The 121,896-nt window shown below is 38.3% G+C and overlaps 3 protein-coding genes across 7 annotated transcripts in view; all 3 read left to right on the top strand.

Moving 5' to 3' along the window:
- Positions 1-41,206, top strand: part of atp2b2 (ATPase plasma membrane Ca2+ transporting 2) — a 55,343-nt gene extending 14,137 nt beyond the window's left edge. Inside the window, exons 3-23 of one of the 5 annotated variants that reach the window (XM_030776162.1) lie at positions 4,304-4,501; positions 9,658-9,915; positions 10,477-10,602; positions 12,378-12,503; positions 14,095-14,127; positions 15,311-15,403; positions 17,869-17,910; positions 19,080-19,244; positions 19,627-19,841; positions 20,185-20,427; positions 28,107-28,348; positions 28,725-28,959; positions 31,780-31,959; positions 32,296-32,383; positions 32,808-32,914; positions 34,796-34,987; positions 35,527-35,740; positions 36,077-36,288; positions 36,549-36,656; positions 36,863-37,045; positions 40,901-41,206. In XM_030776162.1, coding sequence (XP_030632022.1) covers positions 4,304-4,501; positions 9,658-9,915; positions 10,477-10,602; positions 12,378-12,503; positions 14,095-14,127; positions 15,311-15,403; positions 17,869-17,910; positions 19,080-19,244; positions 19,627-19,841; positions 20,185-20,427; positions 28,107-28,348; positions 28,725-28,959; positions 31,780-31,959; positions 32,296-32,383; positions 32,808-32,914; positions 34,796-34,987; positions 35,527-35,740; positions 36,077-36,288; positions 36,549-36,656; positions 36,863-37,045; positions 40,901-41,206 — 3,566 coding nt within the window. Of the gene's footprint in view, positions 1-4,303; positions 4,502-9,657; positions 9,916-10,476; positions 10,603-12,377; positions 12,504-14,094; positions 14,128-15,310; positions 15,404-17,868; positions 17,911-19,079; positions 19,245-19,626; positions 19,842-20,184; positions 20,428-28,106; positions 28,349-28,724; positions 28,960-31,779; positions 31,960-32,295; positions 32,384-32,807; positions 32,915-34,795; positions 34,988-35,526; positions 35,741-36,076; positions 36,289-36,548; positions 36,657-36,862; positions 37,046-37,743; positions 37,831-40,900 lie in introns of all 5 variants that reach the window. The other 4 variants (XM_030776164.1, XM_030776163.1, XM_030776165.1 and 1 more) reach the window with 4 other exon arrangements.
- A 17,211-nt stretch (positions 41,207-58,417) lies between these two features.
- On the top strand, positions 58,418-78,879 carry slc6a11b (solute carrier family 6 member 11b). The gene is made up of 14 exons (XM_030777850.1): positions 58,418-58,640; positions 60,114-60,248; positions 60,555-60,695; positions 60,970-61,051; positions 62,361-62,493; positions 65,993-66,127; positions 71,537-71,640; positions 72,137-72,261; positions 73,794-73,906; positions 74,441-74,578; positions 75,623-75,725; positions 76,397-76,497; positions 76,896-77,066; positions 78,730-78,879. Exons 1-14 carry the CDS (start codon positions 58,418-58,420, stop codon positions 78,877-78,879), a joined length of 1,854 nt encoding a protein of 617 aa, XP_030633710.1.
- A 28,901-nt stretch (positions 78,880-107,780) lies between these two features.
- Positions 107,781-114,350, top strand: slc6a1b (solute carrier family 6 member 1b). The gene is made up of 14 exons (XM_030777851.1): positions 107,781-108,015; positions 108,329-108,460; positions 108,703-108,803; positions 108,986-109,095; positions 109,393-109,525; positions 109,885-110,019; positions 110,110-110,213; positions 110,471-110,595; positions 110,782-110,894; positions 111,419-111,550; positions 112,498-112,600; positions 113,174-113,274; positions 113,513-113,680; positions 114,243-114,350. The coding sequence occupies exons 1-14, from the start codon at positions 107,781-107,783 to the stop codon at positions 114,348-114,350; spliced, it is 1,800 nt and encodes a 599-aa protein (XP_030633711.1).
- Positions 114,351-121,896: the final 7,546 nt, after the last annotated feature.

Raw genomic sequence — 121,896 nt, forward strand, 5'->3', positions numbered from 1 at the left:
CTAAGGTCTACTTCTGGATCAGGCATAAAGCAGATTCTGATCCGCACTCATTTTCTGCAAGCTGTACCAGCACTGTACCAAGAAAAATAAGAAATGAGGTTATAAATGCTGTACTTGATTAATTATCCAGAAGCTGATGAGCAATGATGGACTGTGGACTTATTTTATGTCTGGAGGCTCCTTAACAGTCCAATTAAAACAGAGTTCTTAACAAGGTTATCACACATATGTTCATGACATATTCAGTGGCAGCCAAGCAGTGTATATTATGCATGTGCAGCTATTTATAGTGAGCATTTTAGCCACATTTGCACATTTATATGTTCCCCCAGTTGGTTATGATTTCCCTTAATAAACTCTGAGTGTCCTTGCCAAGACATGAAAAAGCGTGTGTGGTGAGAACAGTCAGGGGTGTGCTTGTTTTGCTAACTGAACAGGTCCTCTGAAGATATGACACGCTAAGTAAAACCGTAGGTTTCCCTGTGCCTGTCTGATTTGCTGAACCAGGTCTCTGTCCTCAGAAAGTGCACTAGCCCTCCCTCAGTGACAGGCAGAGATGGTTCCCCTCCAGGCTACAAAATGAGGGGGGGACTAGGCGTGGGGCATGCAATGTGGCGCAGAAGAGATCAATGAGAACGTGGGAGAGAGCCTCTCTTCCTGAGGTGCAATTAAAAGAGAATGTTTCATGAGGGTATTTTTAGCAGTCCGTGCTATTTGGAACCTGTCCTTCCTTTTTTTTTTTTTTCTTTTCTCGTGTTCGAGATTGTTTTAGCATACACCCTCTATTTCTTTTTCTTTCTTTCTGTTTTGTTTCCTCTTACTAATCTGTGTTCCCAGTACACCATCATATGTCCTGTTGCTTTAGCTTAGTGTTGAATGTAATGATACTCTTGGTGTTGCCTTGCTGACAGTTGAACAAGGCACTGTTTTCTATTCTTTGTGAGAAAAAATAATGATAGTCAATTTGTTTGAAAGTCACCATTTCTCTGTGCACATTTCAAAGCAGGGCACAGACTCTCAAGGTCAAACCTAAAAATCTGAGGAGAAAAGAGTAGGTGAACTTTTTGTTGTCATTGTCACAAGGGTTTTAAATGAACGCTCTGGTGTTGTAACAAAATTGTAAGATTTTTTTCACACCATTGATGCTGTAGATCCACCCAGACAGGACGGCATTACCGCATTTTTGGGATGCTTATGCAGCCCAGATATTTTGAGAGAGATACACATATTTTTAGTGTAACTCTTGATACCAGAGGGATGAATGAGAAGGCTACAATATTGCTACAGCTTTCTAATAAATGCAACCACACATCCGAAAAAAAACCACTCTTATTGGTTGATGTACAGCATCGCAGTCATGTGGAAATTTGAGAAGTTTTATTAACAACAACAAAAAGTTAATTATCTATTTAAACATCTCCATTTCCTATTTCTGTTCATGATTGCCTTTGAAATGTTCTTTGCTGCTTTATTGTGCTTGGTGAATGAGCTCAGGCATTTCCATGGTCCAGTAAAGAACATTTGAGCCCCAACTCTGTTGTGTTATTCTCAGACGTACAATGCAACAAAAAAAAAAAAAGAAGAAGAAAAGGATGTTCTATTCATATTATAGCCCTAATCCCTGAGAAGTGTTACTGGTAGAATGAGTACACACAAAGTGAGGCCAGCTGCCTGCATACCCGGGCCAGGTTTTGGTCCGAAAAGACAGGGAATCAGGGCCTCACAGCTGGATGAATCAACCAGCTGAAATAGCACGCTCTACAAATCCTGTTTATCGAGGACCTAGGGAAAACAAGGGCTGTGCTGAATCACATTTACCCAGCTGCTGGCAAGAGTTTATCTCTGTCAATACTGATCCTGTATCCCTCTATGGCATCCAGCAGTGGAGAGGATCCTGCCACGCTAGAACCAAAGGCACGTCTCATACTTATTGACATTTACCTGTTTTACTTTAATTGTCAAACAGCAGCTGCAAGCTAAAGCAGCTTGGATTTATGAAGCCCAATTATTTTCTCACTCACCATTAGGGCCTTGAATATTTTATATATATATATAAAAATACTCATATTAATGTATAATAAAATCACACTTTTAGGAATCCTAAAGTGATTATGCTGACGCGTAGAACTTCAAACCATAGGCTAGCATAGTTCGGGTTGGATGATACAGAGAAGAACCTGATGTTATTGGTGTTTCAGAGCGGTTATGAGACTTCCAGAGAACCGTAACCTGAATGCATTTCAGCCTCAGCCTCTCACACCACTTGTGGCATCTGTAGTGTTTGCCACATGAGCGTAACTGTCACCGATCCGATGCGTTTATGGTTTACCGGTTTCAAATTTTACACTGAGTCGTGCTCAGAGACAGACTCTGTGAAGTTCTCCATTCACCACACAGACCCCTCTGTGCTGCAAAGACTGGAGCTGCGTAAAATGTCGTCAAACCTTGGAATCACCAAGAGCAGCTATGAGATATGGAGTGAACAACACAGTGAACTTGGACCGCTGGAGAAATTTCAGTTTTTGTCATCGATCATCTTCTCCTCACGGCTTTGCTGTGTTATTTTTCCTTTAGGTATTAGTGGCTAAAGCACTTGAAAAGGCTTTAACAAGCTCTGAAGCAGAATTCCTTGCTGCTTGCAAAAACATCTTTCCCAGCACGTTCATATCATTTTCCAGTGCAGATGATGTTAATTAAATCCCATGGCATCAAATAACCTACATTCTCTTTAATGTGTACCAGGGGATTTAAGCATGGGAATGCCATGTTTCCACAGAGTACCTTTCATGCCCATTTATATATTTTTTCTTTTTATTTGATTTTCAACCATCTTCTCATGACATCTGTGTAGCTTCCAGGAATTCTGATCTCGCTGCTTTCTCCACAGTTATAAATTCACAAAGTGTTGAGGATCCTGTGGATCCTGAATGATTCGGTTAGTAAACTGAAGCATGACAATTGGTCCTTGCGTGAAGAGAGGCCTGTAAAAAGACCCTTTTTCCCCCTATATCTCCTCAAAGGTTTTCTCATAAAAGTAGTCATTAAAAGCATGAAGGATTTCACTTTATTTTAAAGATAATCTTTCATAAGAATCTAAAGGCTCTTTTTTTATCTCATAAAGCCATGTAGATTTCCTTCAGAGGAAGTGAAAGGTCATGAGGATGTAATTCATAAAGCTACCGTCAGACCCCTGGCTGACTGCATGACTAATCATGAAAATTCATGTTCAAATGCAAAATCAGCCTCTATAATTTGATTAGCTCAGGATTGTTTGGGGACTATTCCGAGCTGTGTTGAACGGCAAATATAAACCACATCAACTGCAAAGTTTGTGTCCGTTTTAAACAGCCTTCTCTCCAGAGGCATTTTGTTTGCATGCTGCCATTTGCTTTATAATATGACCTTTTGCTCTGTTATGATCGTATTGATGTGCCTATTTATATTGAGCCAAAAGATTTGATGCTAAATGTCAGTTTCAGACACTTCCTCGGAAATAGTGCATTTTACAAGGTTTGCTCAGGGGAAGGAGTGAGAAGAGTCGGAGAGCTCTTTCACTCGATTTCTTTTCCTTCTCTCTCTCTCTCTCTCTCACTGTTGCTTTTTCTTTTTTCTTTTTCTCTCTCTTTTTTTTTTTAATTCTGGAGGTATACTACCATGTCTGCCCACAGCTTACTGCGGTTTCAGTAATGTCAGGATAATTTGCATGGCACATGGTAGCTAACAGAGAAAGGGAGGGTGGAGGGCATGACCCCCCTCTCATAACCAGCCTTATGTAAGTGTGGAGATCGAGCCGCATGATGACTCAGCGGAGTAATTGCAGATTGTGGGAGATGCTGTAGTCCAATCTTACAGAAGGAGATAGATTGCTCATTTCTGATTCGTGGGCACAGGTTGCGAATGGCTCAGTCTTTGTAGTGGGAATACTGCATTCCAGACACTTTAGATGCACTGTTGTTACATTGTCCTCAGTGTTGTTTGTTTTGTTTTTTTAAAAAAAAGGGTGGGGGGTTGAATGATGGTTGGTTCTGTGACTTGTCTGGACTGTAGATATACTCATGAAATGAAATTCCCTACATCTCGAGCAACTGTTTCATCAATTTTCAAAATAACAGTGCCTATTGGTCATTCAAATCAATGGATATGATAAGCCTTTCACAGCGATTCAAAACACTGCAGCAGATACTATTACTACTACTATTACCACAGCTACTGCTGCTGCTGTTACTATTTTTGCTCCTTTTACTACTATTACTATTACTAACAGTAATAATAACTGTGTTTCTGTTGATTTTCTCTTTCACAGGTTTGGCAGGAGTTCCAACTGACCTAGATAAGAGAAGAGAAATCTATGGGCGAAACCTTATACCTCCAAAGAAGCCAAAAACTTTCTTACAGTTAGTGTGGGAAGCGCTACAAGATGTGACCCTTATCATTCTCGAAATTGCGGCCATGATCTCCCTGGGCCTCTCCTTTTATCAGCCCCCTGGGGAGGGCAGTGAATGTGAGTATCTGCCACTTTCTTGATGTTTTCTCATGGCTTCCTGTTTGGCCTTGAGAAGAGAGCACTTGCCAGACTTGGTTTTCACCATTTCCAAAAACAGTCACCTTTCCATTGCGCACCTGTGCTGTATACCATATCATAAAACATGCCCTAATGTAGAGGGATCTAATCCGGTGCTCATTTTCTCACATTTGGTAACACAGTGCTTCAGGCTGTTTAATAAGAGAGTAACTTAATTCGAAAGACTTGTGTAATTACATATTTGCTTTTATATCAAGTTTATTGTATTACGGTTATTCAGTGAGCTAGGTGTTGGTTTCATAGGTAAGGTAATGCAGCACTGTTATGTAAATTATTGCAGTTTTTTCTTTGTATTTTATTCACATTTGTTTTGCCTTGGCAATATCAGTTTAGATTAAAATGCCGAGTGATGAAATAATAAACTCTTGCGGCATTAATTTTAATGTAGCATTTAAGATTCCAAAGGTTACCTGTCAGAACGGTGGGAGTGTTCTACCCATAACGGTTCCAGAATGTTCCCTTAGAATGAGTATGTAGATTATGCTTGCACGTGTCTAGGTGAAGTCTGCATCCTTTAGAACTCAGCGATCAGCACCAGCAGAGGCTGTCATGTGCATCCTCAGAGGGGCTGAATGGCTCGATGATTACTTCCATCAATAGTGTACACAAACTGTTACAACAAACTCTCCCAGTGCTAGGCAAGCGTGGTGGTGGTCTTGTTAACAAGAATGACTGTGCATTCTGAAGCTCTCTCAAACAAGGCAGGGGAGAGAGGGAATTGGTTGAAAGGACATTTTCTAAGGACCCAAGTTAATGAAGTGTGTGCGCAGGAAAAATAACCTTTAGGTGAAGGCTATACATCAAGCCACCCAGCTATAAAACGTGCAATGAAGACAAAGCCATTAAATGAGTGTGCGAGAGATGCTGAGTAAGTCATATCAATCTTGGTAATGGTGAGGAATTCAATTACACCAGGAGCAGAAAATGATCTTTAATTTGAAAATATTCAGAGGGGTGAAAAAGTAGAAGCTTTCTAAATTAGCAGATTGTTTCCTAAGGTAACTTGTGATATTTATAACAATGAAATAAGTTACAGACTTTTATTTTCATGTGCACCTGAAATGAAAAGTAGTTTAAGAAATACCATTAATATGCAAATTAGTTCGTCCGTCTGCAGTGGAGCTATCATAATCACAGATTCACTTAAAGAGACACAGATGTGCTGTCTTTATTGTATTTTTCTGTTCAAAGTTACATAACTTATAAATATTAAGTTATTAACTATATGTATATAATTTGATAATTTGAATACACACACACACACATATATATATACACGTGTGTGTGTGTGTGTGTGTATATATATATATGTGTGTGTGTGTGTGTATATATGTGTGTGTGTGTATATATATACACACCTTAATTTGGACCCTTTTTTGTCCACACACTATAAATGAAGATTTAAGAACTGGCTGTACCTTGAAAGTGGTTCAAAACAAAGACTGTGGCAGATGGCCAGAGCAGCTTTGTTGTGCTGCAAAGTGAACCTCACGTCAGAGAAAAGAGCTCAAAAAATGGCAGTCGCTTTTCAGAAACCATTTATTTTACTCCCATTATAAAGTACAAAAAGGTTCTAGGAAGTGAAAAGCCTTGTGTGGGTCTCCCTGCATGACTGACCAGTGCTTTAAAACTCACTCAGCGCATTCAATCATTTAATTATTCAGGATAAGTGGACATTTTTACAGTAGAGCCCATTCGAACCAATATATATATTATGAAATCACATGAGCAGCCTGCCAGAAACACAATTAAAGATCTTAGATTACCAGTCTCAATCAAGTGATCTGAACAGCAATAGAGGAAAATGAAAGACAGAAGCAAGAATATAATGTATAATTAGTTCCACTGCATTCTTTTTGTCCACTATAGCCCAAATTACTGTTTGTTAGCGCATTACCATTATCAAAGGATTTGAATAGACACTGATTATTTGAAGCCATCACAGATGTACTTTCTCAGTGTAGTATTTGGTCAAACACAGATATGATTTGTGGTGTTAGACTTTCTGTTAGTCAGCTTCAGCTTTTTTTGTAACTTTATTAGAGTTACAAGCAGTAAAATTCTCTTTGTTTCCTAACTGGGTTCCTTTCTGAAAAAAGAATTTACAGTGTGCGTCAGACATTATAAATTCTCTGACATTGTCTGTGTCTGCTCATCTTCTCAGGTTAAGCTTGGGTGATTTTGTTTTTTATATGACCGAGTGGCAGTGGGAATTACACCCTTCCTATATTTAGAGTGCTGATAAAGCACATTGAATCTGTTAGAAAGCAAACAAACAAAACAAAACCCATTATTATTTTGGACAGGTTGACTCTATCTGTCTTGAGAAAACGTAAGCTTCTTAGTGAGCTATGGTCAAGCACAATCACACCATGGACTGGGAAGGAAAGAGTACATGGCCAGATAAAATGTCCATGCTGCTGTTATGTTGCAGACATGTGGCAGTCTCCCTCCCGGGTGTGTGTGTGTGTGTGTGTGTGTGTGTGTGCGCGCGCGTGCGTTTTAGAGAGAGCAACGTTCTCTTTGTCTCTTAAAGAAGATTAATTGTGGTGTCTGTCAGTGCATCCAGACATCCCTGGTGTTCAGATTGAATTATGCCATTACAGATTTTCTGCCTACAGCTACCTATGCAAGATAAGAACAGCCACCACTGGGATCAATAGAGAGAAAATCTCACTTTTCTGTCTGTGCTGAAACAGGGAGATTAAGCAACCATAAAGCACACACTGTTTAAAGTCAAACATGAGCAGAGAGGACATGTTTAGGTTGTAACCACTGCTCTCGTTTCCAAATAAAAGCAACCACTGAAAAAGTATGTGATAAAACCTTAATATAATAATAATAATAATAATAATAATAATAATAATAATAAAAGGCTTTAAAGGGACTTTATCAATATCTGCATTTGCAATATTCTGAAACATGATCATACTTTCAGTAAAGAAATATCCTTGTGCTACTGATTATACTTATTTTGAAAATGCCATGCCCCTTGTGTCAGGAAAAATTTCAATGGTCTGTTCAAAACCTGCTCTAATGTGTTGCTATGGGAGTCACAGGTGGATAGCCCAGGCTTTACTCAGGCTGTCTGCACTTCAGGACCATGGACAGCTCTTGACAGGCTCTATGATATTTTGCACCCAGAAGAACCATAAAGAATGAAGTAGGTTGCTGCAGGGGAGTTAAATCAAATTAATAGATCTTCAGAGCTTCCCTTAGTGCTCAGCTAATGGAACTGTGGTAATGATTGGTTCTGGTGATCGTGCTCATGCTTTGAGACCTAAAAAAGCCCTTGAAAGCAAAGCAGAACTATATCTTAACATAATGTAAGACTAGATATTCATATAATGCAGATCTAGATCCTCAAAGAATGTATGATTCACTGTATAAAACCACCCCCGTATGTTCAGTTCTTTATTTTTAAGACATTTTTTAAGATTTATTTATAAGGCCAAAAATGTATTTTAGGTTACAGTGTTAGAAAAGATGGATGCTGTGGGCGGCAATATATTTTTTCCTGATTTCAGTTTGGCTCATTAGACAACATTGATGAATAATATAACAACGTCTCAAACAGGCTCACAGAGATCTTCGGCTCTGAATCCTTAGTCAGCCGGGTCTGTACTATCAAATATTTGCCCCTGTGGCAAATCTGTGCCTTTTTATCTAATAAAACTCTACAGTATTGTGATTATGCCTGCAGTGACTGCCCCCTTTGACTGTGAATCTCTGTTTAATTGTAGCAGTTAGTTTCCTGCGTCGCACTGCACTGTGGAGAATAGCCAGTCAGTCGTAGATCAGAACCTGCTTTGGTAACACAGGCTCACAAAGTGTTAGTGCTTTGCTAAGTAGAACAATCACTCCTCTGAGAATAGTCGGGAGAAGCCAACTCAATATGTTGGCTATAGTGACTCACAGACAAATGGTATGAATGCATTAAAGTCATAATAAATGTTTGTTCTGATCCAAACAGATCTCAGTCTCTCATGGTAAACCAGTGTCTTAGACTCTTAAGCACATTCTTGAATTAAATTGAACAGTGAGTCAATTCAAAAACCATGAACTGGGGCAATGCTTTCTGTGCTTGCTCTGTCTCATAAATTCTGGACAAATTACTTGGCCATTGGAAAACCTTTTCCTTAATGCTGCAATTGCAAGATTTTCCAGATGCCAGATCGGCTTCAGGGAATTGTGACATATGAAGGGAACCTTCATAATGCTCTACAGTCCCGAGTCTGTGATCAGCTCTCTACTGATGAACTAAATTTAATCAAATTACTGCATAAAAGCATTTTCACCAGCTTCTTTGATCATGTTTTTTCTGCTTTTAGGGAAGGTGTAAGATTCTGAACTTAGAAAACCTTCTATAAATGCTATTGCACAAAAAAAAAATGTATGATTTGATGATATTTCCAGTTCTCAGATTCAGTTATGATACACTTTACTGTTTGACTGAATACTTTTTTCCTTTATAGAAATAAATTCTTCTAATTTACTATAACATGAATTATAATCTGCTTAATAAGGAGCATAACTATGCTTGAAACTGAACTGAATTCTTACAGACTGCTTTAGTATGTGTGTAGTCTACATTTTGCTTATTGAAATGTGGCTAACCAACACATGAATTTGCCATTTCCAGCACTGACTCCATTGTTCAAGCTAATAGGATTTTTCAAAGGCCTTTTTCTCCACAATAAGCATGTTTCAGTCCTCTTTTCATTCGGTTATTTCAAACTGTTCCAGAAAAACACTTTTAGGAAGAAGAACGGATTATGTTTATAAAAAATAACAATGGGAGAGTGTTACTGAGTACAGGTGGATGCACGCGTGTTTATATGCGCATGTGGGTGTGAGCGTGTGTGTGTGTGTATAAAGGAGAGGGAGAGCGAGATAAACATGAATATATGCATGTTACCTACTCTACCATATCAAACTTTATATCTGCCCTCTACCCCTGAGTGCCTGAGGGCTAACAGGGATGTATGCACATATCTCCCCACCCACTATATGTTCAAGTGTTGCGTGACCTCTGTCTCTTTCTCTCTCTCTCTCTCTCTCTCTCCTCTACGCAGCCTGTGGGACTGCTAACGCGGGCGCAGAGGACGAGGGGGAGGCAGAGGCTGGCTGGATCGAGGGTGCTGCTATTTTACTTTCCGTGGTCTGCGTGGTTCTTGTCACTGCCTTTAACGACTGGAGTAAGGAGAAGCAGTTCAGGGGTTTACAGAGTCGCATTGAACAGGAGCAGAAATTTCAGGTGGTGCGCGGCAGCCAGGTCATCCAGCTTCCTGTATCGGACATTGTGGTTGGTGATATTGCACAAGTCAAATATGGTATGTATTTCCTTAGAGTGGTGTAATGGCCATTTATGGATTCTGTTTTTTATTTTATTATTTTTATTTATTTTCTTTTTAATTTTGAATGTTTCTTTACAAGCCCTCTGTTGAAAAATCACTTGGCCACCCACTACACAATGGGCATAAAAAGTCCTAGGTCAGAAAGTTCATATACTCTGTCTGGCAGTGCATAGTAATTCTGAGTGTTTGGTGTGGAGAAGTACATTCTCTCAGGCCTTTATTATGATTATGTAATATCAGTTATAATATTCCATAGCTCCTTGTACATTAAACAACCAGCTTACTCCACCCAGTCCAACAATACAAACACACACACACACACACACACACACACACACACACACACACACACAAACAGATATCTGATATACCCATTTAAAAAAAAAGTATTAATTAGGTGCCATTTGGGTTGAGCGTATTGTTTTACTTCAGCTTCAGCTCTATAATCCTGAAAAATGTTAACAGGACTGGGAAAAGTTGACCTGTGTGAGGAACCACTGGCAGATACGCAAATTTGCGTTTTCTTTCTCATTTTAGGTGACCTTCTTCCAGCTGATGGAGTGTTGATACAGGGGAATGATCTGAAAATTGATGAGAGTTCTCTAACGGGTGAATCAGACCATGTCCGGAAATCTGCAGACAAAGACCCCATGCTCCTCTCTGGTCAGTTTTCCCATCATTAACACATATCTACTTTCACTCCTTTACTACTGTATGTGCTTTAAACATGTATCTGTGGCTCTCTGGGTGCCAAAGAAAATAGCACACATACAAGTTAGGGTTAGGATTCAGAGACTGTAACAATTAATGTGAGTGTGTCTAGAGGCTCATAATAATGGCCCCAGAAGCATAGTCATTTCTGTGATCTCACATCATTATCTGGAGGTTTCTCTGACAGACACTGCTGATGTATATGTTGGTGGGTTGGCTGAACTCCAGGTTTCCTCCAGCTTTCTTGAGCTGTTGAGTGTTTCTGTTACAGTGGTTTTGCCCATCCTGCACCAATGAGAGCCTTCACCCCTCTCCTCCTGCCTGACAACCTGTATGGTCCAAATCAGTTATTCCAGTCACAGCCCTGACATTTTAAGTGGATGAAAAGGGGTTGTATTGTTAATGAGAATTTGAATTTCAGCCAGGGATGTATTGTAGTGAGAATGCATTGAAATCGTTAATGGAATTCCATTGAAAACATTAAGAAAGTAATATTATCCCTTCAGCTCATCAAAAGGACGGCAGAGATATGTAAAACCATAACCCCAGGTTGGTATGACTCCACCTGAGATTTATAATGGGGCAGGGCCAACTTATGTTTCTCATCCAGCTTCTTTCCCCCTCTCTGTAATTTATATTTAATAAGCATCAGTACATGTTTGTTTGGGGGTTTTTTTGTGTTTGTTTGATTGATTGATTGAAAATGTGCCTGTGATTTCATTTGAACAATTCTATGTTCAAAATCATCTCAGGACATTTTTACGCAATACATATTAGCATTAATTGGTTTTATTCTTCATATTATTGTTAAACTAATGGTGCATATTTTGAAATACGTTATAAATTATTGATGCAATGTCAAATTCCATAACTATAAATTGGTTGGACTGAATTTGGGCAGTAAAGTCAGTCATTTCCTCACTGGGGCACAGGGGGGCTGAGGTGAAAACAGGTAGTGCCAATGGGCTGTCTGAAATGATATTACCTGAAACAGCAGAGGACTGTGAGGAGAATGCAGTATAAACCCAGCTGCATTCATGCCATAGCATATCTGTTCTACGGGAAGCCACAAAGGCAGCTCATATTTTCTATTGTTCTCTTGATTTTCTGTTGTTCTTAATGACCCCCTCTTGTTAATGTTGGTTTACTCATTAAAACCCTTAAAAGAGGATACAAAATCAGAAAGTGCCCATGGCAGTGCAAGATAATATTGCTTTAGATTTTTCAAGAGTGCAAAATGTGTTACTGTTTTTCCAAAAATAAAAACTCAGAATGGTCTTTTTATTTGATATTGTTGTGTTACTACTATTACTTAACACACACCACACTTACAGTTATTAAAGCTGTTATTGTCTGGACCTACTTGACCACTTGTCTTCTCGCCTCTTCCTTAAGTGCAGAGGGTTGTTAAATGCTAGTGTCTTACTTTAACAGTACCATAACTGGCATCACTTTTCTGTTGTTCTCATACCCTTATCCTTAATTTCCCTATAATATTTGTGTATTGAGTTTATCCAGTTTCTTCTGGTCAGATTTCTTATGAGTGTCTCGTCAGTTATTACTCAATACTCATCAGAATTTCTTCCATTGGTGTCCTTGATCGGTCTTACGGCATACCTTGCCATACCTTATGCAGCTGCATTGCTTACCTGATCCCTTTGTTTACAGTGTCTCCCTCAGTTGTCTGACTGCCAGTACTTACTGTACTGTACTTCCTGAATTACCAGGTACACATGTGATGGAGGGTTCAGGTCGAATGGTGGTCACGGCAGTTGGGGTGAACTCTCAGACTGGCATCATCTTTACCCTGCTCGGCGCTGGAGGAGAAGAGGAGGAGAAAAAAGAGAAGAAAGGTAGGTAATGATATCTTTGTTTGGAGAGAAACCAATGACAGGCTATTGGCACAGCCTGTGATGTCTTGTCATGCACTTGTGCAACTTCTACGGTAAACAGGGTAAACTTTGGAAGGTGCTCTCGAAGCTTTGTTTAGTGTGTTCGAAGAGCTTGCAGGTTGATTCATTTTCTGAATCAGCCTTATAGCTATAGAATGTGCTATCTATAGAGGTTTTGGCAGACATGTGTCTCAAAATGTATATTAGCTTATTATTCAAATATGCTAGTATTTCAAAGTTTTGTCTCCTTTCACTTTTACTGACCTAAAGGCAGATTTTGATGGCGAATTACAAGCTGTGTCTCATTTAGGGGACTTTGTCCTTTGAAGGTTGCCCAAGTATGAGCATATGCCCTAAATATTGTCCTATTTTGAAGGAACCTGGAAATGCAGATGTGTGACTCTTTTGAGAGTATTCAAAGAATCCAAAGGGATCTTTTACCCTCATTTTCCCACAAGACCATAAAAATGGCCCAGAACAGGGGCAGAGCAGGAATTTTTATATGTATAATAAATGGATGCTATTGTCTTTAGTTTGGAAATATTTTTAGTTTGATCCCTATACTTGATCAAGACCAGTGTGAAAGCTCAGATTATACATTCTGTAAAATAATTCAGTCTCTAATAAAACAATAAGATTAAGATTGATAATTTTTGCATACCTACTTTTCTCTCATGTAAAACTTTCAGAACCTTGTTGAGAAATTGTCATAGATCCTTTCAGACCTTTTCTAGACCATCTCATTGTCTTACCAATGGCCACTCTAGTGAAACACAGCAACAGCAAGCAAATGATAAATTCCATTGGATTTACAATTTAAAGATTGACTTGTCCTGTGTTCATTTGCATCACTGTAAAGGTTCAGTTAGACCAAAACTAGACTGAACTGGGCACAAACAACATGAGAAAAGAGAGAGAGGAGATAAGCCACTTTAAATTGCTACCAGTTTCTTAACATTGACCTTCTACACCTTCGGTGGAATTGCCAATGATTTTGTTTCCTGAAATTCAAGACCCTGTGAGAGAACATCTGTGTCCCGTCTGCAGAAAAAATATTAACGTCCATGAGTTTGATGTTTTGCCTACATATAAGTAAGCAATCTGCCATAATAAGAAGTCAGGACAGTGGAGAATTATTTTTGGTGGTTGTGGGTTTTAATCTCTTTGAATCATATCTGTTAAAAGAGATATTTCAGACTGATTACAGTTTGGTTTCACTGGCAAGGAATGACATTGTAGAGTTGACCGCGTTCAATTTTCTGCTTTGTATAACTATTGATTGTATATGTAAGATAGATTGCGCTATCTTTTTTCAGTTTACAAATGCTGAATTCCTCTATTTTGATCACAAAAACAGGAATTCAAATTTTGCAGAATACATGGGTATGGGTGTTACTGTCAAATCAATCAACACGGTGCAGTAGTGTTGCTTTATGAAATCTCACACTCAAAAGAATGCTATTTGTACTGCTGGTTGGGCAATATGAACTATTCAAATTTTTGTGCCGGTGCCGCTCCTTATTGTTTTGTCATTCTGTAAACTACCATACAGGTGAGAAAGTGGAGGATTGCCAACAGCTAGCAGGTAGAGTATAGTTCTTTATATGCCCTGATCCCACTATACTCCAGGGATGTCCACCAGTAAAATCACTCAACCGTAACCCCTTGAATAATAATGCCCTCTCCCCTTCCCAACCCAGCTTTGGTCACGTTGATTCCTGACTTAAAAAGAGGAGCCTGTCCCTTGCATCTTTTTAAGTATTCAAAGAAATGCATTTCATCCATATCCCTGCACAAACCTGCTTATAAATGGGTTGACCGAATCCTTTTTTTCTTTTTTCTTTGTTTTTTTTTTTTTGTTCTTTTGGCAAAACGAATCAAGGTATAATGATTGTAGTCATACCCACTATTTTGTAGAATGTAAGCATGTACGAATAATTAGAACGCTCTTACGATGATATAGAATGTGACAGTGCGAAAAATATGTCTTTGTTATTGATTTATCAAACAATATCTGTACAGGAAGTTTTGCCACCCTGGTTTGTAATTTAGATTACTTTGTAGTCTTTTTTGATTATGCTGATCTTATTAACATTTCATAGTGGTGAAACACAATTAACAGTCTATGGACAGGAACAGCTTTGAACTCTTCTGCTTCGGAGAATGTCATGCATTTTATGTGGGGGACATTGTAAGCTAATTGTGGTTGTTGTAAACTAAAGGCTTTTCGCGCATAGAAGTGTGACTCTGTTGATTAGAATCAAAGTTAGGAATCAAAGCTGGTCAAGTTAAAACAAGAAATTTAAGGTTATGTTCTGTTTGTGTGACAGTTATTCATCTCTGCCGAAGATCTTGATAGTGTTTTTGGAGTACTCAGCTATTAATAAGTTGATTAACAATTTCTCCTCACCATGATTTTCTTATCACTCACGTCGCATAAGCTTTATTTAATACCGTCTCTTTCATAGTGATATATGAATTTAATTTTCAACTGGCTGAGACAAAGGTGAAGTGTAGGAAGTTGGTCAATCCTTGCTTGTCGTGATCATTGTCTCATATTGTACCTTGCTTTTGTGTTGTCTGCCCATATTATCTGTATTATCGTTTTATGTTGCATTTTGAATGTTCTGCCCATTTATGCCATTCCTTGAATCTTTTTTTTTCTTTGGAAGTCAGTATATTGAAACTAAACTAATCGTGGTTATTGAGCTCTTAAACATGGTTTTTGTTCACTGTTATCCTTTTTTTTGCCCATTATTACTTGCTAGACTGCTCCCATCCCTCCTCACACCCCATCGCAACTATAGCTACAGATGGTGCTGCAGGCGCGAATGCCCCTGGTAATACCAGCCTAGTCAATGGTAGGTTGAGCAGACCTCCGTTGTCTTCCCCCCTCCCAACCCCCACGGATCTCTCCTTCTCCAACTGTCTTGACCTCCTTCCTCCCACTGATTCCTCTCAGTGCATGTCGCCTCAACTTGTGAAAAGTTCCTTTTCTTTTCCCCTTTGTTCTCCTCTTTTTTTCCTACTTATTTTCCTCTTTTGTCTTTGAGTACTTTGGTAGGAATGCCACAATAAGTAGTGCCATGTTAGAAGAGAGGATCCAGATGGTAAACTTGTAGCCATGGAGGAGATGTATCCATATGCAAAGGGGATTGAGGATGGCTGACTTTCAGGGGATAAGGCAAAGGTTGTTCAATGTTAATCCGCATTCTTGTGTAGTCCATTATAGTGTTTTGTGACTGATATCTAAAGAAGATTAATCTGCTCTGCTTGCCCATTGTGTGTCGTCTCATCTAAGAAAAGGAAATTATAATTTCCCCAAACATCATCGTTGCCTTCAGAGAGCATTTTCCTTGAATTGGGATGTTTTCCATTTTCTACCATATGTCTTGGCTCACAAGGTTCAATCTGATAGAGCTAGCACTCAAAATGGGTTGAAAGGATTTCTACAGACCTTGAAATTGTGTTATTATCAAGATCCTTGCAGAGCTATTTGCAGCATACTCATAAATGAAGAGAAATCTTTGTGTCTGGTACTTTAGACATAATTTAAAAAACACAATCAAAACAATATACGTAGAGCTGGATCCTTGGTCATCAGTCAGTTATACAGTGAAATGAATATTGTGGCAGTTCCTTCAGCATGCATCATTTGTTATATTTTCTTGGCATGTATGGCCAGTGGTTTCTCATGCTGACATGTTGCCTTTTAAGTATAATCTATAAAATATCAATATTTAAGGACTGTAATATTCATTAACAGAGAACCTAAAACATGTTGAACATTACACATGATCAAATAGGCTACATCTAATGGAAGTCTTTTTTTTACTACAGGATCAAAATCACATTGTCATATGTTTGTTACTGTGAGTCCAGATCGATGGAATTTGTGCAGTTCTATTGGTTATTGTCATCCTAATATCTTATAACCATCAATTTTGTAAGGTTAACATTTACTAGTTTACCATTGCAGGTTAGCATTTATTATTTATTATCTGATAAAGTGGATTTTAAGTTCTGACTTTATGTTCTGATCATTTTAGAAACAAAATTATCAAAACATGAGAAAAGGGGATGTTTCAGTTAATTTGTATAGTAAACTGGATGAAATTTATACAGAGCTCCTGCTGTATTTCAGTTTCAGAATTGTTACTTTTGAGTTTTGCAATCTGACATTTTGATGTTGTGAGTTATAAAACCCGTAATGATGCCCTGACATAATTAAGAGTTTTTGGTATATTTTCCAGCAAAACAAAATAGCCAAATCTGTTATATTTTGTTTTGTGCCAAATTACTTCTGAGTCTGGCTGTGGACAGGATGTTACACAAGAATAATAATGATTACACATAAACATATCAAATTGGCTTATTTCCAGTGCCTGCAATGTTGGGGAATCTGTTGGATCTTTTGCGTTTAGAGTGGATTTTGGTGCCATTAGAAGTAGAATGGTCTTTGGAAAAATAAAATTTTCACAGCTTCCTACCTAATCTCTGTTGTGGTCTTCTGTTGTGTTTCCTCTTTGTGGCTTTGCATGTATGTAAAACCCTGCACGTACTCTGCTTGTGTGCCTATTCCCTGTCTCTCTTTCCCTCTTTTTGTTTTTTGTTCAGAATATTATTTTTCTGTTTTATTATCCCATGATGTATCTGAATGGCTTTTCCTGTATTGTTGATATGTCAAATTCCTTGTGACTGTATGTCACGTACTGTCACTAAATATGCAGATTACTGAAAAGGAGCCAACATATCCCGTAGGGAAGATATTATACACAAAATATAAACAAACGAGGCATGCAGAATTATTTCCTAGTATTTTTCTGAGACACTAGAACATAGATCAGGTCATTCAACAGAAAAATTCAGTCGTTTCACTCAGAGTTATTTAATGTACCTCTCCGAAATCCAACACCTTGGATAATCACATTCATTCAGATTTCATAAACAGTCATAAAGTACTTGAAGCTAAAACCATTTTTCAAAACTGACATGACTACAGCATTAGCAGTCTGTGCACAAGCCAAAGCACGTAAAGTGAATGTAGACTATAAATGCAGAATCAGCTACTGATGCACATGACCACCGATACAATCAGTTTTCAGGACTTTCGTCACTCAAAATCATACTATTTCTCAAAATTTCATTATGATACAACTGTGTGTTATGTATGTTACTGTCATGGAGATGTTGACAAAATATTCATTCTCTGTCTTCCTTTTTTATTTTGATTTCACCGTGATGTCCTTGTGATGAATGTTTTATTGTCTGCTTTCTGTTATTCTTTTTGTTTTTTTGTTCTGTGTCTTGTATGTCTTCATCATAGGTAAAATGCAAGATGGAAATATGGAGAACAACCAGACCAAAGGTAACCTCCTTTCACTTAACCGCCTGGGCTTGTGCTGTCTGTGGGTTTCAGCACAGCGCAGACTCAAGCCCCTTCCATTAAGCCTGACGTCTGTGTTTGCAGTGTTGTCACTTTGCGTTCTGGCTGTCTACAACCCCTCTGTAAGCGTATCCAGGGTCTCTTGATGATCTGTCTCTGTTTCAGATGTTTCAACTTTATTAAAGCTTTTGTTTGTTCTCAGAACTTTGAGTTTCAAGCTTTAGATAAAGTGATCATTTCTGTGCTCATGGAGCAGTTTGTGGAGATTGTCAGAAAGGTTGTCATCAGCTGTAACTGAGTCCACTTACAGTGAACATGAAAATACAATGGTTCTATCGTCTATGTAAATAGTAACAAATGTTTTATTTTGTGAAAATGTAACATTTGAAGAAGAGTGTTTATGAAATTGAAATGGAAAGAAAACTGGAGAAACCAGGGCTTGGTGTCAGAAGATATTCCTGGAGTGATAAATCTTCATTTGGAAAGTGATAAAAATTACAAGGTGTTTTAAGTTTAAATGCAGTCCTTTAGATGGTCTTTGGTTCTCAGATGATGTGGCTGAGGATCAGGCATTTTATGTATTGTAGACTATACTCCGAAGTCTATAGTTAGACAGAGGTCCCATAGAGGCTGACATCAGCTTAATCAACCAGTGGAGTGCAGGAAATTAACCGGTTTTGCTTGAGGTGTTGCATTATTGACAGTTGACCTCTACAAAGAAAACAAAAATGCAAAAATAAAATGATTGGTCTCTTGTGTGACATAAATATTTACTTCTCCTGGAGCAGGTGTTTTATCTTGAATTTCCCCAAGGGGATGAATAAAGCACCTATCTATCTATCTATCTATCTATCTATCTATCTTAAAATGTAAAGTGGTTTTGGATGAGCAGTAGCTTATATTTGAAACGATGTACATGTCCTGACAAATAATGAAATACTGAAATGATGTTGTTCCTGTGTTATCTCTTGCTAATTGATTGGAAATTCAAATGTGTTGTGAAGTCATTGAAATTAGGGTTAGAGTTGTTTTCTGCTTATCACTATGAATAAATTTACCATGGCTAACCAATCCAGTTGAGGTCCACTTCCTTGGTGCTACGGATGATTAGACATCCCATAATCAAAAGCTGCCTCCTCTGATTATTGCAGTGAAGAAGCAAGATGGTGCTGCCGCCATGGAGATGCAGCCCTTGAAGAGTGCAGAGGGTGGGGACACTGATGAAAAGGAGAAGAAGAAAGCTAACGTCTCAAAGAAGGAGAAATCGGTCCTGCAAGGGAAGCTAACCAAGTTGGCTGTTCAGATTGGCAAAGCAGGTACAGCTTTTTGCCAGTAGCTCAAAATGTACAGATTTAACAGACATTTCCACAGTTAGATTTTGAGTGTTGGACAACTGTTTGACAAATATGTCCATGGATATTCCTCTTTGTCTTCGTATGTTCTTTTGTAACTGTTGTAACTGTTTGTCTTCAAACGAAAGGCCAGTTTATTGTTTATGTCAACTAGTTTGTCAGATTTTACAGGAATAATACTATCCCACACACTACCCTACATGCTTACTTGTTTAATTGTCCCTTGGGAACTGTGCTTACATCAGTAGACATATTCTTATTTGATACATTGCCTACTTTTTGCCTTGTTAAGTTGTATAATATTTCTCCAATGTTTATTAATACTTTGGTCTCTGTATTTGCTTAGGTTTGGTGATGTCTGCCATCACAGTCATTATCCTGGTGCTCTACTTTGCCATTGATAACTTTGTCCTGCAGAAGAGACAGTGGATGCCAGAGTGCACTCCAATATACATTCAGTATTTTGTCAAGTTCTTCATCATTGGCGTCACTGTGTTGGTGGTTGCCGTTCCTGAGGGACTCCCATTGGCTGTGACCATCTCTTTGGCCTACTCTGTCAAGGTGCAGTACACATTCGCTCCAAATCAATATTGTTCAGCTGTGATTACCAATTCAGAGAAATGGTTGTTGTTTTTTGCTTAATTAGGACAATGTGAGGGTGAGGATAGGACGTAAATAAATCTCTCACTTTCACTTCAACTCGACTGTCTGAACAGACAGTTTCTCAGACACGCCTAAGGCATCTACACCTAATATTAGTACCAGATGTTCAAATTCTTTACATAATTTCCTGCCCAATAGAGTACACTTAAAAAAAAAAAGATTCTGAGACATCTCTAGGAAAAAAAAAAAGGAGTGCAATTATGAATGTATGTCTTATTATTAAATTTTCTCTCATTTGTAGAAAATGATGAAGGATAATAACTTGGTTCGCCATCTGGATGCTTGTGAAACCATGGGCAATGCCACGGCAATCTGCTCAGATAAAACCGGCACCCTGACAACCAATAGGATGACAGCAGTTCAGCTCTACGTTGGAGACGTCCACTATAAAGAGATACCTGATCCAAGTTCCATTCCTCCCAAAACTCTCGAGGTCTTGGTCAATGCTATCTCCATCAATAGCGCCTACACCACTAAAATACTGGTAAGAGATACATTTAAGTTCAACCTAAGATCAAAAAATTTGTTAAGAAATATCCTGTTTTTTAAACTAAACACCAAATCCGATCGCAGCTGGACCGTGGTAGGTGGGAAAAGGCTGCCTTAATAAGAAAAAAAAGCCTGTTTAAATACCTGAGGGTATGAAAATGAGTGCAGAGATAAAGTGGTTAATTTGAATCACCATCTCATCATATATTGAAAATTAAGTTGTGCATTAATTAAACAGCTCCTTCACAGAAAAATCAATATGTATTCTAAACTAGAAAGACTCCCCCAGCATAAAAGTATTAAAATAGAAGTAACCTAAGGTCTTAAGAGTAGCTTAAAATGCACAAGGACCAACACGGGAGATGTCCTACATTTGGCCGCCCTCAAAAGAAATTATGCTAATTGGAATAATCATTTTCTAGCCATCTGTTTCACAATTTAATGTTTCACATCTTGTCATGGAGGCCAGAAATTCATTAAAAAGAATTCTTCCGCTGCTTTTCATTTTCATATCAGCATTTTGTGTGTGTGTGTGTGTGTGTGTGTGTGTGTGTGTGTGAGTGCGTCCGTCTGTGTGTGTGTTAGTGAAGGTGTGCACCAATAGATGTTTTTCTGTGCAGACTAAGTGAATAGGACAGAATGAAGACAGAGAGAGGCACCAAGATCTGGTTGAAGACAAAATTCATTTCATGAATCATAAGACTAATTATGTTTATGCAAAGGTTTTCATGTGAAGCCTAGAATCTTAAAATGCCCTTTAGACAAAACACAATGTGTTAATGAGTGTTATATGAATGAAACCTTACTTTGAACTTAATGTGTGATTTTCTCTCAAACGTCATAATTTGGTTCAGCGTTTTTATATATAACTTCTCTAATTTACAGTGCACTCTGGTGATTGAATAATTAGGGGGGGAAACCTCACTGAAAAACATGACAGTTTCATACAATGACAGAGCAATATGTGAGAAACGTACACTGGGTTGGAGCCTTTTTATTTTCTGGTAGAGGTTCAACTGCTGTATCCTGAAGAACATCATTTTATAGAAGTTTTAGTCATAAGAATTGGATACTGCAGTGAAGAAATCATCTCTGACATGGGTGAAAACGTTTAATGAACGAATAAGTGGCTTTAAACTCTGTTCACGAAAGGTTGCGCATAGTGTACCAAATCAGCTAATCCTATTGTGAATGCTCTACTGCTGGTTGCTCAAGCAAAACAATGTGTTACAAAACCACTGTTAAATAATGCCCTCAGTAGTGTTATGTAAGATTTTACGAAAACTTTGTAAATACTCAGAAAAGCTGAAGCCCAGAGTTTGAAGGGAACTTGCTGTAGTTGAGTTGATCAGGGTAAAGGAACTATGAGATCAGAAGAAATGAGAGAGTCCTCCCCACCAGCTAGGAAGAAGAACATGGTGAAGTTCTGCTCTCTGTCCTGGTATCTTGTCTTAAGAGAGTCTAAGAACTCAGAGTAGGGCCCCCGTGAGTACTTGTCCCAGTAGGCTAGTGCATATCATACCAGCTGCCTTGTGTTTAATGTAGACTGAAGTCAGCAGTAGCCCTCATTCACTTTATTCCCTATGAAAGGTTTCCTCAGCTTCCCTAGCTGCTCTCTGCCATGTTTGAACACATCATTACGTGATTAATGTATGACCTACTCTTCACCCAGCACGGCATGCTCTTTCTCCAAGTTTCCTCTCTCTCTCTCTCTCCACACACACATCTCTCTACTTTTTGATTCTTTCAAGTGTGATCATCTTTGAGGTTATGTTTTGAAGCAGTGCGAACTTTGATGCGTTCACTTCCCAGGACATTGGAATCGTTAACCATAAGGGCGGTGGTTTAAAATGTTATGAAAAAATGGTTGTAGATCATTTTTACTTGGCAGAGCTAATGTTACACTTTTCTTTATCTCTTTATGACAGTCGAAGCAAATTTCTTTCACAGCCACCAACCTTTTAAATTCACATACACTGGACTGGACACCTGAAGATATATATTTTTTTGTACATGAAAAATTAATATACTGAAAACCAGTGATATTGCAGGCTAAGAAAAAAACAGTTTGGGATATTCTGTCTCTTTTAAATATTTACTGATAAACACATGAAGGAAAATGCGTCATAGTAAAGACTAGTAGTGTACATTTCTTCGGTATCACTTATGTTTTTCATACGGGCAAAGCACAAGCCACACAGTGCCGTTCTGGCCTTTTAGAGTTTGTATACATTTACAAATGCTAATGACTCCTTTTAATTAAGTTCTGTTGTGACTCATTGGGTGGTACTGTGAAATGAGACCTGAACAAAAGTGGTCTAAGGATGCAGGTTCAGGTATAGTGATACTCTGCTCTGTACTCTGAGCTGTGTAGAGACTTCGTAGAAGCCTGCTCTCGAGTTGCCTTTGCTGCCTATTGTCACAAGTCTCTAGGGTCACCTGCTAGGAAGGTCAGTTCAAACACTGATGTCACAGACACTGGGCTAAATGAATCTTTGATGGTAGGTCAGATGTACATATGTGGAAACTTTTTGTTGGATCGACAAAGAGTAGAAAAGACAGCGCTTCAGGTCAGCATTTCTTAGATCTTAGACACCTTCATCCACAACATTTTTTTCATCTCTTTCCTCACTGTCCCCTTGGCTTGACTGAATATGCTTCTTTGCCATAAACAAATTTAGACTGTTGGTATGATTGTAATGAAACGTTGTAACAGAAAGAGAAGATTATTAAGTACTCTGGGTTTCTTAAGGACAAGAGAATTCCAGTGTCATAATCTAGGGAGCACGGGTCATGAGAATAGACAGAGTCGGACAACCATAATGTGAGAGTTAATTCACTGCAGTGAGTCAGCATTACCACTGTTTTAAAACACTGTTTGTCCTGTTTGGAGACCACACCTTTCATGGCATTTCCACTGAGACTGAAGCTAATGCTGAATAATCTGTCCCATACAGCACAGGAGAAGAATCTTCACTCTGCACAGAGCAGACTACCCATTTATTTATCATTTTCAGTAATCATGACATCAACTGGGAATTGAAATAGTTTATCATTTTCTATCATGTAATATTGTTTTATGTTCCGCTCTGTGTATCTATGGGTATCTGTGAGTTGCATGGTGTACTGTCTATAGGAATATCGTGTTTATATTTACAACATTAAAATCCATGTTAATTGGTATTGTAATGGAGAACAAAAATCTGGTATAGAATATAACACGCCCTGCCAATGAGCCTTATTAATGGGGCAGGCTTCAAATCTTGTCTTATTAAATGCTTTTTGAGAGCGTTTTACCCGTCACTGCCATGGCAAGGTGAAACGTCTCGCTGCGCTGCCGGAAACCAGTCTTTATATTGACAAGGTCTGACTCATTTTGGGCAGAAAAGATTGTCCAGCTGCTGGAGCGCCATGTGGCCTGCAGGCCTTTGCCAAAGTCTCTCTCACAAGCTTCAGGCTGCCCCCTTATTCATTTAAGCCAGTCAGGCTTAGGTGAAATAGCTTACCTAGTCCTCGGAGCTAGAGCTGTCACTTCCTGTCTCTGTAATAATGGAAATCAAAGAGGTGTTATGAAAACGACCTTATCAGAGATGAAGGGGGGAGTGAAATGCCCCATGGCGCTAGCTGGGTGTGGAACGGGGAGACTGTGTGGATCGGGGAGCAGGGAGTGGCCAGGCTTGTAGCGTGAAGAGTGCTGGTAAAAGGAAGTGGCAGTGCCAGTTCTCTCTGTGCCATATGCGCAGGTTCACAGGAGCACACACAGACTGAGGAGAAGACAGCTGTTCCACTGTGCAGCCCATGCCAGCCTCTCTCCTCAGGGCTCCGTAAGTCCACGTCAAACAGGACCGGCCGCTCCTCACTGTGTGACCCTGGGTGACACCTGTGTAAAAATGTGAAATCAAACCAAACGTGGCTAAAAGCCTCACTGTCCCAACCCACCTGACTGTTCAAATTTTTTTAGACTGAAGTCTAAAAAATTCCTGGAATTTCAGTGAGTGGTTACATGAAGTTACACATTTAGTGTTGCTGACAATATGAATACAATCAGTTCCAAGTGCAGTTAAGGCATGTTAAAGACACAGAATTCACACAGACACAGATGCACTTCACTCATGTTGAACAGTGTGTTTGGACAATGGAACATAAATGGAGAACTGTGTGTGTTCATGCCTTTCATTGGATTAAATGGACCATGTCCTAAATCCCTCCGTTAATTAATCAGAGACAAGGAAACATTAGTAGTCTACCTATGTTTGTAGGTCTTTGTACTTCTTTGAGTTTCAGGTAACCTGTTTTGCCTTTATATCCAGAGTTTGCAGTTGCTGAGCAATAAAGACTGCAACATTTTCCCTCAAAAAAGTTCTCTGTTGATGTTTCTAAACTGAAATTTTCCATAAATTCATGCCTCTTAAACCTTGGGTGTATTTTAATATGTATTGGGCCAGGAAAAGGTGGTTTGGGGCATCAGTCATAAATTCCTCATAACAACCTGGTTACCATAATCAATGCACATAATGGAATTTGTATTCGGGCTAACCAAGAATGTTCAGTAAATATAACGAAAAATCTCATGAAACTGAAGCCAAGGCGATGAGGACATTTAAATGATTTATTAGATCTGAGGGAATTTTGAACTGCCTTGATTTGAGATCTCCATTTTATCATTGAACATTTTTTCCCAGGAGCAACGAGTGATGACATTGACTCGCATGCTGAGCGCACTTCAGGGTGTTCCTGTTTATTCAATATTCATTTAATGTCTGACCCATTTTACCAGTGCAGGTGAATCGTCTGTAGAATTTCTAGGGGAATTGTTTTTCTCCTTTTCGCTTGATCTCTAGCCTACTGCTATCTTACAAAAATGGTTTTATGTCATCATCTGTTTTTTCTCCTTTTTTAAATCTAACTTACTTACTCACTTCAAGACTTCATGCTGTGCGTGCCTGTGTGTTTCTGCATTAGAGAGAAGGACTGACTCTCATGGCGGAAAAGAGATCTGTAAAGCTATGTTGTGGTGTCATCGTAGTCTGCCGAAAAATATGAATTTTCTCATGAGTTACAGATCGGTCTCTATGATCAGTGGCATTACATTTTACCACATCAAATATCAATGTTATATTTATCATATTCTCCCAAAGTGTGACATTGTGGTTTCAAATATGCGTAATTATACAGTCAATATCCCATTAGGACAAGTATAAAAATTTGTCCTAGAGCCAGCTGTCCTTTATTTTGGCCGCTGTGGCAAGAGGAGCAGCTGAGAAAAAGGAGTGATGGTTTGGACATGTTTGAATGAGGGTAAGGGTACTTGTTTCTGGGAGAGGCTACACGTATAAACGACAGTCAGTACTGGTCAGAAGAGAAGCAGGGTGAATGATTTATTCAGAAAAATCCAACAAGGAAACATTAAAGAGGAAGAATGAAAGTGTGATCAATTAGTAAGCATTTCATTTTACACTGATGCAGCGATAAAATTATTTTAGTATAAAGGGTTAGATATTGAACATAGCCTATCAAATGAATGAAGATAATAAGAAACAAAGAGCCTAAACGTCCACTGGTACTTATTAGGTGCCTCCGTCCTCAACTGGGCCAGACCCCTCTTTACCTCCAGCTAAATGAGCCACAAAGACACTGCGGACATGGGTTAGATCAGAACAACTGGAGAAAGCGAAACAATTCCGAGAGAAAAAAACTCCGCAAGGAATTCAGCTGGCTATCAAAGATATAACGCAGCGTGGTTAGATACCGAACATTGGTGGGTAGAACCCTTAATCCTGAACAACGAGGAATGGCTGGTTTTCGAGCACTGCAAACTCGAAAACTTTGTGATCGTCTTAGCTCTAGGTCCGATCGTGCTGTATACGTTTCATCACTCTGAAATGTTCCTTGTAATGCCAGTAAGGCTAAATCTGTATTTTCTGCCCCTGCACTCTTTACCGTCTTAACATACTGGCCATTGTCTGTGTAGCAATGTGTGCTGTAACCGGTCTACAAAAATGCGGTGTAAAAAAGGTGTTGCTTCGTCCAAGTGGAACATTCACGTTTTGGTTTTTTTTGGCAATACGTTGTTTTATTTTCGTCAGATACATTGTCAAGTTAAACTACTAAACCAAGGGTATATACACCAAAGTAAACAAATGCAAATAAATTTGGGACACTATGTCTACTAGCGTGGCACACTATTGTGTAACAGATCCGTTGTCTGAATCGCGGAATGAAAACTGATCACAGCTCTCGTGTTTTGTACAGAGATCAACCGATTGCGATTGGCACATGGGCGATTGATCCACCCTTGGAGTGTTTCGTGTCACAGTTGCCTGTATTATTTAGCCACATATAAAATGTTCGTTCGGTAATCCTGATATACAAAGGCGCTAACAATGCAATATGGAAACTGTGAAGGTCACCTTTTGATCCCTTAATGTGTGTTTAATGGTGCTAGACATATAAAGACTACCAGGGAACCACAACAACTAAATGGAAAACCAGTAGAGCTGAGTGACGCTTGTACTAGTGATTAGAGGTGAAGTGAAAGGTAGCAAATATCAAATGCATTACATTTTATTGGGTATAGCCATTCAGAAACCGTTCTGGATATGAAATTAATTATTTTGGAATAAAATGATGGCGCATCATGAAATGATAACCATTTCTAAATGATTTACTAATGGTTATGCTAGACTGTCTTGTGCTTGACTTGAGCTGTCGGAGTGGTCAAGTCTAATGAGGCATGGCATTCACATTATGTAACGCTAATATTGATCCTGTAATGTTGAGCTGCTGGATGCACCAATATAAATGCTGCCCAAGTTATTTAAAATTCATTTAGTTCGACTGTACAATGAGAGGCCATTGTGGTGAGGTCTGGTTGTGAGGAAATTTATCTATAAAATGTAAAATTTATCATGAAGCACTATTATAAAATGTAAAATTTATCATGAAGCACTATTAGCATAATTATGAGTTTATGATCATTTTAAATGCCTGACATTATAAGAGATGGGTTGTTATTGAAGAAGTAGAGGGAGAAATAACACACTGGGGAAAAAAAAACCCATCCCATGGATAACATAGTGTATATGCGCATGTCCCTTTGTGCACGTGTATGTGTTTGTGCCCGTGTGCACGTAAGCCAGTTTGCGTTTGTGTGTCAGCCTGTTTCCTCTCTGGCGATGTAGGGCCCAAAACTCATCTCTCTTTCGCTGAACTGCAGTTCGCCTCTCATTTCCATGGTAACCGGTGTGTTACACAAGCCCGTTTAAACTGACAGAGGGTAAAGCTGCTCAAATCTCCTCCAATACCCACACAGGCATCATTTCACATTAGTTAGGGCACACTGATTCAGTGTGTGATTCAACGTGTCAATGCGGATAAATGCGTATGAGAATTTACAGAACTGTTGTCACAAGTTTAACGTCCTCGTCCACATCTAAAGCACTATCCAGTGTTTGTAGAAAAGTGAAATTTCTGTGAAATATACCATAACTTTTTAATATGTCTTAAAAATCATTTTGTTACATTCTTATTTCAGCACATGCAAAATCATGAGAAAATGGTTAAAGCTACTGGGGCTTTAAGAATAAATGGCAAACATGTCCTGACATATTCACGACTGTTATTAGTGGTAGTGCTGACATGTGATTCTATCTGTGTCCTTCTGTGTCTCCACAGCCTCCTGATAAGGAAGGTGGTTTGCCCAAACAGGTGGGCAACAAAACAGAATGTGGTCTCTTAGGTTTGGTCCTCGACCTGAAGAGAGACTATCAGCCCATTCGCAACCAGATTCCCGAAGAGAAGCTCTATAAAGTGTACACGTTCAACTCGGTCCGGAAATCCATGAGCACGGTCATCAAACTCCCTGACGGAAGCTTCAGGATGTACAGCAAAGGAGCCTCTGAGATTGTCCTAAAGAAGTGAGATTCACTGTTTACAAGTTTACTGTTCATTAATCGGTAAACTTTAAGGAACAGATTTTTTTAAGGGGCTACATGTCATTGCAGATTCAGTTAATACTGTATCTCTGTGCTCTTGAAAAGAGGTACATAAATAAAGTAATCTGCTTTGTGGCCAAACTGCTTTTATCCAAATGATGCTCCTGCTAAACAAACTTGTACAGAAAACCTAAATAGGACTATATAGTAAATAGGAGATTAAACAGTGAGGCCCAAGAGTTATCAGTAAAATTTAGCACACTTTTGGAATAGTACAACACACACTGTAAGCACATTGGCACACATTAGTAAACACTACACAGGAGGTATGGCCCTGACTTTGGTTCTGTGTACTCAGGTGCACACGTATCCTAAATGAGGTGGGCGAGACTCGTGTATTTCGGCCTCGGGACAGGGATGAGATGGTGAAGAAAGTGATTGAACCCATGGCTTGTGATGGACTGAGGACCATCTGCGTGGCATACCGTGACTTCCCCGCCGACCCAGAGCCCAACTGGGATGACGAGAACAACATTCTTAACGAGTTAACAGCTATCTGTGTGGTGGGCATCGAGGACCCTGTTAGACCAGAGGTGGGTAAACTCCTCAAGATGTGAAGAGTCTCATTTAAATTAAGGTCAGGAAATGTTTGGTTTAAAGTATAGAAAGCCAAGCTGAACTGAACTGAAATTTGTTTTCTTTTTTTTTTCATCATCTTTGACACAAACATAATGAAAATGGGTAAATGATAATTAAATTCCTAAAGTCTTCTTACAAAAGAAAGTATCATGCATATGGGGGACATAGGATAAAAAGTAACGAACATGAAGGATCTACCCCAGAGGAGGTGTACACCTCAGCTATACCTAAAATGAAAAGATGTCATCAGCTAAAAATTTCTGCCAGTCACACAGAGAAAGAAAAAACCAACTCACTCCACTCCTGCATAATTCAACCACTTCCTTTTATCTCTTTTTGTTCCCTTGTGCTTCCTCCCTCTCTCTCTCTGAAAGGGAAAGAAAATAAATAAAAAGAAAATAAAAAATAACTGGTGGAATGAAGTGTGGAACATAATGTTTCCTGGTCCTGAGATGGGAGCACAGTAATTTGATTCATTTTTCCCTAACATTAACATACATGCAGCCCTGCTTCTGGTGTGCTTAATTGGAAGAATATCTTAATTGAAGGTTATTTGTCTTCATTCTTATCACAATTAAATGGTCTCTGCAGTGAGTTACTACAGCACTAAAATTTTAAATTAAAAAGCTGTTGAATAAGGTGTTCACTCACATCAGAACACTTGTAGAATCTTATTACTGTGTTGAGGTAAATATTCTCACATTAAACTTATACCCGATTGCCCATGTTTGTCAGAGGTACACAAATAGGCAAAATGTGACCCACACTTGCTCTTCCCACACGAAACACTTGAAACTTGAGAATGAGTATACACATACATTTGAGTAAGTTCAAGCTCTAATGTTACCAAGTAACCCTCCAATGTGACTGTTTATAATTAATGAACCTCTTCCTCTTTACTCCAGTTCCAGTGAGTTAAGTGGAGCTTGACTGTCTTTACGACACTCAAAGCCTCAAAAATGGTTTAATGTCTGTCCAAGAACTGAAGAAGATACTATCAGAGCCTCACCCTAGTGTCTAGACAGCTCTCTGTTACCTTTTCTCTTTCTTTCATTTTCCTGTTTGCCATGTGACGCACATAATCACTTTCTCGCCTAGATTCATACTCCTACCAAATGACGAGATAAAAAAAAAAAAAATCCATTTTTGTCATCATGACTTATTGATCTTGCTGTAGTATAAATGGTCCATGAAAATTGGTGGCCGCTGCCTTTGGAACCTTGCAAACAAAATAAATCTTAATCAAGCCTGAATGAGTTGCCTGACGGTTCCACTGTGTGGATTCCAGAATATGTTTTGTGGTTGCCATCATAAGGTGGTTGCTGCTTTTCTTTGGATATCACTGGCCCCATTACATACATAGATGTGCGTGATTTTATCTGTTTGAGCTATAAGTGACTGTAATGTAAACACAGCAGCATGATAGATGGTGTAATATATTTTAAACAACAGTTGGTCCCGGTCGAGTAATTTGATTGGAGAAGAGCATCTCAAAGAGTGCTGATATAGAGTATAACGTTTTACTATTTTGTATCATTTCGCTTTACAGATTTTTTGATGCAATGGTTGATTACACTAATGTGAGCTTAATTCGCATTTCCTGACAGTGCAAATGTGGATGCATTCTTATGTATGATAAAAAAAGAACCTAGCTAGCCTGCAGTTGAGTATGATAAACAATAGCTAGCTAGCAAGCCTACTGTATATCTAGCCTATCCATGTATGCTAAAAAAGTAGCTCGCTAGCCTGTGGTGGGCTATGATTAAAAGTGGCTTGCTTGCCTACCGTATAAGTAACCTTTACGTGTATGATAAAAAGTAGCTGGCGAGTCTGCTGTCGTGTATGGAAGAAAGTAGCTAGCTAGCCTTTTCATGTATGATAAAAAGCAGGTAGCTAGCTAACTAACCTGCAGTCAAGAAACTGTTTAAGTGTTATTTGACAACACGTGTAAATGTAATCCTGAAGTACCTGTTTTTGTCAGCAGAGCCAAATAAATGACAAAAAAAAAAAGAACCATAATTTTTGTCTCAAATTATCGTTACTTAATAAACAACAATGTTTGTAGAACTGTTGTATAAAAGCGCATTGTGCATGAATAAATATGAATGCACTATGCGTGAATGCATGAATTAATACAACATTCAAGGTCGTACTGTTACACTGTATATCAGCACGGCTGTGATTTGGTCGTAGGCACGAGTCCACTGGCTGATATACAGTATAACAGCACTCCCTCTTGTGTGATATTGCTTAATTGTAACGGCAAGCAAAGTGATGCAATGTATGACCACACCGTTATGCAGTAAAGCATATTTCCCTTTACAATGTTATATTCATTCGTGTGTTTTCACACTATATTGACAAAAGGAAACTATGGTGTGTTACCTTCAAATTCTCTGGTTGCGTATGCTTTACCCACACTGTTTAGTGCACCGTCTCACAAAATGGTCTGACAGTTACCATATAGTTCACCTAATTAGCTGTCTCTTTTACTGTATGAAGCATACAGAATGAGCTGGTTGACCTCATAGAGAGAGAGTTAAAAAGGGATCCTGGGGGTTATATGCATGTGCATTGTGGTGTTGTACTCATTTAATGCAAGCCCTGGGCTGCTCTTGGTCCTGTTTTTTTTTTTTTTTTGCATTGCTAGAATGTGTTTGTGGTTAGTGGGAGAGAAGTGCCCATGCTGACCTTTCTCAGAGGAACAGCTATGCACACTCTGTTCGCTCCAGCCCTTGTTCTAAACCAACCGCTCCTTCTTCTTGTGCCTGCAGGTGCCTGACGCCATTCAGAAGTGCCAGCGCGCGGGCATTACCGTGCGCATGGTTACCGGTGACAACATTAACACAGCGCGTGCCATTGCTATCAAATGTGGCATTATTCACCCTGGAGAGGACTTCCTGTGCATCGACGGCAAGGAGTTCAACAGAAGGATCCGCAATGAGAAGGGAGAGGTACCTTACATTTAGGGGCATTTGCAAAACATTATAGAGACAATTAAAGGGACTCAACCAATAATGCAACCATTCACTCTGATGTGTACAGCTGGTAACTCAAAGGACCAGTGTTACTAACAGACTCTCTGATCCTCTGTGTTTTTACAATGATATTGAGTTAAGTGGTGCAGTTTCCAAATAAAGCATCAGATGATAGTGGGCTGGTTATTTTATGACATTTAGCTTGATTTCTATGTATTAAATTGTTTTGTGCATTCTTTTAGATTGTTTTAGAGTGTATACGGTTGTGAGATTTGTGATAAGTTTTGACATGGTGTATGCTTTGATTGACAGGTTGAACAGGAACGCATTGATAAAGTGTGGCCTAAACTGCGTGTGTTGGCTAGATCATCCCCAACAGACAAACACACACTAGTCAAAGGTATGTGGCCCTGAAAGTGAATGAAAAAAAAACAAACAGATATTGCATTTACAAGGTTGAATGTTGTTTGTAAAGGTCCTGTGCAACAGATTTTTAGACAGTATTTCACAATATTATGTCTAATCAGAAAATCTGACCAGTTTCTGCTAAACCTAAGGAATGATTATATGTGACAGTTTTGTTTGTTACAGTGATAATTGTTGTTATTTCGAGCAACACTCCAGAATTAAAATCATGTCATTAGACATGAGCCTGGTCTGTCATTGTAGGGTAAAACACCTCATACCAAACGAATGATTCATTTAGACACTTGCATGTAAACATGTATATCATACTACGAATGCATTAAACTATGCTTAAAAAAAAAGAATGCTGCCATGAGTGTCACCAGTTGCTCAGGTCAGGGGTGGGTCCTGTCACACAGGTATTATCGACAGCACACTTGTGGACCAAAGACAAGTTGTCGCGGTAACCGGGGATGGAACCAATGACGGACCTGCTCTGAAGAAAGCGGATGTCGGCTTTGCCATGGTAAGACCTGTCATGCCACAGAGAGCCTCCAAATGAGGTTGCCTCCGGCAAAGTTTCTATCTAGAGGCGGAAAAGCGGGCCATGAAGTTGTAATTCCATCTCCTGTGCCTTTCTGTGCTGTTTTGCACAAATGCAGGCTGTCCTCATTTCCCTTCTGCCGTTACACAGGCATAGAGCATCGCCCCCCCTCTCCCTGACTCTAACAGAACAACACTGCCCTCTAGTGTGGCCCTTAGGTACAGGGCATATTCACTCAGCTGTGATAGACATAATGCCTTTCTTTTTTAATGTAATTTTAAATTATTTTTAGGTCACAGTGTTTTTAACTGAGTGCTGTATTTTTATGCAGGTACTGCCAAATTAAAGTAAACTCTAGAGTAAAAGAGTTTATTAAGGTAGTAACATCCCTTGATGCTCAAGGTCATGTATAAAAAGGTCCTGAAAGCCCAGTTACCCATTTTCTGTCTGGCGTGGCTAGCGGAAGAAATCTCTATGACTTTGAAAGTACGGTGATTGTTCTAACACATTTGGCAAGGACTGCACTAATAAAATCTGCTCAACTTGCTGATGTTTCTTGAGGAATTATAGCCAAGGTGATATTAACATAGAAGTCTAAGGGAAAATCAGTTAAGCTTGTTATCAGCTAAGGTTGAATGTAGTTGAAAATGCATATTCCTTGGATGTGCTTAGGCAAAACAGACAGCCATTTTCTCATTTGAATGCAAGTGTTAAGTCTTAAGCAGACTATCTAATTAAGAGCAGTCCTGTCGACATCTTGAGAGACAGATAGTGTGGTTATCTTCTTACAGGTATATCCCTTTGAAGTGGTTTCTTCTGTCCCTGTCCAGAGTACAATAGTGGTTACTGAATGCTTTTGTGAGCATGAAAACAGTGTAGACCATATGCCATGGTTCTCTCTGTCACTTGATATCAACCCGAATGAATATGTACCTGAGATTTCTGAATTGCCCGAGACCCCGTTTTCCACGGCCATCAATAAAACACCAAATGACTGAATTTCTTGCGGATGAATGATGCAGCAAATCAGAATCTACTCCATCATGTATTCAGACTGTTCTGCCATCGTGTATTTGCACTGTTTTGCCATTGTGTATTTAGTCTATTAACCAGTAGAACCCCACCACCTTGTTACATCACTTTAAGTTGCTGTTTCCTTTAGTTTGAAACTTAGCTGAATAATATATTCATTACTTTGCAGAGAGGCAAAAACACACTTTCACCGAGCATTGCTATTTTTATCGCATCCTGAACTCAACCCTGTTATAGAGTACTGTTGTCTATCTTTTTGCACATCAAACAACTATGGATTGCCTGCGGGCTTCTCTCTCTCTCTCTCTCTCTCTCTCTCTCTCTCTCTCCCCCCTTCTCTCTCACTCTCTCTGTTTTTCTTTCTTTCTTCTTTTTTTTTTTACAGTGATTTTACAGTTAGGAGTATTTTCAAGGGACAGGAGAGGGGCCCCAAGGGCAAGCCTCTGAGAAGCATAAACATTTCTTGGGCCTACAGCAGAGAAATAAAATGTTCATGTGTAGAGACTGCTGTGTTTACATACATGGAGGTGGAACCCAGGAAGACTGTGTATTGTCTGTCACATTCACTTTCATGCTCTTTTATGTTTTTTTTTTCCTTTTTCTCTCCTTTTACTTTCTCTCCTTTTTTTATCTTATTTTCATCTTCTCTTTGGTCTCGATATATCCCCACTGCCTCCTCCCATCTCCGATTCTATCTTTTTATTCCTCTCTTCACCATCTATATCTCTCTTTCTGTCTCTCCTGACAGAATCTGTTTCCCTTCAGATTCTACAGATGCACTCTGGAATAGCATTAAGCAGTCAAAAAAAGATGTGGCTCATCTCTTGACAGGGAATCGCGGGGACAGATGTGGCGAAGGAGGCCTCAGACATCATTCTGACAGATGACAACTTCTCCAGCATTGTTAAAGCAGTGATGTGGGGGCGGAATGTCTACGACAGCATCTCCAAGTTTCTGCAGTTCCAGCTGACTGTCAATGTGGTGGCTGTGATAGTGGCCTTCACTGGTGCTTGTATTACTCAGGTTAGCCCATGTCCTCTGTTTAGTGATGCAATATCTGCACCTCAGAGCTCCAACTGTCTTTCAGGGGGTCTTCACTTCAGGCGATGTAATGAAAAAAAATATGAATTACTTGGTAGACTGAAAAAATGGAGGAAAATGATTAATGTGTTTTATTCATGAATATAGTCGCAAAATGAAATTGAACGTGGAGAGGAACACTAACAACGAAACTGGGACAAGCTAGCGTTTCAATCCCAGTTTTCTAAAATAGCTTCTTATTATTTTTCTCAAGAGATCTGACCTGAAAACAATTTGATACTGCTGGTGACCACAAGTTAACTAATTTGGGGACCAGTGGTTCCAGAATGTGAATTTTTCCCATCCAGTTCTGTGTGTGATTACAGTAAAAAACTGAAAAAAAACAATCTTGACACATAACATTTCACTAGAATTTAGATCCGACATGCTTGATTCTCTTTTGTTGGGTATCTTGGTGCAGAACTACTCTCTGATGAACTGTACACAGTCCTTGGCCCATTTTTTCCCCCCTGTTTCTGTAGGACTCTCCCCTGAAAGCTGTTCAGATGCTGTGGGTGAATCTGATCATGGACACATTTGCCTCTCTGGCCTTGGCCACCGAGCCCCCCACTGAATCTCTGCTGTTGAGGAAACCTTATGGTCGCGACAAACCCCTTATCTCCAGCACTATGACCAAGAACATCCTGGGCCACGGTGTCTATCAGCTCACCATTATATTCACTCTGCTGTTTGTTGGTAAGCTGTTGGATAAAGGTTCTCTACCTGGAGCTTGTGATGAAAAAAAATTTAATCATTAAAAAAAATAAAACTTCAGTTCATTTGCCCTATGTTGTCTTGATCAGTGCTCAGAAAAAGAGGTAAAAGTTTGTGTGTAAAGCTGTTAGCTGTGTTTTTACATACAGTATTTGGTACTGACTAATCATGGGGTAAGTTCAAACCATTAATGCTACAGAAATGAATCCTGGTTGGAGGACACCACCTTTTCAGTATTACAGGTACATTTGAGTTATAATTGTGTGGTTTAATTTAAGTTGAGAAAGTCTTACCACTCTGTCCCTTTTCATTGACCAGGTGAACAGATCTTTGACATAGACAGTGGCAGGAATGCCCCACTGCACTCCCCTCCTTCTGAACATTACACAATCATCTTCAACACCTTTGTCATGATGCAGCTGTTTAATGAGATCAACGCACGCAAGATCCACGGCGAGAGAAACGTTTTTGACGGCATCTTCAGGAATCCTATCTTCTGCTCCATAGTTCTGGGAACATTTGCCATTCAGGTATTGGCAGCATCTGATGTCACATTCAGATGTTGGTTCAGGACCACATGTTAGCCGCAATCATGGTAGTACGGTACTTAGAATTATTTTACAGCGATCACAAAAATGTAAAATCAAAAGCTGCAGAGTGTTTACATGATGGATTCTCAAGATCGTAACATGTTAGCAATGCAACTGCTGATATATACGTACACAGATTCTTTGCTTCTTCGAAACAGAGGGTAATAAACCATTTTTTGTTTACATTAAACTTGTTGTAGATTGTGATTGTGCAGTTTGGGGGGAAGCCATTTAGCTGTTCTCCACTGGACCTGGAGAAATGGATGTGGTGTGTGTTCCTTGGTTTGGGAGAACTGGTATGGGGACAGGTAAGTCAACCCTTCCAACATCCATACACGTAACTTTTTAGGTGCAGACGAATAAAAAAAATTGCAGTACTCACAATATCTACCGTGTACGCTTGAATATACTATTATCCTATAGCATGGTTTATGCATTTTTTAAATTGAATTATCATATAAATTTCATTGTTCATAACATAGCTTTTCTCGTCCACCCATTTACTCTGCATTAGGTGATATCAACAATTCCGAATAGCAAACTCCGCTTCCTGAAAGGAGCAGGTCAGCTGACGCAGAAGGACGAGATGCCGGAGGAGGAGCTGAACGAGGATCAGGAGGAGATTGATCACGCTGAGAGAGAGTTACGGCGCGGCCAGATCCTCTGGTTCCGCGGTCTTAACAGAATCCAGACTCAGGTGAGAAACAAGGCCAAAAGAAAGCTGAGATAGTTTTCTTTCTGCGCATGAATGCATGAAGGCCATGGAGATAAAATGATGATAAAAAGAAATCAAAGTGATCTCACTGGAAAATAATGTTTTAACTCTCTGATGGTTTTATTGATTTGTATGAACTTTTGTTGTTCTAACCATGTCATATAAGTTTTGGGTTGCTATCAAAAATGGCATGCAACTGTACTGTGAAATGTGTTCTTATTATTAATGCTGATGGTATGCGTGATGAAAATGCTAGAAATATTGCATTTTATGCTCTCATTCAAAATGCATGATAGGTAATCAGCTTTTGGCAAAGTTATATGCGAGCAGTGATCTTCCACACTTCATGACAACAATCTACAGTAAGAGCAATGTTCCACAAGAGGAGTCCTCCAGAAGCTTATCTGATGGAAACGGGTCTGTTATCACAACGGTGGTTACCGTGTTGAAAAGCTGGACCAACAGCAACATTTAAACCGTCACAAGTTCAAACCAAGCGTTTTCAACCTGATATGGTTTCTGTCAGAGTCTTCAACCAGTGTCACAGATATCTGTGCAAATAGACGGTCCCCTGCCATGCCATTTCATGATCGTATCAAAGTCCCCCGTCCCTGTCCCTGTCCCTGTCCACTTCTCTGACCCTCATGCTGTGTTGTATGTATTTTTCTCCCCCCTTACAGATCGAGGTAGTCAACACGTTCAAGAGCGGGACTTCCTTTCAGGGGGCCCTGAGGCGCCAGTCCTCCACCACCAGTCAAAATCAGGATGTAACCAATGTTTCTAGTCCTAGTCACGTGTCCTTGTCCAATGCCCTTTCTTCTCCCACCAGCACCACTGCTGCTCCTGCTGGGCGTGAGTGAGACCTCTGTGTGTGTCTGTCAAAGGTGCCCTCTGCCAAACTTTACAGCTACAAACGAAAAGCCAGCAAACACGAAGAATTAGCTATAGAGTAGCTATTTTATCAGCTGTACAGCTCTAAAAACAGAGGAGGACATGAAAAATAAAACCCAAAAATTAACAGTAATGAGCATTACAGATGTGCATGTTTGGAGTTTTTGTTATATATTTCAAAACAGTGACAGTATATTACATGCTGTGCAATTATGTACATTAACCAAAGGCAAATACTTAAGGTCATTTCAAGCCAGGTACTGAAATTGAACATTTAATTTTCAGACATTTTTTCATCCAAAAGAGGCTGCACTTTTATAATTCCAAAATGTAACATTAATATTTAATAGGACCATAATTAAAGAAGTTAAATAGCGATACAACACAGTTTTTGTATTAAGTTGCAGTGATTTTAAGCTTCATGGAAATTTCAAATAATCCTTTACCCTTAACTACGAACACTCAGCTGTTTTTAGTTAGCATCTACTCCATTTTACATATGTACAGACAATTTTCCCCTATGGCCTTTGTTCCAGTCCAGGAAATATGTTACTTTTCAAATATTATCAGAATCATTCTGTAGCCTAAAGAAAAACTCATCTGATTTTTTTTTTGGTTTTGTTTTGTTCGGAAATGGCCTCGTTTTAGTTCAAAACAAATTTAGAGACAATATGAGTCAGGCAGTCATTCTCAGGGGAGTGCTGTTTCCAGCATTATACTGCCAAAATCTTGAGAAAATTAATTTTGGCTTTTAAACTTGAGCGTTAGCCAGTTCCTGTATATACTTCTTGTTTAAGCTTATAATATTTCCATGATACATCCATATGAAAATAGCCCCCCCCCCCCCCAAAAAAAACAAACAAACAAAAAAAAAAAACGTTTGACAGGAGGCATCTTTGAATTCTTTGCTTCTTGCATTTTTATGCTTCCTTCTTGCTCTTCTACTCAGTTTGTATTAATTCATCTCTTACCACGTTCCCAGAGGGTTCTCTTGTCTCAATGTCCCATGTGTTTGTCTCCCCCAGAGAGCTAAGAACCCTGGACTAAGGGTGCAGCCTACGGAGTGAATTTCAGGTTGTGAGTCCCTCCATTGTTCGTCGCAATTGATGTGAAACTAATTTTCCACCAACAAACTCACCAGGCTGGGTAAACATTCAAGTATAAGCCAATGGTACCTTTTCCCCGACTGAGCCTCAGTCAGACGTGTGCGAAACTGTTGGCGGCTGCATTTTATTTGAAGTTTAGTTTTATTTTTTCAGGCAAGATTTGCTTGTTTTTTTTTTTTGTTTTTTTTTTCCCTTTCCACACAGCGATGAAGACGTGTGAAGAGAGAGTGTCGTTCTCTTCTCATAGTCTTGTCTTATGTGTCGTCTGTGTGCTGTAAAGCCAAACCCCCAGAGGCCACAGCGACCCATTCTCGTCTCGTCGCTTCACGTTGTCAGTTGTGTAGTCTACTTTGTGTGGCGCTGGCTGTATGAGGCTCACTGGACGCCAGACTAGTCCCCATTGATGTGATACATCCTGACATTTGTTCTCATCTGTCATTCAGACCAGTGTAACTTCTTTGACCTTGTGTTATATTCCCTCTAGTTCCGTTCAGTTTCAGCTGACACAAGAATACAGTGAACCATTGTATGACAGCTCAGGATGTGTTTTATAAACATATATATATATATAGATAGATAGATAGATATTATTTATTTTGGGTGTGACCACTCATCAGTCAAAAAGGTCTGGATTTAGATGTGATATGTATTATGTATTATTCTTACTCTATGTAGAGCAATGAAAGGAGGCTTAGATTTATTTTTAAACTGAGTCTTTATTTAATGAGGTAGCTTCATTTTCAAATGGATCTGAAATGATGTTTTCATTGGAAAAATGGGTTTCTTTAACATTACAGTACTGTTACTGAGAGCGTAATATACTTGGTCCATCAGTTATCAAAAAACACCCTGATACTTTTATGAGGGTTAATTATGATGAAGTAGTGGGCTACAGAGTGAGAAAGAGCAAAAATTATATATATATATATATAGAGAGAGAGAGAGAGAGAGAGAGAGAGAGAAAGAGAGAGAGAGAGAAGTTCATTTTAGGTATGTATAATTTTGGTGCCTTTTATATTCCTTCTGAAAGCAGAGATAAACAGTCTTTTGGGCCTATACTTGAATGTTTACGCAGATATGCATGGAGTTGTTGAGAGAACAGACTTTTGTTTGTTCTCGTCTTTTTTTTTTTCTTTTTTTTTTAAATTCCACAGTCTGTGTGCCCATGTTCATTTTGATGTTCCCACATGGTGTTGTCCTGACCTGCATGTCTGTTTTGTTGTCTGGTTGGCTGTAACCGCTTGTGATCTGCTTCCACTGGTTTGTGACACTGCCTATGTTAAAGATCTGTTCTCTCATGTCCCCATACCAGACATCTCAAACACTCTGTGTTGCTTACCCAGAGTCTTTGTGGACTTCTCTTTTTTGTTGTTTCTTTTTTCTCCTGAATCTCATCCTGGATCTGAAATCTAATCTTTTCCTTCAACTTTTACCTAAAGACTTTTTATTCAACTTGCATGTGTCTTTTATCTTTTATTGTTGTTGTTATTAACGTGGCTTGTCTCTAGGTAAACGCCATGTTGGATTTTAGCCTATACGTACAATCCAGTATTGCCTGTGTTCTCTGCTGTGGCATTTTTTTTTCCAATTATTATTTTTTTTTATATATACCTTTTAGTGATTTATTTATACATTTGTTTTTACTGCAGTTTCCACAGTGTTTCAGTGCACGAAAAACCAGTAAATTTTGTATGCTTCCCAAGTGATGTGACCACAGACAGTGGTTGACACACGGCCTCTCCCTGTTCCTCCGATCTCTCCTGCTCTGATTCAAAGGGCTCTCTGAGGAATCCTGTGGTCTTTTCTGACACTCATTCTGCTCTGATCTTGCTCTCCGCAGATCCGCGTTGTGAATGCGTTCCGTAGCTCGCTCTACGAAGGCTTGGAAAAACCGGAATCCAGAACCTCCATCCACAATTTCATGACTCATCCGGAGTTTAGAATAGAGGACTCCACTCCTCACATTCCTCTCATAGACGACACCGATATCGATGATGAGGCGAGAAAAAATTCCAGTCAGCCATCATCGCCCAACAAGAACAACAATGCCATCGATAGCGGTATAAACCTCACCACCGACACGAGTAAATCAGCTGCTTCCTCCAGTCCTGGGAGTCCTCTTCATAGTTTGGAGACATCACTCTAGCGTGAATCATTTGGGAAAAATCTAATATTCTCTATATCTCTGTTCATGACTATATGGTTGAAAAACGCAACAAAGCCAACACACGTGAAACTGTGTGCTGCTGACTGAGCACTTGGTCGGAAACAGTCGTTTCTGCAGAAGAGTTAAAGGAGAGCGACTGTGGGGGACATCTGTGGTGTGACTCAGAAAAAAAAAAAAAAAACAGTATCTAACATAAAATGAACCACTCCCATTTCCTGAAAACAAACACACCAGACTATATTGAGAATAATTTAAATTGAATTCAACTATTATAATTGCTCCTGCATGAATGTACATTACCCAAGTTTTTATTTAAAACTGTTTTTCGTTTTATTTGAATTCTTTTATTTGATTTGGTGGGAAGTGCCGTGGACTGCTATATTAAGACAGCTTAAACGATTCACTGATCTGTCAGTATCTTGTGTGGCATGTACCTAATTGTATAGATTTATTTGATTAATAAATAAAGTGTATCAAGGTTGCAGGGCTCAACTTGCACAGTAGATTTGCACCTGTTGGAAAAGAGGAACCCTTGGAAAATAGCATTTATAAAACATATTATATATAATATAAATAAACATATATAAATATACATATATATATATATATATATATATATATATATATATATATATACACAGAGTTTATCTTTGTTGGCATGTTGCCTTGTTTCTGCTTCAATGGCTCTAACTACTTTAACTTATTTATGTCCTAAAGAGAATGTAATTTGTTTACAAAACCCGTAGATATGTCCTGGTTTCTTTGTAGGGTTCGAAACCATACAGCAGACGTAGTTGGAACAGCTCAAACTGTTGAATACTCCTGTAATATTGGACTGTAAGTGTTTTATTACAAACTGTGTGCTGGACTTGCCTGCTATTTTGTCAGATATTGTAGATATTTTTAGAGGATTACAAAAGAAACCAAAATATAGTGGGATATATAATTACCGTGGCATCTTAGTATTATATGATTGTTGGGGATCAACTCTGAGCGGTGCCCTTTGTTTTTCCAAACCCAGATCTGAAGATGAAGGTTTTATTTCTTTAATTGCTTTTTTTGTCTTTTTTTTATTATTATTATTCAATGCTTGAAACGAACTTCGTGGTTGGTCTCAAACGTGAGTGGACATTTCAGGTCGGTTTTAAAATGATCCGTCTTCTTTAGGAACATTGCTTGATTAACAGAATCATATTTTCAATTCTTTGTGACCATCAAAGACTACAATGGATTTTATGTTGGAAACACTTGTAAACTAAGTTATATTTGGCTTCTCTGTATGGAAATCAAAGTTGTGTTGAAAATCTTGTGATATATTGTGTTGATTCTTCTTTTTAAATTTTCATTTATAGATTTGTTTTCTTTAAAAGACAGAACCCAGCCCTGGAGCTGATGACATTTTGAACAACCTTAAAACAACAACAACAACAAAAACAACAACAAAAAAATGGAATGTTGCTTTTGACTTTTTTTCTAGAAAAAACACTAAACTAAACTAAAAAAACAAAAAACAAAAAAAACAACAACAAACAAACAAACAAACAAACAAACGCGAAGAAAACATATGATCCTTTTTCTGCACTATCCGGATATGAATGAATTTCTGTGATGTAATTTTAGATGTGCTTCTGTGTGTTTAAACAAGCTTGTCTTCCTGCAGTCACTAAATATACTCAAGCATCTCAACAGTAATCACTAGTCGTTAAACTATTTATTGTGCTATAGAAAACGAAAGGATTTTCAGAAGGTTAATGTCAGGAGGCACATAAAAAAAAGGCACCCAGATGTTAGCAGCCCTGAAGTTCCATTCAAGTCTTACTAGTCACATGAATTGGAATCATTGGTAAGCATGATTGTAATGTGTTCAAGTTTGAAACGATTCCCTTTTCTTCTATTAATCTCGACCCAGTTCACTGACTCCTGTTTTCACAGATTTCTTTGTTAGAGGGTGCACAAGCTTTAACTGCTATCTCAGGCATGTGTAAAAGATTTTAGCAAAAGTTATCTCAGAAATCTTTTCATGTAATACAGGAGACGTCTTTTTTTTTTTTTTTAATCCCTGCTGATTTTGTTTCTTACTTTTTTCCTTTGTTCTTTCTACTAAAAAAAAAAACATCAGTCTTTCTTAGAATACTGATACATCGAACAAAACACCTTGATTATTACAAGTGGTACATGGTAATGATCAAATTCAGTATTCTGTATACATAGAGGACTGTCTTCATTGAAGAGGACACCTCCATCTTGGCTTGTGTGGACATGGACTCAACAGTGCTCATGCAATGCAGCTTGTTTCACTCAATCAGAAAGCCTTTTTCCAGTCACCATTAAAACAGGTCAAGCTATCTGCACAGTGCCCCAGGTTCCGGGGCCGAATCACGGATGCAGTTTAAATTATGTCTAACCAATAAATTCAGATGAAAAATGATGTTCAAACATTCTAATAAATATTAATTAATAATAATATTTCTTGCAATACATCAACTGCTTCTATGTACTGTACTTAGCAGCATGCATTCTGTGGAAGAAAGAAGATTTTACGCCAATTGTTACTTTTGGCGCTTTAGCAATTTATGAGTAAATGAGTAAGTGTCCATCCATCTTGTTTTTATGAATTTTTTTATCTATACAATAATTGTAAATAAAGAACTCAATGTCTTTGTTCATTTAATACTATGCAAAAAAGTCATGCTTTCTGATTGTTATCCACCTACCCTAGAGTGTGTTGCTGGAATGTTTGTGGTCTAAAAAAAGTCAGTAACTAATGTGATGTACATGATTTTCTAGCCTGAGAAGTTGAACTGTGACTCTTGCTGCTTGACTGTCCTTGACACAATTCCAGACAGGAGCGCAAGTGAATAAGAAATGAACAAAAAATGAGAAAAAAAAACAGCACTTAATAAATTCCCAGAGCAGCATGAACCAGAATGTTGTCCTATGACCCAGTGTGGAGTCTGTTTGTTTTCCTCCATTTATATGCATGGCTGAAAGCACTGTACAAGGGACACTGGGAAACAATGCAAAACAGTGCTACAAGTAGCTAGTGTTTCTACAATTTGTTTCAATATTTGGAACACATTTTAAAGGATTCATGTTAGGCCACTGTTAATCTTTAGTGCAGAGGAGCATGTGAGTGTTGTGAAATTGCCTGAGGCAGCCCCATTATATGTAAAATATGTAACGTGCAGCATTACACTGTCAAGAAACAATGCACTTTTAGCTCAGATTTTAGCTCAAATATTGCTGTGTCTGATTTAAATTCACAGTTTATTTGTGATGCAAAAATGTTTATTCTTGTTGTCACTGACTGATATTAGCTGTCAGGACTAATAATTACACCTGTAATTGCAGTCTGTCAGTGCACTGTCAACCACACGGAAAACACTTAATCAAAAAGTTTGCAAAAAATTATTAGAGCCACTGCAGAGTGGTGAAGAGTCAAACTTTTATGTTTGCATGTCAATCTATACAAAACTAATTTTAGAACTATATGAGTGTATATCAGCAACTATTTTATGCTGAATACTGTGTAAATTGTACTACATATTCATCACTTTTTAAAGGACATTTTCATACTGTCTTTTGCTGTTGCTCCTGCAACACATCAGATTTTTACCATTGTGTTTTTTTCTGAATGAATATTTTGTTTTTGCAGTCATCAGTACATTTTGTACATTGCGTAAGTGCGCACATTATTATGAATATTATGAAATATTATTGTATATGAACAATTACAAATAGCTTATTTACTTAGTCATTTACAGCATTCCTGTCTAATCATTGCTTTACTTCATTAGTCACAATTACTTATTATGGCTCAGCACAACCTGTGTCTTCATTTTCTCATTTTTATATCTTTACACTAAAATTTTCATTATGTTTCCATTATTTGTCACCTGCTGTCTAAACATTAACAAGAATGACTCTATTATATGTCTCAGATAGTTCATACATCACAAATGAAGCTGCCCAAGTCAGCTGCCACTGAAACTGTTGTTTTCCATTTGTAACACCAGAAGGCAGTGTTGAATCTCAAATCAGAATGAAGAAAGACACATCAGAAGTCTACCAGCTCACTGAATTTTCAGTTATTAATAGGAAAGAAAATTGCGCAGTATATAACCGTTCAAGGAACCCTAGTAAGTAGTAAGACCAAAAAAACAGAATCTATCACAGACTTTTGGTTATGATCAGAATCTATGTATTGCCAGTGCACACACATCAGAAATGAAGATCTTTTGTTTTTGTGTCCTAATGTTTTGTTGCTTGGTTTCTTTGGGATAGTGGAGTAAAGAGGTATGGCTGGGAGTCTTTATATTCACTTGTATAAATCACAATTTATAAATCACGATGGTTACATGTCAGTGATGACAGCAAGCTGAATACTCAAGCTTTCATTTACACCGTGCCATTCCCGGAAAACTACACTATGTATTTGTGTGTGTGTGTGTGTGTGTGTGTCCACATGTCTAAACTCACTACACTGGGTTTACGATGATTCATTCCCGCTTTTCTATACACTGATAAAGAATGACACCACCCTGACCCAGTAATTCAGATGGGTGCAGGAGAGAAGAGGCTATTGAACCCCAATGCCTATTTTTGGCTCACTTTAGAAGAAAGGATGATGCATTTATCATGAACTCTTAAAACCATCTGGGGAGGTTGTTTCTGCATATGCTCAGACTTGCCCTCCCCGAGTGGCCACACTCTTCCCTCTGCATGTCTTGGCCATCAGCTCTGTGAAGCATGAATAATGTTCTTATTATCTAAGGACTAAGAATATCATATAGGAACAAAAATGACAGCTCCCGTTCCACGTGCAATCCACATTCAATATAGGAGCCGACGACATATAGGGAGAAGGGGAACTGGATCTATTTTGGAATCCTTTATTTCAGCATTGAGCTGGGTAAAGTGTAGGGGAGAGAGGGTTTGGAACCTGTTCAAGGGCAGAGCTGTTACAGCCAGAGGAAGGCCGGGGGCCTCAGCTCCCCAGTCCTCAGTCACCATCCCTGGGTGCTCTACCAGGGATTTGAAACAGCAGCTTTCCAGTTCCTGACGTGGAGACTTAACTCACTTAGGCACTGCCACACAAGTGTCTGTATACGCATGGGCATCACTGGGGGAAAAAGGTCAGCTTGGGTGTGTATGTCCAGTAAAGTGCTTTGAATGTATTTATTTCAGCACAGTTTGTCTATATGTCCATTAGTATAGAATTAATTTATTTCTAAGGGGATACTGCATGGTGGTGAATACTTTACTCAGTAAAAATGTAATATGTTATGCTTTAGCAGCTACTAAATTAGTCTGTTTGGACCATGAGGTTTGAAGCCATCTCACAAACATAGAGCTATGTAGCTTTTTACATGCATCATAGCAGCTGTTATGAACATTCAAATTAGTCTTTTCTAATGCTTTGTGCTATTGCAAACATATACAGCACATTTTAAGTGTTAAGGACTTAAGATGAACCCTGTATTCCTGCAGCTGACAATGTGAACGTCCTATCCAGTTTAATTTCAATATTTCATGGCTCTAATGCCTGATTATGTTACAGTAACGGTGAATAGTCGCTGTCAATCTTCGTTTGAGGATGTTATTTTGATTTTGAATGTCATCTCCCAGCACCAATTATAAATACCATTAATATAATCCAACTACTCACTAACAAGCAGGTGCTACTGTTGGTAACCTGGTGGTACAGTGTGTGTTTTAGTGGAATAGTCCATTAGGCATTAGATAGCACACTACACCTAATATGTCTTGATTTTTTTTAATCTCACGTGAAATATCATGAATATCATTCTAATGAAAGAAATTATTTTTGTGGGTTTCATGCAGTGATATTACAGTGGCCATCAAACTGTTCAACGTTAAAGTGAGCAGGACAGTTTTAGTTCTTCTCCTGTGAATGCTCTCAAATGCTTGACATTGTCAAACACTGCTGTAAAAAATACTCAACTGGTATCATGTAAGACTGCATTTTGGCTGTATTATGTTCATGATCAGACCTAGCTTTATTACTGGTGTGGGAAAGTTTAGCCCTCAACAAGCAAGAGCATGGCATATAATTCTTCTTTCTTTTCTTTTCTTTTCTTTTCTTTTCTTTTCTTTTCTTTTCTTTTCTTTTCTTTTCTTTTTTCTTTTCTTTTCTTTTCTTTTCAGCTTTGGAGATTGAGTAAATGTTGGTAAACAAAAATTAGCCAATTACGAACGAGACCGCTTGTCAACAAAGCGATCAGAACTGCTGCGCGTTGTTTTGAGGAGGGGGGGGTTACAGGAGGCAGCAGCTTTTACAGTCAAAACTACTATATCAGAATTTATCCATTAGTGTGAAATACCTCTTAAATCTAACACTTTAAGTCCAGGGAAATAATGATGTGCCACACATTTAGCAGTGGTTAGAAATGAAAGAACTGGCAGCAAGCAAAAGGGCTAAAACAGATAAAGCCTCTACATGTCAGGAATTTGCCATTTGCATGCTGGGATGTGCCTGGCATTGCCGATGAATATTTAGTGGGCTCCCACAGACCGGCTGAGATTAATGCGGAATGAATTCAAGTCCATGCGCAGGCTGATTTCGCTGAAGAATGGGCCTTTATTGGGGCCCAGTTGAATCATGCTGCTTTCCTTTTACCGAATGGAGGTGGAGGTAATTGACAGTCCTTTAGAAAGTGCCAACACTGGTGCTTTTTTGGAAGGGATTGATTTTGAAATTACACTGCCCTGGGGTCCTTAAATGCTGGACTGGAAAATGCAGCCTTTAGTGATTGTTCTAATGAGATCAGCGTACCTATGGTTCCTGTTGGGGAGCCCCATTTGTGGGAATGACATGGGAAACTAAGAGATACCCCCGCAGCACCACCACCACCAATCCCTCCACCCCACCAGCACCCCCCCCCTTCCACCTCCCACCCCACCCCACCCCCCCATAAAGGGGGGAGGGGATCAGTTTCGTTTGAGGAAAAGCTTCCCTCTAATTCTCCTTTTCTATTGTTTAACACAAAACCCTGTGCTGTGAAGTGGTTTATAATCTTGTTTGGAGTCAAAAGGACACTACCCATGCAAGATGTCAAGATGTTGTAAGCTTCTAAAAGACTGTCATAGGACAGAAATCTAAAATCAACAATGGTATAGTTTCAGCAGAAAGAAATTCTCGCAATTAGTGTTTTTGTGTTATGTTTGAAAAAAATAGAGATGACTCATAACTTCCATAACTTCTATAACTTCTAGTTTATAGCACTGTACAAAGTCAATCACCAAATAAGAATCAACATCATCATCACCATCATCATTGTCATAATTGTAGACATGGTCAAACAAACATTACATCATAAATTGCTGGTAAAGTGTACAGTTGTTTTCAAGATTTTAATCCACACTATTTTTTGAGCAGGTTTGCTAAATCTAATCGGAGTCCAGAATGGATACCACAAGTAAATTTTAAATCAGCAATATCAAATGGTAAGAGTTTTAGCATATGAAGGGACGCTGTAATTGGCTCTTGTTGTGAAACAGATTTTGAGATCACAGATTAAACTCATTTGGGACAGTCAGTGTAAACACATTAATAATGACTGAAAAGCTGTAATGAGTAAATTTGGACAGCAGATGTCCTCCATGCCAATACATGCTCATTTCTCTTGCTTACAACACCCACTTGCACAGTGTTGATTCCTCTGTCGTTAACTGATGTCGCAGCTCTTCAAGCCCCAACTCAATCAGATCAATCTTTTGGTCTGTCTTTATCAGTCCCTGTCAAGGCTGTTCCTGGATCAGCAGCTACAGGCGCTATGTGTCAACACTATGGCTGTTTTAGTGTTGGTATTCCTGTCATTTTTATTCAAAATCCAGTTACCTTAAAATCACAGTGTTTTTATGAGGGTAAACCATTACATGCTTACATAACACACTCATATGCCGTGTGAACTGTATTCAATCTAGCTAGTGTACTGCACTGTGTTGTCTCTAAAAACGATATGAATTCATTTCATAGATATTAAAATGTGATTGTGAATTCTCTCTGGGATGACAGCTGACAACACTGACATAGAAAATGTTTCCAGCACAAAGCGGTAATGATTGTTCTCCCCTGGTGATGTGTTTCTTCAGCACAGGTAGTCTCCAGTGATAAAGAATGCATGCCTGATTTGAATGCCAATGCAACATTTTAAGAAAAGACAATTCAATTTTTAAGAAAATATGTCGCAGATTATTTCTGAGATTTTATAATAAAGGCAGCTCGTGAGACCATCCGTGCAATATTGATTATTGTAAGCCATTATTCATATTTATAAATAAGAGAATTTTCTACCATAATAGGTGATAGCATCGATATTTTTGTCTCTTGAGTGACATTTCATTTACATCAGTGTAAAAATGAATGTGATATTCTCATGTGTTTTGCTCGTCTTCTTGACTGTGACACTGATAAATATCAGCCTCAGTTCGACTCTCCACAGAAAAGAGTGCAGATTATTTTCCCTTGGTGAGTCTAATTAAGTGGCCATTCCACAGGGGGAACCTCCACTCGATATGGGATGCTCAACAGATGATGTCCTGGCCCCCTGCGGTGTTCAAGCTGCTCTTCCCCATAGCCTGGGAATGTGCACAGGGGAGCGGCCGCTCAGCCTCTCCTGCACAATTTGTCTTATAACAATTTGACGGCCATTTTGACAAATGAAGTAGTATTTTGTGTTCCTAACTTAGGTTGGGGGCAGAGAGAGAATGTGAACAATTTATGCAATGGGAATACACTCTGTCTCTCTCACACACACACACACACACAAACACACAGATGATATTAATACACAGTATCCATAACCAAGTGTAACAGTTCAAAGACAGATATTTGATTGATGTCACACATTTCCTTTTTTCCATTTTTTCCTTTACCTCCTGTGTGTATTCTAGCATTTCCACCATACTGTGTAATCGTGGGATGTCACTGAGGTAAGTGAAATGATGGTCTTTGACAGTGCACTTTTTTTCACGGCCTTAATAAAGAGTCAATCTGGGGGGAACTGGAGATTAGAATGACAGAGATGATGGATGCTAACAGGGTATTTTAGATCGGTTTCCACCACACAACAGGGTAATGCAGGCTGTTTATCTTCATCTTGTCTGCAGGGCAGAGGTAATAGTCAAGAGCTCCACAGAAAATCCACCTGTCAAGTTTTTGGAATCATGAAGATCTATGCTGCTTCAATCACTGACTCACACACATCTGAGTATTAAAACTAGCAAACAAAAGAACATCCTCCATTCATTCTGGCTGTCAGCTGACACAGGATACAAGCTATATACAGTGCGATTTACACTATATTGCCTGAACAGTGAGATATTCAGCTACTTAAGCTTAGCTTTTCATGAGACATTTTCTGTTGGTGCTTTGGCATAAACTCTTTTTCCTCCTTTAGTTAATCATTTATTAGAATCTCAGCAGGAAATACACAAGAAAGCTTCACATGTTCCTCAGTGTGTGTATTCATTTTTTCCCCATCTGTCATTATTGGGATAATTATAACTGATGAAAATGCAAAGAGCCGAAGAGCTATAACACAGTACAACCTCATGACCATACACTGTAATATAAAGACTGGTAAAGTTAAGATAACCTACAAAAAAACAAAAAGCAAACAAACAAACAAAAAAATAAACCAAACAAGCAATCAAACAAACAGACAAACAAAAACAGTTTTGAGTACTAACATCATAAACAAGTGGTCGGATTATTTAGGAAAGCAAAGAAAAAGGCAGTGATTTGGAGTAAGAAAGAAAAGCGCCTATAAGTGCCAGATAACCAGACAACCAGGCAGCAAAATAGTAGTGGCTGAACAAAATAGTCGTGCCCCATATTTACATGAACGTTTGAAAAACATGTTTTTCCAATAATGTGGCACAAGACGGTCTTGTCCGGATCTTGTCTGGCGATTTGTTTTTCATCTCAAAGACCATGCCTCTGATACTGTGAGAGGGAAAACTTACCAGCAAGCAAGCTTTAAGACCATTAAGTTCCTCTACACATTCTTAGAACACTTAATTGTTTCCCTTCTAAGACACTGCATGTGATCTGTTTAATAATCAGTTTATCATCAGTTAAACAACACATTTAGTGACTCCTTCATAGTATGGTATAGTTAAATTAGTTTACATATTCTCAGTGCCAAGGTTAACACAAAATTAAAGGTGGGTGTAGTTAAATATGGAGTACAAATCATAACAAATCACACAACATGAGTTGAATTGAATGTCATGGATATTTCAATCACTCAACAGTGCATGGTCCTCGTAATTTGAATCTGTGGCCTTTCAACCTGAGGAAACAAAAAATTTCTTCAGGATGAGTGTTTTACAACAGATATTTAAATGCTAGAGAAGCAGTATAATTTACCTTAAGGGTTAGTGTCATTCAAGCCATTTCAGAGGTAATTCCAAAGGACCATTAATGTTGACTAACTAGCCTACCAACCCTAACATAGAGTGTTCCACAGAGAGCAAACTGGCTCCTGCAGATTGTCTAAAAAGAGTAAGTATTCCTGACCAGTCAGAACCTCTCCTGGGATGATAACGCCACTCAGCAGCATAAAGACGACCAGAGAACTGCTGCAGTGGGGGACCAAGACTCATCTTAATTAACTTTAGACAGCTGGCCTGAGGTCTTTAACGAGCCATCAATAGGAAAGCATTAGTTGTGCTTGCTACTTTACTGACAATGCCAGGGAGCTTGACTAATGGCTGAATCATTATGTCTTGCTATTGTCATTTGCTTCATTGTGATAGGCAATCACTTTTATCTTACTGTGAGCGAACTTTCTTGACTTTGCTTCGTTTTGATCCTGACTAAGGCTAGATGAAAGTACTGGCAATAGATGACACAAGATGACATGATATCTGTACAGATCCACAAAGTGCAGCGGCAGGATTTCAAACTTGAAAATCTGCTGCAGAAAGCAGCTTCATTCAACGTTTGGCTGCTTTTCTTCCTCTCCAACAGCCACTTGATTAATGTGATGTAATGGAACTTTGGAATTCAATAAAAATCCTCATTACATAAAATTATTTCTGACTGCTGTTTCCCTTTCTTTCTTTCTTTCTTTCTTTCTTTCTTTCTTTCTTTCTTTCTTTTTTTTTTTTAAATTTATGCAACATTCTCTTTATCTGTCCTTGGGAGTGAAGTTTAATTACACAAAGGACGGCTGATTCTTGGGCAGAATGTTGATCTCCTAACTGTTTGATAATTGCAAGCTTGTGGCAACATTCCCATCTGTGCAGCCAACAACAGCATTTCAAATCATAGCACTTGTTAATGTCATTTCAAGGAATGTTTATTTTTACTGGGCACATTTTAACATCCTAACTGACAGGATCCCAGCTTTCCACCTGGCACTTTGCAATGATTTTGTTTATGTTTATGTCCATTACATCTATAAGTTTTTTGCCCATTACATCATATTTGTACAGCCCAGTGATAGTGTACCAAATGACTTCTAATTCTGATTGATTTGAGGTGGTTAAAGACTACTTTTCTCTCTCTCTCTCTCTCTCTCTCTCTCCCTCCCTTTCACTTTCACCCCAGAAAAGTACATCATAGTTAAGTTGGCCCAAAGCAAAGAACAAAACAACAATGGGAAATAAACAGGCATTTATAATACAGTAAAGCGTTACAGATTCACTATTTTTTTTATTTCTTTTATTTCTCCACTCAGTCGTTTTACTTCCCCATATTCTCACACAAGGAGTACAAGGAGTAGTTATTCTTCTCCTTCCCTGGGATGAACATCACCATAGAGACATGCACTGTTTGCATTGCTTAACCTTGTTTTCAACTTTGTGTCTGCCTGATGCTTTTTAAAAAGGGTTATTCTGGATGCTTAGCAAGGGGCCACCTTTTATGCGTCACCATCCACAGTGATATATGTGCAGTTCCCCCCCCATCCCTCTCCCAGGCACAATCGCACAGTTGGACAAAAGTCCAACTTGTTTGACCTCCTCAATTACATCCTATGGGAGAGACAGCATTCTGTTCCCCAGGATGTCTATTTTACATTTCCTTGTATCTGGGCATCTCTTCAGTGACCAAACGGGGGCCAAAGTCTGGAACATCCACAAAAAAACAGCTGACAAAACAAAGAAAGAGGAAATCTTAATTTTCTCCTGAAGTTTATTTAACATATGTCATGCTCCCCACTTCCCTTAGCAATATAAATTAGATTTTTATGAGGATTAAGAAAACTGGGGTTTCCAGTCATGGTTTATTGAAAAGGAATCTGTTTGTCCAGTGAACTTTATTCAGTTACAATGATGCGTTACTGTCTCAAAAACACTGGCAAACTCTGGAATCTCTCATGAAGCAGCTGCATTCATATTTATGTGTTTTATTATTTTAAGGGGGTTGGGGGGGTACATTATTAATATGCAGTCTGCTTTACTCACACTGGTGACTCCACTGGCATACATAGTAAGTTATGGGTGGTCTATTCGTTGTCCATACAAGCTACTGTCGGTTAATGAAATGCCTTCACAAACACAAGCAGAGAAATATATTACATAATGCATAAAAAACACAGGAGGCATAAAAACACGGACGCATAAAATAATTTCAACTGCCCTTTTTGGGTTATGTAATATCACACTGAATAACAAATGAGGAAACACAAAGAAAAACACATCTATTTACTCTTGTAGGAACTTAAGTACTGAAAAAAAAGTGATGGATTGGTATCCTAGCAACGCCTCTATCTTGAATAGCCTCATATATCTCCGCAGAGATGGGGTTAGTTCCCTAAGGATGGCCACACAAGCAGCAGAATAAGCTGTCATTTTTGCTTGGATCATGCCACTCTCTGGCTTTACTACATACTATATTATGTATTTTTTGTCAGTGAACGGTTCATGTTTTGTATCTAGATGTTTTTTCTTTTCTCTGTCTAACGTGTACAGCGTTAAGAGTATTCTAAAAGACATTGTCCAGATAATCAAGACAGCATTTATGCACTTTATGTAAATGAAAACTCCACTGAAGATCAAGTCACCTGAAAACAGTCATTAAGAATTAGATCAGCTTAAGCAATGTGTCTGTTCCAAGGAATTTCAGAACAAATGTCACTTTAGGTGTAATGACAGTAAAAATTTCTGACTGAAGGTTTTAAGACTTTCTAAGAATTTCTTGAAAACAGTAAAAGTAATATGTAAGTAGATGTTTATAAAATGAAAATCAACATTCATGCTATTGCATATTGCAAATCTCTGGCAATTTCACAGTGGATTCGAATGATCACAAATGAGAACAGTTTTCACGTCCCAAAGCTGTGCAGCTAACTGGGTTAAGCGCAATGTACTTTTTAGCAGCATACAAGCATGATCACACATTACACATATCCATGACTGACAGTGTGCTGATGACCATCTGATCTGATTCAGTGGAAATTTCAGCCCATTGTGTTGTTTCTGTCATCAACTTAATTATAAGTACACCAGAGCAATGGCTGCCTTTGTGCTTGTTAAATGTACATCAGGATTTTTTTGTTTCCAGATTTCTCTTTTTCTTTTTTTTTTTGAGGTCACCCTCAAGCTTGTTCTTGTTTATCAAAGATACATTTCTCTACATTCATTGTAGTCAACTGCTAAAGGTCGGATTTCAGAAAGAAAAAAAAAACAATAATTATGGGTTTTTAATCAAATGCCGTGCAAATAGAAGAGTGCAAATACATAATACAAGATATGATTATTTTTACACTAATAAAGCTTGGGTTGTCCTTTGCGTTCCAACGTGCTCCAGTGAGTTCTAGAACAAAAGTCTCCAGTAGAAATCTACTCTGTGCTCTGCATCCCAGAACTTTCCAGGAAAGTTTCGTGATGTATAGATCACAAGAAGCTATGAGGGGTGTTGGACATCATCCTGGTGTTTATGAAAATACTGTGTATAGAGGCGCTATCATCTTGGCTTGTAGGAATATCTTGCGGAAGCCATGTGTGCACCATATGGTGCACCTGGATGCCTAAAATGGCTTCGTCTCCTTTGGCCATAATTCTACCCTGCAGAGTAATAATCGGGCCCAGTGACTCACTCGAGATTCCTGCCAATACCATAACAGATCTACCTAACATGCTTCCTTTAGCTTTCTCAAAACATAAACCTATACAGGTGCAAAAAAAAGAGTAAAAGACTATTTATCACATCATATCTCTTACTTCCATTGCTTACAATTTCAGCTGTGCATGAAAGTCTGCATGTATTTTAGCTGACAAACCTGAAAAGTTCCTGAGTGGCAGTTGAATGTAATATTGGTTTTGTGACTCTCACAGGGTAAAGCTTTTATTGGTACGGCGTCTGAGAGACACATACACTTTAGTGCTAATTTGTGGTAAAACAATTTTAAGATGTCTTTTTACAGCAGGATTATATTGGTAATTAGTATTGGTGTTAACATGAAACACTTATGTAGAAACCCTTGTAACTATAATGTAGCTGCTTTAGAAAAATCAGTGTTTTTTTCATTGGATCTTTCCATTATTTTGTCTGTGCCCTGCATATGTCAGCACTGCATTAACATCCACAAAGTGATGACATCTAAATATTTCATAAAGAGTGATAGTACAAACAAATATGGATGGATTCTAGACCATTTAAAGTTTACCATTTTATTCACTTCCAGTGTGAGTGCACTCAACTTTACTGGTCTCTGTCTCAAAGGGGGAAACTTTCACTAAAAGTAAAATTCACAGCATTCTGCCGATAAAATGTACTACTAACTATATGTCTTAATGTAATAATAATCTTGTGGTAAATTTCATAAAGCTGAAGTCATCTCTACTCCCATCCGTAGTGACATTTTTCACATGTGAAAGTACAATCTTGCAGTTCAGATTTACATTTCAATCAATACCCTACTGATTTCATACTAACATCGACAAATTTCACAAGTTTGCTTAATTAGTACAAATAATCAGCAGAATGTCACGCCCTGGTCCTTCTCTGTCCCTCTCTGTGCTTCTCTGGTCCTCCTCTTTTTCTCTCTGGTCCCTCTCTGTTTGTCCTTAATCAGGCCACCCCCCCCCCCCCCCCCCCCAGCATCATGTCACATCACTTTGCCTTTTGGTTGCCTGGAAATCCTGAGATCTTCATTCTATAAGTTTTGGAAGCCTTTGTTGTATTTAAATAAACCAAGAAACTAAACTGCAAATGCATCCAGCCGCCTTATCACATCGTGACACAGAACTGCACATTTCACTGACTTGAAATTGTTAACACTTTGTGAAACAGAAAATACAGAGAGTTACAGAGTACTGTGTTCTTACAGCAATTTGAATACTCAAGTGTTTCATATAATGATTTGTGCTTTCATTTTTTTCTTTCTTTCTTTCTTCTTCTTCTTTTTTTCACAGACAGAGAATACTATGTGTAGCATTATTGCAAATATAAACTTTTTTTTTTTTAAAGAGCATATTATATGTAGCATTATTGCAAATATAAACTTTTTTTTTTTACAGAAAGAGCATACTATACGTAGCATTATTGCAAATATAAACTTTTTTTTTTGTCTGAATGGAGCTCTTAGAGCTTGCCAACATCTTTGGTGGCCAAACTCTTTATGCACAGTCCTACTTCTTTCAACCTTAAATGACAACTGACCCTTAATTGAGGAAAGTATAGTGACTAGGTCACCCTTTTCCATGCCGCTGGGACCGCTGGGGGTGCTAGGATCTCCCTGCCATCAACCCAATTCTCCCTGCTAAGAAACGAGGCAATCAAGTGTGAACAAATCCACGAAACTCATTAAGCTGTATCAAGAAAACATTTGTTGACTAGCAGCTTGAAGCCAGTCGTTCTCCAAAGTTACCAGCACATTGGGGATAAAAAGAAAAAAAACCAGGGGATTTGAAGAGCGCCACTGACAGCTTACACATGCAATCACATCATTGTGAAGATATAGCTATGGATCTGTCTTCTATTAATTTTGAATGAATAGATAAATTATTCATTTTAGCAAACAACATCAGTGACATTCATGATAACTTGTCTGTAGCTGTCATTTTGTTGGATGTCTGAAGAATACATCTGTTCCATAAGCAAGGTAAAGATATATGTTGGTAAATCTGAAGAACGTGCCATAGATTTATTAGTCAGCAATACAACAAAGTTTGTCGTACGTGGGATTGTTATTATTTTTGTGCCTGACCAACAGTACACTATAAAAACATCACTTTTCCACTGAATGATTACGCACAGTTCTTCTCAAAAATAATATTATGTAAAATCCTGTAAATGAGTGATTGAATAACAGTTGGACGCATACTTAAGTTCCACATAGGCTTCAACACAGAGCCACACTGCGTAAAACATCTGTACAACTAACCACGTCATGGGAAACAGATAGCTGCAATAGATAAAGGAAAGGTGTACTGATGATAACCTGCGCACAAGCCTAGCGACAGATTCTCGCCGCGCTGGCACCAGTGGGTTCAGGTGTGGGGTAAATTAAAGTCGTGTTGTAGTATAAGCGAGTGTAGTTACCACATGGCTCTTTTCCAATGAGAGGCGTTGGAGATCACATCGCCGAGTCTGGAGCTTAGCAGTCTCAAGTTATCCATCGCCTGGTATCAGACAGAAATCGCTACAACTAAGATGTTCCATTAAATCGCGAGACAAGCAATTCTTAACCTTCACCAGGGATATTGCATTTTCTTCTTTTTAGTCTCTTTTATCGGACGTGCTCATAACCATCCGCTGTCTAGTAAAGCCAATCGCAGGTTATCATCGCGGGAGCCAAGCAGGTTACTGTACAACCTATATTGGTGAGTAATATGTCTTCCTCTTGTCAAGTTCTGCTTTCATCCGCAATGGGGGAGTCTCCATGAATCTTGGTTTTATCAGAGGTAAGTCTGACGGTCTGTTGGCTGTTTGTGTTATGTCACACCCTATTTAATTGAATTTGCTGCTTGATGCGCTTTACTTTTGTCACGGGCTCGACTGTGGCTGGAGGACCTCGGACTTCAGCGTCTGATGATGAGTTGAGGGCGCGCGTTGCTGCACTTTTTTCCCCCTTTTTTCTCTTTTTGAAATTCAACTAGTTATGTGTTTACACAACCAACTCATGAACTTTGAAGTAAGATTAATTTGCTTCCAGTATTGGCATGTGGTTCAATCAAAGATTTAATCGATTTGTTTCAGGCTGTTAGGACGTCATGACAGCCGAAAAGACTATTCCTATTATAAATGGAAAACCAGACGATACCATGGACGCCGAAGCATCAAACACCAATCTAGTGCGCAACAATGACAAGAAAGTGGTGAACGAAAGAGGACAGTGGAACAATAAGATTGAGTTTGTCCTGTCAGTAGCTGGAGAGATTATTGGACTTGGCAACGTGTGGAGGTTCCCATACCTCTGTTACAAGAATGGAGGAGGTAAGATTAAGTTCAAGCATCTTTAGAAGCCTGCAATTAATGCGAACAGCGCGGATTATCCTTTACTGTCGCGAATACTAATAATACTGTTAGCCTACTGCAACAAGTGATAAAACTAGAACTACCTTTGCTACTATTATGTTTGCTGCCACATCAGCTAAAGTGCAAGCATCGGTGACTTTGTCAGCTGGCAGTGGGTGTTTTTTCAGAAGTATTTAAAAATGTAGTGCAGCATAACTCAGCGATTTCCGCACGTCTGTCAGATAAGGAACTTTACATGAAAGAACGAGAAACGCAAAGATCAGATAAGTAGTTTGTAACCTTGCTTCATTAAACGAAATAATCAGTCAGTTTACAGCAGTCTCATCGGATAAAAATGAAACGTAACGCAGATTTTTTTCGCTGCAATTAAAGTAATTTTTATCTATTTTTCCCACTTTCTTTGTTAAGAAAGAACATGTGGATTTCTTCTTATCTTACACTGATAGTGATGCTTCTGAGTTGGTGACATCTTGATGTGCTGATGAGTTCCGTGAATTTGCCTGGCCTCAGTGTCCCTGAATAAAATTTGAGATTTTCAAACACATGAGCTTGGACCGGAATTTTCCTAACTGAACACGAGTTGTGCTGTATTCATTAAGGAAATACTTCTCTACGTTTTACTACTTATAGCTGATGCTTTATTTGGAGTCAAGTGTTGGGGTGAATGGTTTACAGTTAAACACACTGGACATAACAGAATCTTAAGTTTTTGAGCTGTCACTTCACACTCACAATAACACTCACACTAATGCCACATCACTTTCACGAAGACTCAGATCTAGCCTACTTGTTTCTGCACATTTTGACTGGAGTATTCTGATGCTAGCACTTCTTGTTTGCACTTTTAAATTTACTTTGTTTCTGATGTGCATCTTAAACTAAAATGGGCTCACCAAGAACCCAGAGACAGCTCAGGTCCTTTCAATATTATTATGCATAATCACTGAAAAATCAGTGTAATATTGAAAAATGCTGTTTTTATTCGAGCAAAATGTGTATTGCTAATCACGTTTCCTGGCAAATGTTACTTTCCAGCTAACTCATACTGTTTACACTGATTTAATATCAAAGTTCAGACATAAAAAGCAGTTTCTTGCAGGTTTGGGTAATGTAGAATTGCAACACAGTTGTTAATAGTTAATGTAAATATACCAACTAAGCAAAAAAGTTAATAAAAGTTACTTATTATAGATTATTAGTCTGTGTGGAAATGTATTCAAACCATACTCCATTCTCAGACATGTTTTCTGATGAAACAAATTTCAGCCTGTTCAAATTGATTGTTTATTAAATGAAATGCCATTCTTAGCCATTCATTGATCTTATGCCTCCTGTCTGGAAGGATGTAATGTCTTTCCAGAACGATAGATCATATGATCACAGCAAACCCGGCCATCAAATATAACCTGATCATTTTCTTCCTTATTGAAGGTGCTTTCCTGGTGCCTTATGTCATCTTCTTTGTCTGCTGTGGAATCCCTGTGTTCTTCCTTGAGACAGCACTCGGGCAGTTCACCAGTGAGGGCGGTATCACATGTTGGCGAAAAGTATGCCCTCTGTTTGAAGGTATGACACCAGTGGGCTTCATGGCCTAGATTCAAGAGGCTCTGTGTCTCTTCTTCAAACCACAAGACATTTATAATTGTTGTATGATGAATATGACTACATAAGTAAGCTTTCCCAAAGCTACCTGACCTGACAATGTTCACTTGACTTTACACATAATTCTTAATTCCTGTCATGTCAATAAGAATGTACTGGCTACCTAGAATGTACTCAGTGCTGTTGAATGTGCTCGGCATTCTAGAATATACACAGTTTGATCAAATGTATGGTTTACGTGTTATCTCAGAAAGAGTTTCACTTTGGTAGGAATTGGATACGCAACTCAAGTCATTGAGGCCCATTTGAATGTTTACTACGTGGTCATCTTGGCCTGGGCCATCTTTTATCTGTTCAACTGCTTCACAACTAAACTCCCCTGGGCTTCCTGTGGCCATGAGTGGAATACAGGTTTGATTATTTTATTTCTGCACCTCAACTATCATTTATCTTTGTTGTTTGTAAATAACTGTGACTTGCATGTTTGTGTTGCTACTCTAATGGCATAAGTGAGGCGTAATCTGAACTGAGCCAAAATAGCACCTCTGTATGCAAATCATGAGTTTGTTTACACTGATTCAATTATATTCTTTCATTTCGCATCACCAGGGGATGGTAATTGTTTTTCTTGGTATTCATAGAAAATTCTAATACATTTGCCTGTACAATAATTGCCCCTCTTTAGAAAACTGCGTGGATTTTAACAGCGCAAACAGCTCCAACATCTCCAACCCTTATGCCACCACTCCAGTTATGGAGTTTTGGGAGTGAGTATACTTTGACTATTTCATCTTGTTCACAGAAACAACAGACTGTGATCTGAATACAAGATTAAATCAACCTTCTTTCACGTTTTTTTCTGTCATCATGAAAATTATAGGGCAAAATGATTACTGTAACAATTGAACTTGATTGTTGCTGTCAATATGTATGGTTATGTACCATCATATGCTCCTACGTATAGGCAGATGCCACATATACGAAGAAAGAACTATTTAAAGAAGAGGATTTATCTGCCCTCCGTTGAACTTTAATATTATGAAGTATGCTTTGGACAGGGCCTTCAAATATACATGGTTTTTAGAGAGACAGATAACCTGAAATATTTTGTCAAATTCAGCCAAAGTGCCTTACAAAGCTTTGCATTCAGGCTTGTATTGTAATGGATTACATAAGACACAGAGTCCAAATAAGAATACTACATGTAGTTCTTGAGTTTTATATTTCTGTCATTATTGTCACCATTTAGTTTCTAAGCATATCTGTATTGAGGTACCTCTCAGTAATGTTAAGTAAGAATGACGGAAGTAACAAAGTATAGTGACACAATGGCCTGCCAGACAGCTATTGGCATGGCCCTTCTGTTTAGCAATGCACAGCTGCTTATTATTCCGCACAAATACTTAACCTTTTTCTCTGATAATTTGTCATTCTTTTTGCATTGCTGTTGTCAACAAGCATCAAAAGGGCACTCGCACAGCTAGAAATGGTATGGACACAAATTTGGCCACAGGCAGACAGTTTTTTAGTGCAGAATTCCTGTCCGACTGCCAAGGTCAGGCTCTGAGGAAACAGGCAGGCCAGAGCAGTCAGAGAGCCGTGGCATGGTGTGAATCCCAGCCTGGCTCACTGTTGGGTGGGCGACACTCTAGCATAGGGAGGGAGTGAAAACTGTCAGTGCTAAAGTGCTTGAATGGGGTTAGTTGGTGTTTTTAGTGAGTACGGTCCTGGCCGTGGACGTCTTCCAAGAACATGTCAGAAATGATTAATGGTCGTCAGGTTGAAGTGACTTCAGACGGACACTGCGCTTAAAAGAGACGGCTTCTCTGAATGGGCATGGGAAATGAAAACCTAATATCATCCAATTCCTCATTATTTGTCATTGGAATCGACTATTAGGATATTTTCCTTACTAAAACCTAAACTGAAGAAATATATTGTATGGTTGGTCTCTGCTTCGCCTGATCTTGCCCCTTCGAAACCTGGTCTATTTCTAAGGGACTAATAAAGTCACTGCTGATTTTTGTCATTACAGCTACTATATATTAAGGCATACCTAATACTTTCCTTCAACAGACGGCGTGTCCTCAGCATATCCAGTGGTATTGAGCACATTGGGAAACTGCGATGGGAGCTCGCACTGTGCCTGCTTGTGGCCTGGATCATCTGTTACTTCTGCATATGGAAGGGACCCAAATCCACTGGCAAGGTAACTATGGAGTGCTGTTGTTACAGCAATCTAGATTAAGGCTTTGGAGTGTTCATGATGCTTTTAACATGCTTAAAAAAAAAACCTTTTAATTTCATAATACTTTTAAAGCAAGTTCTCTAACCAGAATGCAGTGAACTGAAGTGACATTGGGGTTTTCATTCCAATATAACATTTTCAGTCATGTTGTTCACTTTAAGATAATGTATGAAAGTTGATGATGTTTGGGACAGAGAAAGAGAGAGAGAGAGAGAGAGAGAGAGAGCGATTTGATGTTTCCAGACAAGTCCACTGTTTCCTTTCCTGAAATTACTAAATAAAGACTTAAATTAATAACAAAAGGTCAGAGCACACGTTCAGAAATAAGGTCTTTGGTCAAAATGTTGAGTTGTGATCCCACACATAGGCCTCTATTGGACGACATGGTCAGTGCAGTGGCTGTAGAGGCAGTCACAACAACACTAGCCATAGTAGTAATAGTAAAAAAAGAACAGTTAAGGAGCAACAGTGGTAGCAATTGTGGCAGTGTGAACACAATGGAGTCTTTCAAGTGCTCCCCTGACTGTTCCAGGGACTGTATCATGCTGTGCAAGAGAGCAGGGGAGAGGGAGAGAGAGAGAGAGAGAGAGAGAGAGAGAGAGAGAGAAGAGGATTTGGTTTGAAGAATCTTTAACATTCTTACACCTCCCATTCTAACGTAGGATGGAATGGGTATACAGTATTGAACGAGTTAGTCACAAAGCAGTCCTAAAGATGTCAAAGACACAAAAAGCATGTATGAGAGCTCTCAGTAGGTGTTGAAGTGATCCTTCATATATGTCTCAGTACCTTTGGCTCCTTTTTTTTCTTTTTGATTTAAAGCCCATGGTTACAAATATTTACCATTAATAGTGATACCAGATTGAGTTTAAATTAATTAGTATTTGAGAGCACTGGAATATAACTGTCATCTTCACGCTTTGATTAGTCTCCTCCCTTAGAAGGGTATGATATAAGTGTTTTGAAAACTGATAGTGTTACTATGTCTGCAGTAAAAAAAAAAAAAAAAAGTACTGGGCTTATCTAACTGCTATGACTGGAAAACGAGTTAGTTTAACTCAATTTGGAAATATTCCAGTTTAAGTCAAATAAAAGGACAGGTATATAGAGACTGCTTTTGGATGCTAAGCAAAACCAAGTGGTTTATTGGTAAACTAGAGCAACCTGCTGGGACAAAGCATTCCTTGATTAAAAAAACAAAACAAAACAAAACAAAAAGCAAACCATACATTATTCTTGTCTTTGGACCACAGAACTTAGGCCCGGCTCCCCTCTACCTCTGCCTCGTACAGAGAATCAGCCGCATTATGTGGACGCCCATGGCCGCTGCCAATGGTTCAAACTCCCGTCTGCAGCCTACCCTCTGCATGCTATTCCATTAACAATCTTTTTACGAATGTCTAACAGACTCAATGAGCCAGAAAGGAAGAGGAGAGAAAGGAAGAGGGATGTGTGGGGAAAAATAAATGGGCTCACATTGTACAGGTCTGGGAGAAAAGAACTAGGCAGCGAGGCCTATATCTCCTGAAGTGGCTTTTGTTTGGCCATGAAGTAACAGGGAAGAATGCTCCTTCATGGCAAAGCCTTAGCGGCCAGTCCAAGATTGATTTCTGTATTCACTGGTGGAAAGTAGAACGTTCATGAGCAGCATGCAGAGTTTCCCTTTGCTCCCCTCTTTCCTTCTGTGAGGAATTATGGCAGCTGAGGGGGGACACTTTCTTCCCTCTCTTTTTTTTTTTTTTTTTTGACTGCTTTACAGATCAGAGTATTCAGGACCACTGCTAAGCTCTTTGCTTCAGTCCCCTTTTGTGTGGCTGTTTGCGAGCTCGAGGGATTCTCACATAAGCCAGGACTAGATTTATGGCACGGGATTGACCTGTGAATTTCAAGGCTCGTTCGTTCACCCAGAGAGACCTGCAGGAGAAATCAGCGTGTGTCAGAAACTCATGGCCAGTTTGAACATTGGTGCCATTCATTTAGGAGAAAACACACACGCACACACACACACACGCACCCATACACACACGCATCCTGGAGCCAAGCAAGGGCTGTTGGCTTACAGTGTTTTTGTTTTTTTCCTTTTACTTTTTTTTGGATATGTAATCGTTTTATTAGACTAATTACAAAGGCTAAGAGTCAGGAGGTTGGGAAGCTCTCCCACACTCATACTGTGCGACTACATCAGCATTAAAGATTTAAAGATGTTCCTGTGGCAGAGACAGAGAATTTTGTCAAAATACAACAGCTTTCTCTGTGAACGTCAGTGGGGAGCTTGAGATTCACACTAAATCCTGACTCCAATTAAATGCATGAGACTGTGAACGCTTGCAAGAGTTTGTAAGGAGCAGAATACACACTAAACATCCTTAATTTCTTAGACAACGTACACGATTGCCAGTGAAGGAAGCCAATGAACACCAAGCAATCTGAGCTTGGTATTTACCACTCTGGTTTTGACTAGTACATTTTTAATTGAATGCAATGAGCATGTATCAGCCCTGATCATTTGTTGTCCTTTGGAGTGAGTGCTACTCATAGTATGGTAAAATGACCCAGGTCAGACTGAAGGGCTTAGTAATTGGAAGGTGCTGTTCCACACATTTTCCCACACTGCCAACACAACCCAGTTGGGCTCCTTCGAGAGGGAAATGGGGAAGGAGCCTTTTGTATCCAATCCCTGTCTTGTCCTCGTATGGTCTTGATCGGATGCCAACAAAACAAGAACCTAGTGCTGCCCCCCCCAAGCGCGGTTTTGTTCTTGGAACTAAAAGAGCTTCAAAATGCTGAACACATTTCTGAGCGCCATGAATTGCTTTGCGCAAAATTGTTTGAGCTATTAGAGCTACAATACTTGACGATTTAGGGGGTTTGATGGTGGAGAATGGAGAAAGAAAGAGAGAGAGAGAGAGAGAGAGAGAGAGAGAGAGACTAGGCTCTGATGTTCTACCACTCTTTGTACAATGGCATAGCATCCATCCTCCAATGTTCAGTTTGACTAGAGAAAAGTCTTGCAGTGCTGGGACTGCTGACGACTCATGCCTCCACTGGCCGAGATGTTCCTTTTTTTTTTTTTATCTTTTTCGTGTGTTGTATTTCAGGAGCCATGTTACTGAGTGCTTTTTTTGTCAACCAAACCTCTGGCTCAGACCTCAAGCCTCTTCCTTTCCCCTGAGAATCAGTCTTTCAATCTGCACTCAATTAGGCTTTTCAGAAAAGAACCTGCCGGCTTGGCATGGTCTCAGTGCATTCCTTAACCCTTTCCATCCAGGCTCTTACCCATCGTCTCTCTACTCATTTCAACACTTACAAGAGCACTGCTTGGGATGAAAACGTTATAGAAATCAAATGACAAATACTAGTCTCACTGGTGTGGTTTTTTTTCTGTACCAAATGGTGCTGTTGCGATTCCATTAGTTCTGTATGTTATGTATCTAAGTGTAATTTTTTCCCCCTTGTGCAGGTGGTGTATGTGACTGCAACCTTTCCTTATTTCATGCTGTTGATCCTGTTGATTCGAGGGGTGACCCTGCCCGGAGCGGCTGATGGGATTAAGTTCTACCTGTACCCAAACATGTCGCGCCTCTCTGACCCCCAGGTAAGATCATTCAGGGCATTCTGGTACATGTTGTCCACCCTTACATGCCTTGTTACAGTACCATTTGACCTTAGACTTACACAATATTCTTATTCCTCTGTTGCTTTAAAGTTAGTGGAATCTGGGGTCAAACTAAGATTCATTTTATACCCAGTACCCACTGATAGATGCTGACCTGGCCAGTAGTCTACCCTGATCATGATCAATCCATATTTTGTCATGTCAACATCACTCTTGTCCAGTGTATTCATAATGTGCATAAAGAAGCCATCGATGAATGGGCAAAATATTCCAGAGAAAACAATGGCTCAGTACCTTATTTTGAACTTGTGTCAGTTAAGAACCACAGCACTGTCCAGGGAGACCCGGTGCTACACTGACATGAGATCAAGTGCAAGAGATGGAAGACAGATCAGGACAGAGAAGTTTAGCAGAGATATTGGAATGTAACAGAAGAACTGCACTGTCTTTTAAGGTAGGCAGATTCATTAGTGAAAGGAATATAACTCTTGACCATGTCTTTTTAGACATTAAGACAAAATGTCACTAAGCAGAAGCTTAGAGAATGCTGCCGGTTCAGATGGCTTAGACAAGCTCCTCAACTTGAAGAAACGCCCAAACATATATTGAACAGACCAACTTCACCAGATTCAATCAGACATCTGACAGTAATACTGTAGTCCACAGTATGTCTAATGTAAACACTTTTCCAGTTTAATGGAATCAACACTCACTGGACTAAATGACGTATCTTCTAGATACAGAGGGTTCTTGAAAACAGCTCCCCCTCACAAGTGATTGTGACATTGTGTGCGCTGACAGAGAATTAATGAATGTAAAATAGCTTTGAACTGAGCTGTATGCAAGTATTACTCTGGGGAAAAAAATACTCAAAAATATGCTGTGTGAAATATTGATGTGATTCGTTTGCTGAAAGTGTCATTAAGCAAACATAGGTTACTAGTTAAGTATTTCATTGGTTTTCTGAAAGCGAAAGTGTAGTGTCTCTCCTTTAAGAACATTTAATGAGATGCGAAACTTTTCAACAGCAGTGACTCCTGATAGCGTTATGGCAACCTGTGGTATTGTGAAGGCTTGTTGAGGCTTTGTTAAATACAGCCAGCTCTGCCTTCAGTAAATCCTGTTTGATTGCTCTCTAAGGGCTTTTAGTATTGAACACTGCCTTTCACATCTGAGGCCCCCTCCACTGATCCTGTGTGATTACTGTGGAAATCAATGCGTGCATTTAGCCCTGCCTTGTGTTTCTGGTGGTGCATTTTTCTACAGCTTTGACAGTATGTGAAGTCAGTGCTGTGTTTGGTTGTAGTAGATGACATTCATTGTATACTTTGCTTGGTTAAAACCAAGTCTGTGAGCATATTTAACCAAGTTTTGATTTTGATCTATGTGTAGAACATACAGAGGGTTTGAATCGACCAGAGTGGTAGACTCAGCTTGACTCAGCTTGCCTTGTAAAAACCCCATGTATTTTCCATGAGAACTGTTGAAAGTATGGTTTGGCCTCCTCTGGGACCCAGCATGTAAATGTTTTGTGTTGGTGTCATATTACCAAATCAGGAAACTCCGTAGGGTTATTTCTGGTACGTTTCTGGTGTTAATTTTTCTTATCATTGTTAATTCTCATAATATGCTTTAGTAACTGCTAGTTATTGGCAAAACACAGAATGTGGACAAAATCACAAGTAAAAATCTTTCCTAATAGACTTCATGTTCTTGCAAAGAGAATAATTTCATCCAAAAAAATCCCTGAAAGATTAAAACCACCCGCTGTACTGATAATTGTGTAGGAGTAGTAAAGTTGCAAGTAGACCACTTCCACAACCCAAGTTTTGGAAGTTTTATTTCGTACTGTACCGATGAGGCTTTTTTTTAAATGAATGTTATTATTCATAACCAAGGTATGAACACTATTTATTTTTATTTTGTGGTTTTGTGTTTCGTTAATTGTGCAGTAATTGGTATTACGTAAACCAACCAATTCCCCTTATGGGATAAGAAAGGAAAACAAATAAACACACCATGCCTTGATTTTCAGAAATACAATACATGCCCAATACATGTCATTGTTGTCCACGGTGTTGTGTTCCTGTTCCTGAAGCCTAGCAGGACATTTAGATGGATCTGAAGATATTTGGGTCGGACTGAGCAAGTGTGGAGATCAAAGAGTTATTGGTGATGTTCAGAGTTGTCATCCCTCTATTTGAATGAAAAAGGGGGAGACTTCTTCATCACAGAACAATTGTCAGTGAAACAGAGATGTGGAGAAAGGGAGATAGGGAGGGAGAGAGAGAGAGAGAGAGAGAGAGAGAGAAGGCTGCTGTTTGACTGGAAGGACTTTTGACACCAGTGTTTAATTAGCTTTCAGAAGGACAATAAGTGGTCTGTTCACAGTTTGTATGGACTGTTGTGTCACCCACTCTCTCCCCATGCTGTCCCACCACACTGCACTGTCCTCTGTGCCAAAGACCTCCATCTGTGAGTGTGTAAAAATGTGACTTCTGCTCAGCACTTTTCTGCTGGTAATGTATCGGTCAAAAAGAAATATGTTGTGTTTTACCTAGTACTATATAATATGGCAGCATGAGAATTCAGAACAGATATTCTCTATGTAAACTGTCAATATTCAGTCATTTTACAGGACTCCTGAAATGCTGCCAGTGTGTTGCTAGCTGGCTGCTGACTTTTAATACCATTTGTTGCTGTAGAATGGGTCTCTGTTTTTGCAAAAAAAAACCCCAAAAAAACTCAAGTTGATCACAAATCATTGGTGGTGTTGTAGGCAAAGTTCTGTGAAAAGGTTCAGTGGGGAAATAAATATAATAATATATTATGTATTAGCACATTCTCCAACTGCAGAGCATTGCATTCTGACTCCAAAGTACTTCTCTTTTCCTCAGAGTGCATTGCGTGGTAGCTGTCATGAATTTTGCATGTGTTCTGACTGCATTAGTTCTTTGTAAGCCCATCATATTACTTCCCAGCTGAATTCTCAGTATTTCTTCATAATGAAAATGTGAGAAACTGTGTTATCACTGGACACTCTCTTCAACTTTCCTCTGCAAAGCCAATGAGCAGAACGAATTCATAGAGTTTATTGGTAGTTCGAGCTTGTTAAAGCTGAATTATCCTAATGCCAGCACGCCAGATAATGCTAAGTTTTCATTGCTAACAGGGGCTAGCGCATGGTTTTTCACAAGAATTTGCTGTCAATTTTTCAGATGTACTCATACATTCAGAGACTAGTCTGCCCTTCATAATCACTTGTAGGGTGTCACCTGGAGGTCGTTCAGAATCACCAGTGGTTATAATGATAGACATGAGTCCAGAGTGTGGTGATGATGAAATTTAATGAAGTATAGAGTTCTCTACAGTTAAAAAGAAACGCGTGTGCATAATCGCTAATAAAGGTAAGGTACATTAGGTGTCAAGAAAGGAGAGGAAGTGACAAAGATGTGTAGTACCTCTACAGATATAGTTTTTGGCAAATAAAAACAAGATCATACTTCCGTTTAAAAGTAACGATCGATTGGTTGAAAACTAAAAACAGTACCATACATGAAAAACCACCTGACGCAGAGTGACCACTAACCACACTTTACATCATGCACAAGAAGTGGTGTAGACAGCAATATTAATCAAACATCCTCTGTGGAGGTATCCAACAACTTGTGCCCGGTCGTCAAGCTTGGTCATATCTCAGTGGCAGGCTGAGACAGTAAAGTGTTCATGCATAAAAACTAATGATAACAGAGATGATAGAGATTTCTAAATAGTAGCAGGTCTGCAGGGGTCATCTCGCTCTCACACGGGCTCATAGCTCCTTATTTTCAGAGTGTCCTCCACCTGTAGAGCTCCTGCAGAGCCAGTTTGAACCAAGACAGCACAGCATGCATACAGAGCAGGGACAAACCAAATTTATGACACCTAAAGGTTAACTATGTGACCATAATATGGCCCTAATGCTTTCTGCATAAATTCTAGCTTAGAGTTGGTCATGTTTACACTACGTGCTTCTAATACAAAAATGAGAATACCCATAAATATTCTTAATGAGGACAAACCAGCTACTTTCTATGTGTTTGACAACTTACTATATATTTCACAAAGCAGGCGTTTACATGGATTAAATGATCATCAGCTATAAGAATCAAAGACAGTTCAGTCCAAGAAAATCAAATGGTTTAAATGACCAAAATTGTGAATTAAATGACCAAAATTAAATTATATAAACGATCATCAAGTATAAGAATGAAAGACAAATCAGTTCAAGAAAATCATCTTTATTAATCATAGTTTTAGACATCATCTCTGTGAGAGATGTAGTTGATTTCCATTTCCACCATTTCATTCTATTTTTGGATTTTTTTTTCTTTTTTTTAAAAGATTCTTGTCTCTCAGCCCAAACATTAAGAAACAAAGCTTCACATTAGCCACAACATCAGTAAGCAAACTTGGGCCTTAAGTTCCACATTTGCATGAAGCCAAGTTAAAGAATCTGCAGTAGTCGTTGGGGAAACAGAAGGGACATAAATGACCATCCTCCATAGAATGGATGTTCTTGGAGGGAAACTGGTCTGTGTTTGTGAGGTCAGAGAGGTTGCCCTGGTTACCAGCTAGAGGAAGTAAATACTGTGAGATGTCAATTGTTTTTCCAGTAAAGGAGATTAGTGGCTCAATGGTTATGTGAGAGCATTTTAAAGAGGTGCTGGCATATTTGCCATCAGCTTACCGATTTTCAGTGGTCAGTTTCACCTTCCTGAAATGCAGCTCTGTTGTCTGTGTTTAACAGATGGAAATGACAACTCATGCAGAAGAGTCCTTTTAAAGTATACATTGAAATATAAAGCTCAAGTGTGGCAAGGCTCCAGATCCAAACCTTTTCTATTCTATATCTTACGCAAAATTTAGTTGGACAAATCTGCTACACTCTGAGGTTTCGTTTAATTTCACATAACATTTTAATTCTACATAGAATTTCTTTTGCTGTTGTTTTGATTCGTTTTCATTCGTAGTACCGTTGTACTTTTTGTTGTACTTATTGGAGAGTGAACATATCAAACGTCTTGCTTGACATACCAGATTACTCTAGCATGAAGAGTTGGGCCAAGCATCAAGAGGGACAGATTCGGATGGCCATTCCCATGCGTCATGTTACAGTAACATGTCAGTTATCTTCACTGATGGTGATTTTATGTCAGATGGACTGTTACATCGATATCATTTTTAGAGTCACGATGACTCTCTCAGACCAGTGATCTGAATTAAAAATATATGGATAAACATGTCATATATATATATATATATATATATTAGTTTTCTCGTACACATGGGTAGAAAGGGGACAAATGAAAAGTGACCGTCTGCCTTAACAAAGTTTTTTTCTCACAGGTTTGGGTGGATGCAGGGACTCAGATCTTCTTCTCTTATGCCATATGTCTGGGTTGTCTCACTGCGTTGGGCAGCTACAACAGCTACAACAACAACTGCTACAGGTTAGTCCATCCCACAAAAGTGTTACCCAATCAGTTCCATCAGGTGAATTACAATTTACTGTCGATTGAACTGGAAAATGATGATTATTGAAACCATAGCTTTGATAGAAATTTATATAATAAAATCTTTTTATCTGTAAGCGAACGTTCTCACCTGTACCAAAGTATCCCACTGCTTCTTAGCTGTCTAACCTGGGGAATTTGGATTAAATTGCATCAACAGTAGTTTGAATTGGCCAGATAGAGCAATACGACGAACAGCTAGTTTGAACAAAAATGTGTTGTAATTGATTTGGCCCTGACTGGAGAGCATGGTAAGTATACTGTTAAGTTTTCTCCGCCTGGATTACAGTGGTAGAAGGGCTGTCGTAATAGTTATAGTATTAGAGTTAACAAAAAAGTGGCAGAGGCCTTGAGGTCTAGTAGTGCTAATAGCAGTGATGAAAGCAGAGTTAATAACACTATTTCATGTCTGTATGTTGTCTGACTCTTGCAGGGACTGTATCATGCTGTGTTGTTTGAACAGTGGGACGAGCTTTGTGGCAGGCTTTGCCATCTTCTCCGTTCTGGGCTTCATGGCCTTTGAGCAAAACGTGCCAATTGAAGACGTGGCAGAGTCGGGTGAGTGAGTGGAGTGTGTGTGTGTGTGTGTGTGTGTGTGTGTGTGGCATTGCCTGTGATGGAGCACATGTTATGTAAAAGCACACTCAGAAAAGCTCTCTTATTGTATGACTTATTCAACACAAAGTCAGCCTGATTTATTTATCATGCTAGAGTGGAGCTCTTTTAAGATCACTTGTCAAAATGGCCCTAGCATGATCAAAGGCAGGTAGAATAGTGATTTTTAATCTCCGTAGAATACACCTCTCTAGGCTGGAAATTCAGAAGACTGAGTGCATATATCAGCTGGCATGGATTAAAAAGAATAGTCAATTTTGGAAAGAGTGTGATCATTTACATGGGCTATATCAAACAAGGAATTGAACCCTGCACATTTGATTTCCACTCACAAACACCGTGAAGGTGAGAGGATTCACCTGTCTCCATGGCAACCGGCTTGAGCCATCTCTACTTTATTTATTTATTTATTTATTTATTTCTGAGGAGAACAGACTGTCACAACCCCTAGACCAGACTGTCTGGATGTGATCATTGACCTGTCATTCACATTTACCTTCTTTTTCACCAAATTGCTCAAGGGATCCGTGGTCTAGTGGACTGAAGAGCTCTGTCTGGTAAAACAGAACTATGACAGCTTCATCCTTAATTCACTCATTTCATTTCCTGTGAATATTTCATGAGGCAAAAATGAAGGAGTTTTCCTCTGAAATCACTTAATTCGTTTATTGTTGAGACATTTGGTAAGGTTACAGCAGAAGGGTGAGAGGCCTAGAAAATTAATTTATGAGGATTATGTAATGTATGTATGTTATGTTTGTTTTAAAAAAAAACAAGCAGGTGAGAAACAACATGGGGAAACCCATGCACTTCATTGTATATGATAATGATATTCATGCTATACAAGTCTTCATGGGTGTTATGCAGCTACTAGGAAGTGCATATTTACATTTTTTACTTTCTCTGACGACCCAGTCAGGTTTAAATCACCAAAATGTATATATGTACAGTTGGATACTAAAGAATCACCTAGACACATTTGCCTATGTCGCACCGTTAGCAAACATAAGTACACAGATAAAAATGGTTCTTTCAGTGTCATTTTGGCTTGGTGGGTATATTAGGGGTTAGTTACAATGATTTTGTAGTAGGTATAATATACGAGGTTAGGTTTGGTGCCTTTCAATGGGAAATGGATTTCTTGTGTTGTTGGATAGATTTATTTATTTATTTATTTATTGCTTAACCACTAAACAAAGCCATGCCAACAGAAAAATGATCAGAAGCATGGAAGACACAACAAACCCCCCAAACCAGTCCTCACAGAGGGCAACGCCAAAAGGACATGATTAAAAAAAAGGAACAGGCCAATAGTCTGTATCAAGGTTACATCATATATGAGTTAGTTGTGATCAGCAGAAGGTTAAATGGCCTGTAATACTTATTAATGTGTTATGTTTCACCTGTAAGGGTCACTTATGGTATAAAAATATATTACATTTCATATATGTATTTTTTTTTGTTTTTGTTTTCAGGCCCGGGTCTGGCCTTCATTGCTTACCCTAAAGCAGTGACCATGATGCCTCTGTCTCCTCTGTGGGCTTGTCTCTTTTTCATGATGCTCATCTTCCTGGGCCTGGACAGTCAGGTGAGACAGCCTGCAAAAGCCCCCCCCCCCCCCCCCACCCCCCGCGGGACTGACGGCTTAGTTTATCGTATTTAAAAGAAAAGTAAATTTAAAAAAAAATGAAGAAAATTGCATAACAGGGGAAATTGTAGAGTCCAGAGCTTACCTGTCTCTACATGTGGATTTCCTTTCACACAAAACAGCTGCCTCTGTGATAGCAATTTAATTATGAAAACAGGAAAACATCTGATTTGCTTGGAATTCAGTGATAAGATTTCTAAGCCTCATTTTGTTATCAAGTTGTGTCTGCTCTGTGTTATTTTTTCATGCTTGCCTTTTTCAAAAATTGTTTTGACATGCATACTTCAGGTCTTAATCTGGGTATTGATTGTTTTTCCAAATGAAATCTGTCACTCACTGATACAGAGAATCAAAAGTAAATGTGAAGTGGATTCTGTACCTGATAACTCCTGTTGAAATCAAACATTTCACATGACATAACAGTGACTTGTTGTCTACAAGCTGGGTTTGTTGATGCACTGATGTTCTGTGTAGTTTGTCTGTGTGGAGAGTCTTGTGACAGCTGTGGTGGACATGTACCCTAAAACCTTCAGAGTGGGTTATCGCAGAGAGCTTCTCATCCTGGGCATGTCAGTGGCCTCGTTCCTTTTGGGTCTGATCATGTTGACAGAGGTAAGAATGCCCAGTTTGATCATTCTGAAAGTATTTGGCATTGTTATGCACTGGTATTTGAGTGAAACGGACATCGAACTCTGTTGGAATGCTCCTCCCAAGCACTACCGCTAGCATTAGCTTTCTCTTAGCATAACTTCTATGAGGTGATGTGATTGTCATTTTAATACTTGGTTTTGCCGGCAGATATTTATTATCTTATAATTCTCTGAAAAAGTGTAATAGCTACATGAAACACACCTGTGTGACTTTGGCTTATACTGATTAGCGCAGTATGTGTGGACCTTATTTATTCATTTTAGATTAAATCAATATTCGTTCCAGGGTCTGTTTGAGGTGTAATTTGCACAATGTCAAACTGAATTTCATTTAATATACAAAGTTTTGAAGGAATGAATAAAACATCGTCAGCCAGAGAAGTCCACATTCTTATTCAAAGAATGCACTAGTTTAATGCAAGTTGTACTTAGAGTAGCTATATACTTCAACTAAACTGTTCCAGTAAGGCTTGACAGAGAGTAAAAATAGGTTCGGAAACAGCCTTGCTGTAAGGAAGAGCTTTCAGTGAGTACTGAAAGTCAGTCAGGTGTGCACCTCTGCTCTATGGCATGTCACAAATAAATCTTGCATGTAGCAAACTGTGGAAAAGGCACTTTGCTTGAGGTAGGTCATATTTATTTACCAAGTATTGAAATTGCTCTTTTACTGTGATGGAATAGCAGGCAAATGTGAGTTACAGGCTTGGAATATTCCTGTCAGTTGGATTATTCCTGTCAGTGTCTGTCAGTAATGTTTCTAAACAATGTTTTTTTGTCGGGGAAAAAAATCAATTTAGAACCATCAGTCCATAGAACAAAGGGTTAAGAGCACTGTTTTACCTAAACCTCTCCACCTGGTTTGAAAAGTAAACCCAAGCCAGGGTTTGTCAGAGGCCCTTTGCTTAAGTTTCTGCCCAGTAATAAAAGATAAGCTACTTTGACAGTATGTGGTGATTTGTGTCGTTTGTGTCCTCATACTCACTCTCTGTTGTCGTGCTGCTGTTAGGGTGGCATGTATGTGTTCCAGCTGTTTGACTCATACGCCGCTAGTGGGATGTGCCTACTGTTCGTCGCCATCTTTGAGTCCATCTGCATCGGCTGGATCTACGGTGAGAAATTTCACACTTTTACTTGGGCAATATCATGCTGCTTCCTAAATATCAGATTTCTGAGGTTGCAAAATAAAATACTTGGATTCATCTTTACCTGAAAGGTATAGAGATGAACGTATTTTATAAATGATTTATTTAAAACTGTACTGTTATATTACTGTTGTTACTCTGCCCCCTGGTGGTAAAAAAGATCTGGTGCACATTTTAGGTAGGAAACAGGGCTGTATGTAGTCCCACATGTAGTCTCTTAAATGGCTGTTGGACCTCTGCCCATCTATATTGTCTGGTTGAAGAATCCAGCTCTTGTCTGTACTTTTCCTTGCCCAGAACATATGTTATCCTAGCCTGGGCACACCTCATCCAACTAATCCACCAATCAATTAGCTTTTAAAGGATCAAATGTGGCAGTGTTCAAGTGCTGGGCTAAACCAACACATTAAAGAACAGAGGCCCGATGACATTTTTGTACAGTTTTTTTTAATGTTAAATTCCTTTTTTGTGACATAAACATTGTTGACACTGCAGTATGAGTGTTCATAATGTATGTAATGCTTGCATTGTCTTTATGGATTATAGATACATGACACTGATCAAAATGACATGACATATAAATGTCTCATGTAATTCTACATGTGTGCAAAATTTGATTAGGATGTGTCCTTTTCCAGGTAGTGACAAGTTCTACCTGAATATTGAGGACATGATTGGATATAAGCCTGTGTTTTTCATCAAGTGGTGCTGGAAAATCCTTACTCCAGGCATCTGCTCTGTGAGAAAACCCTGTCCTTTCACTGGCATCCCTGTCCCCACATTCCCATTTCTACACATTTCTATAAGAATTTCACATCATGATTATATCTGGTGTTAAATAAGGTCATGTAGAGTTCATTTTAGCTCATGTAATCATTTTTTTTCTTTGACAATGTTGCGGTTGTTATAGTTTTGAAGTGTTCCAGAATGTTCCATGTCATCCAATAAAATGAAGAACAGCCTGAGCACAGCTGAACATACAAATCGGTTAAAAACTAAAAATCAGTTAAAAACAGGCTGAGTTTTCACAAACTCATCAAGACATATTGTTAGTTGTAGCCTGTTGTTTTAGTCAAATTGTACAGTATAATAATCGTGAAATGTGTCATGCGTTTTTGTGTTCTACCTCTCTTTTAGGGAATATTCCTCTTCTTCTTGATCAAGTACAAGCCCTTGAAATATAACAACGTGTACACGTATCCAGACTGGGGCTATGGTATCGGCTGGATGATGGCTCTCTCCTCTATGATCTGTATCCCTGTGGGCATCATTTTTCAGATCTGGAAAACAGAAGGAACTTTTTCAGAGGTATAGCTATTTATGTTTTATGCGTGGCGCTTGGGCATTTCCTTTGATATAAAGCTGTTCCTGCAACAATTCAGATGAATGTTGTTTCATAAAGCATTGTGCCTGTTTATCATTTTTTCAGAGCAATGGAGACTTGTAGCTAATCTTGTTTCCAGTGATATAACACTGAGGTTGCAAAACATATCACGGAGCAACATCTGGGTCTTTGTCAACGTTTCAGTACGAAATTCACAATAATTCATCATAACTTAAGCATTAAGCCAGTTAATGTCCTGTGACAGTTATATGGGGACCTCAAGCCGTGCTTATGATAGTGTTTCACAGCACTGGAAAACACAAGCACTACTCTTCTCTTTTTAACCTGAACACTCTTATCCACCCTCTGAGCATGAATCTTTCTTTAGTGTTGTTTCAGCAACAATGAAATTCTTATTTTTACCATCCAAAAATTCTATTTGCGATTATACACACCCGATATTGATTCTCAGAGCGCAGAGAGTGATGAGTTTGGACAGGAGGTTGACACATGTATATTTTTGTCTAAGTCACTTTGAAAAAAAAAAACTTTGCATCTAAATCAGTTACCTTAAAAATGTAGCAAGAAATAAATAAACAAGGTTGCATTTCTGTTGAGCTACTCTTGGCATTTCATTACAGAGGGAAGGTTTCACATACTTTGCAGATACTGCAGACATTGTCTTTTTAAGAAATAGTATTAGTGGTTATATCACGTTATAAGTTATTGACAAGAACACTATTTGACAAAAAAGCAAGTAGATACAAAGAATCTTTGAGCCATCCATCTGAAAATAATAGATATTGCTTGTCTTAATACAGCATTCAGCATTAAAATGAGACATTGAGTGCATTTTATCCATCTCCCCCAATCAGTGCATGTCACTGTTTAGATCAACTCAACGACTGATGCTTCAAATTAAAAATGTAGCGAACTTTATCTTTACAATAGTAATGTCAACTGGTAGACAGATTAGCAAGACAGTTATCCTGCACTGAATTTCCCCACAGAGATACTTTTTTTTAACATATAGTGAACATTTTTTATGTAACTGTTTGTATATACTCATACACTCTCAAAACCATCTCAGGCCAAAAGGATGAACGGAACATTGATTATGTTCACAGACAATAGCATGTGGAGAATAGCTTGGGGGACTTGAAAACTTGGTTTTGGGTGAAAATTGGCTTAAGTTCTTGTATTAGAACCAAAAAGGATAGTTTACTCTCTTAAAGTGGTTGTACGCCATGGTTCTGTTGGATGGCATTTCTGCTGGAGAGAGAGTAACTAGAGAAGAAACCAGTTTGCATGTAAAACAAAAAATATAATGCAAAACATTCACGGCAGCGAGGCCATCCATTCTGTGTAAAACAAGTACAGAAGCTTCCAGAAGGCGATGTCCTGTGGTTAGGTACCAAATGACACCAAGCCTGAGTTTTGCACTTCCCCTAAGACACACACAAACACCTCTGAAAATACATTATAAAGAATCATCAGAAACTATTTTCACTCTGCACACTGGTTTTCACTTGTGCCGGAACAATAATAAGAATGCTTTAAGTAGACATAGAATACGCTTATTCATGCAGCTTTGGATCCTTCTGACCCTTTGATCTCACCTTATTTAAAATCATCTCACGTTTGCAGAGAATCAAGAAGCTCACCACCCCAAGTCCTGACCTGAAGATGAGGGGTCGACTGGGAGCCAAGAGCCCTTATGCCATCAATGACGCTGATGCCAAACTGAGGGCAGATGGGAAGATTTCCACCATCACAGAAAAGGAGACGCACTTCTGAACCTGCCACCCAACAAGGCACAGCCACCACCAATAAGATTGATTAAAGAGAACAGAACAAATGTGAAGAAAACGATGAAAATGTTTTGCATTTTATTTTTGAAGAGAGAGAAAAAAATTATTATCACATTTTTAGTCTTGTTTCATTCTGCACAAACGATTAACACATCCATCACAAATTAACATCATGATCCAAACTGTTCTATATCAAAGTAAAACCCATTATGTAGACTCTTTGTTTCTCATCAATCTGTCAATTTGTGACTAGTTGTTACTGCATCTTTAGAATGAGGCCAAGGTATAATGTTTTGTAAATGTTTTTTTTTTTTTCCAAATTGTATTCTTGGCAAAGTGATATATTCTATAGATGATCTATCTAATGTGTAGATAGTCCATTTCAGGCCATTCCAAATTGTGATGTATGCTTTTAAAGGACTGTTTGATGAGAGAGAAGCTATTATATGTTTGTCTGTCCCTCCTTGAGGTTTGACTCGCAGGGCAAGTAATACTCCTTTCTTTATTCAGTTCCTTTGTAAGATGCAGATTCTTTGTCATTTCACATAGTATTATCTAAGGTGATGGACATATTGCAATCCATCACTTTTTATTTTTGGCTCTGGCTGTGTGTTTCTGATAGCCATCCCAGGATGTGTCAAAGCCCATCTGTTTCGTGTTCGTCTAGAAGAGCGGTACAGTTTGAGAGATCTTACATTCTTACACAGTGTTACACAGAGATCATGTGGGGGAGTAAGAGAACTAGGAGTGGTTGCAGAGGCTTTGTTGGTTGAAGCTGATAAGAATGTTGAATATTCAAAGTTGACATGGGAAAGTCTGGTCTTGGTTTAGGTTTGATGTCTAAACAGGCTTAAGAGTGAAAGATGGAAAGCTGACCTCAGAACAGCACTGGTGAGCAGATAAGGAGCCCGTAGGGTTTAAATGATTTGGTCACATCCTGTGTATCTTGACCTCATCATCCAGGGCTAGTCATGCTCCTGATGTCATACCTGTTTAATCTTGGCTATAATTGCTGATGTTTCAAAATCACCCCCTTTGTCCCACCAACCATTTGGAAATAGTAAAATAGGCAAAAAAGAATATGACCTGTATGAGTACCTGACTGGCACAAAAAATATCCTTATAATTACTTGAATTGTTCATATTCAGTGACACTCGTCACCCAAAGGGAAGGAGTATTAGGTGGTTTCTGGATCATGTGGAACACCATGCACCACTGTACCAATTTCTTAAAACTTTGTTTTCCCAGCTTCCTGGTTACCCTGTGAACCCAGCACTCGTGTATGTCCTCTTTGGAGTGGTCTAGTCCACCGTGATATCCTCACCTAAGTTTGTGCAAGTAAACTTGTGTGTATTTTAATAGCAAGTTAACCTTTTGAGATTGATGTATATTTTTACATCCGATTAGATTTTTTTGTGTACCATTTCTTGAAAGGAAAAACAAAACAAAAAACATTGTTTCTCTGAAGACGTTTGATATGTCGTACAACAATGTGTATGCTGAAGTTTTAGAAGTATAATGAAAATGTTCTTCGTGCTGTTTACACGGATTTTGGTATTCACAAGACATAAAAATTGTCTGCTTACTCATTTTTAAAAATAAACATTAAAAATTTAGAAAAAATTAGTCTGTGGTTTTGTTCTTAGAAATGTTCTTTCCAGAAGATGAGACCCAAAGAGGCCCTGCCAGCCCTCCTCCTAAAATGTAGTAATGCAGGGTCAAGATAATGAGGAGGAGAAGAAAAACACTCGTCTGGATCAGCTTTTTGAAAGCCATAAAGCAAAACTACTTTGAGTTGGAGAATTCAAGTTCAGTTAGAAGTTTCATCTGTGGTTTCCAAAAGAAGATTTACACAATCATTCATTACAGAACACAGGAGTTGAACAAACTACAAGGGAGTCTCTTTAAAAAGTTCTGAGGGCTGTTGGAACACTTTCAAAAGCTGTTGAGCTAAAATTGAAGGAGAAACAGCAAATTGTCAAATATTTTTACCTGTATGCATGTATGTGTATATATATATATATATATATATATATATGTGTGTGTGTGTGTGTGTGTGTGTGTGTATATATGTGTGTGTGTGTATGTATGTATGTATGTATGTGTATATATATATATATATATATATATATATATATATACACACACACACACATACATACACATATGTGTGCGTGTGTATCTATATCTATATCCATCTATATTATCTATCTATCCATCTATCTTTCTCTCTCTCTCTCTCTCTCTCTCTCTCTCTATCTATCTATCTATCTATCTATCTATCTATCTATATATATATATATATATATAAACACACACACTTCAGACCATCAGTCTCCTCAGTGAGGGATGTGTGAGTATCAGCTGTGGTAACACAAGGCCTGGGGTCAGATGAATAGCATGGCTGATTGATCAAGTAACAGAAATGTGTGAAGGCATGGCTCCAGGATAGGACTTATATTGGTGCTGTGTGTCATCCCAAACTGCAGCACGGCCCTCAGATAGGGCTGACCTTGGTTTATTTTTAGAGGTTTTTACAGAGACAGGGAAAAAAGGACTGGGTCAAAATTCTAGAGACAAAGACCTCTACCATCAGTTGTTTTTTTATTATACTTTATAGAAACGCACAGGTTTTTACTAAAGACTAAAAGGTAAAAGAACAAACCTACAAGTCTAACAAAAAAAAAAAAAAGACACATTCACAATTGATTCCTCATCTAAAGACCACCAGCTAGTATGTCAGTGAGTGAAAGTTTAACTCGCAAATGTTTTGTGAGATATTTAACAGTTTTAATTTGGACCCTTTGCTAGAAGGCAAAGGCCAGTTAGATTTGAATCTTATTCCAAGCCAAGTGAGCTGTATGTGATTTGAGTTACAACAATCAAACCAGAGATATTCATTTTTAACATGTCCTAAGTGTTGTTTTGGTCACTTTCGAGATTACAGATGAGTTCCATTGTAACCTGACAGCTACACACAGCACTAAAGCAATAATGTTGGCTGGAGCAATAATATTTTCAGGTTAGCTACTGTAGTCTATTGACTCCACAGCTGGACCCCACTGTAAATCATCTGTTACAATGAAAACTGGGCAGCCATATTCATGGTTTTCATGATAGGCTGGTGTGTTGGTAAGCTATTTTGATTGGTGATATGATGTGATGTTATGCTTTTTTGTTTTTCATTTCAGTTCACGCTAAAGTCATTAGTAATGAAGAAATCCAACAACGCAAGACGCTTAACTTTTGTCATTATTAGGTTAATGGAAAAGCTTCAAACTCATGGCACAGGTTCACTCCTGTTTGTATAGTGCCTTCTTTTTATACACGAGTCAAACAAATCCACAGTGAAAACACCAAAAGGGCTCCTGCTGCTAGGAAATGCAGACCAGTGGAAGGAAAACTGAACCATGTTTGGGGAGGATTGACCATATCTGAGTCATGGGGAAAGAAGCAGGAACAGAAAGACAAAGAGCGGAGATGTGAGTGGGTTGGTGGAAAGATTCAAGGAGAAGGTACTGCTGTAGGTCCCAAGGAGACGTAAACTGTTCCCATCGAGGTGGCCAAGGTACTACTGGGCACCTCAAGGTGAGAATCAAAACGACATGCTTATGCCGGAAGCATGCTGGGCTGCATACTGTTACTGGCAAAATGAGCTAAACTTGAGTGAGTAGAAACATGACCAGAGAGGTTTAAGGGCCACAATGTTAAAAGTGGACCAGATTTATGGTCCAGATTTGTCTGGTATTCTAGATTCTGTAGGTCTAAACAACTTGATCATCTGTTATTCCAGAGGGAATGGTTATTTGATTTGAGGAAATAGATTGACCCGCCAAATGATTGTTTTTTCGAATCTACTCCTAGAGACGATAGATATAGAAATCTGCTTTACATTTAATTTTTCTGGAAGGGCTCTGAAGCTACATCTTTAAAAGGCAGAGATGCTACCTCTAATCTGCCTATTGATTTTCAGCTCCAAACGTGATGTCCTGTTAAAACAAAGTAAGGAACACTCTGGTCAACAGCTTTTACTTTCACGTGAGTACCACAAGTTTTAGGTGCATATGAAACATCCTTAAATAGATCCCAGATACCACACAAATTTAACCATGGCACTGTTTCTAACGTGATTACTCATTAATTACAATATGAGATATTTGATATTTGTCAACTGCCTAATGTTAGCTACTCTCAGTTTCTGCCATTATTGTCTAGTGGCTGCACTGTAATTGATCACTTTAACTTCAATGTTTCTCGCAGTTCTGACTCTTTATCAGAGATGTTAGTATCATCTCAGCATGTTAGTTAACAACTGTATGCACACGCCAGCTGAAGCATTTACATAACCAGCCAACGACAAAAATGTTTATGAAGACAAAGAGAATAATTATGAAGAGAAAGTGAATGGACGACGTTGTTTCTTGTAGTATTAGCATTATTTACCTATGTAGTGCTAGTATTTCCTGGTCTACGCAGAGAAACATGAAATGATTGTGCTGTGTAATGTAACTGATGAGGCCTGGAACACACCCCCCCCCCCCACACACACACACACACAAAAAGAAGGAAAGAAAGACAGGGAGAAAGAGAGGCAGAATGACAGAGCCAGTGAGCTTTAATGGAATGCAAATGCTAGCAGAGGAGATAAACTGGTCAGGGATTGGAGGACTCTGCATTGTCATGACAGCCTCACTAACTCACACTGCTACAGAGTGTGATTGCCTCTGAGCAAAGTCCAGAGAGAGAGAGAGAGAGAGAGAGAGACAGAGAGAGAGAGAGAGAGAGAGGTGAGTTAGAAAGGACAAAGAGAGAGAGGGGGAGAAGGAGGGCAGATAAGGATGAGGAGAGAGAGAGAGAGACTGAGAGGCAGAAAGAGGACAGAGAGAAGCAAATGCAGACTTAGGACATGGACAGGGATTTTGAGGAGGTTATTAACATGATTGGCAACGTTAAAATCACCTGCAGTGTAGGATGTGTAATTTCCATTTCATTTTTTAAAGATATCATGGAAAACATTTTATTCCTGATTTTCATGGCATCATCCCCATTAACATTAGTCTGTCAAATCTAATTTCTCTTTTTACCAAGTTGTTTATATGACTACAAAGATCCACTCAGTCAAAGGCTACATTTTTGGACGGGGCGGCACTGATTACGGTGTCATTGTTTACATCTTTTCAGGAGATTTAATGTCCACTGATCTGATTTCTGCACCACAGCTTGTTTATAAGTCTGTCAGCAAATATAACTCTGTCTCTCCCTTTAAAACATTACCACTTTGATCTTCTTTCTTGTAAAGTTTCAAAATAATATTCCTTCTTTTGTGATAAGGCTGGTATTTACATGATGTACATACAGAACATGCTTTTGTGTCAATAAACCAAAATTTCGCATTTACTCTATGAATTCAAGCCAATAAATTTGGTTCATTCATATAATATGCTGTCTCCAGGTTGGCAAAGTTTCTACTTACCGCACACAAACAGACACACACACACACACACACACCCACACACACAAACAAAGCAGTAAGGAGCTGAGAATTAATGTGACTACAGTATAAGAACTGTATTGCATGCTCATACCATCTGTATATTCGGTATTTTTATCACTTACCCCATAAGTCATTCTGTACATTTATGTCTGATTTGGCTCAGAGTTTTTGGCCCAGTTTTCATGTATGCCCATCGTCATTGGCATCTTACTTAGATGACATCATTTATTCTCAGAGTACATACATTTTAGACTTAAGAATATCTGTGGACACAGATGGTATTAACAACCTGTTCTTTATCACCGATTTAATAACCAGTGAATCAGCAGGGGGCAGCAAACACAAGAAATCCATTTTCCACCCAAAGAACTGTCTCCACTGTTCTCTGCTGCTTCACAGCCTGGTGTAAGAACATCAAAGGGATGAATGCAGACCTATTTTCCAGGGACATCTTGAGTAGTTCATTTTGTATTAAAGGGTCAGAAAATGCCTCTCCATGTTCAGAGTTCAGGAATTATACCTGGATTTCAAAGCCTCTCTGACATAAGATATAATTTGTAGTTCTTTGTTATGTGGCTATGCTGATGAAAGAACAAAGAACAAAATTTTGTTCACAAGCTATTTATGTTCCTCTTTCAAAACAGTTCTAGACAATGCATAGGATTTTTTTCCGTTTTTGTCCTCATATCCAAACTGCAACGTCAGTGGCTCTGTCTCATGGTCAGAAAAGTGTACAAAAGATTCTCATGGATTTTTCAGATTTCTCCCAATTTGACAATTATCACTCGTCACTCTGTCTGCATTGTTCAGTCGATTGTCCTTGTACAAGGTGTCTGTCAGCCTACCATGAATACATTTGCTTGGTCTGGTTTCTATAGTAACTGAACAATGGAAGGAAGGGGGGAAAGTCAGTCCAACCCAAAATGAAAAAAAGGAGCCCAGAGAAAATGGTGAAGGAACCTAGTTCACGTGACACATGCATTTCATGGGAACTAACAATGGTCGAAAAGGCGTCTGGTTTTCTTTTCATTGTTGAGGCAAAGATTTAGAATCCTGAAACAAAGTCTCAATTTAATGGCATTTTATCATTTAAAAATGGCTTCCAGATACTGTTATTCCTTTCATTTCTTAATTTTGATGTTTGATGTCATAACGGACGTATTTCAATCATTTTTTCCATGACCACTAACAACAAATCGATAAAACCAATTATGCAAACCGTGTGAACTTTGGACCTCAGGTCAACAACATGTCACTCGTTTGATTAGATGGAGATGTACTATTATGGTCACCAGTCTTCTGAGATGTGACATCTCCTCTTTCTCAATGGAGTCTATTATGCCTCTCAGGCCTAGGTCAGTAAACTACCCCCTCCTTTCAGTCCAGAGGGTGGGGGATGTTGGAAGCATAAGATCTGCACGAACATTGCACTATTGCGATAAAATTTGTTCTCGTTGACAATTAGCCAGTCATATCATCAGCCTGTGTTTTATATCAAAAAGAAAGAGAGCAACTCAAAGAGATGGCATGCCTGCTTTTGAAGATAAACCAGCAGAATTCAAACAAACAGGAATAAAAAGAAAAAAAAGAATGAAAGACAACAACTTGAAAAGGGTGAATGGGAGTTGGGATATGAATTAAGCTTTTAATTCTGTTTCAATAGTCACAACCAACTCTCTTGATGTAAACGACTCCTGAAACGTTAAACTGTTTAAACAGGGATAATTCTGTCATGTACTGTGAAAGGGTTTGAATTGCAAAAGAGAAGGGTAATAAATCAGTTCAAGTAACATAAAAATTTCAGTCTTCATGCCTCCAAATCTTGACCTTAATTACCCAGAGTAATGCAAGCTTAGTCACTGCGGTAGCATTGTTCTCTCCACAAAACCTTCAGTAGTCAGTAGTCCTTCAGTACACGGAGCCTACAGTGGCAACTCTTTATGTCGGGATCCCTTACTTTACATCGAATGCATTCAAAATGCCTCTGATTATAGAATGTATTGGGTTTATAAAACTAGAAACTGTGTGGAAATTACTTTCACATTTTGCTGAATAAGCTGCATCCTGTTCACAATCACCATAATCATAGTTATCATTATTATCGTCTTTTGTTATCAAGCGTGTAGCTATCAAACAAGGTTAGTGCCAATTTTCAGTGCAGATTACAAATCTTCAAATTGAATTCTATCATCCCAGGCATTCATACAGGAATTCATTCGGTAATAGCCTTTTAAATTATGTTTCTCACACTAAATCAAAGGTCATATTGATTTTAGACCCTCCAGAATGGATTTCTCCTTGAGGTAATAATCAGTTGATCTGTGGTTAAGGATGAAGAGACCACATGATAATGGAGAACAAAGAAATCCAATTTCGTGTTGATGCACATTTCAGAGAGGGTGGTTTACTATGCTTATCCAGCTAAGCTTCTCTTCTGTGTTTACTGTAATATTCTGCTGTCATACCTGTGGTATTTTCACCATCTTATCTTGACTGTCTAATTCAGGCTTTATAACATATCAACGTGTTCCATCCCTCACGGTTGGACAGAAACACAAACCCACACACACACATACACACACACACACACACACACACACACACACTGTGCATGTGGACATGCATGTGCTTATGTTCATGTGTGCTTGTATGTTTCTAATATGTAAGTGTGAATTCACATTGACTTCACGGGTGAGTGTATGGGTTGAGATGAGGGGAATGGGTGAACAGCATATTTACCTTGGCACTGAGGTAATGGGCTTTGGCAGCTGTGTAATTCCTTTTGATTTGCTGCTGACCTATTGCAACTCTTTCTCTCTTTTCTTCTCTCACTCTCACTCTCTCTCTCTCTCTCTCTCTCTCTCTCCCTCTCTCTCCCTCTCTCCTTCTTTCTCGCTCTGTCCCCACTAGCGGAACCTGCAGATTTCTGTCCCTTGCAAGTGCAGCTGTCTGTCCAAAAATGTACAAAGACCTGCAGTGTCACTCCAGCACAGCAGTAGACCCCTCAGAGGCCGCCCTCTATGATAATGATGGTCTTCTCTGTGGGCCGCGCTGCCATGAGAGATAAGGGCGCAGCTGGGCAGGCAGTTACCAGATATATAGACACGAACAGCAATAAGGAAACCAGGAAATCACTGGTAATCTAGCAGTAATTTTCAGCATCGCGTCTTGCAATTACAAAAAAACCACATGACGTTTGACTAATAATTAATAATTCCTTATACATTCTAAAAACTGATTCCATTTTAAAACATTTACCTTTTTTGCAGAGGCTATAATTATCTATCAGAATTATTCTTTTGAATACCTTCTTTTACTGGAGAAAGAAAGAGAGAGAGCAAGATGGAGAGAAAGAAAGAAAGAAAGAAAGAAAGAAAGAAAGAAAGAAAGAAAGAAAGAAAGAAAGAAAGCCTCTCTTAATGCATATCTTTCTACTAAAAATATTACTGTAAAACAGAGAGGATATGAGAGGAGAGAGGAAGACAGAAGGTAACAAGACCACATCAACACACCAAACCGAGTAGAGGACCTTCTGCAGACAGCCAACTGAACGATTTCTCAATTTAAAGTGCAGAGTTAAAATGTGAGAGACACCTGAATCCTAGTCTTCACAAGCAATCTAAAGCTGTGTGGTGGTGTAATGCTATGAAAACATGGAAACCATTCAGCATTTGGAGTGCTGGATATTAACCAAATCCAAGTAGATAATGAGGCCTATCTTAATCTCCCAACATTTTACTCCTACACCAATGTTCTATCTTCCTAATGCATGAAATGTAATTTATTAGAAATTCCATCACAAGTATAAGAAGGCATGATGTGATAATGCACCCACCTGATGCCATCAAATGGATTTTATAGAAAGAGTGTGGAAAATGTCGTAGTGTTTCAGGAGCTTTCAGACAGACAGAAAACACACCCTTGTGGCTATTCTGTTATGGTACTGTTAATCATGTAAATTTTCAGAACCGCACTGATCTTGCATGTGCCATTTTTGAAGTCTGTGATCAGTGTATTGGAGCTCATTATTAAATCCTTTGAATGACTTGAAAATAACATGTAGTTTAAATTTGTTGAGGAAACTGTGAGTAGACTTGAAGTAAAGTTCCTAAAAGACCTTGGAGTTATAAAAGGAAAGTATCCTGAAAACCCCTGGTGTTTATGAATGTGTGTTTCAGGTAAGAATGTGCTTTTTTTTCAGGTTTTGCAAGCATGTTTGATTATGACAGGATCCGGGATGAAAATGTGTGGTATGGGCGTTTTATCCCTTTAGGATTAGTTCACTGTGTACACCTACGGATCCAGCAGACAATGTGAATTCTACAACTTCAAAGTTGATCTTTCTTTCTTTTTTGGGGGGGGTGGTGGTGGGGGAGGGGGGGGGGTATTATACAATGGTTTTGTAACTTGAGTATGGATTATTCAAAACCGTTTCTCACCATAGCATTTGCTCTATACATTAAATATGACACATTAAAACGTCTGGGGAAGGTAATATCTGTTCAAGAATTATTCTGGCATGATTACATTGTTCTGGGTACATTTCTTTAACTGATGAAATTGTGAAACTGCATTATAAACAAATAATACATGCTTGATTCTTGACAGTGATGTGAAACATGATCCTTCGACTGAGAGAACACGTATGCAAAAATAATAAAATAGTAAACGAACATGTATTAGGGCATATCTGCACTCATATAGCTCACATCACTATCACTGCAGGAAAATGCCTGGCAGTGTACAGTCTGTTTCACTGAGGCCCCTCCTCACTCTGATTGACAGTAAATGCAATCTTCACTCTGTCTGAAACTCAACGATGCTATTGTCATAATCAATTATTGAACAGTCTGAATGACATACAGCCACAGTAGATCAGAGTGTGAATAGCTGTTTCCTTACAATATTCATTCAGCAGCTCTTTATTAAACTCCATTTTTAGACAAATGGCTGATTCTCTGCTGCTTTTGAATGGTTCTCCACTCTTTATATCTTTAGAGTGCCAGCCCTGGGTTGCAAGCTTAGCTAGAGCTTGTCCTGGTGACGTATCTTATCCCTCTAAAGTTGTAAACTTCTAAACCCAGCATCTATTTACTTTGAAGCTTATAAATCTCCTTAAGCCATGAAATATATGTCATGTGCAGTTTTGGTGGGCTTGTGAAAATATGTCAATCACATAAACTCATGTAGATGGATTACACCAATCTGTCAGGCCAGTGGAAACTCTTAGGTGAATGTAGACAGTGTTTGACTGATGATTACTTTGCAACCAATGGAGCACTATGTCTTTAGAATAAATATATTAATTTTAAACTGATAATTTTAGTTACACTGGCAAGTTTTGCAACATATTTACATGTGTGCAAAGGAGAAAAAACATTTATACATTGGCTATCTCCACATATGATTTTGTTCTCTAGGAACTCTATCTCTAACTTATAATTACTTTTTTGAAAGTTCTACTGATGCTAGCAAATATGCAATCACCCACTCTCGCGTAGTGCGTGAAAATCATGAATGGACAGATCTTTATCAATTTTCCACTTGAGATACTCTTTAATACCAGATGAAAATAAAAACCTGTAGATTGAATTGACAAAGTTTTCTACAATCACTCCCTCATGCAAATAGGCCATTGCTGACAATAAAGATATTTTATTATGAAAAATGAGGTGCTTTTCCTGTCAAATCTCAGAGTTTGACAGATGTTGGTAGCTACTGAAGACCATGTTTACCTGCTCAGTGCCTAAGTCCATTCATGATTTTAAACAGGTAAAGAAACGTTCCATTTACATCACTAATCGTATTCTTTTTATGATATTTAATAGTTGTGAAATGAGTATGACAACAGTTTCCAAAAAAAAAAAAAAGTCTCAATATAAACCAGTCTAGACCTTTCTGCAAAACAGAACAGGATAAGAGGACACTCTATATAGCAGTATGCCTTAGGTAAAATGCACACAACAAGTTGGAAAATGGTGGAGTGCGAAAGACAAGCTGAGGAGGTAGGCTTGAGTCATCTGACTGTGGCTTCGAGTAATGGGTGGTGGCCTGAAATAGAAAGGCTCCAATGGCATCTGAGGACAGTATAAGACTGGTCCCCGAGGAAAAACTTCAGGTTTTTTCTTTTTTCATGTATGACATTATTTTACGTACGGCCTGGATATGTCATTCATATGTGTCTTGTCAGTCTACAAGAATGTGTGGAAAGAGAAACAAAAGAAAGAATATTTATGTTGTAATTTTAACAGGGAAAAATAATCTTTAAGACTAAACTTTATTTTTATTACAAATAAAAACTAATTCAGTTGTCATGTTCTAAATTCACATACCGGTGTTTCTGTGGATGCTTGTCTTTGACAAGTCTTTGACAAACCTTTGACAAGATTTTAAAGATGATAAAAAATCCACTTCCCTTGTATTGTTCAATTAAGAATAAAAGTGAAATGGCTCAAAAAACGACAATTTTTTTGAGCTCAAAAATAACAAAATAACAAGTTTCAAACTGTTCAAAAATAACAAGTTTGCCCAAATGTCAGACAGTTTTAATCCTGGTCATAGGTGACCATAATACTCTCCACTGTGTCTTACATGGTAGTCTTCAGTTCTCTTTGTACATGCCCAAACCCAGTAGAGTTATCTCTGAACATGGAGTCAACTTCCAGTTATGCTGACAAGTATAGTGCCAAACAACAATGATACTCCAAATATGGTGATAAACTTTCCAGTGGATGAATATTGTTTTCTTAAAGTTAATTGAAGACAAAACAAAAAATCCTTAAAAAAATCCTTATTTACAAAAGACCGAAAGGAAAATTTAGAGAAATTTATCCTAGAGATCAATCCTGGAATGAGAAATGTCATTCTTTATTTTGAGTTTGAAATACATCAGTGTTGATGCATTGTCATTTTAAGGCCACTTTCCTTCACTTCAGGAACATTGCATGAATAGAATCTCACACAGCAAAGCACCAAGATGTTGACTCAGTTCTGATTATACTTAGCTGGACTCAACGTACTTTTCCTGAGTTACCTTGATGATGATTTTAGATAAGGTGTAGCTCAATCAACGTGCTGTAAACACAAGCAAACGAACGCCTGTTCCAATCTATTCTTAGATTTAGTTTGTGTGTTGGTCCACAGACATTGTGGAAAAAATGATTTAAGAAATCCTCACTGTTATATCCTACGTAACAGGTAACGCTTCAGTAAACCAAATGTAAAATACAGTCTTAGTCTCTGATTGACAGACACTGATTAAGTGTGCAGGAGCATATGCAAAAATTCCACGTCATGGAGTATTTAAAGTCTTGCAACTCCATCCCCATTTCCTGTCTTTTCTGGATGAATGAGAGTATGTAAAACTGGTTCAACGAACTTGGTGAGGGAGAGGTCTTAAAAACGATGTTGTACAGTTTCAATGTACCAACATTAAGACCATTGCAGATTATCATTAGTGAACATACAACCGCGTGCGGTTTTAGTGTGAAGATGCTTGTAATTATTTTCCATTTTATGTGTCACAACACAAATTTTGAGCTGAACATAATTTCCTAACCCTGTCTAGATCTTCCATTGCACAAATAGCTTGTCTGATAAACATGCACTACATGTCAGAAAACAAAATGAGCTGATGTTCCTTTTATGGAATCGAGCTTTTACAGTATCGGACACCTCATCCGGCAGAAAATGTTAAACTATTGTGATTACAGTGTGCTTGGCTATCACCCATGTGCAGATGTGGATTGGTGCTGTCAAACAGTTCTCTCAGCTGGAGATGGTGCTGGCTGACACGAATGACTTATTGTTACCCTTTCATAATAAAAGGAAACCTGTAGCTCAGTAGTATCAGTTGTCTTGTGCACTGAGGTACGCAACCTATGTCCTGTCCTTTTACCCTGACCAGGAAGCACCTCACAACAACTCACAAATGACTCTGCAAATGTGTTCTTCTTTTCAATTCCGTGATCTTCAAATATCTTTTTTTTTTTTTTTTTTCACACTCAAGTCCTCTGTGTGGGAGCATGTGTAACCCTGCCAGGCAAGATTGTCAGAACTTGTAATGGTAACCTTTCACTGATGTGGATATGTGAAGGCTGGGCCTAGCAGCACTGCCCATTCCCTCCCTCCTCTGCATTCGTTTTTTTTTCTTTTTTTTTCTTTTTTTTTTTTGCGGCGTCTCTGACGGCAGCGCGACATATCTTAATACGAGACACCTCGTAGGGCATATACTGAGCTTTCTGAATTCAGAGGTTTATGTCGACCTGTTATAGAGTGAGTAGAAAAAAAATCACATCATACATTATTGAACTGAAAAAAAAAGAAAAAAAATGCAATTTTGTGCCAAGGAGTTGCTAAATGAGGCGTGGATTGAAAACAGGTCTTTAGTTTAATTACCCTCATCAATCATATGAGATGTAAGTAGAGTGACAAAATATCTGAATTTATTATGAGGGAGGGGTTCAGTTGAATGTTATAATTTTACTGGGGCATTTCTGACAACCAATTAACTCGTATGGTCCTGTCAACTAGGTAAACAAAACAAGATCCATCAAAATTTGGCCTTTGGTGTACAGAGATACACACCAACAATTCATAAAACGATGAAGTATTTCAGCAACTGACCTTGCCACCAAATTGAATGTGACAGCAGATTATCATCTGTGGTAATTATAGTTATATTAAAGAGAGTTAATTGCCCAAAGTTACTGACAGATCCCAAGTCAGTGATAATATATGTTGTTGTGATCTTCAGGGTGAAATGGGAAATGTTTTATCATCATTTTTTGTGACATGACAATCATATGGTCACTAATAGCTGTCAAAAGGTGGCATGTTTATTCATGACCAGACATGCAAAATGACATTCTTCATTTAACTAATACTCCAGTTGTATAAGGCTCAGTGCTGTTGTTAATCAGGGTGTAACATTAGCCATTTGACATAAAATCAGAGTCAAGGGGCCTTAACACAGCACGATGAGTTTTGAAACATTGCCTTGGCAAAAACAGTATTACAGACATGCCACAATGCCGATTTTAAATGAAGGAAAACAGAAGAAGCACCCCCCCTTTTTTAATCCTCCTTACATAGCCAAACTTACAACATACTGTTTACTCTTTCCCAACCATCTTCCACTGGTTTTCTGACCTGTCACTCTGACATCTCCATCTTGTCCCCAAAGGGACATGTGTGAAGTCTCTTGGCTTGTATCATTTGTATTTTGCTGTTCACTCATATTGTTGTCACAAATAAACCTCTCAGACAAAAAGAGGACTCTGCAAGAGTTGCATGTGACCCAGCACTGAATGTCTTTCATGTAGACTCTTTCTGGATGGAGCTCCTCAGGCTTTAAGTGGAATGGATCCTCTGTGTCAACAATGGCAGCTGCTCATCTCCAATGACAGGAATTTCAGCTCTATCACTTCTCCACAGTGACATTTTGCATTATGGTGAAACCACTAACCTGAGAGTAAAGTGTCGGATCAGATCTCTCGCTCTCTCTCTCTCTCTCTCTCTCTCTCTCTCTCTCTCTCTCTCTTTTACTAGGTTTGATCTGGAATTAAACAGACTATATTATATTACTATCACTATTTATCAAGGATATTCTAGATGTTAAATACAGTACAGTATAAGTATCATTAGAGTTAGCTGGTGCTGGTGGGTGATTATTCGAGGTCACCAAAGGAGATGATCTTGTTGATTCTCATGAAATCCCCCCTTGGCTCTTTCCTCCTTTCAGGCTATTGCTCCCAGGAGTATCCAGATCTATCTGTGGGGGGCTGTGCCTTTGCCCGTTTCCTAACAGTGTTTGTGACAGAGCAATAGAGACCGCTGTGCCAGGAGATATTGCAGTTATAGCAGAACAGAGGGAGGCTCTGTCTGAGGCTACTGATCCTCACAATGCCACTCTACTCCCATTATGACTCCCACTCAGATCATGCTCACCCAAATCAAAGTCTGTGTGTGTCTGTGTGTGTGTGTCTGTGTCTGTTCCTGAGTGTGTATCTATTTCTGTGTCTGTGACACTGTGTCTGTATCTGTGAGTGTGTACACCTGTGTCTGTGTCGGTGAGTGTGTACACCTGTGTCTGTGCGGTTCATGATCTAATATAGTGTGTAATAAAGTCATCCTCACTTATACCAAATACTAGCATACCATTTGCCTCTGATCCTTAACAGGTGATATTTTGTTTGAAGGCCAAACACAAAACATGTGCTATGCATACAGTTGGTTAAAAGCGAGTAACAAATTATATAATATTATACAATACACTTATATAATGTAAGACTGCAATAAAAATATATGAGACCTAAGGTGTAATAAGGCATTTTCATGACCAAGTTTATTATGTCTCTTTATAAATTTGGGGGGAAAAAAACATTAACTACCTGAGTAATGTGCACAGCCAACAGTTCAGTGTTTGTTCCATATTTTGGTATTTCCTGGCAAGAGCATGGTAGTCGTTTTTTGCTCCTAGGCATAAGGTAATGACCTCGTTGTGTTATTTTTGCTGATGTTTGCAGGATGTCACATAACATCCTACTCCTCAAGGAGTAAGTCAAGGTCTCAGTATGACTTACCTAACTGCTTACCTAACTGCTGGTGGATTTGAATACTATCACAACGTCAAAGGCTGGAACCCTGTCTTTGGTCTAGTTATATAAGTGGGTTGTTGTGTGTCAAGAACTGCAGTAGAAGTTGGAATTAATGGACAGTATTTAACACAGAAATTATAGACGGTGAGAAGATATGTGTGTTTGATGTCATAGAGTGCTTTTTCAATGATTACCTTTGGACGCATTAGTTTTCAAACATCTGTTTGGTCTCTGGCCATGAATCTTCTACAAGCAATTCCTCTTAAGTTAAGCTGCTCCTTTCCTATCCAAGCTCAAAGTTTTTTTTTCTTTAAGGTGTGTTATATTCAAACAAGAACAGCATAAATATAGTTTGACTTATGAAGGGCTTTCGGATCTAAAACAAAATTTGAAATGCGCAAATTAGACAGAGCAACAAAATGCCCTCAATGTTTTTGCTGTAATTAGCAGAAGGGAAATTCAGCACAGCATACATTGGCATAGCACGGCAGTCAGTCTGCCAGTCCATAAACAGCCAGTCAAAAAACCAACCTGTGCGTGCATCTTATGAAAAGTTTTTTTTGTTGTTGGGTTTGTTTGTTTTTTTGGAGGTACAGCTCTCATCACAAAGTATTTCACCGATATATTGATGGCCTCCTTCGTTTGAAAAAATGAAAAGCACACTGAATTTCTCTCCATTCTAAAAAGATCATTTCACACTTCAAAGGCTGAAAAAGACTGAGAGGTCATGGCAGTTTATCTGACAGATTACTTCTCTTGCATTTTGGGCTGTCTTTGATGAAAGTATGCAGGCTGATGAAGCCCAGATTAGAATGGATATTGCCTTTCTCTTATAGTAGATTAAATTCAGACAAGTCCACAAATACTTTGCTCTTTGTGTAGTTCTCCGGGGCACAGACAGTTGCGACGGTCTTAAATTCATGTTGGCCGACTGTATTTTCCATATTTCTTTATACATCACAAAATGCATACTAGAACTTTCCTCAGAATTTTTAAGCTCAGGTAAATTATTTAAATAAACAAGAAACTGCATTTATGCTCATGTGATCACAGGATCAATGGACACTTTACATTTGGAATTGTGATTAACAAATGATTATTATGTAAATGAGAATAAGCACCGGATATCACAAGGGTACAGTCTGCAGGGCCTTTTTCCAAAATGCTTTTACACTCTGTTTTCAGAACAATTTGACAGTAAATGTTTATAGATGTCATGAGCTTTTCCATGACTGCCAAAGAAATAACTTTCATGGAGCACTAAAAATTTCAAGGTTAAAATTTTACGCAACCTCACAAACTGCCACTCCTAAAATGCACTGTGTACAGGCTTCAATGGGTTTAGAAATCAATTCCAATCTAGTGCACAGTGTGTTGGTGCACTACAATATGTGAAATCAAAATGGCATTTCGACTGTGCCCAGCTATATAAAAGCGTGGAAAGACTGTACATGGATTTTTGAGGAGAAATTTGCAAATGTGTGTAGAGCCTAAAGAACAACATAAACTATGTATTCAACTGTCATGTGATGTACTTCAAGAGTGATGGATTATTTGAATAGGTATCCAAAAAAGTGTTAATATCCAAATTAGGTATCCAAAATGTGTGAAAATATTTTACTTTGTAGTGACAAATAGCAGGATTGTCCTGAAAGATTAATTTACAAATGTGAGTGCCCAAAACAGCCAGGAAGTTATAAACATCTTTTCACAGTATCAATTCCAGTTTTTCATTACAGCTTTAAAATGCACATTACAATGTCTTCAGGGACAAATCAAAGGTGTGAGCAAGTAAATCATTCTCCAGATAACTCCTGTAAATGCCTTTTTTTTACTAGCCATAGAATTGTGCCTACTGTCGCATGACTGTATCCAAGGTATACATGGTGTAAAAGACTCTACTGACATTAGCTTGTCATGGACAGTGAGAACAGATGTGCTTTCTTTTAAAGTGCCATGTGACAGCTGATGGATGTTGATGATAGTGGTTTTTACGTTCTGAGGACATACCAATTAACAGCAGTTCGGGCAGCTGCTTTCTTGGGTTCCTGGGATGGCAAATTGTCACACTGTGAGCCTCAATTGCTTGTGCCAAAGCATATCAATCAATGGCAAAAAAACCGTAATTGACCAAGCGAAAAGTGGAGTGGTCAGTTAGTGTCTTTTGTTTGTCTGCAACTTTAAATTTCACATTTCACACATCGGATGATTTATGTGAAATTCTGCGCAATGTTACATTTTCAAGAGAGGTTTAAGTTAATTTACGTTGAATTTGAACATATCTGACATTTAGCTAACTGGTAACCTTCAATAAAATGATTTGGACACACTGCACAACTCAGCGAGGTGCACTGCTCTTCTGCTCTGATGTCTTAGAATCTTATGGATCTTGTGTTTTGACAAAACTCTGACTCACCGCCATGATTATTCATTTTTCCGTTCTATAATACTAAATATTGCATTTTGCTGTTTAATCTCTAACTGTTACTTACAATCTTATAAAGATTGCTCTTAGCATTGCAATTAAAATATGTGAATTTAGAGATTCAAAGTAAATAGAACAGTAAAATATATATACTGTTAAACGATATTGGCCCCAGCATGGCTTTAACACATTCCTACTGATGCACCTTTTTGGTCCATTTCCAAAATATTGAGTGAAAGTGTGCAGCCAGTCGTGGTCATGTGCACTGTCATTTGTGGAATTGCACAAATCACCCAGCAATCCATCCAGCCTGTTTCCATAGTGATGAATGGGGTGAAAGGGGGATGAGTCAAGGAGTGAAACAAGAGGAGATTGCAGACACCTGCGTATAAGGGGAAAATAGCGCCATGCATGTTTAACCTACCCTCCTCCTATAGTCTTACCTTCACACATCAACAATTTTAACATTTCAAAAAGTGTAAGTGTAAATGTAAAACCATAATCAAACATGTATTTCAGGGTACAAATATTGTCCAACCTTTTTATTTCAGGCCAACCAGATGACTGGAAATAACCAATATTTCATCCATGAAAACCCTCTATGACTGCAAGAATTTCTGAATATTTGGGTTATGCAAAATATTGCATTTCAATCTGATCTTACTCTTCCACTTGTTTAGCACAGCTACATTATTTAAATTGCAAGTGTATGCATAAGTAACTGGTTGTGTGGGATGATTGCAACCATATATGAACGCTTCCACTGAATTAAATTACAGTTCAGTAAATTCTTCAAGTAATCATTAGTTAAGCTATAAAACACTTCATGGTCTGTGCTGATGGCCAACCTTTTCCCAGTGGATTTGATCTTTGAGGCATAGTTAGACTGAATCATTTCATGCCTAATTAGACGGACCAAGTGTATATAAGGAAAGCCATAAAACACTTGCTCAGAAGGTTACAACGAGACCGTGATGGATGTTAACCAAGACGAGTGTCAGTAGGTTTTGCAGGTTTATGACAACTAAAGCCATAGTCAGACAGAATACAGCCAAGAAATGTCAGGTAGATTAAGAGAAAACACTGTTTCAACACGTGTTCACTAAAAATTTTGGCTTTTTAAAAATTTTGACTGAAGTAGCATACCCTTTTCATCAACAGAAGGTTCCAACTCAGATTAATGGTCTTGCAAATACAGATACTGTTAACTGTCAACTTAAATCTTTCAATCTCTACAGCCAGAAACAAACAAACAAAAAATGCTGCTTAAGCTTAACTTTTATTCTGATATTTAGCAGAGAGGCAGAGACTCAGCAAACGACCAGCAGCACTTGGCCCCCATCTCAAATACCCCTATAAATTGTATTTTGTTTGGTGTATTTGATCTCTTTAATAGTAACAGATTCAAGCTGCAATGTTATCTACACTGTTCAGCATCTCGTTTTGTATCTGCAGAGACTCCGTTTAAAAGAAAAAATTATCTTCTCCCTACAAGAACTAAACTGCTGCATTCTTGGGCATAGACCTTCATTTGAATCACAATTTTTACACTGGACTAAAATTTAGGGTACAAGCGGGATTTGTAGATCTCCAACTGGTTTTTCTACACTCAAATCATCTGCCTCATTGTGTGTCGACAGAAGACATAGGCTCCTTGGCAGTGGGCAGTTTTACCAATGTTTTAGTGGTATTTTAAATGTTATGAAGGAGAAGAAGAGGAAGAGGAAGAAGAAGAAGAAGAAGAAGAAGAAGAAGAAGAAGAAGAAGAAGAAGAAGAAGATGATAATGATGATGATAACAATGATGATGATGATGATGATGATGATGACGATGACGACATAGACGACAATGATGAGGACAGTGATGATGAAAATGAATGACAAAGGTATTTCAGGTGTTTTATATCATTTTTATACCCAAACAGGACCCACCACAAAGCCATGAAGGATACACCTTCAAAAAGCAGCTTGTTAATGGAGATTTCCACTGCATTTTACACAGCATTGCATAATTATTACAGTTGTGAATGACGGCTCATGTCTTTTTTGTAACATTCTGTAATACCAAATTTGTTGTCTGTGGAAGTGTATCAGAATTCATACAATGAATTTTCAAATGTTCCTTACTCATTCCTTGTTGTGCTTTTCTCATCTCTCTCAAGGGCATAAACAGAATTGTCAGATATTACACATAGCATAAAATTGGAAGTTACTTGATCAAGCTGACCACATGGAAGCAATTAAAGATAATTTTAAATACTTTTAAAATGTACTGTGCAATATATTTAGATCTTAGAGCAAATCTTTTGCAAAACACATTATATGGAAATTTTGGATATGGTTATGCCTCAGAAACAACAACAACAACAACAACAATAACAACAACAACAACAACAACAACAACAACAACAACCAAAAACATTCACAGAGTTTTCATGGGGTGCTGGTATGGAAGCTTACTTTGATGCAAAACCATTCAAAGCATTTCGGAGGCTTATATGAATTCAAATTAACCTCAGAGCCCTGAACTGAACACTTAATGGAGATTCTATAAAACTTAATGAACCCTATTCCAGTAGCTGCCATGCAAGAGACCCACAGGAGGCAGAGACAGAGAACACACTCTAGCTGACTGCTCTGTTGCTAGGCAACACTTCCACAAACATTGAAAGCATGTAGCCATTAGTTGTCTGTCTTTTACATCTAGTTTTATTATTTTATAAATTGTGTTCATAGGAGTAAACAGACCTGCTCACCTATGGATGAGGAAAAATTATTTTACTAAATAAGCTGTTTGGAAGCACAGCAGTCACAAGAACATTTCTTTTTCTTTTTTTTTCTTTTTTTTTGTTCCGCAATGTAGACTTGGCATCAGTGATCTGGGTATAGAGATGTGTTGAATATTTTGAATATTTTTCTTATAAATGTAAATGTGAAACCATACAGCAAATGAGCTGATGATTACATGTTTACATGTTACTTCACACTGATGCTGTTGTCATAGTCTAGAAGCGAGATTGCACTGAGGGTGAGAGTCGAACATTTTGAATAAGGAAAAGAAACCTCTTCCTGTACAGTACAAAATAACATTTTGACAACTCTTTTGCAAAATTTAGCCATCAATTGCTTTGCTAACAGTGGCGGTGTTGTTATTTTTCGGAACAGATGCCAGATTGACAGCTATGGTGATATGGTAAATGCTGGAAAAATGGAAAATAGCAGCCATTTTGTTTCAGCCATGGACTTTGTTTTCTTCAGTCTGAACACAGAGGGCATGCGGCCCTGGCTTCAGATCCAGAAAAAGGCCATTAGCTCCAGATATTACCCTTGACTGGTGAATCCATTTCTGTCTTGCCAGAATGGGGAAATCTGGCAAGACCTGCCCCAGGGAAACTCTGTGCCGACCAATCACATCTGCCTTGCTTTCAGGCAAAAAATAGATTCATTATGAAACCATGGCTGACTGATGTTTGACATAAATGTTGAGGTATTTCCAATGCATGCCTATTAGCACAAACATGCATTTAATTATTTCTGGTCATTCAATAATGTAGCATTCGATATTTCATTGCAGAAAATCGTATCTACACCTCACTGGCATTTGTTTGGCCTCAAGGTTCAGCCGCTGATTTAAAGGTTTGGTATATGAATATTGAAGCAACACTAAAAAGAAACATATTGAACAGTGTACTTAAATGGCAGTATAGACACCTCTGTAATGAGTTTAAATCTGTCCACTCTCTTCAATTAAAAATACATTATATGGAAAGTTCTGGTTCAGGGATACAGGCTTACTCTGTTCTCAAACGGTTACATTCTTCCTCTCAATCACGATGATGATGGCAGAGCAATAGCATCAAGGCAAGAAATCCAAGATCTTTAAGAAATAGAGTCTTCAATCCCAGCTTTCCCAATGTTCATTTAATGAATGGATGTTATAGGGGCTGGATGTGACACTTTGATAATGTATGGGAGAGGAATGTAAACAACAAGTATGTTGTTTTGTCACATGGTTTGATAGATTAGGGTTTGGTTGACACAAGGGCCATTGATGTCACTTGACAATGATTTATGTTTTCAGCATGCAGATCTCTCTGAAGATCTCATGATCTCTAAAGACCTGTGAAATGGCTCTTTACCCTGGGATTTCCTCTAATACAATGAGAACTCTATTTGAGCTTTGAGTAAGCAAGGACTATTTACCCCTCAAAGTAAGCAGCTAAAGCCCATTATGATTCACTTGAAGTTATATGTCTAAAATATGTATGGATGTCACATGGTCCTTACAGAAGTGCAAGCAAAAGTCATTGGATTCTAACGTATGTATGTTATGTTCTGGTACTTCCGACCATGCTGACTGGGTTTTATGTCAGTGCTATAGTTTGAGCAAGTTTGATGTTTTATTTGCTCTTATTAAATGTTTTGGGACAATACAGCTTTTTTTCTGTTGGTATCTTCATACGTCACCGTGTACTTCACAAGCTTTCAAGTAGCTAGACTTGCTTTGTGATATTCCACCAAAAAGTACGTGCAAACAGTGCCACGCAGAGATTGTGCTCCAATATTCTGCTTGGATGAACAATTATTTCCATTAAACTGTCAGAGAGGCATGTGAAAGAATGGCACAATGCTGATTCCCCATGGCAAACTCTTGAGCCCATCTGAATCATAGCTCTCTCTTAGCCAATGGGAGGCAAGTCTTTCATCTTTCATGTATGTCTCCATATTACACAATACAAAGATTTGCAGAGGCACCAGCTTGAAAAAAATTCATCCAGACCATTTCAGAATTGATGAAAATATGATCTACTTAATGTATTCTCAGATAAAGGCGCTGTAGCTCATCTGTGGGGATGCTAAAACATGTTGAATTATTTGATACAAGGATCACTTTGAGACAGGCACAAGTTGCTAAAAGTCTTAAGGGGTTTAGACTTCTAGCTGATTCTTGTTCCCATTCTTTAAACTTGCATTTTTACATGAATAGGATTTAAACTCCAATTATATCAGTTAAGTGACATGGTTTTATCCTTGCTTCTTTAACTATTATGACTAATAGTATCTGAATATCTGAATGACAATGTTAAGCAGTGATGAATAAGTGTAACTAAATGATTTTTTCATCAGCAGATTAATGAATCATCACTAAGCCATTCAGAAACAAAATGGGTTTTGCCTTTATTTTGTTTCTCTTAGCTGATTGACAAATGTCTTCCTTGATAAAGGTGATGTCCTCTAAAAGAGGCCTTTCAAATCAAATTTTGTGACAGCAGTTCATCTAAAACCTTAATCTGAAGCCAGTTCCACAGTGTCACAGTGCTGATGGTTTGCGTATCAAAATCACACACACTTATCTGTTCTCAGACATGTTTAATTCATGCTCATTGAATTTCTAGTCAGCTTTGTCTTGACATTCTTTCGGATTAATGACATTGTTGAAGTGAACTGAGTTAGAACTGTGTGAAAATAATCATTTCAACAACGTCTGTTTCAAAGTGCACAGGAAGCACAGAATCTTAAACAATAACTACCAGGAATGTCACATCTTTAATGTATATTTGCCATAGTACTGAAATGCTACACTGTCCTTCTTTTGTTCTTGTTTGTTTTGCCATCACTCCCAGCTTCTCCCTCCATTGAAGTGGGTCCCGAGTACTTTTGTTGATCACCCGGCAACAGACACGCCAGCCTGTCTCCAACTTTTCAGCCAAAACGGAAGCCCAGAGCTGAGCCTCTTCTGGAGGACTTGCTGTAGACTACCTGACTGTCTTACCAATGAAGAGCGCCCACATTCTGGGCCTGCTAGTGTCACACATAAGTAGATCTGACACCGCTGCCTTGTTTCCCCTGCCTGAAAGGAAGAAAGAGTGTTTTTGTTGAGCTTTGGTGCCCTCGCTGTGTCATATTCCCATAGGCATGTACGATAGTGTTCTCAATGAAACTCAACAGAGCAAATTAGGAACGAGCACGCTGGCAGTGGAGCGATGGACGTAGTACACCATGCTGCATATTCATCCAGTACTGGCCAACATACTGTATAGAAAGCCATGGAAGCTTCTTTAGTATTCAGTATGTGTGTTTTTTTGGTTGGGTGGAAATTGATTTGGATGGGAAACAAGTGCTCAGTACAAATCAATGTGTCATTTACCCGCTATCTTTGGACAGTTGGTATTTACTTACCCATCAGTTTCGTATAATAACAGATATCTAAATTGCCTTTAAAAGTATAGCCTCAAAACAACAACAACAACAAAAAAAAACATTAGTAAGCCGGTTACTTTACCAAAACAACTTGTGCCATGTCAGACTGAGAATCATTTCAACCAAAGTACTTTGAAGTATGCAAGTGTTTCCTGGAATCAGCTCCTCAAGATTAGGTAAGTGAATGAGTGGCTAAGTAAAATGTTATGTTCGCATCAGATCAAATCTTAAAAGATTTGCAGACTCCGTGTGAGCAAATGAACGGATGAACTATACATTATTACCATTCAAATTACAGTATGAAAAAAGTGTGATATACTGGAAGCCTTTTAGTTTTGAACACCTTAAACTAAGGGGTTAGATCACCTGGTAAAATATGGTACAGTCTGATTACATAGTAAGATGCTGAATGGTCCATTAGTGGCTAAGCCATGCTTGATGCCACAGCTAAACATAGTTGTACGAATCATAAAATGTGAAAAGGGGAAACTTGTGATAAGGAAAGACTTTTACTTTCACCACAGCCTGACATTTTTCTGATGAGATGATTCTCACCTCTGATCTTTTCAAGCCACCTTTAAAAAATATTTCTTCCCCTCGGAAAAACTGACAGTCTACTTCTACAGTATATTTGAGCCTTTGCACACTGACAGAGTGAAACACATGGCAGACTCCCTGAAACAACTGTGATATGACAGCCTACATTGTTGCATCTGTGTAGAATTGCTTTGCATATACAGTGCCCACAGCTGAAGAACTGAACCCATGAAGAGTGGATTAATTTCACCTTATGCAATTTCAGGGTTCACTGCACCCTTGAGTGGTCAAGTGTGCCACCAAACACTTGAGTTCTCACCGCAGGTTCACCAACGTGTGGTTTGCCTCAGCCCCGTATCCCCAGAGGGGGAATGAACCAGATGGGACTCTAAATGCTAAATTCCATTTTGTATCATTAGTAGGTTAGTTCACCCCTCATTGCTCACCATCTGCCTTCATACTCATCTCTCTCTCTCTGTCTCTGTCTCTCTCTTTTCTCCCTTTCTCTGTCTGTCTCTCTCTCTCTCTCTCTCTCTCTCTCTCTCTCTCTCTTCCTCTCTGCTTGGTTTTAGCAGAGGCTCAGCTAAAAACTAACTTTCCTGACACATTATGTGAAGAACCTTCAGTTATGTTCTACTGTACTGCATTCTGACATCTGCTTTACAAGGTACAAGGCAAGGATGAATTAATTGTCAGTGTTTAATGATACGTTTTTCTTTTCTTTTACGTCAAATAAATTCAAAGATGAAATTACATAATAACAATAACTGGTAATGATATAGACAGAGACAGAGTGCTATTTATAGTGTATTGCATGTATGAGTGTTCATCCATGCATAGGTGCATGCTTCACATATATGATCACTAATAATGTATGTGGTTGAATGTCAAAAACATGTCATTGTATGTAAATACACAAAGTGCATAGTAACTTTTCATCCCTTTGTAGTATTGCTGGTTTTGTCACTACACATCAAAGTATAGCAGACAGATCCACAAATTCTGCATCTTGCATTTAGAAACGACATATTTTTTGCAGTATGGAAGTTAAAGTCTGCGTTAAGTGTGTTCATTTAGGTTCCTCACAAAGATATTTTATTTCAGTAGACAGCCTGCTAAGAAGATTATAAGCGCAATTTTCAATTTATCTCTCACCCCCAGACACCATTTATTGACTTGGTTCCTTATCACAGTTTTCCAGAATCCAGAGTACGATTGGCATCATCCTCAGAGTCTGGCACTTTGGAATTGTTGGTTTGGCTGAAGTGAATTAGTTCACATTCCCCCACCACCCCCAGAACATATTTGCTTCACTAGGTTGTTTAAGCATGCACAGTTCTGAGGACTGCTAGAGATAACATGAGGTGAAATGCTGCTGAGGAAAGTAGGGTGTTTTCCCCCCCCACTGATCTTGCTGGGGAGGGGTAGAGGGGTATGGGAGAAAATGTATTGGAGGTATTCTGTAATGGATTTTTTTTTATTCCTGAATTGTAAGCAATTAATCTAAGACCAGTAAACCACTGCTTTGCTTTTCTGTCTTTCTGTCTGTCTGTCTTTCTTTCTTTCTTTCTTTCTTTCTGTCTGTCTGTCTTTCTTTCTTTCTTTCTTTCTTTTTCTGAAAAACATGACTTGTGTAATCAGGGTGTCTTGACTGATATACTTCTAGGAGGTGGGTTTTTTTTTTTAAATAAAAACATATTCTTGATTTCCAAAATCGATTTTTTTGTTTCATCTAGTTGTTTTAGTTAAGGAGGGTATGGGGTTAGTAGGGTAACCTTTCTGCGTTTACGCAGTCTCACATTTGAATATGTTATGTAATGAGACATCGGGGTACTTAAAAACTAACTGTGATTAGCTAACCTCAACGTTTATAATTGCACACGTGCACTCTTACACTCAAATACACACACACAACCACAGACACACACACTTGCGCGCAACACAGACACACACACTCACACACATGCACACACACGCACTCACACACACAAGTTGTTCTTTTTTTTTTTTTTTTAAATAAAAACCATATAAAAAGCCTTCAAACAAGAAGACGCTCCACTCTCAAACCCGCTGCGAGCTCAGTGGTGGAAATGTTGGACATGGGGAGGGTCGACTTTCAGATGACATTGACGCTATGTAGATGAGAGTGGGGATTTGTGCTTCATGTAACATCTCTGGTTGCTGATGGTAGACGGCGGTACAAGGCGAAGCTGCTCCTCTTTCGTGTTGTTTCCCCTCATCTTCAGCACCACTCTTTTGGACAGCACCAGGCAACGAACGCAACGAAACATTTGTTCATCTTTCCTTCCAGGATAACAGTTTGTCCAGAATCTTAATGGAAACATTTGGCTTTGGAACGCGTCAGTGAAATTCCAAGTGTGCAACTTCAGCAAGAAACAGCGGATACTCTCGAAAAGCTAAACTGTGGCCGGCATAAGATTCACTGTAAGTAAATTGCCTCCTATAATCATACATTACACTTGCACATTGTTATTTTTTTTTTAAAATACAGATACATTTCAGAACAGAAGGAAAGCCTAAATGCAAGTTGTTTTTCTAGTTATTGCCACTGCTTGGTTTGTCGGGTGCTTTAGAAGCGAGCGCGCATTCCCTGTGTTAAGATGTAGACATTTAAAAAACACGGCGTCGGCAACCGAAAGTGCCGTGCAAAACTAGGATGACTCATTTTGCTTATTAACTGAATATAAAGGAGTGGATCAAAGTAGCGCTTAAAGCTCATCGTGGCGCACACACCGGTGCGTCTTGACGGTCGCGCAATACACTGCCGCTTTTAAAACAATTACAAACGCGAAAATACTTTTTTTTTTTAAATGTTAACTGGAATAGAATTTATCACTCATAAACACGATGCATAATTAGCACCTGAGATCCTTAGATTGGAAAAAAAACGTGTAGTCTCGTCCTTCGGCCACTTTTACGCTGGGCTGCATCACACATGTTTATAAAAATCTTTTAAATCGACATTAGTCAGCAATCGCGAAATGAATTATTAAACAAACAACTGATGATTATTTTGTCTGACGGGTTCATTTAAACATTCCGGTGTCGCGGAATCACCGTTGCCGTTTCCAGCAAACTGCGCAATCAAATGGATTTGGTTTCTTTTGAGCTTGTCTATACTTCAGAACAAACTATACAGGTGCTGGAAGATTACCAGGTGTTTGATACAAAGTCGCCAGACAGTCTTTTTCATCAAATTGTTTAAATAGTTATCACCACTGTTCTGATACAAATGAGAGAAAACGCACTGGTGCTCCGTTTCTCCGGTGCGCACCTCAAGTATCGCTAAATTTGACTCCGCTTACCTTAAATTGTTGCGCCTAATAAAGAACATGATTTGTACATGGTTTGTACCATCGAATGTCGGCTGAATGTCTTATGTATATAAAGTACATTGCTGTGTGTACCCATGAGCTCTTGCGACTCAAAAAAATCTCTATTTCCTTCCTAGGTTTGTGACTCGACCACTTCACAGGTTGTTTTTGCCTCTCCCAATTTCCCGCCCTGTAGACGGTCCCAAGGTTGGGTAACGAACCGCGAAACTGCTGTCTACGTGGACTGGTGCTGAAATATCCCGTCCGTCGGCCAGGACCTCTGCCAAACCCAGAGATATGGCGACAAATGGTACAAAAGCATCGGATGGACACGTTTTAACGGAGGTGAATGAAGCGCCTACCACCAATGATAAACCCAAAACACTGGTTGTCAAAGTCCAGAAGAAAAAAGATCTTCCTGACAGAGAAACGTGGGCTGGGAAATTTGACTTTCTTCTGTCTTGTGTTGGTTACGCAATTGGACTGGGCAATGTCTGGAGATTTCCGTACCTTTGTGGAAAGAACGGCGGAGGTAAACTCGAGCTGCTGGCACTTTTCCGACTTACTAAACAAAAGGAATTTCAAAACTACATCCCTCATTGAGTGAATTTGTTCCGGTGGTTAATTAAATAATTTCAGTGGGTCATGATTTTTTTTTTTCTTACTAATCTTTTCCCCCTTCCTTTTATGCTCGAGGGTGCGCCATCCTGCGCGCGAACCTCAGTGGAAGCGCACTGAATTTAAAATATTCAAATTGTGGAATATTTTAATAATGAAAAATGGCAAATGAAAATATTCAAGTTTTAATCATACATACTTTATTTTGCCGTTTAATTCCTATTTAGGAGCCTTCTTGATTCCTTACTTTTTGACCCTCATATTTGCTGGAGTACCCTTGTTTCTCCTGGAGACCTCTCTTGGTCAGTACACGTCGATTGGCGGACTTGGAGTGTGGAAACTCGCTCCAATGTTCAAAGGTAATACGAATACGTTACATAATTGCATAATCGGTGACCAATTAGCAAAGCAGTATTTTTAATCTGTGTTGACGCTGTCGCTTTGGCTGGGGCAAAAAAATTTAAAATAAATAAATAAAATCCCTAAACACCACCAAAAATATATGCCAAATGAGCCATCATCTGCATTTTTAAATTAACTAGCCTTGTCTGCACCATGTGTGTAATTTCTACAATTTCCATATTTCCATAATCCCTCTCAGGTGTTGGCCTGGCTGCTGCAGTTCTTTCTTTCTGGCTTAACATATACTACATAGTCATCATTGCTTGGGCAATTTACTACTTATATAACTCATTCACAACAGTAAGTATGGGTTTCCAGTGGCTTCCATTTCTGTTATTAAGTGGGTTTGAACACAGGGCATCAAATAGTCTGTCTTTTCTTTAGACAAAAGGATCAGAAAAGCTGTATGAAACATGGTCTAGTTTGTCAGATGTCAGACTAAGTCATGAAACTGATTCAAATCCTACATATTGCTGTTTCAGGACCTCCCGTGGAAGTCATGTAACAATCCCTGGAATACTGAGAATTGTTTTTCAAACTACTCGCTGGCAAATACCTCCAATATGACCAGTGCAGTTGTGGAGTTCTGGGAGTATGGACATGTCCTGTTTTTTTTTTTCGCTCAGATAAGATTTTGGTTCAAGGATTCTAGTTTGCATGCATCCACAACAGTTAAGCTTTTGTTCCATTGATTTGAAACAAAACTGGGGCTGTTGTAGAGAGGCACCAATTGTTCCTCTTTGGCCCACTGTTGACTGTGGCTGACATGATACGCATTGGCAATGAGAATTTCTGTTTGGCCTGGATGACATAACATAAAAGTAGTAGCTTTTCTGATATTATAGGCATAATGTAGATCTGTAATATTTGTTTCCCTGTGGTCTTGTAGACGTAATGTGCATCAGATGAGTAGTGGGCTGGAGGAACCTGGAGAGCTCAGAGTGCCACTAGCAATAACACTAGCCATTGCGTGGGTCCTGGTCTACTTCTGTATCTGGAAGGGTGTTGGTTGGACTGGGAAGGTAAGGATGTCTTTGCCACCATACGCTTTCCTGTAGCTTAGGTAACATCCAAACAATCCTGTCATAATCTTCAAAAACTGATTGAAATCTAGGTGATAATACCTTTCCTCGTATCATGGCATTTGATCATTGGCCTATTTAATTCTACTTCTAAGATAAATTTGTAATTTTCCCTACTTTGATGTAGTAATTAGCAGATTAATTATTTTCAAAATTTTAATTATTTGGCATCCTGTATTAAGATCTTTGATGGGAGTTCTGATGCAAATAATCTTTTTGTGTGTTATTACTCAACATGAATTTGAGCATTTTTTCTGTTTATTTCAAGTGAACATACTGTATTTCTTTTTTTTTTTTAGGTGGTGTACTTCTCTGCTACATATCCGTATTTCATGCTACTTATTCTGTTCTTCCGTGGCGTTACACTGCCTGGAGCGAAAGAGGGTATCTTGTTTTACATCACGCCAGAATTCAGCAAACTGAAAGAATCAGAGGTACAATATTTCATAATTACCAAACTCAAAGTGACACATGTATTGTGCCATATTTTTTTTTTTACAATCTAGTTTTCTTTATTCTGTCAGGTGTGGCTGGATGCAGCAACCCAGATCTTCTTCTCCTATGGATTGGGCTTGGGTTCTTTGATTGCACTTGGCAGCTATAACCCCTTCAATAACAACGTTTACAAGTATGCAGCAAATATAGGAAAGGTTTAAAGATGTTTAAATGACAATGGCTCTGGCTGCATGTCTGTATGTAATACAGATACAAGTACGTCAGATTAATTGACCGTCTTATTTGAGGTTAAAAGGAGGGGGGAATGATGACTGTGCTGTACTGAAAGGTACAAAGCAAATTCTGACAAATTCGACTGAGGAACGCTGATAGGTAAGGGATCAATATGCTGTTTAGCAATAACACACCATGCTTTTGTCTTCTCCACAGGGATTCTGTCATTGTCTGTTGCATCAACTCCTTCACAAGCATGTTCGCTGGCTTTGTCATTTTCTCCATTGTCGGTTTCATGGCCCACATAACAAAGAGGCCAATTGCTGATGTAGCTGCATCAGGTAATTGCAATTGATATCCATTTTCCAGTAGAAATAGCTTTCTTTGAAGTCTCGAAAATTATATCTAACTAAGGAAAAACTTCAGTCATTTAAACCCAAACCTCCAGGTTAAAACTCACATCAAAATGTTGAAAGAAATAGGAAAATGAAATGTTTGATTTTTTTTTTTATCATTTATTTCCTCAGGTCCAGGACTGGCTTTCTTGGCATATCCAGAGGCAGTAACACAGCTACCCATTTCACCACTCTGGGCAATTTTGTTCTTTTCAATGCTGCTTATGCTTGGGATTGACAGCCAGGTAAATAATAAGTAAAAGACACTGTGATTGCTCCTCCTGTTTTCATCCATAATGATTTTCTTTGCCTAAAAAATGCTGAATGCTGGGAAGTAAAGCAGTTACAACAAATATAAACCGACTCTCTCTCTCTCTCTCTCTCTCTCCATCTCCCTCTCATACACACACACACACACATATAGATATAGATATAAACATATGTATGTAGATAATGAGAGTGAGTGAATGATTGTCATATTGACAAAAGTGAGAGGAACTGACTTGGGTATGGATGGTATCTGTATGTTTTATGATTTAGTTAATTATTCGATATAAAATAATCTGTTCCAAGGCAATGGCAACTCTGAATACTGCACTGAGGATCGGTTAACTGTGACTAGGCATTGTACAAACATTACTCATCCATGCTGTTTAGAGAAAGTAGAAGCAGTTTTAGAAAGGGTCATATGATGAGGAATGCACACATACTGTTTAAACCCATCCATCTCTACTCTTATTGTGTCTTCACCTTGTTCTTGCTCTAACAGTTTTGTACAGTTGAGGGCTTCATTACCGCTCTGGTGGATGAGTTCCCTCGCTTGCTGAGAGGGCGAAGAGAGCTCTTCATCGCTGTCGTCTGCCTCGTGTCATATGTGATTGGCTTGTCAAACATCACCCAGGTAAGAGATGTATATGCATTACTCCAACAGCTGAGCATGGGTTCATCTCAGTCCAAGGGATGGCACGGCACAACGTGATGCTGATTTATTTCTTCAGCATTTATGATAGAGTTTTAAAATAGAAGCACCAAAAGCCTTTCAAGTCACCCAGTTTTGATAGCTTTTGAAGTGGCAAACGTCTCTTTTCCTCCACTCTAGTTGAATGTTCTTCTTCTAAATCAGTTAATGGGTTTTCGTGCTATCAGTCTGGATGCTAATGACCTCTTCACAAGTTTATAAAAGATTTACAATGATAGGTTAATCCTTGCATTTTTCTGAAAGTGTTTCATTTTACAGAAAGTCTACTGAATTTATAAAGTGTCTCATGTTAACTTCCATAACCGGAAGATGCTGAATTTGACATGTTTGTGTGCTGATTGACAATCATAAATTTAAATCTAAGATATGGTGAAAGAGGCATGAACAGAGACTAGCTGTTGGGTACGATCACAAGCTTTATGACACAAATGCTGACTTTTGTACAGTTCCCTTACAAACAAATTAATTCATTTGTAAATTGATTTCTAAGGATGATTTTTTACTGGACCAGTTTATGATGACCAAATGAACCGTGTGAACAGCACAAACCTTCCAGGTCTAGAGTTTCAATATCACCTCTGCACATTGCTGCACTGCCACTAGCACTTGTTCCCTCACCAAATGTTTGGAACACGGCTCTGACTTTTAGTTTTCAACACCCTGACAACCAGCTTGCACTCCCCCAACCTGTTATAAGCACAAGTCACTGGTCTTATCATTTCATAACCTTACCCAGCTCTGAAATGCTTTGTGATGCACCACCAGTTATGGCTGCTGTAGTCTCAGTGCAAACAGTGTGGTACATGTGTACTTGACCTGGGTGATTCTGATATTATCTAAACTGATCTAGGTGATTCTTTTGTCCATAGGGAGGCCTATATGTGTTCAAACTGTTTGACTACTACTCTGCTAGTGGAATGTGCTTGCTATTCCTGGTATTCTTTGAGTGTATCTCCATATCCTGGTTCTATGGTAAGAGTCTTTCTTCTAAAATGTACCTCAAACAATCGCGACTGCCAAGAGTCAAAGAGCAAATAGTTTGAATATTTATATCCCAATCCGCTGTGAAGTATCCAATGAAGTTACAACATGATACTGTTAAATGGCAGACTGTATGATTAACTCAGTGAGACATTTTTGTCAGTGTGCTCATAAAATTGAAAATAATTGAAAACAGTCTCAGCAAAAACGCTTTAAGTACATGCTGAGGAAAATCACTGGCTTCAGTAACCGCAATATCCTGGCATAACACAATGCATTACAATCAAAGATTCTTATAATTCATGCTAATCTCTGTGCCAGACTCATTTCCTCCGTAAGTTCATTTGAATGTCTATGAATCTGTAGAATCTTAATTGTTCTGCATGATGGGCTTGATTATGCAAAACTACTACACGATTCTCATTTGCATTTATCAAGTGCTTCCAGGTCCCAAATGTCTTAGTAGTAATAATTTTAAATGAAGTGGATGTCTTCTCAATTTTCATGCATTACTTAACAGTATGGTACATTCTGCATGTTTTTTTTATGTTTTGCTTCTGTCAGGTGTCAATAAATTCTATGACAATATCAAAGAGATGATTGGATACAAGCCTTGCATTTGGTGGAAACTCTGTTGGGTTGTCTTTACTCCCCTGATTGTGGCTGTAAGTACTCTTTTGTTTTGCTTAAAATTGATTACATTTAACACATGCTTCAAAAATAATAACCTAAGGTAATAATAATAATAATAATAATAATAATAATAATAATGATAATAATAATAATAATAACACAAGGTGAAAAAAAGCCAATCATGTCTAACAGTAAATTATGAGTGAATATTTATACGCTGCCCGAGAATAATATCCGCTCTATGACAAATCCTTGTTTTCTTTGTCACAGGGTGTATTCCTCTTCAGTGCCATTCAGATGGTTCCCCTCACCATGAATAACTATGTGTTCCCAAAGTGGGGACAGGGTGTTGGCTGGTGTATGGCCTTGTCCTCCATGGTCCTCATCCCTGGTTACATGGTTTATATGTTTCTCACGCTAAAGGGATCGTACAAAGAGGTAAGGGCACAGACTAATTGTTACCCCGGTGTAATCAGTCTGGAAAGGTGAGATAGCAGTGGTTTATACCTACTGTGATTCAATGATTACTTTAGACTGCATAGATAATGAAAAGCAATATATCAATTCAGAAACCATCTTTGTTATTGTTGGTGTGGCAGATGAATGTAAGTCTGATTGGAGAGAGCTGTGATTATAAAATGCAGTGGCTTATAATGTCTGCATCTTTGTTTTTTCTGAAAATGGCATGGTAACAGCAGCTAGTCATTCCATGCTGAGCAGACAGACCAAGTTCAGTGAGTTGCCTTTGCTTTAGCATATCAGACAAGCACACTTGAGTCAGCAACTATCCCCACAGGGAAGCAAAAGATGGAATTTGGCTTCAATTATGCCTTGATTGCCTAATTGAATCAATCAGCGTCTTGATTTGAGGCATTTGCGTGTCTCTTCAGCTCTGCCATTGTGTAACTACATCTGCTTTCAGGTTAGCTTTGCAATTCATAGAATGGGGACTGATGATTTATTTTTTTTTCTTTAAATTTCCACTTCCCTGGATTTTCAGCGTCTACGAATAATGATTCAGCCAACAGCACTGGTCAAAAGCCAAGAAAACGGGCCCGAGCAGCAACCAGAGAATCCCAACCCAGTCACTGAGGAGGCTTATATCTAAAATCCTGCATCAAAAGGCTAGTGTCAATGCAGAAAAAACGTAATCACGGTTGAGCACAACCAAGGACTTCCATGTCTAAAATAATCACCTACCTCCGGGGGAAAAATGTGACCAACCTGATTACAACTGTTTGATTTTTTTTTCTCCTTTGAATAAAAAAGGACAAACTACTCAGCAATGTTCTAGTGATAGTTTGTATTTCTTATGCAAAATGTTAGTCTTTCTAAACTGTCACATTGTAACCGCAGTATTCACTGTCATTTGAATTATAATTTCAAATTTGGAGGCCCAATGTGATTCAACACTACTGTGCTAATTTAAAATCTTTAAATGTAATTAATCTATTAAAATGTTTAAAAAAAAATTGTAAAAAGGACATTTTAGAATATAGTCAGATTGTATTTGCTCGTATTTGAAGAAATACAGAAAAATGTAAAAAAAAAAAAAAAATAGGGCAAAGTGAGTTAGCACATAAATGCAACCTATTGTTAGCATTGCACTGCGGAATTCATTGTGACAAATTTGAAGTAACTGCCATTATGAGAGAGAGAGTAAACGGTCAGCAAGGCCAAATCTTACTACCAGTGTGTACATGTAGCCAGACTATTACCATTATCATAAGACCCAACCGTTTACAGCACAAATTTCCCACTCAGTCCTTGAGTAATCTCTTAAAAAGCACAAGGTCAGCATGAAGCTGAGTTAAATGAAGCTCTTGGCTGTGACTAGTCACAAATGCAGATTCATGTTGAGTGAGACTGTTACAATTGTGTCTTTATTTTCCAAGGGAAGATAACTTTCTATTTGTTTTTATATTTGTTTTTTTTTTTTTAAATAATTTTTTAAGGATCATTTTTGGATGTTTTCTATGTGAGGGTGAGAAGGACCAAAATCATGCTCATATAAAAAGTGTAAGACTTACCACATCTGGATCTGAGACATGATCTGGCACCACACTGTGCCGCTGTAAAGCACAGGGTATGATAGGTGTCACTGGCAGTGATAGCCCATTTGGCCCAAGTTAATCCAGCTTACTACATTAGCGAGCTGCACCTCAGGAACAATGGTGGAAGTGACCAAAATTTTCTCCTGAAAACAAACAAACAAACAAAAAAAACTACACTCTTATGATTAGACTTACAGAATCTCCTCTGATATATAATCAATCAGTTTTAGCAAAAGCCATAGTCTGTTTCTTTGGATCCCCCAAAGTCATTTTGTGAAATAAACCTTAGAATATTAGAAATACCAGCATTGTGTGTGGAAAAAAAAAGGAAATGACATGTCAGTGAGTCTGAGAGAAAGCTCTTTTTTTCTTTCAATATGTGGAATTTTTTGGCAATAATTATAGAGACAAGAATATATATATATATATATATATATATATATATATATATATTTACGTAGGCCTATACGACAGAGAGAACTGACTGTTTTCATCCCTGTTTCTTAAGTCCATCGGTGGAAAGCATAAAGCTTTAATGCCACAAGAAACCAAGACAGTGAGGACAAAGTTAGTTTGCTTCTATGGCAGCTACATGTGACAGGGATCTGGAAATACTAGTCATCTGCAAAGATATCTAACTAAAAAAATGTGCAATCAATAAGAGTTCCATGAATTTTGTACAAAGTTGCCATTCTGCAGTTTTTCTCTCTGAAGCAATGTTGTATAACTGTACTGTGTAAAAGTATCTGTGAATGTCTGTACGACCATTGAGGTTATTGTCTAAATGTTTAAGAATCTTATATTATTTGCTGTTTTCTGCAATAATGCATTGATCTCAGAAACTAAAGCACATATCTTTCCGAAATGTAAAAAAGAATGATAATAATAATAATAACAATATAACAAATAAAAACTATAATAGAAATAATAGATAATATGTTTAGTCAAAAATATTGTTTTGTATATTTCTAACTGTTTCATGGGCCTAATGTAAAATATTCTATGTAAAAAAAAATATATAATAAATGTCTTTAGGTGGTGTTATATAAAAAGCATGATTGCCATATATGTTATATGAAAAATAAATAAAGAATTATAGATTATAATGTGAGTAACTGGATGTGTGTTTTTAACATATAAGATTACACATTGAATTTTGACAAAGTACACAGGAATCATTATATTGCAACCTGTTTATCATAACATTTGTATCATTGTATCATTTAGAGTTTTCTGGTAGGAAATGTCAAAATGCTATATCATTAAACACAAAATGCAAAAACTAAGTGAATTTAGGATAAAATATCACTGATTCACTCACTAATAGAAAATCAACCTGTGTTAGAGCCTGCAAATCTGTAAATTTCATCTAAGAACAATGATTGTGTTCTATTCGTTGAAAATTCTCAACATATTTCATTCTTTCATTCTTGAGCGAGTAGATTCCACATTTGATATGAAGATCTAATGAAGACTGTGATGAATGTATGCATCTTATAAATGCATCTCACCATATCACACTGAAATAATATTGGAAGGGGCTGTAATGTTAAAAGCATTCTGTGTATTTCATAGTCACAAATGCCAGCAGTTTATCCATGGTTGGGCCACATTTCCACGAGTGTGTTTAATCCATGGTGTAATCTATGGATATTGCTTTGTCATTCTGCTAGTCTATTGCAATTATAACTCATAAACAGTACATAATTTGTTAGTAAATTAAAACCTTTTCTGACAGCGTTATGTCTATGTATCCCTTACATAGCGTTAAAGAACTGCCTTTAACATCCAATGATTCTCCTGATGTCTCAAGTGAGATCACATTGCATATGATTTATTCATTACTGAGTTAATCAGTTGGTATGTTCAAGTGAAGATACTAGTCAATATAGTATGTATATAGTATTACATAGGTGTGTAATCTATAGCACTAAAATATGAAATCATTTGTTGAAGGCTGAATTATTTGCTCTTGTGCTGAAATATTCATAAAGAAAATGACAGCATGTGGTATGGTGATCTGTTTGGTGTATCAAATATCGGCCAGTTGGTGGCTGTGTTTAAAATGGGTCTGATCAGGGACAAGACATTTAAAGCAGTAGGGACATCACAACCTCTCAGGGGAGGCAACATTGCAGAATTAGTGACAGATTTGGCATGGTACAGACAGTTTGCTTCAGGCTTTGCACATAGCGTAAAAGTAAATCCATATAGCCCTGTGTTTTGTTTGGCCAATAAGCCAGTACACTCATCCAGTGAACCAGAAACACCTACAAACTAACAATCAAGGCATTTTTTTTTTACCTCATAATCTACCTTATTTAACCCTATATCCAAAAAAATCAGAGCTACATGACTGATTTATTTCACAGACAATTATTCTTGCATAAATTGCAACCACCCAGAGATGAAAATGTCTGTCACTGCTGATAAGTACGCTGTGCATTCTTGGGCTGTACAACGTTGTGATTTCAATCGTCTTTTTGTCAAAGCAAAATCAAATCACATTTGTTCTTACACTAGGCGAAAGGCAAAAGTAGCCTCAGCTGATTATATAGTGTAGATAACATATCTACCCTTTCCAGACAGATGGTTTGAAAGGGAGGCTAACATGCCTATCAAAGCCTGTCAGATGACGGGATTAGCTATTTGTTGTCAAACAAAGCTTCATAATGAACATTTCTAATTGCAGCAAAATTACACTGGACAGACACTTGTTTCTTAAAAGAAATCTCCATAACAATGAAAGTGTTTTAATTAGCCAACATATAAATGTTCAATTAACATAATACTTTCTTTTACATTATGCCCATCAACTCCAAGTAATGTGAATAAAACTGTTAGTTTGGCTTTGACTAAAAAAAAGAAAAAAAGAAAAGAAAATGTTAAAGACAATAAATGTGTACACACTTGTGTTTTTCTTTAAATTACTTCAAGAAATTATTATTTCATGAAATGGGATTGATTTTCTTTTTTAATGAAAAATATTGATATTCCAATGTTTATTTTGCAGAGTTATCCATATTGCTCATCTTTTTACCATTGGTCTACAATTTTCTTTTCTCCATCGCTTCTCTCTGTTGATCCAAATATTCAACCAACCATAGACTTTACCAATACCATCAGACCTTAAAATAAAATGGCTCTCTAAAGCAGTTACACGCTGTATATTTGCCATTTCTAAGCCAACTCCTACAAATGTCTGCACCTATCCACTACTGGTATTAAATCTGCATTACAAAGATCAAAATTATTAAGGAAAAAAAAAAAAAGAATTATTTCAAGTCAGAAAGCTGTTTGTGCACATTTGTATATTTCCAAAACAATTAGGTAGGAAATGAAAATGTATGCTCATAAAGGTCTGTACATTAACCCACAGACTATTAAAGCCCTAAAATGGCCCAACAGTGCCATTTTCCCTCTTCTGTTAAAAGATCACTCGTTAATGTATGCATTAAGGAAATGGAATGTGCTTAGGCAATTTGATATTCCAGGAGGCGCTCATGCATTGCCACCATTTGAAGAAGCACTGATTGGCTAGTCAGTGGTGCAGATATTGTTTTTTTTTTCGTTTTTTTTTTTTTTAAGACAATTACTTCATACCCCGATAGTGACTTGGGTTATCGTAGCCTCTCTAAAGGGTTGGAGCACTTTGCTTCCCAAAGCAAAATTGTTGTAGAATATGTCCTTTGCATCCCATACACTGAAAAATAAAACCACGCACATTTGCAAAAATGCAATATTTTAATAACCAAAAATAAATCGTCACTCATAATGACTGAAGTAAAGATAATTTTCATTCTTACAATTAACTGTCTGAATGAGTCTTTTGATTGTGGGCATGTCAGAGCGATGGATGGGCTGCAGTAACTGAAATGAGAAAAGACGATCTTCAATCAGGATTATCACCTGCCTTGATCAAAATCCTGAATGTCTTAAGGAGCATTTCTTAAACAATTTAACTCATCGTGAAAAACATACAGTGCTTTTACAAAGCAAGGCAACAGTGAAGTTTTTTTCAGTGCTATGTCAACATAAAACATGAAAATCAAATATGCTAGAAATCCTTTCTTTGCTTTGATAGATTAAGACAAAGAAGCTGTCTGGCTAAGCCAGCAACCATGACTTCCAACTGGAAATGTCTCATTTCTCACGTGGCAGACGAAAGACAGAGCTCAGAGCCTCTGCCTGTCTAATCACATGCAAAAGGGAGTAATAGACTTACTAGGATACCCCAGCATGCTATCCTCTGACAGTATACACTCACTGAAGGCTTTGCAATGCCACATTGGCATCTGGACTTTGTCATCCACGATCATTCATTATGAGGAGGAATCACAATATACAGTGATACACAGAGGACAGGCAGGAAGAAAAGCATTCTTATTTTACAGAATTAATTAATGTGGTCCGATGTTCATCTTGCAATTCCATGCAACTTTAAGTGTTATTACACAGTGCCTCCATTTTTGTTTAAGAATCACATTCCAAGTCAGGACTGGCCTATTTTCCTTAATTAATATTCTAGAAGCACCCTTTCGTTTGAGAGAAAACATAATGGACAGAGGTATATACAAATTTGCTCAGTTCTTTTGGATAAGGCCCAATTTTCCAAACAAAATCATCCGGTCCATATAAATCAGTAGGGTAAGGCAATATAACACCAAGAATGATGTGATATTGCCTGATGCCAAAGATTAACACATTGCAATGGGCAAAAGAGCATCCAACAAAGTTCCCATCACACTATAGGAATTCTTTCTACACGTAATGCAGAAACAAAACAAGGAAGAAACAAAACAAAAAAAAAGAAAGAAAGAAAGAAAGAAAGAAAGAAGGAAAACATTGAAAGACATAAAACTTTGCACTCACTTTCTCCCTCTGTCAGACAGATTGTTTCTCACTGCATTTTGAAAGAATTTGGGGAGAACAGACAAAAAATACTGGTTCGTCCATGTCATCATCTTACTCAGATGCCCTGTGGTGATGCAGTATTTTAAATGTCATTTATTTTCATTTCCCTCTATGACATTTATTTTATTGTGACAAAAGTACATGATGTCATTTTGAATACATTTCGGCAACTGTCCTGTCACTGAGAATAACAGAAATCTCAATTTCAATATGCGTTTATTTTTCAGTCTGTGTGCCATGCTGTTTCAAACAATTTCCAAATCTCTTGAAGTAATCTGTTCAACAGTATGTCTACATGATGTTATTTCTACTAAAATGAAATGATTTTACAAACATTGCAAAGCCATGGGATTTTACAAACATTGCAAAGTCATGGTTTACCTCAGATGACATCTTTCATACAAGAATGAGTTTATTGTGCGCTTATGTCAACATAAGTTTATATTTTTGTCGCTTCCTGCCAACTAATTTCAAACATGGTGCCAAAGGACACACGTAGTGAGATCTTGCTGCTCTGTGGTTACAAAAAAAGCTTAAGATAGGATGAAATGTGTCTTTCTACTGACATAGGTAGACTCCTCAAATAAGAAAAATGCATTTGATTTAGTTCACAGTTCTTTCCTGACATTCTGTATAATCTGAAAGGGGGTATACCACTGTAATTAGCCTCTGTTAACTTACCTGAGTAAACATTGATTGATATCGAAAAATAGTGCTAGTTTTGGGCTTTTAAAGGGTTTGAATAAGTTCTTTCCTAGGTATGCAGTCTTCATTTGTGTGATATGTGATATACGTGTGATACTGCCATTTATATGTCTGATAAACGTGCCTTAAGTGAGGTTCTCGGAGAAAAGTCCCTAAGACTGGGGTGCAAGAATTATGATAGGGACATTACAATCTGATACATTTAGCTAAATATTTTTATCAGTGTTAGCTATAGTAAATTTGACATGGAGACAAGATTTCATTGCCTTTTAGGGGTCCTGAACCATCTGATGGCACTGATACATTTCTTTCTCATTAAATATCTCTCCATGCTATCAACAACAACATTCTGCGATGACCTTATCCTACCTCATCTTCCACTGTATTAGCTGTGTATTAATTTGTGAATACTCCATTGTGTGCCTGTGGCTTTCTTTTTTCACTGACCAGTTTTGTTTTTGCACTGACCAGTGATAAGGGCTGCTATTTCGAATTGTATCTTATATTCTCCAGAAATTGTAGCTGCAGTTAAGGTTGCAAGATGATAGTTCAGGTAATCAGTTTGATTAAGAATCACTGAAACTGGAACCGTAAGCAAGTGAAGTCAAATACTGTAATCCTTAAAAATGTTAACATAAATGGTTTCACAGAAAATCTTTAACTCATTTAAAAGCAAAGTGAGGTATTATTGTAAAGTAAGCCACATCGGGTAAAGTATGAGTGTTCCTTTAAACAATAGAAAACTTACATTTGTGCAGTTTAAGAGAGTTGGTTGTATATTTATTCTAGTACAGATTCTGTCAAGCTTGCTTCTTGCTCTGATATTAGCCTTCAGCAGATGATGTAGTAGTTTGATAGAGGAAATGGGCCTAAAATCCATAATCACCAATGGCTGATAATCTACAATCTATTTTCCAAATTGCCTTTTTAATCAAACAGAATCTGTGAATAAATTTATCTGATTTATACACTTGTTGAACA

Source organism: Chanos chanos, chromosome 6 (genome assembly GCF_902362185.1).
Source record: "Chanos chanos chromosome 6, fChaCha1.1, whole genome shotgun sequence".
NCBI classification, from domain to species: Eukaryota; Metazoa; Chordata; class Actinopteri; order Gonorynchiformes; family Chanidae; genus Chanos; species Chanos chanos.

Coding starts and splice junctions, on each gene's coding strand:
- slc6a11b (XM_030777850.1), top strand. CDS start 58,418: ATGACAGCCGAAAAGACTATTCCTATTATAAATGGAAAACCAGACGAT. Junction 76,498..76,895: donor TTACTCCAGGCATCTGCTCT/GTGAGAAAACCC, acceptor CCTCTCTTTTAG/GGAATATTCCTCTTCTTCTT. Junction 77,067..78,729: donor CAGAAGGAACTTTTTCAGAG/GTATAGCTATTT, acceptor TCACGTTTGCAG/AGAATCAAGAAGCTCACCAC.
- slc6a1b (XM_030777851.1), top strand. CDS start 107,781: ATGGCGACAAATGGTACAAAAGCATCGGATGGACACGTTTTAACGGAG. Junction 108,016..108,328: donor TTGTGGAAAGAACGGCGGAG/GTAAACTCGAGC, acceptor ATTCCTATTTAG/GAGCCTTCTTGATTCCTTAC. Junction 112,601..113,173: donor CTCCATATCCTGGTTCTATG/GTAAGAGTCTTT, acceptor TGCTTCTGTCAG/GTGTCAATAAATTCTATGAC.